The sequence below is a fragment of the Vitis riparia genome, chromosome 6 (genome assembly GCF_004353265.1).
Source record: "Vitis riparia cultivar Riparia Gloire de Montpellier isolate 1030 chromosome 6, EGFV_Vit.rip_1.0, whole genome shotgun sequence".
Taxonomy (NCBI): Eukaryota; Viridiplantae; Streptophyta; class Magnoliopsida; order Vitales; family Vitaceae; genus Vitis; species Vitis riparia.
This window is the reverse complement of record NC_048436.1, coordinates 8,993,523-9,137,701: the sequence shown is the minus strand read 5'-3', so window position 1 is coordinate 9,137,701 and position 144,179 is coordinate 8,993,523. Positions and strand designations below refer to the sequence as shown.

Sequence of the window (144,179 nt, the reverse complement as noted above, 5' to 3'; positions counted from 1 at the left end):
AACTCTTGAAACATTGCCAAGAAGCCATAACCATTCCGGGAAACTTCATATTTTCTTTTTCTTTTCTTTTTTTTTTTCATTTTTTTTATACTTAATTTCAAAGAGAGGGTAAACAATCAAGCAACGATCATCTCAACAACTCAAGGAATTTTCGAGTGACTTTACTCACTCTTTAATGCTCATTAAAGAGGTATAAGTTTACATTTAGACTTTAAAAAGAATTATTCACCATTTATGCAGTCACAAGGTTTGACCATGAGCTTTTACTCACTTAAAAGAAATGATGCTAACCTTTTGTAGTTTATCTAACCAAATTAAAATAGCAAGTACTCAATATCATGCTTATCAATCAAGCCATGGAGATAAAACCATCTTGAAGCTTTTAAGATCATTATGAGTCAATTTACATTTTAAACAAAAGTATAAGCATGTCACTCTCATGAACTCAGCAAATGTTGAAAATTTATGAAAAATGAAGAAAACATTAAACCAAAACAAAAAGAACACCACCACAAGGACACTTCAGAACTTGAGAAGACACCTAGGACTCAAAGATATGCAGGAAGAAAGTCCTATACAAGTTCTAGGGGCAGTTAACAAAGAGTATATAAACCTATGAGGCTCCTAAGTGATTCAAACCTAGAAACATCTAAAGGTTTAGTAACATTGTTAGCAATTTGACCCTCTATAGGGAAAAACTCTAGTGAAACAACCTTGTGTTCTACCAAGTCTTGAATGAAGTGATGCTTAATGTCCACATGTTATGATCTAGAATGAAGAACATAGTTCTTTAACCTATCAATAACATTGGCATCATCAAATTTTTTCCCCCTATCAATCCTAACTTTTACAATGGGATGTTCTGTTTCATTTTGCAACAATCTATGTTGCAACAAGTGATTAACACATGCAATTTTAGAACTTCCACACACAAGAGAAGATGATGAAGGAGATTTTTGACTAACAACATAACAATTATCACAAGTTCTCAAACTAATCATCACACAAGCATCATTCAGGTTAAACACCTTGCAAAGATTTTGTGAAAATTAGACATTGAACTCATTGTCACACATTTGGTTTATGCTAATTAAGTTAGCCTTTAAACCTTCAACATATAAGATCTCTTCAAGATTAGGAATGTTGGGGGCACAAATGGTACCTTTGTTTTTCACTCTAGCCACATTATCATCTCCAAATGTCACATTTCCTCCATCAAATTCAGTGAATGAAGTGAACAAATATTTATTTCCAATATATGATGTGAACATCCACTATCAAGATATCATGAGTGTGACTCACTAGCTCTAAGTGCGGTATGAGCAACAAAACACTTTAACTCATTCTTTTTCACCCAAATTTGTTTAACATTTGAGATTTTTGTCTTTTCATTCAAAGTGCTTCCTTTCAACTAACCATTATGAGAGATCTTTGAGATCTTCTTGGACACTCTCTTATTCTTATTCAATAACTTATTCTTCAAAGTATGACATTCATTCATTAGGTTGGTCAATTTCCTTTAAATATTATCAAACAATCTTGCATAACATCTATCAAAAGTGTGTCCCATTTTTCCACAATGATTGCAATGAAACTTGATTTGAGACTGAGTTTGCTTAGGAAATTTTTTTTCACAAGGCTTAACAAAAACTGTTTTACTACTACTTGGAGTAGTATTTCCACCAAGAAATCCTAAGCCTCTTTTATCAAAATATTTATGCCCTGAATTAATCAACTCATTAAGTCTTTTAGAGTTAGGATGTAACTCTTCCTTCCTAAGACTTAACTCATCCTTGAACATTTGATTTTCACTTTTCAACACATCACATTTTTCCTTCACTTCCAAATGTTCATTTTCAAGAAATGCAATTTTATAAAGCAAGGTTTTCTTTTCTCCCTTTAAAACATCAACCTCATTGGTTAAAATCTTCTTAGAAGCCTTCCACTTGATTTGTTCTTGTTTAAGGCTCAAACACTCCTTATACAAAGTCTCATATGCTGTGTCCTAACTCAGGCCATCATCATTGGAGTCACTTGACTCACTTAACTCACTTGAAGCTTCTTTTAAAAGAGGTTTCTCACTGACACTTGCAGCAAAGGCTATGAAGTTAGTGCATTTCTCACTTCCATTGGATTCTTTTTCACTTGATTGATTAGACTCGGAGTCACTCCAAGTAACTTGCATGGCCTTCTTATCTTTTTTCTTTGAGGAACATTCAAATGCATAGTGACCCTTTCCCCCACATTTAAAGAACTCAATTTTCAACTCATTTTTCACACTTTTCTCCATTTTTTTCTCTTTTCCAATTGAGTTCCTCCATTTTTTTTTTTACCATCATTTGATTCTTTCTTGGCTTTTCTGAATTTCGTGTACTTCTTGAATTTTTTAGCAAACTTAGTAAGCTCACTCTCTGATATTTTCTCATCATTCTCACTTTCGGAACTTAAGGATTCTTCTTTAATAGCTTTTAAAGCAATTCCCTTAGCTTTCCTAGGTGATACAAGAGTCATCTCAAAGGTTTGGAGGGAACCTACAAGTTCATCTATTTTCAAGGAATCCACATCCTTAGACTCTTCAATGGCGGTGACCTTAGCTATAAATCTCTCCGGAAGAAATCTTAAAATTTTTCTAACCACCTTAGAGTTAGAGATGGGTTCACCTAGATTGAAGCTAGAATTCACAATGTCAATCAGTTTTGCATGGAATTCTCCAAAAGTTTCATGATCATCCATCCTAATGGTCTCAAACACAGAAGTCAACATTTGAAGCTTGGACACTTTCACGACATTAGTTCCTTCATGAGTCACTTGGAGGATATCCCAAGCCTCCTTAGCCGAAGTACATGTAGCAATCCTACGAAATTCATCCGTACTAATGACATTGAAGATGGAGTACATGGCTCTAGCATTATTCTTACTTGCTTCATTTTCACTTCTATCCCATTCCAATTTAGGCTTGATAACATTAGTTGGTTTACCTTCTCTATTCAACACCTTATGTGGAGACCAACCAAATTCAACGGTGTTCCAAACTTTTTTACTTTGCATTTTGAAAAAATATTGCATTCTCACTTTCCAATGAGAATAATTTTCACCGGTTAAAAAATGGTGGTCTCCCAATGGAAGCTCCCTCTTGATGAGGTTCCATGATTGAGATTCAAGGACAGAAAATGATTTTTTCTATTAAAACCTACTATGATACCAATTGAAAAGGTGAATCTCAATAATGGACTACACCTAGAGAGGGAGGGGGCTAGAACAATTTAAAAATTCTCCCTACAAAGATTACCTAACCTTAGACTTTTTCAATGTCAAGAAACTTCTCTTCCAACAACTATTCAACAAAGCATAACATCCACAAGCAAGAATGTATGCACCAGCACTCTCCCAACAATTTATAAATGCAATACACATGTAAATGCTTCAACAATCCTAAAAAATAAATCAAAAGAACAAATATCTCCTCAACTCATATCAATTTACTTCATGATCTCATTAACCAAAATGAGCAGAAAAATTATTAAGGATATTCCATGGATTATCACACTTATATCACCTCATATTTCTTCCATTCAACATGTTTGCCCAAGTAATCAATGATATAAAAAATAGAAATTAAATCAAAGTGTAAAGTGAGAGAAAAAGACAATTAACACCAGATTTTAACGTGGAAAACCTCCGAAAAGATCAAAAACCACGGGCCTACCACCAATTGAAAAACTCCACTATGAAGAATCAAAACTAAGTACAAGATTTTACTTAGCTCAAGTCAACCAATCCTTCCCGAACCACTTGAATAGTACTTTCACTTTCAGCTTCTCACCTTCATATTTCGGAGCACACTTGGAGTCTGCACCAAGCTCAATCTCGGCCTCTTCTTGAATCCACACAAAAAGAAAATGGGTTTTTGCACAAACCCAAATAGAATGAGAGATTGAGATATGAATGAAGGAATGAATCAACCCATTTATTACTCAAGAAAATCCATTAAAAAACTAGTTTGGAATACATTAAGAGAAATGGATTTTCTTTGCAATAAAAAACCCCCAAATTAGGAAAAAAGATGAGAAAATGAAGAACACATGGAGTGGCTGCAACTCTCTCCACGTTTTCTATAGTCTCTACCTAGAAAATAAGAGAAGATTACTTTTTAAAGTGTAAAAAGAAGCCTTTAATCTAATAATTGAGATTTGATCTAAAAAATAAGTTAGTTGGATCGATCTGCCTCTACACCTGAATCGATCTAGAAACAAGGGAATAAAAGTCTTGCACCGAAAAACCATTTCTCTCAACTTTCTAATATATTTAAAGATTAAAAATAGGGTTGATTCACATTCAATCACCACACACTCGGCTACATACCTTGGCCTTTTAGCAAAGTCTGAGTCTTCAAAGTCAAGTAGTCCGAAGAGGAATTGGAAAATCAAGTTAGGGGACACTTAGGAATTTTTTCCGGAATTGCCAACCTAGCTAAACACTCACATCTTCCTCACTTTAAGAAGTACACACCTATTTTCCTAAATTAAATCATAAGTTTTAAGTAAGATCTTAGCATTTTTACTCGAAGAAATTCCATTTGGTCAATAAAATCAACCTCCATTCATTGAAATTGACAAACACATCATAAAACAAAATACTGGTCTTGCATCCCACTTCTCAAACTATATTTACAGTATTCTTTTAATAGAATAACCTTTCCTTCAAAGGTTACAAGGAATGCTACCTACTTATATCATCTTTGTATATCAAAACATCAAAGCAAGTATTCCAACAAAATCTTCATGCTTCAATCTTAAATCCATGTTATCAGCTCTTGGTTTTTGTTTCTCTAAATCTGAAAAATAATTTAAAGAAATGAGCTACACATCTTAGTAGAGAAGAATTTTACTATAAAATTTAAACCAATGAGACATTCAACTAGAAGGTACATATGATTATCAAGCAAACAATTCATTAAAATGTCAATATCAACATGATCATCTTGAGTTACACCACTAATAATTATCAGCTTACCATATACCTTATCATTTGCCTGAGTCATTGTTCAACCATGCTTCATTAACCAATTATACCTCTGTTTTAGGGACTCTCACTCAAGAGCATATGTTTCTGGCCTATATCACATCCAAGTAAGGATTTTTTTAGAGTAGTTTTGAGTCTTCAATTATAGGGTGTTTTTTTCTTCTTCCTTTTAGGGCTCTTGCCCATGGACTGTTATTACCATTAAATCACAAGGACACTTTTATGGTGCTTTTTTTTTTTTTAAATATCTAGTGCCTTAAGCACCATTTAGCGATTCAAGATTAGTCACCAGCATCATCTCTTATGCCTCAAAGGACTTCTCAATGCTTTGAGGGGATATGGATCTCTCTCACAAACCTAAAAATAAGAATCATGAACTTTTTAAGAGTTTTTGGGTTAAGTGTAATGAAAAATGATTCAAAAGTTTAGGCGCATTCAATTCTTTAAGAACGCTTTCAATAAATATATATAAGAGACAATCTAGTGGATTTGGAATCAATTTAGAAATCATATTTTACCAAAACAATAATTTAGACACTTGAAAATTTTAAGAAGATATGAAAAAATTTATATTTAAATTAAAAAATATTTGGAAAGATTTTCCTTTTAAAATTTAATTTTTTTTCAAATTCCTTAAAAGATTTGGAAAGATTCTCTTTTCTAAATTCTCAAGTGATTAAGCAATTATCTAGCACTAAACACATATGATACCTTGATTGTTTGAGCTTCAAATATTAAGGTTTGATTTTGATGGAAATTGGAACATTTTACACAAGAATTCTTATGCTTAACATTAGCATTGTTGTAGGATACTTGTGTTGAAGATAATTGCAAAACTAGTTGTTAGTGCACTAGGCTAGTTAGACTAAGTTGACAATTTTGTTCCATCCCTCATGGTTTAGTATTCTGCCTACTTTCTTGTAATTTATACTCCTTTGAAGAATCAAAGTTGGTACAAAATCAAGTCCAGATTAAACAAGTAAATATGGTTAAGTTATTTGAGAATAATAACATAAAAGGCATAAAATGGACTTATAAAATTAGAACTAAATTTAATTTTGACTAGCACTCATAATCTTATATACTTGATTAACAATTATCACCAAAGTTTCATAGGTTCAACAATACTTCAAATCATGAGGATTTTCACAAAAGATATCTCATATTTCAGCACATCCCAAAAAAATCAGCTTGCTTCATGTCTACATATTCAATAAGTTCCTAATTAGTCATCTATTTTGATTTAGGTTGTTCCATCAATACATGCTCCAAAACATTTCCACTACTTAAACATATAAAACTATTGGATTCTTGGAAAAATCCATTCAAGCCCTAGATTTCTCTAAATGGTCTATGCGTCTATAGATCCTAGACCTAGTAAAAACTAATATGTCCTTTAAAAACGTATTCTAGGGTGAAGAAAATAAGTAGAGATCATATCTCAAGTGTTCCTAAATATTTTTTCCAATCAAGATAAACAATCTAAAAAACTTAGAGATCTTCCGTTTGGTAGCTCTTTCTTGAATCTTGGCAATGGAGAAAAGATGACCTTCTTTTTCAAAGAATAGAGGCTAGGGTTGTCTATCTCTCTTTGGAAGACAATAGTGAATTAGAGTCTCAAGAGTGTCTAATCTTAAGAGGTAAGAGGATTTATAAACCTCCTATTGGGTCATAATTAATTAATTAGCTTTATTAGATTTAATTAATTACTTAGCCTAATCTTGAAAGACTACATATAAGCTCTTATGCAATATATTTTTACTAAAATACCCTTGTGCACATATATGAATTAAAACCCAAATATCCCTCAAAATAATATGCCATCCTACTATACTTGAGAAAGAACCATCATGACTCATAGGAAAATATTAGCTCTGTCAGAATCAAAATTTGAAGTTAATTCAACATCTCATTATAAAGAATCCACTATACTCTAGCGTCCTATGAAATAAAACTAAAATAAATAAATTGATTAAATTAGATTTAATCAATTTCCCAAGCCCATAAACTACAAATTGTTGGATCTAAATAATCCCTGGGTCTAAATTAAAGGGTGCATTCAACTAAGATCCTATAAATAGTGGAAGGTGCCTAAGTTTCAAAATATTACTCTAGAGTGTTCTTAGAAAAAATAAATTTGAATTTGAATGTTCCCAAATCCTTTTTCTAATATGTAAAACTCTCGAATGTGAAAGACATTGTTGAAAACCTTGCAATTTCTACCCAATGATTCTCTCCTAAATCTTAGTAATGAACAAGTGTGGATTGCTCTCTAAAAGGAGTGGTGGCTAGGGTTTCTCTAAAAAACTAAGTGGAAGACAATGGTATATCTAACCCTAAACCCTAAGAGGGTTCATATAAACTCACAATTAATTAAGCCTAAGTGACTATGGATCATCTCATTGGCTCACACCACTTAATCCAAACCCAATGGGTCTTATTTAATTAATTAACCCAAGAGACTTAAATTAATTAAATGGTTAAATGGGTCTTATTCAATAATTTCCCAATGAGTCCTATTTAATTAATTAGCCCATAGGGCTCCAATTAGTTAAATAACTCAAATTGAGAATCCATAAGTCCTTTAATTATAAGTTCTTATGTAACCTTATGCTTATGCACACTTATAATCAAATATTAAAAACTCCTAAAAAATTATCACCAAAGAGTTTGAACTCAAGAGAGGACCATTAGGACTTATAGGAAAATATTGACTCTTTTGAAATCTAATTATAAAGTTGACTCTATTCATAATTTCTATCACTACCTACCTAAACCATCAATTACCTAATTCATAGGAAATATATTATTATTTTAGGATATCACCCTTAGGTCAAAGTAACTTGTGACCTCAATATTAGTATAATATTCTCTCAAAGTTGAAAACCTATGCAACATAGTAACTTAGAGAAGTCATGACAACCCAAAATCCATTAGTCATGATTCTCTGTAGGTCTTATTTAATATATGACTATACATGACTATACATACTAATGCATTCACCATGGGAAACCCGACTCAATGGCCAAGATAAATCATCTCATCAATTATGAGATAGTGTGCACTATGACCTTAGATGAACTACCTAAGTCCATGAACTAGTTGTCAACTAACTTATCAACTTCTAAGAAACCCGTGACTTGAATATTTCATGCAATTTCTAATGCACTCAAGTAATAAACAATACAAGTGATTAGGCCAAAATGCTCAAATATATCATAATGCAAGAAAAGAATAGTAAAGTAAAATTAATTGTTAAGATAGATTCCTTAAAAACATAACATGATGTAACAATAAGTGGATTTTATTAATATTAATATTATGATTTTGATCCTCCTTTCACCATCCTATTTATGTTTTATCTATTTGGACATTCAAGTCTTGCTTCACTTATATTGTACATGATTTGAATGTATTAAAAGTTGCATAGAAGATCCAAGTCATGGGTTCTTTGCAAGTTGATGATTTGTTCACAATTGGTTCATGTGCTTAAGCAATCCATTTGAGGCTATAATGAACTAGCTCCTAAGTTGAGAGATCACTTGTTTTGATAATTGGAATGAGGTTCCCATAGTGAGTGCACTAGTCAATATAGTTACGTATTGACATGACCTATGGTGAGTTATCACATTGGCTATTAGGTAATTATGACTTGACGTAGTTACAATGTTGCATGAACTTTCAACGTTGAGAAAATATTAAGCTAGTGCTAAGATCTTCATTGGCTTTGGCATATAGGTGAAACCCTAAGGTAGTCATATATTCTCAATGGATTGAGTCACTATTGATTAAGACAAGTGTCAATTGCTAGGATAGAGCACTTGAAAGCATGACATGATGGAATAAATTTGGAATTCATTATTTATTTAATGATGTTCACATTTCACTTTTATCTATCCTTATTCCATCTATTATACTTTATGAGCACTCTTGTCTGCATCTTTTACATTGTACGTGACTTAAGTGCTTTAGAAGTTGCATAAAAATATAAGTCATGGGTTCCTTGCAAATAGATGACTTGTTCACAACCGGTTCATGGGTCTAGGTAACCCTTGAAAAGTTATAGTGCACCACCTCCTAATTGGAGGGATGACTGGTCTTGGCTATTGGGATGAGTTTCCCATGGTGAGTGCACTAGTGTGTATGGTGTTAGGATAGAACCTTTAAAAACATGACATGATTTAATAAATTTGGAATTTATTATTTATTTAATGATGTTCCAATTTCACTTTTATTTATCCTTATTCCATGTATGATGCTTTATGAGCATTCTTGTCTATATTTTTCCACTGTACATGACTTAGGTGCATTAGGAGTTGTACAAAAAATCTAAGTCATGAGTTCCTTGCAAATAGATGACTTGTTTACAATTAGTTCATGGGTATAGGCAACCTATTAAAGGTTGTAGTGTACCATCTCCTAATTGGAGGGATGACTGGCCTTGACTATCGGGATGAGTTTTCCATGGTGAATGCACTAATTTGTATGGTTATGCATTGAACAAGACCTATGGTGAGTCATGACTTAAGGCTATCAAGTAGTCATGACCTCTCCAAGTTTTTTTATTATGTTGTCTCTCAACCTTGAGAGAATATTGAGCTTGTGCTAAAGTTAGCAACAACTTTGACCTATAAGTGAGATCATAAGCTGATCATATATTCCCTATGGATTGGGTCATTGTTGATGGAAGCCGATAACAATAGCTATTCTCAATAGAGACACCATGATATCTCTTGGGATTGAGATAGTGTGTTCCCTTGGATGATCTTAAGGAGGTGTGTTCATAGAAACTATAACCATATTAATTCCTTAAGTGGAACTTGACATAGGCTCTTTGAGAGCTAAGATATGTTAATTGGGCATACAATAGGAGGATCTGTAACCCAATGAAGGTAGAGGTAGTCTTGAAAAGTTGATAACTTTCACCTTGTTAAACTACGAACTCCAATTCATGGGGAGATTGAACACAATGGATAGCAGGTCGCGGACCTGAGCACTTGGTGTCTCACTGTTATTTACATAGGATATTGGAGTTTAGTTTATTATCTGTAGTGGGATGTTGAATCAAATTTAGAATTGGATTCTAAGGGAGCCAGTATTTCTATTGGTCTCAATGGTCCCTTCTCTGAGGTCATATACCTTTTTTGGCATTAATTATGAGGGTTTTTGGCTTTAGGTTCACTTTTGTACATAAGAGCATTTTGGTAATTACACAAGGTTGCATAAGGGTAAGTGAACAAGGTCTCTAGATTGGGCTAATTGATTAATTAGTAAACCCTATTAGGTTGATTAATCAATTAGAACCCATTTTGGGTTAAATTAAGTGACCCAAGACTATGTGGGCTCAAGTCACCTAAGCCCACTTAGGAACCCTATAAATACCCCATAGGGGTTAAGGTTTTCATAACTTTTGTTTTCCACCATCCAGAGATATTGAGAGCCATAACCTCCATTTTTTTTTCTTCCCCATTGGAAGTGTGCCAAGATCAAAGTTCGAGTCATCAGACGGAAGATTTCAAGTTTACGAGACTTCTACGATTTCGATTTTCATCTTCACCATGTGGATTTGATTCAAGAACATACAAATTTGAGGTTTGGTTTTTGTTAGCACTTTTTAAATCCTTTTAAAGTATAAAAATGTTATTTTTTTGTTATGCATAGGATTTAGAAAAGGCCTAGGATAGTTATGCATGCTCCTAACCTAATCTGGGCTTGGAAAACAGAGAGATCCGAGTTTTCCCTACCAATTGGTATTAGAGCCATAGGTTAGTAATCGTGTTAGAACCATTCTAAGGTGTGCTAACTTGTTTTTGTAGGGTTTTTGTTTATCCCATGACCCCAAGGATAATTAGTGTGCGTTCTTTCTTATGATCTTGTTTTAATATGATGGTTATAATTGTAATTGCTTTTTATTGAGGATGTAATAATTACTTAGATTGGTTTTTACTTTTCCTAGATGGGTTATAAGCCTCATAAGAGGCATAGGAATTTTTTTTTTTTGTAAAAATATCTCTTTGTTATCTTAGAATGATATGTAAACTTCAAATCTTTAGAGTTAGGATTTTGTTGTAAAAATCTTTTTTTTTTTTTTTTTTTACCATTCTTTGTAACCTATGGGGAGTATGGAAGCAATATGAAGCATCATAAAGTGTTCACACACATTCTCTTGCTGGAAAAGAGAAAATAAGGCTTCTTGAAGTTTCTTTCATGAGTTCCTATGGTGATTTAAGGGAAAATAAAAAATCTTGGAAGTTCTTGATTTAAGATCCTTGGCAGCATAGTTTTATCATTTTTAACTTAAAATCGTAATAACTTTCTGCGAGTTTCTTGGAGCATACCACCTATGGTTTTGAAGCTTAGGAAGTCATGAATCCAAGGCTTTAAACGGATCGCAATTCGGAGTTGAAACGAGAGAGTTATAACATATTGAATTAAGGTTGTGTAGAGAGTATGACAACACAATGACTCTAACTTCAACTAAAATCGGGGTTCCCTCCTAAGAGATTTTTGGGGAAAACCACATGATTTTGAAGCTCAGGAAGTAAAAAATCCAAGGCTTCAAACGGATTGCAATTCAGAGTTGAAATAAGGGAGATATGATTGATAAAAGCAAGGCTACGCAAAAGGCATGCAATTCCATTGAGTTTTTTTTTTTTTTTTTTCACTAATCGTATCTTTGGATGCAAGGTTTTTTTTGGTAAATTGGATTTTATCCAAATTTTAATTACCAAATTTGCAACAGGATCCCTAAGGCCATGGAAATTATTTATTTAATTTCCTTTATGTCTTTTATGATTGTTTATTTTTTTGGCATAGAATATATTTTGGTATTCTTAAGTTAATGAAATTTCATATTTTTCGCATATTTTAGATAATTTATTAAATTAGAATGTGATAGGAATTAGGAAATTTTTATTTTAGGTAAAGACAAGTTGGAAAGAAATAAGGAACTTACTTCATTTTCAACATTAAGCTCTTTTTAAAAAAAATAAAATAAAAATAAATCTTCTTAGATTCTAAATCTCTAAGATTTTTTTTTTTTTTTTTTTAAGGAAGAAGTTTTATTTTTCCAAGTATTTATGAAATAAAATCTTTCCTATTTAGCACAAAATTCTAATTTGAAGAAATAAATTATTTTTGGAAAAGTATATGATAGATAATTTATAATTGAGATAGCTTACCAAGGTATTGTTTCAAATAAAATAAATTAAAATGTTAATTTTGGATTTTCTTAAAAGAATAAATTTTAATGAGTTTTATTTCCATTATTATTTATTTAAGAACTTGGTTTTTGTCATTTGGAATTTCAAATTCCTTTAGGGACTTTCCTTTATTTGGGTTAGGTGGTTCTCTAGGCTCCCATCTCCTTAAGAGAATGAGGAAACTGTTTAGTTTGGAAAAAAAAAGTTCAAGGATAAAGAAAATGAAAGATATCCCTATTTGGCACAGTGATTACTACTCAAAAAGTGCTATTTGATAGCTTGTAATTAATCCTTTTAAATACTTTTGAGTAGTAGTTAGTGTCTTTTAATCCAATTAGCATGTTAAGGCCCCTTGCAATTGATTCTAATCAAATTGTGTAAGTTTTGGTGTTTTTGTTAGTATTTTGATCACCAAAGCATTAGGAGATTGAGGAGAGTTATATGGAATCCTTGGCAAGCAATGGGAAGCTTAGAGGAATGAAGAATTAAAGCTTAGGAGCACTTTTGCCATAAGCAAAGTGGAAATGCAAAGGGGAAGCAAAGAGAAGCCAGCCATGAAGCATTCTTGATGACAGTCACTGCAGCCACTTTTGGAGCACTTCCTGATGTCCAATTTATGCATACAATATGTCATTTCAAAGCTCAGGAAGTCAAGAATCCAATGCTTCAAACGGTGCACGATTTGGAGCTGAAATGAGGAAGTTACAGCCATTGGAAGCCAATCACTCCAAGCTGAAGGAAGGCTTCAGGAAAAGTGCTGCGGAATCAGCACTTTTGTTGCGGAATGGTTTCGCAGCCTTTTTGTACAGTGCTATGGAGTTCCCCTGAAGCTTCACGCCGCGATGGAAGCCAAACACCACATGATGGAAGTCCACTTTGCTAAGGTGTTGAAGCAGCTGCCTGCTATGAAGAAATTTCGCAGCTCCTCTTGTGCACCTGCGAAATTTCGCAGACCTCACCTTTCACCTGCGAAGTGGTCCTGAGTGCTTCCCGATATTTGTAACCGACACTTGGAGATATTTTTTATTAGATTTTTGTTGTCTAAATGCCCAAATTCTCCTTGTAAACCACCAGTGATAGAATTCCTTAGTTTTTAAGTTAGGAATTTGGCAAAAATATCTATGTAATAGCTGTAAGTGTAATTGTGGTATTAAGGGAGCCCGAGAAGCCTGTTCTGGGGGGTGTTAGAGTTTTGGGTTCCAGGAGATCCTTTGTACAGTTTTGGGAAGGAAGTAAAATATAGAGCACTTGCTCTATTTTTCCTATATATTCTTGTCTTCTCTTTCATTTTCATTTTCTTGCTAGCCAAATATTCTCTGAGATGTTTTCTCAGAGGATGAGAGGCTAGGCTCTTTGTCTCTTGGAGTGAAGGTAACCGGGTAAGTTTCCACATGCATGAATTGGAAGTTTTGTTGTTTTAGTTGTTAATGAAGAGAAAGTGTGACCCGTTAATGGTTTTTATCTTTTTAGTTAACTTAAAATGCTTTTAAATCACCTGGGCCAACACTTGGTAAGGCAAGTGATCTCCATCCATGGAGATTCACTAGTTTACCCCTTGCGAGCCTTTGGGAGGTGACTTGAAAGTAGGATTTTCTAGAATTGCCAACACTTGGTAAGCTTTTGGACTCCAAGGAGACATTCATTAGTTATCTCTTGCGAGCTTGTGAAGGGAAATCCAAGGTTAAAGATCACCTTGAATGGCAAGTGCTAGGTGAGAGGCACGAGCCATTGCAAGTTGCATCAGTGAGAGGGATTTAGTGTTTGAACCCATTAATGGGAAGCATTTGTGCAGCACCTGTTAGAGAATTGACTTTATGTTAATTCTCTAATATGAGGAAAAGAAACAAGTGACCGGAACTCTCCTTTTTGTATGATGAATCTGAGCCTAGTGATCTGAAACTCCAAGAAACACTTTTCTTTGTAAGTAAAATCAGTTACTATTTTTGGTTAGCTTAAAATCGATCTTTGTTCAAACATCTTTATGTTTTCTTTTAAAGCTAACCTTGAAATGAAAAGGCACCAATTCAGATTTGAATTAATATCATTTGTGAAGTGAAAACCCATCCCAGTGAACGATCCTAGAGCCACTATGCTATAGTAGCTTTGTCTTTGCTACCCTAGTATATGGTGTAATAGGTTATAAATTTTGTTGATTAAATCCTCAATCAAGGAGCACCAGCTGGACACGAATCAGCTGAGACACCAATTAGGCACGAATCACACAGGAGTCCCAATTCAAGTAATAAATAAAAGTTTTATAAATTCTCATAATAGATAATTTATTTTAAGATAGTTACCAAAATTATCTTAAAGTCTCTTTTCCAAAATATTAAGTGGGAACAGGCCATAGACAAGCCCATAGCCTCCAAGATCAAGCCCATCTTGATTTTGGGCCTATTACCATCCTAAAGATGGGGTGGCCTAAGAAATAAAGGGATATGGACTATCCTTTATGAACAAGACTATATATGTTTGTAGTGGGAGTGGTCAATCCTAAAGATGGAACTCTTCACTTGGTAACATTGATGTCAAGGATCTTGGTTACACACTTAACTTAGACATGAAGTGGTAGAATCACCTAAAGTGGTCCCACTTTCATGGGCTAAGGGCTAAACATAAAGGTATGTTGATCAATACCTTAGGATAACCTTAGGAGGTTTTAAGACAGGTTGATTAATTAGAGAGGGTCTCTACCTAGTAATAAGAGTCATGACCTGCCTAAAGTAGGCTTGATTCTTATGATACTAGGATACCTTGCATGAATATATGTAGTTTGAGAGCACTATATTTTTGCTAAATTAATTACCAACTTGCCTTGAATGCTTAGTTTTTTTTATTAATGCATAGAATTATTATATTTGTTACATATATCATGTCTTTAACCTATCACCTATTATTTTTTTTTTTTTTGTTTAAATTAGACTTAATTATATTCTGAAAACAATCTAGATATAGTATTAATTGCATAGAAGCTGATTTTGGTAGAGTTTGATATTTCCTTTGAACAATCTTATCATAAAGTAAGAGAAACATATAAAAGGTGGTATAAGATGGATCAAAAGACTAAGTTTCTCATACTTGGATCTTTAGATAATATGTTGCAAAAACGACATATGTTTATTGTCATAGTCTATGATATTCCCTTTAAAGTTGCAAGGGTTATTTGATGATGGCAAGTCAACTAGACAAGTTGCCTTTAAGACTACTATGAATAGTAGGATTCAAGTTATCTTAGAGATCTTACCAAATTCCTTTGGGATGGGTAAGAAGATTCTCAAAGAGTAAAATGGTGTATATATGGAAGTCAAGGTTCTTTAGGCTTTTTTGCCAAGAAGAAGAACAACAACACCAAATAAGGAAAGTTTAAGAAAATGAATTAAAGAACAAACTCAAGGGTAATGATTCCTTTGTGACCTTTTAGGACACTTGAAAAAGGAATGCGTGGAGTGCCTAAGGATAGGCAAGTACACATCGTGTTTTTGTTGTTGAATACATAGTGGTGGATTTTACCAATTGTGGTGGATAGATTCTAGGCCCACTATTTGTAGTTCTTTACAGGATTTTCAACAAGTGAGGTCACATGATGGGATTATACTTACCTTAGCTTCAGTTGCATGGCTAGTTGTGCAAGCTAGTAGGAGGTATTATCTTTTTTTATGAGACTCCATTATCATTTTGCCAAATAATGAGAATAGTTAGATCTCACTAAAAGAAAGAACCTAATACTAATCAAACATATGGCTTCTAATTCCTAGGTCATATTAATCTATATAGGATCCAAAGACTAATTAAGTCTAGACCTTCTTATTCTAGAAGATAGTCCCACTATACACAAGATACTATGCATCTAGTACCAACCATTCCCATTTCTAGTACAATGATGCCTTGTCGTAGTGGGAGGGTTGTTAAACAACCAGACCAATTCATGTAATTGGGAAAGTTTTTCAAGGCCATTCTAAAGGAACATGAGATCGATCTCATAGATTATGATAAAGTAATAAGCGATGTGGAGGCACATCTTTGGCAAAAAGCTATAGAGGCAAAGTTAGAATTCTTGAGATTCTAAGTAGTCTGGGTTCCTATAGAAGCACCTGAATGGATAAAACCCATAAGTGTAAGTTCGTTTACAAGAGGTATAAAGGAATAGATGGAAAAAAATTGAGATTTATGTGGCTAGGTTGTAGCTAAAGGTTATAGTTTGGAGCACTGTTTCGAATATAAGGAACCTTTTCACCAATAGCCATATTCATATCCATCAAAGTACTCCAACCTATTGTGGTGTATCTTATTTATGAGATATTGCAATAGGGTGTCAAGAAGAGTTCTTAAACGATTATCTTGATATTAACATCTATATGATGTAACCAGATATTTTCATAGCAAAGGGCCTTGTGTGTACAAGAAGGTGTAGGGAAGCATGTTAGTGTTTATGATCTTGTATGTTAATGACATTTTGCTCATTGATAATGATGTAGGGCTATTGTCATCAGTCAAGATTGGGTTGTTTACTCAGTTCCAAATGAAGGATCTAGGAGAAGCATAGTATATTATTTGGATTAAGGTCTTAAGGACCGAAAGAATAAAAAACTAGCGTTATCTCAAGCTACCTACATAGATAAGCTTTTGGTCAAGTATGTGATGAAGGATTCCAAGAAAGGTTTATTACCTTTTAGGCATGGAATTACTTTTCTTTAGGACCAGTGTCCTAAAACACCTGAGGAGAAAGAGCGTATGCAATCAGTACCCTATGCCTCTACAGTGGGTAGTCTTATGTATGTGATGTTGTGTACTAGGCCAGATATTTGCTTTGAAGTGGGTATGGTGAGTAGATATCAGTCTAGTCCTGGTCCAGAACATTGGACAATTGTCAAGCATATACTTAAGTATCTTAGGAGAATGAAGGATTATGTGCTTATTGTCACAAGATGCTTCAAATGACCCTCCCCATGGGCTTATATAGGAAGAGGGAAGCTTCTGGAGACTCCTGGAGCCATCTACACTAAGACATTGGTGGGAAGAGTGTGGAAGGTTCTAGAGATGCCTAGAGATGTCCACACATCTCTACACTATGGTGGAAGGCATGAGAGGAGTACAAGGCTTTCTAGAGAATTCTAGAGATTTCTTGTATATTCTTGTACATAGATTAGATTAGTGTAGGAAGTTCTAGAATATTCTTGATTTGTAAGGAACCCTCCTAAGTTCCAGAGAGTTCCATTGGTGCCTATAAATAGGTGAGGCCCTCATTTGGCCAAGACACCACCCAAATCACTTCCTAACCAAGCAAGTGAGCTTCCAAGCACTTGTAAAGGCTTCCTTGAGTTAATAAGAGCTTCCATTCTTTAAAGAGTTGCCTACTAAGCTTCTTAAGCTTTCAAGTCGTGATCGTCTTAGCTTAGCAAGCTAAGCATTTGGAGCAAGGCTGACTTAGCAAGATCAAGCGTCTTGACTTGCCTAAGTGCCGCACGAGCTTAGTGAGCGACTAAGTCCGTGACATTATGCTCCAAAGTGTTGAGATAATTTAGAGGGTGACATGATGATTGACAAGATACCTTCTGTGGAGAACCTAGTAGATCATTTCACCAAGATATTGACAGGGAAAGTCTTTGTTGGTCATAGGGATAACATATGTTTCATATGAGTATCTGACATGCTTTATAAGTATGATGCTTTGAGGGCTAGTAGGAGAATGTTATGATAGAGCCCTTAAAAGCATGACATGATATAATAAATTTGGAATTCATTATTTATTTAATGATGTTTTAGTTTTACTTTTATCTATCCTTATTCCATATAAGATACTTTATGAGCATTCTTGCTTGCATCTTTTGCATTGTATGAAACTTAGGTGCATTAGAAGTTGTATAGAAAATCTAAGTCATGAGTTCCTCACAAATAGATGACTTATTCACAACCGGTTCATGGGTCTAGGCAACCCATTAGAGGTTGTAGTGCACCACCTCCTAATTGGAGGAATGGTTAGTCTTGGCTATCGGGATGGGTTTCCCATGGTTAGTAATGACTTTGACCTATGAGTGAGATCGTAAGCTGATCATATATTCCCTATGGATTGGGTCATTGTTGGTGGAAGCTAGTAGTAATAGGTATTCTCAATAGAGGCACCATGATATATCTTAGGATTGAGACAGTGTGTCCCTTTGGGTGATCTTAAGGAGGTGTGTTCATGTAAACTATGGGCATAGTAGTTCCTTAAGTGGAACTTGACATAAGCTCTTTGAGAGCTAAGATATATCAATTGAACACACAATAGAAGGATCTATAACTCAAGGAAGGTAGAGGCAGTCTTGAAAAAGTTGATAGCTTTCACATTGTTAGACTATAGACACCAGTTCATGAGGAGACTAAATACAATGGATAGTAGGTCACGGACCTAAGCACTTAGTGTCTCGTTGTTATTTACATATGATATTGGAGTTTAGTTGATTCTCTATAATGGGATGTTGAATCAACTTTAGAATTAGATTCTAAGAATGCTAGTATTTTCATTGGTCCTAGTGGTCCCCACTCTAAGCTCATATATCTTGTTGGCATGAATTATGAGAGTCTGATTGGCTTTAGGTTCACTTTTGTGCATAAGAGTGTTTTGATAATCATGTAAGGTTGCATAGAGGTACGTGAACAAGGTCTTTGGATTGGGTTAATTGATTAATTAGTAAACCCTATTGGGTTAATTAATCAATTAGAACCCATTTTGGGCTAGATTAAGTGACCCAAGCACATGTAGGCTCAAGTCACTTAAGTCCACTTAGGAACCTTATAAATACCCTTTAGGGGTTAGCGTTTCCATAACTTTTGTTTTCCACTATCTAGAGAGATTGAGAGCCATAGTCTCCACTTTTTTTTTCTTCCCAACGGAAGTGTGCCAATCTCAAGGTTCGAGTCATCAAAGACTTCGGGTTTATGAGACTTCTACAATTTTGATATTCATATTCATCATGTGGATTTGATTCAGGAACATCCAAATCTAAGGTATGGTTTTTGTTAACACTTTTTGAATCCTTTTAAAATATAAAAATGTTATTTTTTCGTTGTGCGTTGAATTTAAAAAAAGGCTTTACAATGGTTATAAGTTTTACTGTGTCTGGGAACAAGGGTTCTTAATATGATAATATCTGACTAGCAACAACCACATGTAAGAGTTAGGTTGGGGAAAATTCATGACTCTCTCTCTCTTATTTAGTTGACTTCAGCAGTTTGCAAATAAGTTTTCCAAAATTCCTTTTTGATAGGAAACAAACACTTCATTAATGTAGAAGAAAGATACAAGGATGACCTATTATTCGAGCCAAAAGTAAAAAGATCACTAGCAAGAGGGAAAGGACATGCAGAGAACCCAACAAAGGAATCTGAGAGTATCTAAGTCCAAAACCAATTCAGCAGACATGAATACCCCACAAAAGACTATCCATGAAACTGTAAGCATTGCCAATTGATCCCTTACCTAGCAAGGTGCCCCACAAATCCAAAAGAAAGTGAGAACTTGATCTGGGCTTGGGAAACGGAGCGATTCGGGTTTTCCCCTTCATCAATAGATATTCTCAAGATAGGCATCATGATATCTCATAAATTTGAGATAATATATCCATTTGGGTGATTTTATGGACATGAGATCATGAAAACTATGGTTGCAATAATTCCTTAAGTGGAAAGTATGCTCTTAGAGAAATAGAGTATGTTAACTAATCACATAGTGGAAGATCTAAGACTTAAGGATTATAAGGGTACTCTTGAGAAGTTAATAACATTCACTTTATTAGATTATTGACACCATTTTAGGGGGTGCCTCTAACGAAACTAAGCTTCATATCTCGATTTAATATCATAGAATATTGGAGTATAGTTGAATTGGATTATAAGGGAGCTAATATTTTGTTGGGATTGAACCTTTGAAAGCATGACATGATGTAACAAATTGAGATATATTTATTTATTGATGTTTCTTGGTTTTCTTTTATTATCCCATTTGCCTTCATTTGTTATTTGAGCATACACACCCATATGATCACTTGCATTGTCCATGACTTTAGATGCATTGGAAGTTGCATAGAGGATACAAGTTATGGGTTCCTTACAAGAGGATAGGTTGTTCATAATTGGTTCATAGATTTGGACAATCTAATAGATATCATAGTGCACTACCTCCTAATTAGAGAGATGACTTATTTTGATCGTCGAGATGAGGTTTCCTATGGTTAGTGCACTAGTGTGTATCATGACACAAGGCTATCAATTGTCATGATTCACCAAGTTATTATATTGCTTGAACTATCAACCTTGAGAGGATATCAAACATGTGCCAAAGTCAACGGGAGACTTTAACCTATGGGTGAAACCCTTAAGGTGGTCAAACAGTCCTATGGATTGAGTCACTGTTGATGGAGGTTGGTGACAATATGTATTTTCAATAGAAACACCATGATATCTCATTAGATTGATACAACATGTCCTCTTAGGTGATCGAGAGGACATGTGATCTAAAATACTATGGCCATAGCATTTCCTTTTTGGAATTTGACATATGCTCCTTAGAGCTAGAGTATGTCAATTGATCACATAATAAAGAAGATCTATAACTAAATTAACTAGAGAGGTAATTTTGATAGGTGATAGAACTACCTTGTTAGATTATGAACATTAGTTCATGGGGTGTCTACACGTAGTGAATAAGTCATGAACCTGAGCTTTGTCTTGCTATTATTTACATAGGGTACTAGAGTGCGATTGATTTTGAATCAATTTCTGAGTTGGATTATGAGGGAGTTAGTACTGTCCTATGGATCTCAAAGGTCCCCGATTAAGGTCATTTACCTCATGAATGACACAATATATGAGGCTTGGATTGACTCTAAGTTCACTTTTGTGCATAAGGATGTTTTGGTAATTACGCAAGATTACATAGGGATTAGTGAACAAAGTTTTTGGATTAGGTTAATTGATTAATTAGATGATCCTGTTGAGTTAATTAATTAATTAAGACCCATTTTAGGCTAGATTAAGTGACCTAAGCCTTTGGCGGGGTTCCAGTCACTTAAGCCTAGTTAAGGAACCCTATAAATACCCTCTGAAGGGTTAAGTTTTCTAGTTAGTCATTTTCTACCATCAAGAGATAATAGAGTCACAATGTCCATCCTCTCACACCTCCCCACTAGTTGTGTGCCAAGAACAAGTTAGAACCATTAGGTGAAAAATCTTGAGTATACAAGACCTTTGGAGACTTCAAGCCTCATCTTCATTGCACAGATTTGATTTAAGAAGATCTAAATCAAGGTAACATTTTCTATTTCACTTTAATCTAGATCTATAAATGTTTTGCTTCATTTTCTTAAGATCTAAAGGCTTAGAAATTTTTGCATGTAGATAATCTGATTCTAGGATAGGAAACGGAAATATCTAAGTTTCCTTACATATTTTCCTATGAATTTTAGTGGTCCTTACTTGAGCTCATATTCCTAGGTAGCACATTATGTGTATAAGGGCTTTTTGATAAATATACAATTTTGCATAAGAGTTTATATATAATTTTTCTAGATTAGGCTAATTAATTAATTTGATCCTAAATAGGACTAATTAATAATTAGGATTGGAGCCCAAATAAGGTTGATTAATAATTAAAATCCAATGGGTTAGATTAAGTGACCCAAGCTTAAGATGGCCTCAAGTCACTTAAACATACGAATGAGTTTATATAAACCCTCTTAAGTGTTTATGGTTAGACACTTGATTCAATTTATCTTCCAAAAAGAGAGAACCCTAGCCATTAGAACAAAACCCTTAAAAAAAAAAACATAATGTAATATGATTCCATTATTACTTATAATATGATTCCAATTTTCCCTTTATTATCATTTTCATGAATTATCCATGTTGAGTATTTAAGCCTTGCATAACTTGTATTATACATAACTTATATGTGTTAGGAGTTGCACGAAATATCCAATTCATGGATTTCTTACAAGTAGATGAGTTGTTCACAATTGGTTTGTGGAGTTAGGCAATCTATTTGAGGTTTTAATGCATTACTTCCTAATTGGAGGGATGATTTATCTTGGTCATCGAAATGGGTTTTTATGGTGAATGTATTAGTGTATATGATTACACATGTTAAGATAAAGCCCCTTAAAAGCATGACATGATGTAATAATAATTAGATTTATTATTTATAATATAATTCTAATTTCCTAATTTATTTATCCTATTCATGCCACTATACTTTTTTTATCATTCAAACCTAACATCTCTTGCATTGTACATGACTTGGGTGTGTTAGGAGTTGCATAAAGGATCTAAGTTATGGATTCCTTACAAGTAGATGAGTTATTCACAATTGGTTCATAGATTTAGGCAATCCATTTGAAAATATAACACACTACCTCTTAATTTGAGGAATGACTTGTCTCGATTATCATGATGGTTTTCTTATGGTGAATGCACTAGTGTGTATGGTTACACGTTGGAAAAAACTTGTGGTGAGTCATGATATTGACTATTGGGTAGTCATGATTTTACTAAGCTACCATACTGTATGAGCTCTTAATCTATGGGTGAGCTCATGCTAAAGTCACCAATGACTTTAACCTATAGGTGAGACCTTAAGTTGGGAATATGTTCCATATGGATTTGGTCACTATTAATAGAGGTTGGTGACAATAAGTATACCCAAGATAGACATCATGATAACCATGGGTTTGAGATAATATGTTCCCTTAAGTGATTTTAAGGACATGTGATTAGGAAATCTATGGTCATAGTAATTCCTTAATTAGAATTTGACATATATTGTTAGAGAGATAGAGTATGTTGATTGATCACATAATATGGGGATTAGAAACTCAATTATTATAGATGTAATCTTTAGAGGTTGATGACATTTACCTCATTACATTATGGACACCAATTCATGGGGAGCTTTTATACAGTGGATAGTAGGTCATAAACCCAAGTTCTTATATTTCTTTCTAATATCATAGGATATTAGAGTGCAATTGTCTCTCTATAATGGTATGTTGAGTTAACCTCAAAATAGCTAGTGTTTTCCTATGAGTCCTAATGGTCATCGCTCAAACTCATATTCCATGATGACATAATTTTTTTAAAAGGATTTTTGGGTTTTATATTCATGTATGTGCATAAGGTCATTTTGGTAAATGCGCAGGATTGCACAAGAGCTTATGAATAGTCTTTTTAGACTAGAAAATTAATTAATTGGTGTCTAATGAGATTAATTAATGAATTAGGAGCTAAGTGGGCTGGATTAAGTGACTTAAGTCCAAGATGGGCTTAAGTGACTTAAGCCTATAGGAAAGCCTATGTAAGCCCCCTTAAAGGTTAGAGTTTTAACACTCTTGCCATTCACTTTTCCATAGAGAAGAGCCCTTACCACCAACCCTCCAAGAGAATTCCATCTTTTCAAGTGCCCATATCTAGAAAAGAGAGCAATTGAGCAAAAGACTCTTGGTTTTCAAGATCTGTAATGCCTACAACGCTTCTTATACAAATTTGATTTTATCTAGGAACATCCAAATCATAGGTAAAAAACTCATTCTCTTGATCTAAAATTTTTAAACACCTATTTACTTTTGTTGTTTAGATCTAGAATAACTTAGGATAGATTTTTGCATGCACCTTATTGGTTCAAGGTTGGGAATAGAGATATTCAAGTATTCCTCACAATTGGTATAGATGCGATTATTTAATTTTTTAAGTTCTTTTAGATGGGTTGTGCACTCTAGATGGAGCATAGGAGTTTTTAAGTTGTAGAAATCCATTTTTTTTAGTGGGCTTAAGTCACTTAAGCCTAATAGGAATCCCATAAATACCAAAGATGAAAATATCAGTTTTGACGAATATATTGGTAACTTTATTTTAAGATATATCGAGAAATATCAATGAATATTTTGACACAAAATATCGACGGGACAAATATTGATCAAAATTGATGAAAATGTTGGGAAAAACTCTAAAAAATGGTATAAGAAGCAATAATAAATATTTTGAAGTTGTTTTGTTGAAGAAATTAATACATGTATGATATAGTTTGTCATATTCGATAATAATATCATGTTCTTCAATAAAAAAATATAAATTTTGAAGTATACATTCATTATTAAGTTAAATTAAATATTATCAAACAATAATATTGTAACATTTTATCATTTTATGTCTAATTTTAAAATGTAATTAATATTAAAACTATGATCCATTTAATTCAATTGCATTCAATGATATTGAATAAATGAATGTATATATATATTTTTTATATTTATGTTTTATATTTAATTAATATATAAATTATAAAAAAAAAATAGTTAAGAAAATTATCATGATAATTTTAATATTTTTGGTGATCAATTAAATGAAATTTAAAAATAAAATAATTAGAATTAATTTGTTTATTAAAATATTCTTTTAATATTTTGTTTTTATGATGATTTTTAGTATATATTTGTTCTAGTGCACTTAATGTAATTAAAGGGCAAACTAGCCTTGTGGTCACCTAAGGTTCTGTTTAAACCTTTTATCTTTGGTTTGAGTCCCAACATTGTAACAAGGGAAGGCAAACTAGCCTAGTGGTCACCTAAGGTTCTATTTAAACCTTTTATCTTGGGTTTGAGTCCCAACATTGTAACAAGAGAAGGCAAACTAGCCTAGTGGTCACCTAAGGTTCTGTTTAAACCTTTTATCTTGGGTTTGAGTCCCAACATTGTAACAAGGGAGTTTTTTAGATTTTTGAGGGTTTAATCGCACTTTAATTGAGCCAGCCTGCATTGATCAGATCAAAAACTTGAGAAAATCATCGAAAAACCAATAAATTATAAAAAAATTGTCGAATTTTTTTTATAAGTAATAAAAAAATATATGTGCTTAGATATTTTTGTGCCATGTGTTACTTCGAAGATGACTAACACTTGAAATTTTACCAAAATATCAATAATTTTTCACTATTTTTTGTCCTTTATAAACTCCCCTCTTAGGGGGTTAGGGCTTAAGTCTTATCGCTCCCTTACTTTAGTCTTAAGAGAGAACCCTAGCCTCCAACTTGAGATCTCCACTATCTTAGTGTCTAGACTCAAAAAGGGGTCATTAGGTGGAAGATGATTGAGTTTATGAGATCTTGTACACCTATAAAGCTTTCTACACCCACAAGAATCAATTAAGGAATATCCGGATCATAGGTATGACACTTTTATTTGGATTTATGGAATTTTTTGGTTTTTAAATACCAAGTTTTCCTCTATGCTTAGACCTAGAGAATCTAGGACATGATTACATGCACCCTAATGATCTAAAGCTTGGGAATGGAGTAATTTGAGGTTTCCCAATAGTTTTCACATTAGGTCTCCATAGATGAACTATTAATTAAGATTTTTACATCCATTAAAAAACGTATGTTCCTTAGGGTAACTTACAACCTATTTATGAAATAACGAAAAGGTTTTTACATATGAATAGAATTTTTATGCTCCTTTATAGGTGCTTAAACCTAATCTAAGATAAAAACATTGAGAAAAAAAAGGTTATACTTAGTTAATAAAAACACCCAAAAGGGGGGTGAATTGGGTGTTTAAAATCTTTCCAATCACAACAAATTCAAACACAATATAAGCAAAGTAAAGAGATAGAGTTTAGAGAATTCAAACTCGGGTTTATAGTGGTTCGACACTTTCTTGCCTACGTTCACTCTCCTCAACCTCCTAACAGAGTGAGGGTTCCACTAACTTGAAGATTCAACCAAGCTTCCAATCTTCTTACACTTGGATTCTGGCTCCAATGGGCTCTTACACAACCTCTTCAAGATTCAAACCTCTTGAAGGCTTTAACACTCAGATTTTTACAAGATATAATCCCTCAACCTAGCTTAACGATAGCTCAAATACAAGACAAAGCTAGGATGACACACAAAAGTGCACTAAAGGATATGCAAGTGGTGATTTAATGCACTATGAAAGAAATGAGAGCTTTTTGATCAAGAACAAGTAGGTAGGCTATTGAATGCAATTGTTCTCTTATCAATAAATGAAGTGGAGCTCTCAATTTATAGGTTTCTAAGCTCGGGAGTCAAAAACAGCAAAAGGTAACCTCATCCGGTCGAGTTAGAGGTTGACCGGTTCACTAGCCGTTGGAGCATTTAATGCATGACAGGTTACCGTTGCCTCAATCGGACCTCGACTGGTCCTCGACCGGACCCCGACCGGGAAAAGAATCACCTCGACCGGGAAGAGAAGGCTATTAGGAGAGAGATAAAGTTTTTGTGCATCCTTGACCGGTCCTCAACCGGACGAGCACAACCAGTTGACCGGTTCCTCAACCGATTGAGTTGGTTGGCCATAGCCTCGACCGGTTGAGCCTTTTTGGCCCTGAAAACCTATTTTTTTTATTCCTTTCTTTTCTAACACTTAGGCAAGGTCTTTAGGAAAATTATTAAGCCAATTATAAAACATTTTGCCTAAGGTACATTAGTTAAAAACTCGGGTTTTAAATGAAATCGAAGTTTTGAATAATAAACCAAGTTTTCTAAGATGCATGAAACGTGTGAAAATCCTAAGTGCACTCATGCATTCATCATACATTAATTTCATATGATCACAAGTCTTCCAAGCGTCTCGATCTTGTATCCATTTGGTCCTTTGATGAATTTTCGAGTTTATACCTGAGATTCTTAATCATTAAACCAATTAGTCACTTAACCATGATTTGTTATCATCAAAACCCAATTAGGAGAACCCTTGGGCTAACAATCTCCCCCTTTTTTATAATGACAAACCTTGGTTATCTAGGAGAGAAAAAAATCTCCCCATCAAACCAATCATGGATCAATCAAACGATTTTTAATAGGAAGCAATGTAAAACACGAAAATTTGAATAGGAAACAATGGATCATAAAAATATCGTATCATATATATATGGAAACCTCACATGTACAAAAAAGATAGATATGACAATGATGACAATGACATGCATGAGAGTCTCCTAGATCCTATATATTTCTCCCCCTTTGGCAACATAAAAAAGAAACGGAGGGGGAACTCAAGACAATCTCAAGGCTGAGAGGGTGGAGAAGGAAACACAAAGTGGAGGTAAGCCATCATCTCCTCATGCAGACTCGCCTGATGACTCTCAATGCGATCAATGTTTTGCTGGAGATGCTCGAATGTAACCTATTGCTGATCCATACGCTCCTCTATGCGCTCAAATCTCTGCTAGAAGTGATCAAAGTGAGAAGTGACTCTAGTCTGATACTGATCCATGTGCTCCTCCATAGAGTAGAAACAAGAGTCATGGACTAAAGCAAGCTCCTCCATACGAATCCCAAGGGAGCTAATCTGAGCTGAGACATCCATCCAAGGCGCATGATCAGGAGCATGAGGTGCCTGAGATGGTAGCTCGGTAAATGATGGTTGAGATGATGGTCCTGCTGTGTAAGATGACTCAGTCATCGTAGGCTCTAAGAAAGTGGCCTCAACATGAATGCCCTCTGATTGAGGTGGAGGCGGAATGTCAAACTCGGGCCTTCTCTGCTCAAAGTCCCTCTGAGGATCTAACCCATCCTCCATCTCTCTGATCTTGGCCTCCTCTTCTACCTTGGGATGCATCTGTCCCTGTCCCCGGGCCTGTCGCTCAGCTCTCCTAACCCAGGAGCCATCGAGTGTCTTCTCGAACTTCATGCGCCCCAAGGACTGCTCATCATACGTGTCATAGCTAGTGGGGGCCTCAAAGTCCGTCTCTCTACTCAAGTCGACCTCGGCATCCTTGAATACTCGGGGAAGAAAGCGACCGTAGGGGAGTACTCGTGTCGTGCTCCCAACGCAGGAGATCATATGCATCATCATCAGATATCCCACGTGAATCCGTCTCCTGGTGAGGATCGAGTCCACAATAAATGCCTCAAGATAGGAGACCTTGTCTCAATGTCCTTCTCGTGGCAATAAAATGGAGCATATCATGTGGTGAAGGACTCGGTTGGGCACGGTCAGGCTATGTGCCAATGGTTTGCCCATCCCCTAGGCATCTACGAGTCCGCACAATCTCTAAACAACCTCTCTAGGCTCGAATCCCGGCACAGTGGGTCACGCCTTGGCCTCATACACTCGGAGTCGACCTGAAGGGATGTCGAGAATGCGGTAGATACTCTCGGGACTCAATCTGATCTCAACTCCCCTCACAGTGGACAATACCGGTCCTCCAAGATTATAGGTTGCCCGTGAATAAAAAGCCCGCACCAGAGTTGAGAAGATCGGCTCAAAAATCGTCACAACTAGCAGCCATCCCATCTGACCGAAGAGTCTCTCAAACCCGAAGTGCTGAAATTGGGAGAAATTGACACTTATCCCTAGGACTACTTTCCTCTGGGCGAACTTTTGCTTGTAGCGCTGATAGTCTTCAACCGAACTGAAGAGGGTCGTTTCATACCTCGCCTTTCGATGAGCCTCTGTCTGCTCAAGCTGAGATGGCTCAGCAGGGCGCTTGCCCTGAGCCCTGGAGGTGTCCGTCTCTCGCCTTGGAGCCATCCAATGAACGGAAATGAGAAGGAGGAGTCCAATAGGAGAATGAAATCAAACAAGAAGGAGCAACCACCAACCCGAAGCCCTAGGCGCACGAAGATGAAGCTGAACCAACCCTAAAACTGATTTGCCAAAATCCACTTTTATAGTCTAACTGAGAAAAATATTTACATCCTTGAATAGAATTAATTAAAGAATCTTTGCTTGGAATTTTATAGGCATCATCATATGTATTATCATTCAATCTTTTATAATTAATAACCATCCTAGCTTTTCCTCGTTTTTCTTCATTATGGTTTCTAACTAAAAAAGTTGAGGATCTATGGGGATTGAAACTTGGTTTTATGAGGTTATTCTGTAACAGTTCTTCTATTTGAATTTTGAATTCCTTTGTATCTATAAGATTGCATGCTATATCTGCCGTTTTTATTGTTAAATCTGGGTTTTTAATTGGTATTTTACAGGTTGTCTTATTTTTATTCCAATGTTTTTGTGGGTCTTCTCCTATAATTCCTATTTTTTCTGCTTCTAATATAAGGTTTTTTAATTTATTTGCATTTCTTAATTGTTGTGAGTAGTCATTAACTATGCTATCCTTTTGTGCCTCCACTTTGCTAATTTGATGAGATGTTACATTATGATTTTTACTTAATACATTTTCCATGTTTGTATAAAAATTGTTGTGGTTTTAGGATGAAAACTAACTTGGTTATTTTGTATTATTATCCCTCCTTGTAAAGAATGTATAATTTAAACCTAAAATAAAAGGATATAAACTTATAGTAGGTACAAGATAAGTTTGGGGTAATACTAAGGTTATGTTATTAATTATGATTGGTACGTTTGAAATATACTTGGTTAGTATTAGTTTTTGTTGATTGTATTGGATTAACTCTACTGGTTGAACTAATGTTTGCTGATCTTCTTGAGGTACTAAGGTTTCAAATAAAAGGTTTTTACTGGTTCCAGTATCTAACATTGCGTCTACCTTTAATTCTATGGTTTTTAATTTAATTGTTGTTGGAAAAATAATAGATTTAACTTTATTTGCCATATTTACTTGTTCGATTGTTTGTATGGTTATTTTTTCAGGATTCATTGGTTCTTTTACAGGACTTTTTGGTTCTTCTGTGTCCTTAGGTTTTGAACAACTATCTTCTTCTTCTTTTGAAATTTTTCCTTTGATTATTATTTGTAAATCTTTCCATATATTATAAGGTTTTATTTTTCTTTCTAAAGGTTGTACAAGGTTTTCTAAATTTAAAGGGGTTTTCTTAGCTTAATTTTCCTCTTTTTCAATAATCATACAAATTTCTTCTTTTTCATTTTCACTATCTTCTATACTATATACACTTGAATTTTCACTTTCAAAGTCTAATTCACTAATAAGTTCTTCTTCTTCACTATCTAGCTGATACTCATTTATTAGGTTTATTTTTACTTGGGTTTTTCTATTTCGTTCATTTAATGGTTTTTTAAGTTCAGGACATTCAGGTCTTATATGGCCTTTCTGACCACACAAATAACATTTACACTGTCTTTTTCTCTCTGAGGTTCTTTTTCTTTTTATCCAAAACTTTCCAGGTTTTTTATACCTTGTCTGATATGGTCGTTTTTTATAAAAGGTTTTTGACTTTCTTCTTAAAAATTTATTATATCTTTTAGGTTTTCTAAACTTATATTCTCTGCATCCTATATCTAAATTTTCTCCTATATGTAATTTTCTACAAAGTTGTTGATTTATGTCTTGTTTCTTTATTAGACTTCTTTCTCCTATGCTTACACATTCTCTTTCTAACCAATTTTTTACAAATTCTATTCTAGCACCTATATAAGGAGAGTTTTTATACTCGGAGGTTGTAAATTCATTCCATAGTCTAAGTCCTACGGGTCGTTGTATTTTTAATAAATATTTATTTAAATATTCAGGGTTTTGTCTACTTTAGCAAGGATTGCATATTTCCTAAATTTTTGTTCATATTCCCTTATATATAAAAGGTTACATAATTTCAATTGTTCTAATTTGTGAAGGTATATTGCAGGTTCCTTTACATCTTCTTGTGTTGTTCCTAAAAAATAGAGTTTTATTAGATTTATAAATACAAATATGCTAAAATTATTTCTAACTTCTTGAAAATAACTGTTGTTTTCTTGTTCCATGTTTCTAAAAAATTGTAGTACAGTTCCTCTAAGGGTGCTTTTACAAAATTCATAAATTTCTTGTTAGTTTTCAAATGATACTACCACACCTGCTGAATTTAAAGATTGCTCCCAATTTTCTATGGTTTTTCTAAGATCTTGCGCACTATCTATATCTAATATTGTTCCATATTCGTATACTGGTTGCAAAGAATTATATATTGGTTGCAAAGAACTAGAAGGTTCTGTTTTAGTTTTCCATTGGGGTCCTTTTGGCTTGCTATACGGCTTATTATATTTTACTATTTCACTTTTTACATTTACAGATTCTTTTTCTTCATTTATTGTATTTATTGATTCGTTTGAGATTATTTCTATGTTTTCGTTAACTTTTGGTTGAATAGTAAATTGATTTATCATTTCTATATCTATAAGTTTTTTTATTAAATTGGTTTTATAGAGTTGTTCTATTATTTGGTCATCTGTATAGTTTTTACACATTATATTGACAAAGTTTTCTTGATCCACTTGTTCGTCTAGTAATGTTGGATTACTAAATTCCTCTAACATTATATTTACTAACTCTGAGTTTTTGTATAGGTTTTCCACTGTCTCAATGTTTAGTAAAATATCTTCTTGTATAACATTTACAGTTTCTATCTCACTATCTGACTCTACCTCTACATTTACAGTTTTATAATTTCCAAAGGTTATGCTTGCACTTCCATTTTGTTTTTCATATAAGCTACTGGATGTTGGATATTTTATTATTGGTTTATTTATTTGAGGTAATTCCCACTCTCGTCCTAGTAAATAGTCTATATTTACAGGTTTTGCTTCTATCATATTTACTGTCTTACTTCCAAAGGTTTTTACTATATCATCGAATTCCATCATACATTTTAAACTTAAAGCGTTAGTAGTTTTTCTTATAAATCCTATAGCTATGCTAAGGTTTTTACTTCCTAATTCCATATCATAACCTTTAGTATTTACAGTTATTTTTATTTTTTCTGTGAATTCCTTAAGATCTATACAAAATTGAGGTATACAGCCAATAACTGCGTAATTTTGGTTTATATTAACTTCTACACTAGCTAAAAGAGCTCGTCCTACTGTATTGTTTCTAGTATCTAAAAGGTTAATATTTATAAGTGCTCCAATTTCTTTATGATGAAGTCCTATTATTCCTATCAAAATTATTCCTAAGTGCATATATTTATCGATTTTATTTTTTAATAATTTGTGTTGTGTTTCTGGAGATACTAAATCTAAATATACAATATTTCCTATTGAACTTATAGTATGTTGAAATATACGTTTGAAATATCTTTTAACACTAGCCTAATATTCTCTCAAGATTGAAAACCCATGCAACATAATAACTTAAAGAAGTCATGATATCATGATAACCAAGTCATGACTCTCCATAGGTCCTGTTCAATGTGTAATCATATACACTAGTATACTCACCATGGAAAATATATCCTAATAACCAAGATAAGTCATCCCACCAATTAGGAGGTAATGCACTTGGTTCCAAATGGATTGCTTAAATTCATGAATTAGTCTTGAACTAACTCATTAACTTGTAAGGAACCTATGACTTGAATCTTCCATGTAATTCGTAATGCATTCAAGTGATGTATAATTCAAGTGATTAAACTATGATGCTCAAATATGTCATAATGTCAGAGTATGACAGTAAAGTGAAATTGATATTATGGGTAATGAAATCAAAATGTCACATCATGTCACTACTATTAATGACTTTATCTTAGCAATTGAAAGGTGGGTTGGGCAAGATAAGGGTCATTAAAGGCAAGGTGATCCTTTTATTACCTTTAGATCTATATAAAACACTTTTATGCTTTAGTGAAAGAGACACATCCTATTAAACTCTAAGGAGCTACCAACCTCTTGTTAGTTTGTTCAAGGTTAGGTTGCCTACACGACCTAATGCACTACTCCGGTACCATCGAGGCAGCAGGCAACAAGGTTTTGAAGCAATCTTCATCAATCTTAAAGTACAAAGGTACACATCTTTTATCCTTAATTGATAGGGGCTACCTATGTGTATGTTTTTGTTACTTTAATGCCCCTTAGTTATCATTCTAATATCCATACTTATAATAATTCATGATGAAATTGCAAACCAACACTACTTTATTTTGTACAAACATAGTTATTAATTGATTAATTTGAATGTCCTAAATGGTTAAGGGAAACACAATACCTAAATTTAAGGAATTATTATTTTTTAATATAGGTTGGATAAACAAAAGTAATGCATGTAGATGAAGCCATTTAAAATAGTGAAAACATGTGGAGAATGTGGATGTATAACACTATAATTCAACATATTTCACATAATCCATTTTCATTCTAAATTGTTAACACATTTTCCATGCCATCAACATTTTCCAACCAATTAGCTCAAATGAAGGGTTTAAGTAGTACATTAGCTGGATAATGACAATTATCTATGGATTCAAATACCTAGCATTAAACATCCGCAAAATAGAGATCACCCTAGTTATAGGTTAATCAAAGTAACAAGAAACCTTAACTTAGGAAACATAGCAATACTATTTCCCCATCCAACTTAGCATTCCTTATGATGATACTTCATTTTGCATAAATTAGGTCAACATTACATACAATATTTTGGATAATGGAAACCCACTCCTCTTCACACAACAACATCATTTCCACAAATTTTAAACCTAATCAAACCATTATTGCTACCAAATGTGGAGAGAAGGAGAATGAGTATTATTTGAACGTGTTTCAAACCCAAAACTTTCCTAGTGGTTTGTGAAGCAGTTGGTTCCCAATTGAAACTATTGTTGTCGTTCATGATGTCCTCTCTAGTTAGATCATAACTGAGATATTTAGTCTTTTAATTTTGAACATCTCAACTATGTTTGGTTCTTGAGTGTTGGACATCCAAGCTATATCCGGTCTTTTACGATCAAACACTACAAATTCCAATATATATATTTTTTTGCATTGAAGTGTACTTTGGGGATTTTATCAAAGGGCATTTATGTCTTAAAAAAATTCATTAAAAGGGTGAATACAAAGGGAATTTAAGTGGATGCATTTATAAAATCCCTTAAGGGTTCCAAAGGAGTATTTTTCATTTTGGGCCTTTGGCACATATTCATTACAAAGCCCATAATTATCCCTATATCAAAGCACATTCACCCCACTTCGAGTCCATGGCATCGTTGGCTCCAAATCCCTTCACCCCTCGCGTTTTATAATCCGTCCCCAGTCGTATGTTCCACCCATTCCAAAATTGACCAAATGGAACAACACAGAAATAAACTCCCCTGTGTTGCCAAAAAGCACAGGATACAAAACATACAAAACAAAAACGCTCAATTTCCCTAAACCAAAACAAAACCCTAATTTTGTTACTAATAATTCACATCAGCTCATCTCCCAATGCTGAAACCTCTGATGCTGGCTTTGCAAACTTCACTACTCAACTTGACTTGCTGATCACGTCTTTGCTTTTTTTTTTTTTTTTTTGATCCATTTTCTAGGGTTTATAGATATGAGGTTGTGAAGTGTGAAGTTGTGTACCTTTCGAATTTCTCAATGTCGGACGATATGATCATCCATTTCTCCTCCAACTCTTCAAACCACTCCGATCAGTCTCTGCCCACCAAGATTGCAAAGCTCGAAGCTCGCATGGTCGGCAGAGACCCCTCGGCCGTGCCGGCCACTTCCACGGCGCCGGCAACCTGGTCGTCTGCCTCTGTCTCCTCCAAGTTCGTGCCTGCCGAAAATTTGGCCGAATTGGGGACTTCGAGCGATTCGGATGATGATGTAAGCCAATTTTTTTTTTTTTTCATTTCTTGCTCTATGCAAGCTGCGTTTCTTGGCTTTGCTATTGTTTTGTGGTTCATTGAAATGTCTGGTATTTTTTTTTTTTTTGTGATGTTATAGTTTCACTAAGTAGATCAAATGACGGAAATTAGTTGACTATGGAATTGAGACGACCCTAAGTTATTTGACCTAGTGGCTATGCCAAATATTCACAAGGGTCAGGGTGTGTATTCTACTAGGGTTTAGTTTGTATATTTCGGTAAGAACATTAAAAAGGAGCAACCCCTAACCGTGAATGACATGGAATATGAAAATTGGTTGTATGATGTTTATCGTAGTGACAGCTCCAACATTCTCAAACATTCCAGTTCTACACATTTGTTTTGTTCTTTGAATGGTGTAGCATACATTAGGGCGATTCAATTTTTGTGAGAACCTTAAGCCTCAATAAATTTCGATGGGTCACTTGTGTTGAAGTCTGTAACATTTTGTGCTACAGACATGATTTAATTCTTTTTTCTTTTCCTCCAGCCATTGTGTTTACTGAAATTTTAGTTAACACATTTTATTGATTTGCCCTTTTTTTTTTTTTTTTCAATTTTCTATTTTTATAAAACCACATAAAAATGAATTGATGGAAGGTTTTCCTCCAGAAATTGCTTTTACTAAAATCTTACTTCATGAATATTTTATGGATTTGCCTTCAATTTTAAATTTTTCTATAAATGGATGTTAAAATGAACCAATGCAAAGTTTCTCTCTCTCTTGGGGCCATTTTATGGTTTTAGTTCAGGATTTGCAATTCAAATATTAATCCAATAATGCCCTACCATGATTTGAGTTGGATAAATGTCTTTATCTTAAAGGTAATACATGCTCATTAATCTTCTTTTATTTTTTACTTTTTGGTTGTTCTCTTATCAAAAGATGGGGATAAAGTGGATATTTTATTGAAAATTGTTATTTTCTGGATCTATTATATGTCTGTTGCTTATTGCTTGAAAACATATTGCAATTTCAATATTATTCTTTAAACAAATGATTTGATGCAAACAACCCCACAAAAAGATGTTTGGAAAAAGAATGAATGTTTACTCAATGAGGCTAAACAGTTAAAGATGCCTTCATTCATGAGGAGCACATAGGAAATCCAAAACAATATGAGGATTAATAAATGGCAATATGAATGGCATTGATTATGGGAATGTTTTATTTTAATTTTAGAGTTGTCTGTGAGTTCACACATTTTTAAGAAGGTGGCACTTTCTTTTGGATGAGATGATTTTGTGCTTGTCTGCAAATGTTGATAAAAGTAACATGTTTATGCATTTAGAAGTTTGTGTGCATTATCCTTTTTAGGAAGCTATGTTATTTAGATTTTTTAATTAATTTTGAAATGCTTTTATTTTGCTATTAGATTCTTACATTCTTTCTCCTTGAAAGATTTTTTTTTTTCCTTTTGTTTTGTTTTGTTTTCCAAATTCTACAATTTTTAATCTAGTTCATGTCATTTAACAAAAATGGCTCGTTATTTAACTTCCCTGACTTTGTGAAAATTGTTTGAATTCTATTATGCTAGAATGGAGGGGATTTTCTTATTCAAGCCAACACTCAGAAGCGCCAGAAACTTCAAGAAGATGACTCAACTGTTTTTGAACATGTTGAGGTAGATTTTTCATTCTGTGATTTCATTTGGTTGGAAATTCGAAGCAAATGGTCTCAATCATTGAGTGTCATGTCCAATGCATTTAGTTTCTTTACTTTCATGTTCTTTTCTTTTTTCCCTCTTTTTATTTTTTGGGTATCAGTTCGGATACATCAAATGGATTATTTTTTTTTTTTTGATAGGAAACAACAAAGAAATATATTGATAGAATTAAGAAGTGCAAAAGAAGGATGAAGAAGCCTCCCACAAAAGAAAACTAAACAACAAGAATACAAAAACAATAAGCTAAATGGTAATAACAAAAAACAAACTCTCTTTGCTAGACCACCCCATTGGAGCTACACATTGCTAGCCAATCTAGTTGCTACATATTAAGGGGAATGCCCTTAAAAACCATGGAGTAAGAAGCCCAAAAAGAAGCAAAGAAGTGAATGGTATCCCAAAGATTCTTTGAATTCCTAGCTTTATCCTAAAAAATTCTAGCATTTCTTTCCCGCCACACAACCCAAATTAAAGCAATACACGCAGTTTGCCACAAAACTATGCCTCTCTTGGATTTTCCAAAACCCTTATAATTGATGGTTATCATGTTAGAAATGCTCCTCGGGAGGACCCAAACCATCTTAGCTATTTGAAATAATCTATGCCACAACCCCATTGTCAAAGAATAGTATAAGAAAAGATGATTTGCTGATTCTTCATGCTTCATATACAACTTACAAATGTCAGGACTAAGAGCTTTGTAGGGTCTTCTCACTTGTAGCAAGTCATTAGTATTTACCTTCTTGTGTGCCACCAACCAGACAAAGAACTTGACTTTAAAAAAGACTTGAGAATTCCAAACAAAATTAGTAGGGAAAACTGGAGATAAATCAGAAAGGTTGGACAAGGCTAGAAAAAAAGACTTGACTGTAAATAACCCTGAAGAAGATAAAGACCAGGATCTTGCATCTGAAACCGATGGGGATAAGTGCAAACAATCAAATGAACGCATGAGACTTTCTAATTCTTCTATCTCAGAATCAGAAAGGTTATGACGGAAATTAAAGTTCTAAGAGAAGGGACGAGCAGAACTGAGAATTGAAGATATGAGAATATTTTGAGCTATGACTACTTTAAATAGTCTTGGATATTGGAATCCCAAAGGCTGGTTCCCCCACCACAAGTCTTCCCAAAAGCGAATTCTTTCCTCATCTCCTACCACAAACTGAGTATACTTGGAAAAATCTTGAAAGACTTGTGTTATAGCCTTCTAAGGGCAATGATGTGACCATCTGACTATAGTGTTGGCATCGCAACCATTAGAATGTGTCTCATAAATGCTTAGAATGATCTGATGCCACAGAATTGAACTCTCCTTAGGATACCTCCACAACTATTTCCCTAAAAGATTTTTTTATTGCATATCCTTACTTACCAAAAAAAAAACTATTTCCCTAAAAGAGTGAAATTTCTTAGAGAAATCTTCCCTAACCCCAATCCCCCTTTTGCCTTCGGTTTACACACTATATCCCAACTAATAAGATGATCTCTTTTACATTCCTTAGCCCCTGATCAAAGGAAATCCCTTTGCAATCTCTCAATTTTTGCAGCCATTGAAGCGAGAATCTTGAACAAGGATAGAAAGTAGCTAGGAATGTGGGATAGACATGAGTGGATAAGAGTTATCTTACCTCCAAAAGATAAATAAGCCTTTTTCCACTCGTTTAATCTCTGCAAGATTCTCTCAATCACTGGATCCCAAAAGCCACAAGCCTTTGGATTCCTTCCCAAAGGAAGACCTAAGTAGAGTATAGGCCAATCAGAAACCTTGCAATCAAGCATCAAAGCCAACCTAGAGAGATGATCTTGATCAAGGTTGATGCCATAAAGGTTACTCTTGTCAAGATTGACCTTAAACCCAGAAATTTGCCTAAACACTAACAAAATAAACTTAAGAGTTTGCAGTTCTTCCACACATGTGCTAGAAAAGAAGATGGTGTCATCTGCGAATTGCAGATGGGACACCCTTGTTCTATTCCTACCTACACTGAAGCCCTCCAACATACTTCTCTCCTTAGCTCTCAACAACATCCTATTCAACACATCAACGACGATAGTAAACAGAAAAAGGGATAGAGGATCACCTTGTCTTAATCCTCTAGATGCCTTGACTCACCCTTTAGCATTTCCATTCACTAAAATTGCATAAGAGACCGATGACAAACAACCTCTCATCCAGGTCCTCCATCTAGGACTAAATCCCTTACTATCCAACATATGATCCAAAAAATCCCAACCCACATAGTCATAAGCCTTTTTAAAGTCAATTTTGAAGACAACTCCTTCCTCCCCTGATTGTCTTTTCTCATCCACTATCTCATTGGCTATTAGATCTACATCCAAAAGTTGTCTCCCTAGAACAAAAGCACCTTGAGTAGAATGGATAGTTTCATATAGTACACCTCTTAATCGCCCTGATAAGACTTTAACTATTATCTTGTAGAGACAAGTGATCAAGCTAATAGGTCTAAAGTCTGAAATTTTTTTTGTCTGGCTTTTTTTGGGCATAAGAACTAAGAAGGTAGCATTGGTGCTTTGATTAATTATCCTGCTTCTATGAAACTTTGCGAACACCCTCACTAAGTCCTCCTTGATCACATCCCAACAATATTAAAACACTGCAATGGTAAATCCATCAGGCTCCAACGCCTTATCCCTATCTAATTGAAAAATGATTTTAGAAATCTCTTCTTCAGTAAAAGAGGAATCCAACCTAGAAGCACTCTCTGCTGAGATAGGGGACCGATCTAAGCCTTCTACTCTCCAAGACTCTACAGGAGGACTTGAGTAGAGCTTTTCATAAAATAGTAAGATCTCCTCTGTGATGCTATCAATATTATTCAACACTAAACCTTTTTCATTCTCCAAAAACTTGATGAATTTCCTATTTCGCCTGCCATTAGCCACTTTGTGAAAAAACTTTGAATTGCAATCCCCTTCTTTTACCCATTTCACCTTAGCTTTTTGTCTCCAATGAACCTTCTTTTGCCCATTTGAGAAAAGGGGAACATCAAATGGATTATTTTACTTGTACTTTTTCTTAAGCCTGGTTTAGTTTAGGTAAATAGTGTTTTTTATGTAGACTGTAGTCTTCAAGTAAAAAATAATCGCATAGTAATGCTTTAGGAATATTGAATCAGGCAGTTGCTGATGGAAGGCAGAAGATTGTGGAGACCATGGAAACCAAGGCTGGCTTTGATGTAAATAGGAAAAAACAGGGCCGTGGTAGGGGGCATGCTAGTTCGGGCAGAGGGCGTGGTTCCAGAGCTAGTGATCAGACAAGGGCTCATATTTCTCCTTCAACCATTTCGCCTTCAAATGGTCAGCTTGAGATCTCATGTCATAAGGTATCCTCTAATGAACTGCCTTGATTAATGTTGTTGTTGTTGTTGATGATGAAATTATTTAGTTTAGTATGCAGACTATTGTTTTACTAGATATTGTATATTGGATGAAACCAAGAAGGGCATCACTCTCATATTGTAATTGGGGTAAGTTTGACTGCCATATGGTCCTACCACTTAAGCTGTGGCTCTTGTGTGTGCTGCCAAACCCCCCTCCACACACACACACCACAATTGAAAATGAAAAAAGGAAGTTGCTCAACTGGTCAATTAATTTTTTTATTTTCTATTTTTATTTATTTATTTTTATTTTTATGTTTTTCATAAAAAAATGTTTTTATTTTATTTTATTTAGTTATTTATTTATTTAGTTATTTATTTATTATTATTATTATTATTTTTTATGTTTTTGTAACAAATATGATAAAGTAAAGCTATTGTATATAGAAGAAGAATGGAAAAGGGAGCTGTTGGTTGTGATTAATATGTCATATCACACACTCCACATACCATCTTTGATTGGCAAATAACATACTTACATCTCATATAGTTATGGTATGTTCAAGTACAAACACTTGTCCTTTGTAATTATCTTTTCTAATACTCTATCATCATGGTCATTGTGTGCCTTGGTTGCAAAATATTAAGATGAATCTAATTTGGTGAGGCCACTTCTTTGGGTTTTGTTAAGGCGTGTTTCACCTATTTGGCATTGGACTGTATTACCTATAGAATAACTTGGAGGTAATATTATCCATTTGCTCTAGATGGGAGAGTCTTCTAAAGCTTAGTTTCTTGCCCATTTACTTCTTAGAATGCAGACTTTGAAGTTTTTCTGTGGTTTTTGTTGAGGATGATTGTACCGAAGGAATAAAATATCAATAATGATAATAGCATTGAGTTTTCAACATATGGATATGTCGGTGGAGATATTGATTCAAAAATGAATCTAAAATGACATTCCAATATGTTTTATACATTTCATTGATATTTTCAATTTTGAATTATATATCGCTAACCCAAGATATTTGAGATATGAATATTAAATACTATGATTTTGTCAATGCTAGGTCCTGGATATTGAATTATTATTGGGTCTATGGCATTATTGAAACATTGGCCATCAAGCTATTGATTTATTTCATAAGAGTTGCTTTTCTGTAATTGATTTATAACCTGCCATTGCCTGATGATTTCTTTGCTAAAATAGGGGCTACAACTCTAGAATTTTATGTCATGCATTCCACTCCCTATAAACTACAAAATGTTTTATGCGATATTCTCTCTCTCTATATCTATATATATAGATTTATTTGATAGACTTGTCTTGGTTTTATATTGCTTTATTTACTTCTCTCTTGAGTATATTCTTCTCTTACATGCTTTTGTTTGTCGTGGAAAATTTATTTTTCTTTTAAAATTGTACATCATTTATACTTTGAGTTAATTAATGATTAATAAAATGGCATTGTTCTTTCTTATGTTTTATGTCATCTATGGTTAGTGCACTGAATGCAATTAAGGACGTCCTCTATATACTAATTGATATATAGTGTGATGGAATGATACAATGATAGCACTAACAATAGAACTCTATAACAAAACAGAAAATTACTATTTATTTATTTTTTTGATAGGTAAATAAGAATAGTATTAAAAGAAAGAAAGCATATATGTCGTATACGAAGAAAAAAGGACAAAAAGGCGTGAAGACACAAAAACCCGCTATCGCACCCTATCGTGAGCTTACCCAATCCACAAAGTCTAATAATGGTAAAGATCTACCCTCAATGTACAATCTAACCCAATCCCAAAATAGATACAAAAAAGAATTTTTAATTGTTTGATCCGTGCTTTCAAAGTTGTCAAAAGCCCTCTTATTTCTCTCCTGCCATAAAGCCTAAAACATACACAACGGATCAACTTTCCAAGCCTTCTTCCTCATTTTACCCACAAAGGACTTGTGCCAACTCAGAAGGACTTCTCTAATTGAACAATTCAACACCCACTAAATGCCAAAAGGTGCAAAGATCAACTACCACAACAAACGAGTTTTTGAACAATGGATGAGAATATGGTCTCTAGTTTCTTTTTTTTTCCTTACACCAGTAACATCTATTAGGAATCCTCCAACCTCTCTTTTTGAGTTGATCTAAAGTCAAAATCTTGGCCTAAGTTGCTTCCCAAGCAAAGAAGCTAATTCTTGGGGGCATCCAAGAATTCCAAACAATTCCAAACAATACCATGGGGTTCCACTCTCTTATCGGCCAAGGAGGAGTAGGACTTAACAGAGAAAGCACCATCCTTCGTAGGCAACCATACCATGACATCATCGCATAAAATTACTATTTATATCCAAATGTTCTGCAACAATGTCATACAACCAAGGATGAAAATATTGGTAATCACGGATATATCGGTACTTTGATTTTACAGATATATCAGAAATATCAGAGAAATATCAATGGATATTTTTTCACAAATATTGGTGGAGCAAAAATGATTCAAAATTCATAAGAATGCTTGGAAAACTCTAAAAAAAATGATAAAATAAGCAAAAATACACATTTTAAAGTTATTTTGTAGGTGTAATTGACATAGATATGATCAAGAAGAAAAACATCGATAGGCAGAGATATATCGATAGATTCGATACTTGGATTTTAAAAATAATAAATATGAATTTTGGAAGTGTATAAAGTTGGAAGATCGATGTGGTACCATCATATTATTGGATGAAGGGAGCCCATCTTGTTGAAGACAATATTTATTTAGAAATTTTTAAAATACTTTTATTAAAACATGTTTAGTTACATTTTAAATGAAAAATTAAATTAATTTATATAAAATATTTTATTTGAGATTTAATTTCTAAAATTTTATTAAAAATATGTGGTAGCAACTTTTTCTATTAACATTAATTCATTTAAATAATTAAAATTATTAATAATTTATCTTATCAAATTAATTTTAATTTATAAAATATTAGAGCTTTCTTAATTTTTTATATTATAGCAATTTTTTTGGGTAAAATTATATTTTTAATATTTTAAAATAAAAACATTTAAAATTTAAATAAAATTGAAAGGAAAAATATAAAAAAAATTTAAGAGTGAAGTGATAATAATTTTTAAAAATAGGATTAATGGGATAAATATGAAAAGTGTTAAAAATAAAAGGATAATATAAAAACATGGGTGAAATTTTGGCCATTGGATTGTCAAAAATTCAAATTTGGAAAATTTCAATTTTTTCAAAAAAACCCCCAAAAAATCGCCTATTTTTCGGGGATTTTTTTCCGTTCTCTCCAGTTGCTCCGCGCGTCGCTCCACTTGCGATTTTATCGCCAATTTATCGATTCCAGACTGATATATTGCTGATATTTTGGCGATTTTCCCGATATTCCTCCCGTTTGATAATTGGTGCTCAAAATTGTTTCGTGGTTGTCCGATATCCGATATATCGGCAAAATATCGCTGATAAAAACCGAAATTTCAATCCATGCATACAACAGTGTGGGACAACTCACTTGCAGCTGAGTTTTTACCTACTTCGTGTTTCTCAATTACAAATGTGGATGGATACCATTGTTAGTTAGCTATCAATACATATCAAGCAATAAATTTGGCATAGTAATGTGCCCATCTAAGAATGAAAATGGAGGCATCTTTTCTGCCCTCTTGCCACATTGCAGAAGAAGTTTCATCCAAACAGGATTGCAAAGAATCCTATGAATGACATTTCCTGATTGTACAGGAAAGGTAATTGAATGAAATTTATAATGTATCATTTTTTAGATTGCATAAGGGAAGGTAGTAGTTTATTAACTGTAACTGTATAGCCTGCCTAATATGAATTCTGAACAATTTTTAGTGGTTCCTTAAATTTTTTAATGACTAGTTCCTAACACTTTATTTTTTCTTTCTTCTTTTTTAAGAAAAATGTTAGCAATTGCTCTTATGAAAAACACCATTATCAGCCATTGTGGTCATAAAAGATTTACTAATTAGTTTTGTGTATGTTGTTTGTGATTGAGTCATAAAATCTTCTTGTGATACTATTTCATCATTTCTTCTCGGAAATTCTTCCTATCACCTAGTGTTGCTTATGAAAAAAGTTTTCTCCTACATATCCTCTGAATCACCCTAATCTTGACTCTATGTGTGTGTGTGTATTTCTATCTGTCCATTCTTCTTCTTTTCCTTTCTTGCCCTTTGGCCTAATCTGTATGCTCCGTGTGTACTTTTATGCACCTTTTTGCAAGCGTCTTTAATATACTTTCTATTTACCTATCAAAAAAAAAAATTTCATAGTATTGTTCCTGTGTTTCAGATTTAACCAGTTGGTACATTAAGAATCTGTTAGTTGCTGCTAGATTGCCAAATTTGCTAACAGGTTGCAGAAGGGTTGTTTACCTTAGAAACTCTGACAAAAGCTTAGAGTTATGGCACACCATTTTTCACTTCTGAGCTTTGGGGGACAAAAATTGATGTCAGAGGTTTTTTGTTTTGGATTTCCTGTGTTTCTTTTAACTGGTATATATATTTAGGAAAAAGAACAGAATGAATTGATTGGTTTGCCCCATTTTTCTGTTCCCATCTTTGTTTCTTCTTTTTTCTTTTGGCCTTTTCTATTTATTTGTATGTTTTAGTGTTTTCTTTTACACATCTGAGAACATGGGAATTGATTTGGAACTTTATATTGTTTTACCTTCTTGCCACATTGTTTCTTTAATTTTTATTTTCTTCTCATTTTATATTTCAAGGGTATTTAATTTAATTTCTTGCCCTGGTAAATATAATGATTTGTAGATTATGGATATGGATGTTTTTTTAGTTATTTATTTATTGGATAAAGGATTCATCTCATCATGAAGAGAATAGGGAAGTAACATATGTCTCTCAAGATATTGTCTCATCTAATGAGAATTAAGCAATGTGTAATCAATTCAATGACCATACATTGAAAAATGAGGGGGAAAAAAATGCTCGATGCAGCTGTCTTTATGAAGGAGATAGTAGCCATTCTCAAGTTTTGGCGGTGAAGCTAAGTGGATTAGAAGTACTGCTATCCAAGTAGTTGGCTTTCTACAGAAGAGGGAGCTGCGGGGGCTGCTGCTCCACCACCACCCCCACCCCCCATAGAATTTATTTTCCTTCCTTTTTCTGTTCTTTTTGTTAAGGAATAAAACTATTTTCCTTTTTTAAATAAAAATTATAAAAGGGTTTTAGAATAAAAAGTTGGCTAGAATGGGTTTCATTAAGCTACGTGCAGATTATTTGCTATTTTTATTCAGAAGTGGAACTTATAATTATGCAGATGCCAAGCATCATGGCAACTGGCTAGTTTGTGGGCTTCATCTTCTTCTTCCTCTTATTTATATATTTATTTTTTGTTTGGCATCATGGCCTGATGGAGCTTTGGTATCAGGTGTCATACTAGGAAAAATTCTTCCTTGGACCTTATTTAGGGTATTTGGAAACAAAATGAAATTAGACAATTACCGAATGCATGCTCGACTACTGTATTTGTGATTGTATTGCATTTTGATAAAATCATTATCCGTCTTGGAAACTTCAAGGACTTGTAAAGGGTTGCACATTTATGTTTTTTTAAATTTGTATAATAATATTAATATCAATCCATTTGGTAAAAAAGTTATATCTGTTGTTATATCTGCTGTGCTTCCTTTAATGGCTGGCTGCTTTGATGTACTTATTGTGTAGGACAATAGGTCCAAAGAGCAGTTTGGGAATGACGATCGCTCTTCATTAGAGGTATGGTTTATGATAAATTTTTAGTTTTGGATTTTAAGGGAAATCTACCTTGTTAGACCATAAAGGATAGGGAACTTCTTCTTCTTCTTCTTCTTCTTCTTCGTGTGAATTTTCACTTGTTTTTGACGCACATGCACACACACTCGTGTGACTTTTCATTTTTTGTGACACACCCACAGATCTTTATACTGCATCAGATACTTTTGCTTAGAGGTACAGATAGCTTTTGATGTTTCATAATTCCATTTCTTCTTTGTCAACTAAAATTAGGATGTTGCATCTTTACGTGCAAAGATTACAGCATTGGAGGAGGACCTGCAGAAATCACGTCAAGAGTCCTCTCATTATCAACAACTTTGCCACCAGCTTGAAAAGGTAATTACATTTGAGTTTCAGGTAGAGTCACTTCTGTTCATTTGTAATGTCTGATCCTTCTTGTTATTGTGATTTGTGCAGGAATTGAAGGACCTAAAAGATCATGAACAGCAGATGAAGCCAAAGGTATTGTTTCTGATGCTTTGTTTTTGTTCTTAATAATAAGATGAAGGGATGTTATTTTACATGGTCTATAAATTGGTCTTCACTTCAAGAGCATATTCAGGGTACATATTTGAGTATTGGTTGATTTATTGAACTATATTTTTAATTGCTCTTAAGCTTTGTCAAACTAGCTGAAGCAATCCTCAAGCCTGTAGATTCTTTTGTGGTTAAGTGCTGGACAAATCATTTGTAGTAGTGCCTTTTCCATAAAATGTAGCATGCATGTGTGAGTAAGAGAGAAAAACACACCCATACCATTCCCCATTCCTTGGAAAAGTACTGTTTGCACTTGTAAACAGTATGGATTTTGTGGGGGAAGTGGAGCAAGTAGAATCATTTGGTTCAGAGTTTCGTATTGAATGGGTCAACCTCTGTTAATTCATTGAGGGATTCCGTTGTTGCTGTTATTGTTGTGTTGTGTCTTTATTTTTATTTATTTATTTATTTTATTATTATCAATTTTTTTTTTGAAAAAGGATCCTTTTAGAGACATTTAAAGGTTTGCATGTGTACTTTTTGTCCTCTTTAGGGTGATGATGGGGAGGGGGAGTAAGAGGAGGTGATAAGGAAGTTTGGAGAAGAAATTTTCCTGTTAACTTGAGTGATTGTGTGCTTGGCTTAGGAAAAGGAGCTTTAAGGATTTAGAATCGATTGAATCTCAACAAGGCTATCATTGTGGGGAAATTATATGAGGAAGAGGGTCACAGGTGTTTAGAGAAGAGAGGCAATAGCTGCTATCATGCAAAGCCATTTGAAACAAGGAGGATGAATTTATTGTTTGATCTATCTGTAATTCTAGGGGTGATGGGCTTAGAAGTAAATTTGGTTTAGTTATTTAGTGTTGTAAAGTCCTCTCAAGGGTCAACTTCTATATCTCTTGGTGATTGCTGCTAATTGAGAAGCCAAAGTGGCAGATATTGAATTGTGGAAGGTGGTCAAGGTCACTGGAATCCAAGGTCTATTAGAAGGTTCTATAATTGGATTTTGGACTTTGCATTATTGTTGTGATCTTGTATTCTAGATGTTGTTCTTCTTGTATTCTAGAAGTTATGAATAGGTGGATGTTCTTTAGTAAAATCCTACTGTAAGGATTTGGGTTCAGATCATTGTTTGACTTTCCCGCATAGAAGGTTTGGAAGGCACCCCACCAAAATTTGGTTTCTTTGTTTGGGAGGGAATTCTCAATTTGAAAATGAGACAAAGCCTACTGGGTCAAATTCCTCCTCCCCCACATGCCTCTGACAATGCTCCAGTGATCCCTATCATCTGGGAAGATGAAGCCTTTTTCAGAGTACTCACTTCCTTGGTGACAGTAGCAGGTGGATAGTACTCCCAAACTTCAATTTTTCTTGTTTGTAGAACCTCTGGACTGCCCCTTTTTCTGAGGCCTTCATTAGCTCTATTAGGTTTTGAGACAATGTTCGTGTCAAAATAATATAATTGTGGCTCTTCAAACTTATAATATTTTAGCAGTTTTCAAAATATGAACTATGACTAATATTAAATAATGTGTTGCAAAAAATTATTAGGACAGTGATAGAATGGCAGAAATTACTATTACTTCAGGAGAAATAGTAAAAAACCTACAAAACCTGTAAAGTTCCCTTGTTGAACTCAAAATAAACTGCTTTTTCTCTCCTTTTTTTTTTCATCCTTAATTTATGGTATAATTTTCTCAATAATTACCATTCCTTTCCCCCCTATATATCTACTTCCATTACATTTCCTTTTTCAAAAAAGAAAACATCCAGTTCTTTCTCTTGTGGGTCATGGAGGAGGATATTCATTAGACAATCGTGACTTTAACTTGAGTTTAATATATTTATGCTTGTTATCAATACATGCAAGTCTTGGTGGATGTGCAGACTGGTTTTGAGAAACTTCTGTCACTTTTATGTCCCAAGTTGGTAAATGGGTAGTTTTCAATGATTTTACATGTGCTGAGTTCTTTTTTACTACTATTTCTGTTTTCAATAAAGGGGAAAACCCAGAAAAATAAAACTGAAAAGCATTAGGGTGTCGTGGGGTGAAACTTGGAAACAAGTCCGCAACTGTAGTTATTATGGTAGAGATGAAAAAAAATCAGCGCTGCTACTCAAACAATTGAATTTTATTATTTCTGTGATTTTTTGTCAGACACCAGCAAGATTCAATTCTTTTTAGATGAAATGACTGAAAAATCATCAAATAGGAATGTTTCTTTATTATCACTACCTCCATACAGACTGAAGAACACTCAATGAGTGGCTCCATTAACTGGGAGGCTTGGTTAGTCGCTCATTTGTTGCTGGTTGAGATTCTTTAAATCTGTTCTAGTCTGAGGCAATAACTTCTCTTCTATTCCACCATGATCTGGTCAGTTTCCACAAATATAGATGAATTCTAGAAGAGTATTTGGGAGTGCAATCTAGGCACTCTCACCCCATTACTTAATTAGCAATAAATGAGGCATGTCTGTTAGCTTTTTAAAACAAAGAATTTCAACTAACACTTCATTTTCATATGGTATTAACCATGCTGCTATAATTATTGTCTTCATGGTTCTGAATATTTTTATGAGCTGTTGAACATTCTTGTGCATGTCAAGTCTACTAATTGTGGGTTGTGCCATTGTCCTCATAATTCCAATTTTGGTTTTCTACCCTGATGCAGAGAATGAAAATAATGTCTGATTTGCTGATATCGGTTTCAAAAGCTGAGAGACAAGAAGCAAGGATGAAAGTACGGCAGGATTCTTTGAGACTTGGCAATGTGGGCGTAATCAGGTGCCATATTCATTTGGTTCACTTTTTGGTGTAGATGCTTAGCATGAATCTTTTATGCCCAAGAATTGTGAGAGGAAAGGAAAGAGCAAAAAGGAACTGAAAAAGAAAGAGTGAAAGTGAGTACTCAATGGTGTTAGGTTATAGAAACAAAATTAGGACGATATTGACCTATTGAAACTTTAATTATTTTTTGATAATAATTTATATTGCATATTATAGACAAATATGAACCAATTATACAGACAAATATGAACTTATAAAAATGCTCGACTGTATTAGGAGCTATTTTCAAGGAGAATTTGTTATGATAAGTTTGGTTGGTGGGCCTAAAAATAAGGGATAGTTATCTCTTATTTTTAAATTAGTTTTCTATTCAAGTTAGGGTAACTAGTGTAACAAATCCTAGTCCTAGACGTCTGTAAAGTCTATGCTGTAGCAGTTGTATTTATTTATTCATATCCATAAAAATTTAAGTTTTTTCCATAGTTTTCATGTTACTGGAGCCACCTCTAATCCTAGGCATCTATTATTTGTTATTTGTTTTTTTGTTTTCCCTTTTTTGTGTCTTTTCTCTTTTAAAGTTTTCTATGTAATCATATTTGGAGTGACTGAAGAAGAGATGTTCAAAAGCAATTCTAACAGTTGATTCAACAATCTGTTCATGAAACCCCGGCACTTTAGATCACAACACAAACTGAATGGGCAGAATTATTTACAGTAGTCCCAATCTGTGAAGATATTTGTTTGTGGGAAGGAGATGTTTGGATATCTCACTGGTTCCACAAAGCCACCCAAACAGGAGAATGCGATGGTCTTTCATACATGGAATGCAGAGAATTCCATGGTTATGGCATGACTGGTTTATACTCAATGGAACCTGATATTGGTCAAATGTACCTTATCAACAACGAAAGGGGTGTGGGATGCTGTTGCTGAGACCTATTCTGGTGTGGGAAACTCGGCTCAATTATTTGAGATTAGAACTTGAATTCGTAGATGAAATAGGGGATCCAAAGCATGACCAAGAACTAGACCAGCACTGTGATGCTGAATGGGAGTGCACTATGATAGTGCTTGAGACAACAGGATGCATGGAAAAGAGAGGGTTTTTGAGTTCCATGTAGGCCTTAACTATAAATTAGATGAAGCTAGGGTGAGAGTTATTGACAAGAAACCTTTTCCTTTCTATTTGTGAAGTATTTGCCTATATTAGGAGCAAAGAGAGGAGGAATGTGATGATGGATGGTGAACAAGTCTATCAATCAATGGAGAGCTCTACTTTGATTTCTGCAGTGCCTGAGAATGCCTTGACAAGTGGACAGAAGGCTCTCAAGAAGGCTAAAGAAAGGAGAAACAGTTTGGTGCAACTATTGCAACAAGCCAAGGTTTGCCAAAGAGAATGCTGGAAGCTTCATGGCAAGCCTGCAAATCTGAAGAACATGATGTTTTCTGATAAGAATAATTGTACTTTCTTGGCAGCAGGTGGTGGACATTAACTGACGAACTTTGGAGGACCAGATTTTTAGCTTTTCATGATAGAACAATTAAAGCTACAGCACAGGTTTTTGAACCAGTCCAAAAATGACTCAAATCCAACACCCTCTTATTCTCTAGCCTAGCAAGGTAATTTCTTGATACCTTAAGTGTTCATTCTGGAACTAAAACTCCCTACATCATTGATTTAGGCAGAGTTTTTATACGTGAAAGTGTAAGGCATAGCGTTTTTGTTCTTGTGAGGCAAGGTGTAAGCCTCAAAGTATTAAGGTGTAAGCCTTTTGAGACCCTAATTTTTGTCAAGGATGTACACCTTTCTAGAGTTCAATTTTTTCCACAATGCCTCAAGCGATTTTGCCACACCTTGCCCTGAGATGTGCTTCATGGCACACCTAAAAAATGCCGTTGAAATCCTTGGATTAAGGAGCAGCAGATAATATGCCAAGTCTTTCAAATTTATTCTCTCAATATATTCCATGTTTTGGTTGTCAAAAAGTAAGATTTGCCGATGATCTTTTTCCTTAATTGTAGGAAAGGGTTCTATCCTTATTTCAAAAAATCTAATGCTTTATTTGGTTCTTCATGTCCCTAATCTCTCTTGCAATCTTTTTTCTATTAGCAAGTTTTCCAAAGATTATCATTGTGTTATTAAATTTTTCCTACTAGCTGTGAATTCCCAGACTTGAATTTGGGGAAGAGGATTAACAGTGCTGGGGAGGTGAATGGGTTCTGCCTCTTTGATGATAATGCTACTCTAGAAGGACAAGCTCAAGTAGTGAATAACTCTTCTTCTCAATCTAGTGAGGGTGTAATCATGTTATGGCATTGTGCGGGGGATCAACCTAAAGTTTTTGCACACTTCTTGGGAGAAACCTTATGACTTGTAGCAAGTAGTTGTTATTAAGAGTAGTGTAGAAGTTGAGTTTCGAGTTGTGGCACATGAGATGTGTAAACATCTTAGGCTGAAAAAACTCTTGGAAGAGTTAAAGATATGGGTGGAGGCTCCTATGAGAATGTACTATTGGAACAAGGCAACCATAACATCGCTTATACTCTAGGACAACACACAAGACAAAACATGTGGAGATTGATCTACCATTCATAAAGGAAATGATGGAAAATGGACTTATTTGCATGCCTTTCATTCCAACAAAGGAACAAGCGGATGTATTCACCAAAGGACTACCTAAACCAACATTTAAGTCTTTAACTAACAAACTGGTTTGATTGATATCTTCTAGTTTGAGGGGGGATGTTAAGATGTTTGACTGTTTTCAGAGCTATTTTCTAGGCGAATTTGTTGTGATAAGTCTAGTTGGTACACCTACAAATCAAGGATAGTTATCTCCTATTTTAAATTACTTTCCTATTCAAATTGGATAACTGATAACCATTTTCTATATGTTTGTAATATATATATTTTGCATCAACTGTATTCATTTATTCATATCAATAAAACTAAGTTTTTCCCCAATCTGTTTTCAAAACTGTAATCATAGAGTTCTGTGACCTGTATTTTAAAATTGCCAATGACATGTGAACTAGCATAGCGAATGTATGATTTTTCATGTGAATAAAGAATCACAACTTTATATTTGGAAATGGGAGAGAGAGAGAGAGCGAGAGAGGGCGAGAGAGAATGCGACGGTGAGTGCGATGGTGAGGAGGGGGAAAATAGCTCGGCGCTGCGTAGCAGAAGGAAGGAGTGCAGCTTCGCAGTGGAGTCCAAGGCGTTCGAGATTGTTGTGGATGATAGAAAAGGAAAACCCCAAGTCCTCATCGTGGAGAAGAAGGGAGGGGTTTCGTCATGGGTCCGCTGGGGACCGGAAAGCCTAGGGTTTTTCTTAGAAGGGCTAAATCTCTGTATCAAGGATGAGAAAGAAGCAAGATGGGGAAGGGAATGGAAGGAGCAGGGGAGAATGTACTCTATGACGCGAGGGATAAACAGAGCGGGAGGGTTTATCCGGTTAGGGGTCTTCGATCTAGAGAGGAAGAGGTTCTGCATTTTCATCTCGAGAGGCAGAAGGGATAAAAGGGGGTGGATGATCATGGCGGAGAAGCTTCACCAGCTGGTAGGAGTTCTTGGTGGAAAACCAGAAAACCAGGAAGTAAAGGCTGTGGGGAAGGCTGTTGTGGGAAGATTGTATGCAACAGTAGCGAAACGGCCACTGTCGGGCAACCCAAATGTAATCATAGTGAAGGCTAAAAGGAAGGAAACAATAGGATTATTACAGAAATTGGAATATTGTGTTGTGGCGAGCTGGAAAGACAGCTCAGGGGGAGAAGAAGATCTTGAGAAGTTGGGGCAATTTTGGGCAAAATCTTGGGGTCTAAGAGGAAATTTAGGGTTGGCTAAGCTGGAAAAGGAAAGAGTTCTGCTGGAATTTGAAGATTTGGAAGAGGCAAGACGTGTTGTCTCCTCTGGAAATCGCTCGATGGGTGGAATCCAGGTAGGGTTGGAGCACTGGAACCCTAGGAGTGGATGCTGGACAGAGGAGGAAGAAAGAAAGGAAATTTGGGTGAGAATAGTTGGGCTCCCAATCTCGTTATGGAGTCCGATGATCTTGAAGAGAGTGGGGGACGAATGCGGTGGTTTTATTACAGCTGATGAACAGACGAAGACGATGGGCGAGCTTCAGTGGGCCAGAATCTTGGTGAAATCGAGAGGAGAGTTTAGACCGAGCATCCTAGAATTCGAAGTGGAGGAGGAGGTCTACGTTGTATCCTTATGGTGGGAATGTCGACCGGTGCTGAGGAGAAATCGCAGAGAAGAAGCTGGCCGACAAAGCAGCGAGGTTAGGGGTGAGGGTGCCTCACGCACGGAGCAGCGAGTGGCGGAGGAGCGGGTGAGCGTGAGGCTTGAGACACTGAACTCGTCAGATAAAGGGACGGGTGAGCAAGGGGTCGGGTCAGGTCGAGCGAAGGCAAACCAAGATCTAAGCCCGACAACCCGGATTTGGGCCTCAACTGGTAAATCATTACATGGGTCGCATACCTTAAGTCCAATCGCGGGCCCAAAGGAGACAAGGAGGGTTGGTGGGCTTGGCCTGGCCAGCGGGTCTATGGGCCTTAAGATGAAAGAAGTGGTAGTCAGTGAGGTTGGCTTAGAAGCAGACCCTTCGTATAGGGTTGAAGATGTGGGCTGCCTTGCCAAAGGCCCAGTTTCGCCAAAAGACCAATCTTCAAGCAAAGGCCCAACTTATTCAAAGGGCTGCCTCAAACAACCTGATCTAGATGGAAAGCCAAGGGAGGGCCCAATCTCGCCAGCAGCCCAAGCTCCAAATAATGACCTTCAGGAGAAGGGCTCCCTGTTGAAGTGCTTCATCTCAAGTAACGGGAATCCTCCTGAGACAGAGCCCTTTGTTGTGCGGGAGACTGAGGATATGAGGAAGCAACAAGGTGTGGCTAGGTTTTCAGAGACAGATAGGGCGCTGGAAGAGGAATCACTGAGGTATGGAACGGGGTCTTATTCTTAGGGGAAAAGGGCTTTGGGGGCTCCTCATCTCAATTCTCTTCTTTTTGATCAGACTCTGGGGGGGGGAGGGGGGGGGGGGGGGGGGGGGGGGGAGTCTTACGATCGTTCTGGGGAATTAGACGAGGAAGTATGGGTTGATAAGACAATGTGGTTAACAGTGTATGAGGGTTGTAATGAAAAGATCAATGGCTATAGGGAATTGAGAGTAATCAAAAGCAGTAGTGACAAAATCAGGGGGATGGATGGGGTCTGTGACATATATGATGTTCAAGCCGAGAGAAGTGAGCCTGAGGAAAAATGGGAAGAGAGTAGCTTGGCAAAGTTCAGCCAGTTCTTGGGATTCCCGACGAAGGGGTTGGAGAAGGAAATATTGAATTTTTTGATTAAAATCAGAAAAAGATGGGAGAAAATACATAGTAAAGAGTTACTGGAAAAGTCTAAGTTTGAAAGGGAGTTAAAAAGACTGGAATGTTTCGTAAACTACGAAGGGGGGAATAAGCAGAAAGGCTCGGCATAGGGTAAAGGGCGCCAAATTGTGATTGTCTAATGAAGTTGAAAATCCTAAGCTGGAACGTGAGGGGAGCAAATGATAACTCCAAAAGAAAAATTATTAAGACTTTCATAAGGAACCAGAGGGTGGATTTAATCTATATTCAGGAGACAAAGATACAATCTATGTCGGAAGGCATTGTGAGAAGTTTAGGCTCCGGGAGATTCCTAGATTGGAAAGCTGTGAACGTGGAGGGAGCTTCGGGAGGAATTCTTATTTGCTGGGATAGAAGGTCTCTGGACATTCTAGATTGGGAGAAGGGACATTTTACGTTATCTTGTAGATTCCGGAATGTAGAAAATGGAGCTGTTTGGGTTTTTACGGGAGTGTATGGCCATTTCTCCAAAGTGGAAAGGGATGAATTATGGGAAGAGTTTGGGGCGATTAGAGGGCTATGGGAAGACCCTTGGTGCTTAGGGGGGGATTTTAATATCACTTTGTTTCAGAGGGAAAGGAGTAGTCAGAGGAGAATAAGCTCAACAATGAGGAATTTTGCTGAGATTGTGGATGATCTTAGGCTGGTGGATCTTCCCCTACAGGGGGGAGAATTCACTTGGAATGGGGGCCATAATAATTAGGCTTGGGCAAGATTGGACAGGTTCCTTGTGTCCCCTAGCTGGGTAGACCAATTCAGTGGGATTACCTAAAGCAGGCTGCCTCGGCCGATTTCCGATCATTTCCCAATCACGTTAGTGGGGGGTGGGATAAGACGAGGCCCGACTCCATTTAGATTTGAAAATATGTGGCTTAAGGTTGAGGGATTCAAAGATCTTGTGCATAGCTGGTGGCAGGGAATTGATGTTAGGGGCAGTGCTAGTTATAAATTGGCTGCTAAGATGAAGGAAATCAAACAGAAGTTGAAAGTTTGGAATAGAGAAGTCTTTGGAAGGTTGGACTGTAACAAATCCTCAGCCTTGCAGCAGGTGGAATTCTGGGATAGGAAGGAAAGTGAGAGAATTCTGACTATGGAAGAAATAGAGCTTAAAAAAGAGGCAAAAGAAAATTATAAAAAATGGGTGCTTATGGAGGAAACTCATTGGAGACAACTCTCAAGGGAAATATGGTTGAAGGAGGGGGATAGAAACACGGGTTTTTTCCATCGCATGGCAAGCGCCCACCGTAGAAATAACTCATTGGAGAGAATTAAGATCAATGGGGAATGGTTGTTAGAGGAGTAGGAAATTACGGAAGGAATTGCTAATGCGTTTCATAATCTGCTATCAGAAGATATGGGGTGGAAGGTGGACATTGGGAGACTTCAGTTTGATCAGATCAGCCAGCAAGAAGCTGAGAACCTGGAGAGGTTCTTTACAGAGGATGAAATCCATGCAGCTTTGATGGAGATGAATGGGGATAAAGCCCCTGGTCCGGATGGCTTTACTATGGCCTTTTGGCAAAGCTGTTGGGATTTTGTTAAAGAGGAGATTCTAGAAATGTTCAAGGACTTCTACTAGCATAGCTCTTTCCTCAAGAGCCTTAACAATACTTTCTTGGTTTTGATTCCCAAGAAAAGCGGGGCTGAGGACCTTGGAGATTTTAGACCTATTAGTCTCTTGGGGGGGCTCTACAAGTTATTGGCTAAAGTGCTAGCTAACAGACTGAAGAAAGTAGTTGGAAAGGTGGTTTCTACTTCTTAGAATGCCTTTGTGAGGGGAAGACAAATTCTTGACACTTCCTTAATTGCAAATGAAGTGATAGACTCGTGGCAGAAACGAAAAGAAAAGGGCCTTATTTGCAAATTGGATATAGCAAAAGCTTATGACAGCATCAATTGGAAGTTTTTGCTGAAGGTTTTGCAAAAGATGGGTTTTGGGTCTAAGTGGGTGGGGTGGATGTGGAGCTGCCTATCCTCAGCTAAATTTTCAATGTTGGTTAATGGGGTGCCTGCAGGTTTCTTCCCTAGCATTAAAGGCCTTAGACAAGGAGATCCCCTGTCTCCTTACCTCTTTGTTATGGGAATGGAAGTGCTAGATGTTCTTATTAGGAGAGCTGTGGAGGGGGGTTTTTTATCAGGGTGTAACATAAGGGGTGGTAGTAGACCCCCTTTGAATATCTCTCATTTGTTTTTTGCTGACGACACAATTATATTCTATGAGGCTAGTAAGGATCATCTAACTCACTTAAGTTGGATATTACTCTGGTTTGAAGCGGCTTCGGGCCTAAGGATTAACTTAGCCAAGAGTGAAATCATTCCAGTTGGAGAGGTGGTGGAGATGGAGGAGTTGGCTGTTGAGCTAGGCTGCAGGGTGGGGTCCTTAACATCTTAGTACTTGGGTCTTCCTTTAGGGGCTCCTAATAGAGCGCCTTATATGTGGGATGGGGTGGAAGAGAGAGTAAGGAGGAGACTAGCGCTTTGGAAACGACAATATATCTCTAAAGGGGGAAGAGTCACTTTAATAAAAAGTACTTTGGCTAGTATGCCAATTTATCAAATGTCTATCTTCAGAATGCCCAAGGTTGTTGCTAAAAGGCTTGAGAAAGTGCAAAGGGAGTTTCTCTGGGGAGGGGGAAATATGGAGGGAAAAATTCATCTTGTTAAATGGGAGGTGGTGTGTATAGACAAGGACAAAGGTGGGTTAGGCCTTAGGAAGCTAGCCATGTTGAACAAAGCTTTACTTGGCAAGTGGATATGGAGGTATGCTTGTGACAAAGATAACCTTTGGAAACAAGTGATCAAGGTGAAGTATGGGCAGGAGGGTCTTGGTTGGAGGCCAAAGAAGGCTAATGGGCCGGTTGGAGTAGGGGTTTGGAAGGAGATTTGGAAAGAATCAGAGTGGTGTTGGGATAACATGATGTTCCGAGTAGGGAAGGGCAACACGATCAGATTTTGGACAGATGTGTGGTGTTCTGATTCAGCGTTGTCCCACTGTTTTCCTCATTTCTTTGGCATGGTTGTCCAAAGGAACTCAACGGTTGAGGAAATGTGGGATCAAAGTTTGGGTCAAGGAAATTGGAACCTAAACTTTTTGAGGGATTTCAATGATTGGGAGTTGGATACGGTTGGGGATTTTCTCCATATGCTAAGGGGTCATAAGCCCTCTTTGGAGGAAGACTCAGTCCTGTGGAGGCAAGGAAGAAGTGGTCAGTTCAGGGTCAAGGAAGCCTATAGTTTGTTGACTAAGTCTAACGACACAGGTTTTCCTTCAAGAAGCATTTGGGTGGCAAGGGTGCCAACTAAAGTTGCATTCTTCGCGTGGGAGGCGATGTGGGGGAAGGTGCTTACTTTGGATAGACTTCAAAGAAGAGGGGTGCAACTTCCAAATTGTTGTTTCCTGTGTGGATGTGAAGAAGAAAATGTAAATCACGTCCTTATACATTGTACAGTGGTTAGAGCTTTGTGGGATATTGTTTTTGGTTTAGTTGATGTGAAATGGGTTTTTCCAAAAACTGTAAAAGAGGTCTTAGCTAGCTGGAGGGGCTCGTTTGTGGGGAAGAAAAGGAAAAAGATTTGGGACGCCATTCCGTTATGTATTTTTTGGACGGTGTGGAAGGAGAGGAATAGATTAGCATTTAGGGGGGGAGTGTTGAATATTTAGAAGTTAAAGAATTTTTTCGTCTGTAATTTGTGGAGTTGGGCCAAATTGTATGTAGGTGAGGAGGCGTTCTCCCTTATAGGCTTCCTGGAGTGGATAACATCCACCTAAAGGGAGGTGATTCTTTTTGTCTTTGTTTTTTGAGGCCTTAGCTGCCTTGTATATACTCCCTGTATACTTTGTGGCGTTCTGCCTTTTTAATGCATATCCTTTACTTATCAAAAAAAATCTAAACAATGCATGCCATTCACTCTGCAAACTACACATTGTATTCATAACTAAATTAGTTCTTATCATAACTTACCCTGAATGTTGGAGGTAAGAGTCATGAGAGGGGAAGGTTTGAAGGTTGGAGGTAGAGTTGGTTTGGGGTTGACTCTAAATCTTTTGAGATTTCGATGGAGCTGCTCACAAGGAAGCTTATTGGGGTCATCGCTTAGAGGGGAAGAGGTTTCTCTTCTTGGATTAGATTTGGAGAGAGGGCTTTGTCCTTGCTTCTGGAAGGGGTGGAGGCTTGTTGCCAAAAGGAGGGTTTGAAGGTTTTCAACAACTCTTGGCTGGAGGGGGGGAGAAGCTATAAGCTTCAGTTACGTAGCAATGAGGCCAGTAGGTAACTTTGTTGTTCTGTTTTTTCTGCAGAAGCTTATCGTTTCGTTATAATCTTTCCCGAAGGGAAGGGACTGTTAAGGGGATGGACTATTTTGGCTCAAAAGTTGAGAGTCTGTGGAGTAGAGCTTCCGTTCAAGGCTGTTGTTTCTAGGTTTGGTCCTGTTCAGAGAAGAGAGCCTTTGAGAGATGTTATTGTTGTTGTTGACTGGGGAATGGAGTGCAAGTTGGTGTGGTTGCAGTTTGGAGGTGTTAATGCATTCAACAAGATGCATTCTCTTAACTGGTGCTTGGTGGGACGGTGGGGAGACTTCACGGATGATGCCCCATTGTTATTGCCCTTGAAGGAGTAGGCTGGGTACCATTGGAGGCTAAAGGGGAACCTCACATTGTACTTGTTGGGAGGTGCTTTGATTTTGTTTGAATTTGAGAATCCTAGGGAGGCGGAAAGGGTGTTGCAAGAAGGAAAGTGAGTTTTCAAATAGAAGACTTTGGTGCTGGAGAGATGGGTTTTGGCAAATGGTTGTTACAGAGAAGGTGTTCTTGCTAAGGTTGCTTGGGTGAGGATAGTGGGCCTCCCGCTTTGTCTTTGGCATAGAGACTTCTTCAAGCAAGTGGGAGATGCTTGCGAGGGTTTTTTGGGGGTGGATGAGCAGTTGGTGGGTGGAAAGAATTTGCAATGGGCTAGAGTTTTAATCAAAACAAATGGGAGAATGGTGTCGAGGAAGGTTCAGGTGGTGGTAGGGCATCTCTATTTCACAGTTTACCTATGGTGGGAGCTTCCTCGGGTTGCTTCGATTACATCCGACAAGGAGTGGTTGGAAGTAGAGAAGAAGAGGCAAGGGATTACATGCATGCCTTGTCGAGTGGGGAAAGCGGGGCAACAACCAGCAGGTGAGGTGTTGACTTCTGGTAGGCCAAGAGTTACAGGAGATGCGACTTCTTCAAGCTTTTTAGAGGAGGGTTGCTTATGGAGAAGATGGACACTATTGGGGTTGCATGCGAAGAGGGTAAATAGTTAATTGCTGCAGAGGAACTTAAAGTGGGATTAGGCTACTCTGTTAATTATGTGGGCTGTGGCAGAGGGGTGGCCTGGCCCTTAGAGGGGGCCCTAAGCCCTTTAAAAGCGGTGTGGGCTAGAGATGGTAGTTTGGCTCAATCCCCTTCTATTTTATATTTGGCCTAGAATTGCTTTTTAAGCCTTGATCCTTTGCAGGAGAGGGAAGGTCTTAAGGCTTAGGTGAGCTTGGTTCCTTCTTGCGAGGCTGATCTTTGCCCTAAAGTTGTCAAAGAGCGAGGCGGTAACTTGTTATCCCCAATGGAGGGCAATCTCTCTCCTGTTGATGAAGCTTTGGTGGCGGAAGCAACTTTTTTCAAGGAACGATGAACCACTTGTCTTCTTCTTCAAGGTGGGCGTCTCATTCTTCTACTTCGTCATCATCCTCTCCTATGGGTAAGGTTGGTGAAGGCCGATGAGACTTGGGGATGATCTGTTGGGGGGAAATGGCGTCAAAGGACAAAGGGATGGCGATTGTAGAAGAGGAAGCTAGTGATGTTCCCCTTGCTATGGTTCTGAAGGATGGGTCGTTGTTGAACCTTAAGTTAAACTATGATGTCGTGGAACTAGATAACTTGGGTGGGGAGGAAGAGTCACAATTAGCTCTCGACAAGGGTTGTGTCCTAGTGGAGGTGAGGAGGAACCCCTGCCTTTTCTCAAGGTAGCTTCAACAAGTTAGTGTCTTTTAGCAATTTTTTAGGCCTTTTGATGAATGGATTTAAGGAAGAAATTCTGGCCTTTTGAGATAACTAGAGTTCCGTACTAATAGGAAGACTGCGAGGCAAGTGTTAAAAAAATCTAGTTGGGGAGGGTTTAAATCTGAGAGGGAGCTACGTAAATTGGAATGCTCTATTTCTTATAAGACTAACTCCTTGGTGGGAGAAGAGGAAGAAAGTCTTTTGGGGAATTAGCCGAAGTGTGTCAATGAAGCTCAAAATCTTTTCTTGGAATGCAAGAAGGATAAACAAGGGGGATAAGCAGAATCATTAAATCAATGATTTGGTCTTACTCGGCCGACCTTGTCTACCTTCAAGAAACGAAGGTGTAGCTCATGAATGATAGCCTGGTGAAGAGTCTGGGTGTGGTGAGGTGTCTAAACTGGGGGCTAGTGGAGGCTAGGGGTTAAGCATGGGGTATCTTGGTTTTTTGGGACAATCGGGTTTTGGAGCTTATTGAGATGGAGTTAGGTGCCTTTTCAGTTCCTTGTTGCTTTAGAAATTGTGAGGATAATTTTGTTTAGATGTTCACTAAGGTGTATGGCCCTGTTTTGGCAAAGGGGAGGGAAGACTTTTGGGATGACTTGAGTGCCATTAGGGGTCTCTAGAATGATCCTTGGTGTGTGGGAGGGGACTTCAATATAGTAAGATTCCTAGAGGAAACGAGGAGTTGTCAAAGGTTATCAACTTCTATGAGGCGCTTTTCATAGTTCATTGAGGAGAGATGTGTCTTAAAATCTCCCTTTATCTAGTGGGCTGTTCACCTGGTGTGGTGGGTTAAATAATAGGTCAGCCTCATGGATGGATCGTTTTCTTGTCTCTGATGATTGGGAGAATCATTTGAGCAGGTTGTATCAAAGCTCCCTTCCTAATCTATTCTCAGATCATGCACCAATCTAGTTTGATAGTGGAGGGATAATTTTGTTTAGTTCCTCAAATCCAATCTTGTTCTTTTCGGCCAATTTTGTTTGGAAATCAAAAGCCTCTTTAAAGGTCAAGGCCTTTGCTTGGTTAGTGGTGTATAAGAAGGTGAATACCAATGACTTGAGAAGACTCTACAAATCCCTTAGGAGAATTGATTGACCATATTTTTATACATTGTCCATTAACTTTGGGGCTTTGGCATAAGCTCTTCAACTTAGTCAATTTGGTTTGGGTGCAACCTAGGTGTATTGGAGATATGATGATTATCTCTTTTTAAGGGTTTGGGAATTCAATCAATGGCAAGACTTTTTTGCAAATTGCTTGCCTCATTATTCTTTGAATTGTGTGGTAAGAGAGAAATGTTAGGATTTTTGAGGAAAAGTGGAGAACACAAGGGACGTGGGATCTACTTCATTTTTACTATTCTTGTTAGGCCTCTTGTACCATCTCTTTTAGAGGAGTTCCACTGAATGTTATTCAACTAAGCTGGCTTTCGGTTTGTAATTCCAAAGTGGTGGATAACATTGAGAGGAGTTGATTTCAATTTATGAGCTATTTTGTGTATGCCTATGGTATAGTTCTCCTTGTATGGTGGAGTCTACTCTTACTTTGATTGGGTTTTGTATTATATGAGAAGGATCTCTCATCCTTCTCTACAACTTTTATCAATATGAATTTATCTTTGTTTTTGATTAAAAAAAAGTTTTAGGGAGGGGGGAAAGCAAATTTTAGGTAAGGGGAGTGGTTTTTTTGGGAGTAGATGCTTGAGGTGGAGGTAGGAGAATTCTTATTTTCCTACCGTTTTAGTAGTATTGAAGAAAAATTTTGTAGTTGTTTTTTGGGGTTTTTGGCCTTGTCTCAAGGGTTGGAGAGGGAAACTTTTTTGGAAAGAGGTAGAGGATATTAGGAGCTTGTGGGAAGATCTTTAATGTATACTTTACTGTGGTGAAATTTCCTTTTGAAAGAAATATAATGACTTGTATTTTAGCGGCAATGAGACACTTATTGGAGTTTGTTAAGAAATTTAATCTTATGGATATGCCTTTTTCAAGAGGAGAGTTTATATGGAGTGGAGGGACAAGAAGGGATTCCCATTCCAGACTTGATCACTTTCTTGTGGCTAGTGATTGGGAGCATTACTACTCCAATTTAGTCTAGAGTGTGCTGCCGAGGTTAGTCTTTGATTATTCCTTGATCTTACTAGATGGCGGTGGTTTGGAAGTGTTAGAACCTTGTTTAGGTTTGAAAATATGTGGCTAAAGGTGGATGACTTTAAGGACTTGGTGAAGAATGAGTGGGAAAGCTATGATGTGATTGGATCTTTGAGTTTTATTCTTGCTGCCAACTTGGAAGCTCTAAAAGAAGAACAGGTATTGTGGTAGATTATTGTTATTGAATAAGACTTAGAGAAAACCTCTTGGAGAGTGAAGTCTAGGGACTTATGGCTGAAGGAAATTGGAATAATTTTATGGTAGATTTTGGGGATTAAAGGTCAAAACATTTTGAGAAGTAATAAGGCCCTTGAGCTTGATGGCATCAAGTTATTCTTGCAATGATGTTGGGATACAGTCAAGTATGAGATAATGGGCCTCATCAAGGAGTTGCATGAGTTGGGCTCCTTTTAAAGAAGCCTTATGCCACTTTTCAGGTATTGATCTCTCAAAAAGGGGGTGTGGAGGATCTTAAGAACCCATTAGTCTAGTTAGAGGCTTATACAAGCTGCTAGCTAAAGTGTTGGACAACAAACTAAAGAAATTAATTGGGGAAGTGGTCTATGATTCAGCTTGCCTTCTTGGGAAGTAGGCAAATTTTAGAGTAGTTCTCATAGTAAATGAAGCCATTGGCTCAAGGTTGAATAACTCATATGAGAATTCTTACAACCATATGAACCAGAACTTTTTTATTTTAGTGATAGGATGGAGTTTTGCCAAGGTGGATTGATTGGATTAAGTTTTGCATTTCATTGTTGAGGCTTTCAATACTTGTAAATGGAGCCTAACAATTGTTTTCCATGATATGAGGGGATTGAGCTAAGGAGACCCCATGTCTCTGTTTTCATTTGTGTTTGTCGTGGAAGTTTTCTGTTGGTTATTTGCTAGAGTAAAGGAAGGAGGCTTATTTAGTGGTTTCAAGTGGAAGGTTGTGGTGGTGTGGGAATTGAGATTTCCTATCCTTTGTGTGCAAATAATATTCTTCTTTTCTGTGAAGTTAAGGAGCAAATATTGTGTTAGAGATGGATTCTTCTTTGATATGAGGCCATTTTGGGCTTGAATTTTAACTTGGAGAAAAGTCCGTTAATCTCTATTGAGGGGGTTCCCAACAGAGAAATTTATGCATCAATATTGGGTTGTGGAGTGGGTGATTTACCCTCCACTTATCAATTAATCGTGTTGCTCCTTATGAGTTAACAATAGTTTGGAATGCAATGGAAGAGAAGTTCCCTAAAAGATTTACCTCATGGAAGGGTTATTTATCCATAAGGGTGAGTGGTTAACAATTGTTAAGAGCATGCTTTCCAGGTTGTCAATTTATTATATTTCTATTTATGTTATTCTTTGAGTAGTAAAGTAGAGGAATCAATTCAAAGGGGCTCTCTTAGGAGGAAGTGGGGGTTGACTTAGACAAAAAGGCTCATATATTGAGTTGGCTACTGTCTGTATAGATAAACACATTGGAGTTTTGGGAATTGCAAAGCTTTTGCTTTTTGTCAAGGCTTTTCTTAGGAAGTGTTATTGGAGGCTTGCTAAGAGGGTGAACAACTTGTGGAGGGAAGTCATCTTAGGGAAGTTTGTTGAGAAGGTGGGTGGACGGTGCTCCAAAGTTGGAAGGGAGATGGGTGATTTTATGGAAAGCTATTAGGAGTGGTTGGTAGGTTTTCCAAGCTATTACTTACTCGGAGATGGGAAATAGAGGGATTGTTTGTGTGAGAGTGAGGAAAAGTCAGCCAACCACATATTGATCTATTATGGTCTAGTTAGTGCTTTGTGCTACTTTTTTAGTTTCAGCTTTCTTTGGTTCTTGCTTAATCGGGAAAAAGAGGTTTATCAGGGTGGCACGACAGCTCTTATAAAAAAAAAAATTGTAGTGAGTTTGGAGAATGACCCCCTTTTGCTTATTTTCGACTATAAATGAAGGGAACAAAATTGGAGGACTCTCAAAGATTTGGAGCAGTGGTTCAAGCTTTAACTAAGTCATTTCTATGTTCTCTTTTCTTGTGGTCCAAGAAATCTTTGGATGTGGTCCTACGTCTTTGTTGGGTTTCATTGATTGTTTGAGTTCTCACTAAGATTTTGTTGTTCTCTTTTCTTGTGCACTGCTTTTTGTTAGGGGTTTCTTCTGATAAATTCTTTCTTACCTATAAAAAAAATGAAAATAAAAGAACCTATTTTTTGAAGTTTATGCATGTGTGCAGCTTCCGTCTCATTTTTAATGACTGTAGTTTTGTTTTGAGAAAGAAAAAAGGTTCCAATTTTTATGATACTGAATCTGGTTATTTTATTATAGTTCTGGTGGCATAAATCATTTAGCAATTATTTATTAGAACACCAACAATGTTTATTGGTTTGCCATTGTTTGCTGTGTTTTTAGCTTCACATAATAGTTATCATGAAGTGAAAGGATAGCTCTTATTGCACTCAGAAACATTGCACAAGTTATATATCACCTTCCCTTAAACTGATAGTACTATTCCATTATGCACTTTTTACTGGACTTGTGTTTTAGCACATGCTAATGACATTATATTGACATCAAATCCACTGCCTTTACTGAATTGGTTTAGTGACAACTTGGTGAGGATAAAAATATTTATTCACATGGTAAATGATTCATGTTGGTGTGCTATGCAAAAAATTTGGCACATTCATTTGGTGAATGCTCTAGATATGTATGTGAGTATGCATGTGATTTTGTGCCTACAGGGAGGCTTTCCATTCATATTGATGACTGTGGCATAGGAAAATGCTATAGTTCTTAGCTATCTATTCAACATGATTATTTTAAACAAGTATTTAGGACCACTGTATGAAAAGATGTTTCTTCAATTCTGTTTCTGGACTTGTTACTATTAGTTTTAAAATAAGAAAATGCCAACTGAACTGACCTTTTTAGTCTTTGAGGATTAAAATTCTCATGTAATTCTTTTGTGCTACTCATTGTATTTAAAGTTTGTTTGAATGATCTTCTTTTTATTGCAGAGCTGGAACTGTCATATCTGAGACATGGGAGGATGGGCAAACATTGAAAGATCTCAATGCTCATCTTGTATGTTCTTGTCTGATTTGTTATAACCAGTGAATTTCTCTTCATATGCTTGCTTTATATCTTTATCTGTGGCAAATTACTTCTTGATCTATTCCTTCATAAAATTTGTACTTACTAACTTATTACTTAATGTGAACATTAATTTACAATGGTGGATCCTACTGTATGATGCTTAATAATTTAACACAATAGAACTAGAAATTAAGCTACGTAGTAAGTACAGTCTTCGGGTCTTACGCTACTTTTTTTTTTTCATGTTACTAAGGTTCCTAACATGCTCTTGGATATCCTCCATGATATTCTCTTATCCTTGTTCTATGGTACTTTTGATCCTTGTAAATTATACTTGTGTTTGTAATTTGTATCTTGTCATTTGTAAGTTGTTAAATCTGTTTCATCTCTAACTTAATTATAAGCAGCATAGTTGCAATTTTCTATCTCAAGCAAACTTTTTGTTACTTAGTTTAACTTGTGAAAATTGGTCAGCATTCTAAAACTGCTTCTATCTTGAGTAAAAGTTTGTGAATCGCTGCTGTTTATACTCTTTGAACTGGGATATCTAAATGAAGTTGCTGGCTCTTATTTATTACTTTGCAGACTACCAAATCATGTATTTTAAATTCCACCCTTTTTCCTATTTCCAGTGAGATGTTACTCAAGGTTTTCGTTTATGATTAAGAAACCATAATTAGTTGCATAAGTATCACTAACACATTCTATCATAATTTATCTTAATCCTTTTGCTAGTGCCTTTTTGTTATGGTTAGGGCGAGATGTTAGGGATGAAGAAGAGTTAAGTTCATGCGCTGGAGTAAGCGTGAGGGAGAGGCAGCTCCTGGGATTGATGTGCTGTTTGAGTGTGGAGGAAGTAAAAGTGGTGCAGAAGGTGAAGGTGGTAGACCTGCAGAGAGTACTGTACTGTAGAGGAGTCAGAATTAGGTGGCAAAGGTGGTGGGCCAGCGGGCAGTGTGGAGGAGTGGAAGGGAGATGAGTTGGGCCCAGGTGGGAGTCTGCCTGTGAAGCCCTTGGACCGTGTGTTTTGGGCTGAGGGGTCCAAAGCCCAGGAGAGTGGTAATGGGCCAGGCAAAGGCTTTTAAAGAGAAGTGTGGGCTTGAGGTTGCATCGGCCCATTCCCTTAATGCTGTTAGTGGGCTGCCCCTTCTCTCTAAAGAGGCTAGGGCTCTTGCAAAGCCTTTCATTGATGGAGATTAGAGGGCGAAGGAGGTGCTGGCCATTGGAACCAAGTGCTTCGAAGGGATGTAAGCAAGCCAATTGGAGTTCGCCATTGAAGCATTGCTGGTGGAGGCATCCAAGTACCCTACTTCTCTCTCCCAACCTCTTTTCTTTGGGATTACAGGGCCTCTTTTCTTCTACTCCTTTCTTGCTAACCGATGAGACTTTGGGGGGGGGGGCATTGGTTAAAGTGTTGTGCATTAGAGAGAACTGATTGTGATCCTCTGCAGGTAATCTTGGCTGAAGAGAGTGCCTCGTGTAGTGAATGCCTAGAGGAGCAAACCCGTGGTCTGGTGGATTGCGGGTTTTCGATGGAGCTCATGCTTGTCTCGATTGGGGTGGATTCCCTGAAGGTTTTGGAGGTGATTGTTGGTTCTCAAGTGGAAGAGGGGGAACGACCAGAAGGGTGGGTACTCCAGTTGCCTGATAAGTTTAGCTGGTGCTTAGGCATGCTAACAGAAGGTTTTAAAGAGGAGAGTCCGTACCTTCTCAAGAGGATGAAGGAGAGAATTGACCAAAAGGGTCATGAAGGGACTAATAGAAGGGTGAAGTCCTTATCTTCTAGATTCGAAAGGGAACTCAAGAAGCTTGAATGGATAGTGAAGATTAGAATCCTATCCTGGAATATGAGAGGGGCCAATGACTGACAAAAGGGAGATAATTAAATTGTTGGTTAAGTCACAAAGGGTGGATTTGGTTTGTTTGTAGGAAACCAAAATTCAAGAGATGTTTGGTGGGCTTGTGCGTAGCCTTGGGGTAGGCAGATGTTTAGAATGGATTGCCCTCAATTTGAGGGATGTAGCAAGAGGTATTTTGGTGTACTGGGATAATAGGGTGATGGAGTTTGTTGGTTTAGAAGTGGGGGTTTACTCAATCTCAATCTCGTACCTCTTTAAGAATTGAGAGGATGGTGGGTTGTGGGTGTTCATTGGGGTGTATGGCCTGGTGTGCAGAAGGAACAAGGAGTGCTTTTGGGACAAGCTTGGGGAATTAGGGGATTATGGAGTGACCCCTAGTGTATCGGAGGGGACTTCAACATGATAAGGTTCCCCGAGGAGCGTAGTAGGGGAGGAGGCCTCACCCCAGCCATGAAGAGATTTTTAGAGGTTATGGAGGAGTTGGAGTTGAGAGACATCCCTCTATAGGGGGGCCCTTTCACTTGGAGTGGCGGGCTGAATAACCAATCCCAATCTAGACTTGATCGGTTCTTGGTGACAAAAGATTAGGATAACCTTTTCAATGGGGCCTTGTAGTGTGTTCTACTAGACCAGTTTTTGACACTTTTCCATTTTGCTAGATGGGGGAGGCCTAAGAAGGGGATCCTCTCCATTCAGATATGAGAATATGTGGTTGGTTGGAGGAGGGGTTCAAAGATTTGCTAAAGAATTGGTGAGTGCGCCTGAATTTTAATGGATCCCATAGTTTTGTTTTGGCTACCAAACTGAGAGCTTTAAAAGCTGTCTTGAAGTCCTGGAATATAGAAGTATTCAACTTTATTGAGGCTAGAAAGGGAGCAACTCTTAGTCAAGTGGTGTTTTGTAGGTTACAACCTTGTCTTTAGAAGAGATTGAAGCCAAAAAGGAGGCAAGGGAGGAGTATACGGGTACTCAAGGAGGAAATTTCTTGGAGGTAGAGAAATCAAGGGAAGTGTGGTTGAAGGAGGGTGATTGTAACACCAGATTTTTCCATAAGACAGCAAAAGCCCACAAAAGAAGAAACTGGTTGGCCAAGGTGAAAGTGAATAGCAGATGGTGTACTAAGGAGAATGAGATAAAAGTTAGTGTGGTTGGGTATTTCAGAACCTCTTAATGGAGGAGGGGGAGTGGAGACCCACTATAGGTGGTTTGACCTTTAAGTGTTTAGATAGTTGTGAGGCTACAAGGCTAGAGCTTCCTTTCTTGAAAGAAAAGGTGTTCATTGTTCTCTTTGATCTAGGCAAGGACAAAGCACCAGACCCGGATGGGTACACTAAGGCGCTTTGGCTTTTTGGCTTTTTAGCTTTTTAGCTTGGAGTTTGTGAAGGAAGAGGTGATGAGGTTTTTTAGAGTGTTCCATGAGGGGAGTAGATTTGTTAAGTCTTTGAATGCTACTTTTCTGGTTCTTGTTCCAAAGAAAGGTGATGCTGAAGACTAGAGAAATTTTGGGCAAATTAGCCTAATGGGCAACCTCTACAAGTTGTTAGCAAATAGACTTAAGAAGGTTGTGGGCAAAGTGATCGCTGAGTCCCAAAATGGTTCTGTAGTGGGTAGACAGATTTTAGATGCAATTTTGGTTGCTAATGAGGTCGTAGACTCAAGGTTGAAAAACAATTAATGCAGAGTTCTTAGGGCGGAGAGTGGCGGCTATCTTTCTAGGTGATGGGTGAGGGGTAAGGGCGGTGTTGGGATTTAGATCTCTCATTTATTATTTGCTGATGATACTCTAGTGTTTTGTAAGGTGTTGTAGGATTAGATGACTTTTCTAAGGTTGCTACTTATGTGGTTCGAGGGTTGTTCTGGATTGAGAATCAACTTTGAAAAAAGTGAGCTAATTCTTGTGGGAAGGGTGGACAATATAGATGACTTGGCTTTGGAGTTGGGGTGTAAGGTGGGCAGTCTCCCTTCTTGTTACTTGGGTCTTCCTTTAGGGGCTCCTTTCAAATCTGTGGCAGTTTAGGATGGGATTGAAGAGAGGTTTTGCCAAAGGTTAGCCATGTGGAAAAGATAGTAGATCTCGAAAGGAAGGAGACTCACTTTAATTTGAAGTACTCTATCGAACATGCCCATCTATTTCATGTGTCTCTTTTGCATGCCAAGGTAGGATAGGTTGAGGTTGGAGAAGGTTTAGAGGGATTTTCTTTGGGGTGGTGGGGCTCTTATGTAGAAACCCCGCCTAGTAAGGTGGAAGATGGTCTGTTCGAAGAGAAAGAAGGGGGGTTTGGGTGTGAGGTGTCTCTCTGCGATGAACAAAGCCCTCTTGTGCAAGTGGAGTTAGCGTTTTGCCAATGAAAGAGAGGCTTTATAAAAGCAAGTCATTAGTCAGAAACACGAAGAAGATGAATGGGGGTGGAGATCCCGTGAGGCTAGAGATAGGCATGGTATTGGTCTGTGGAAATCCATAAGAAAGGAGTGGGATCTTTTGAGCAATAGATTGTCTTTCTCAGTGGAAAATGGTCAGAGAGAGAGATTCTAGAGGGACAAGTGGTATGGTGATGAGTCACTATGTGTTTCCTTCCCTTCCTTATTTGCCTTATCTTTTCTTAAGGAAGCTTAGGCAGCGGATGTTTAGAACCCTGAAGGTGAAGAGGGTGGATGGACTCCTCGATTCTCTAGGCCCTTTAATGATTGAGAAATTGAAAGTGTAGAGCGCTTTTTGACGAAGCTCCAAGCAAAAAGGGTGCATGGGGATGTGGAAGATAGGGTGATATGGATAGTCTTAAGGAGTGGGAACCTTTCGATTAAATCTCTTTATTCGGTTTTGGTGCCCGACAACCCTTTTTTGTTCCCAAGTAGCATCATTTGGAGATCTTGTGTGCCACCTATGGTGGCTTCTTCGTATGGGAGGCGACTTGGGGGAAAGCCTTAACTTTGGATTAAGTCCAAAGGAAGGGGATTTCTTTGGCAAATAGATATTTTCTTTGCCACTTTGAAGAAGAAACTATCGATCATATTCTTCTTCACTATGCAAAGACGTGGATTCTTTGGCAATTGCTTTTTTCTCTCTTTGAGGTGACTTGGGTTCTCTCCTACTCGGTTAGAGAGACTCTCATTGGGTGGCATGGATTCTTTGTGGGTGAAGCCCTTAAAAAGTCTTGGAAGGTGGCCCCTTTATGTATTTTTTGGACAGTGTGGAAGGGTGTTAGTGTTTGATAATACGGAGTTATCAATTTAAAGGATGAAAAATACTTTGTATGTAATTTGTGGTCTTGGTCTAGGGTGTCTGTAGATATGAGTCTTTGTTAGCTTTATTGATTGATTAGGCTTTAAGTGAGTGCATGTGATATTTTTTGTTTTTCTCCCTTTCCTACCTGGGTGAGCTTTTAAGCCTTCGTTCTATACTTCCTATATACTTTGGGACATTGTTTTGGTGTCTCCTCTTTATATATGTACTTTTTGATCTTACCTATAAAACAAAAGTATCATTATCATTATCATATTATTATTATTGTTATTATTATTATTATTATTATTATTTTAGTGTTATTTATTTATCTAGTTGTTGGATTTTTTGTTTATTATTATTGCTATTACCTCTTTATGCTTTTATTATTTTATTTATTTATTTATTTTAACAAGTCCAAGTTAGCTCAAAAAAGGACATTTAGTTTCTCCCCTAGATTTGATATGTATTGTCTGGCATCATCTAATATGTGATTTGAAACTAGTTCCTAAGAGGAATTAGTGATTTGGGGCAGAACTAGGAAACTCTAGATATTGCTTCTTTCCATCACTCTTTTGGTGACTGAGTTTCAGCGCAGTTTATAGTTTTAGGATTTGTGATATAATTATTTATTTTATTTTATTTACAAGTCCAAGTTGGCTCAAAAAATGACTTTCAGTTGCTCCCCTAGAGTTGATATGTTTCATCTGGCATCATCTAATATATGGTTTTAAACTAGTCTCTACAAGGAGTTTGTGATTCAGGACAGTACTAGGAAACTATAGATGTTGCATCTTACAATGAGACTATTGGTGACTGAAGTTCAGCAAAAATATGATTTAGGATTCTTAAAGATGGAAGCCAATTATTAGGGGTCATGGTAAGGTCTCAAATTACTGGAGTGCTAGAAAACTGGTTGCTGGAATTTCTGGAAACTAGCTAAACTAGTGTTTCCTGGTGTTTGGATGATAGCCTAAAAGCAGAATGCCATTTGGGGCCTTAAAAAGCTGGGTTTCATGTTTGTGAACAGAAAGGATGGCAATTTTTAGAAGGTTGAAAAAAGAACACATTGGTAAAGAGAAATACACATTTCATGGCTTCTTTGTCCTGCATTTGTTAGTTGCAATTCATTACACACACAGACACAGACACGCTTTTTGTGGTGTCTGAACTATTTTCAGTTAATTGTTTTTCACTTGAAGCTATTATGTATGATAAATATTAATTTATAAAATTGAGAAGCCTGATTCTGAACTTTAATTATACCTGGTATCATATCATAGAAAATATTGTTTTTAAAATTTTGATGAATTCACTTCTTTTTGTTTAAAATATGAATCCAAGCTGAACAATTTCTAGATGATATTTGACATGGATATATATATATGTATATTTTTTCTAGAGGCATTTATTAGAAATGAAGGAGGCTGTTGAGCGCCAGAGGAAGTCATTGAAAAAACGACAATCTGGTAAGCTGTTATTTTTACAAATGTTCAATTTGGAATTTATATATTGGTTATTTGGTTTATATGATTGTTTGAGACAAGTTGGTTTCTCAATTATATTATGACCACTGTCTTCCTGATCTGTTTCTGACTCAAGAATTCAGCGACGGTGAATTCTATCCTTAGATTTGTGATGTGGGACTGTGTGTGTGTGTGTGTGTGGGTGTTGGGGAGAGGTTGGACATGCCTGCATGTGTGCCCTTACTTGAATAGACATTTCAGGACAATTATATCCATATTTCATGTAATGTTGTTTGAATGTTCATTTCAGGTGTTGAGACTTTGAAGTTCAAATTCTTAGTTCTATTGTATTTTCCAGGGAAATTATTTCCATGTTTGTTGCTGCACAAATCCAGCCTGTATACCTTTCCTTCCTTTCATTTGTCAGATTTTTTATACAACATTTGTTGGATGTTCATTTAATGTGTTGATTGATATCATCTTCATTTCAAGTGATTTAGTTTTCTGTCATGCGGGCACTAACAGGATCTCACCAGTTTTGAATGTCTTTGAAAGTTTGATATATGAATTTATGGCTCATATCTGAGGCAGAAATATATATTAGTATTTTTTTTTGTTCTCATATAGTCCACATCTACCAGTTAATTATTCTAGTTCTCTTAGAAAGAGCATGAGAGCTGATTAAACTTTTGTGGCTTAAGATAAGGGTGATGGAATTGATGGGGAAACTGGAGTGCAAGAAGAAGATTTTCTCATTCATGATGAGATCTATAAATCCCGTCTTGCAAGTATCAAACGTGTAAGTTTGCTTTCTTTCTTTGATTGCTGTTTTAGTCTTCAACATATTACAATATGCGATACAAAAATGAAAGTTGATTGAATATTTGTTCATGCTTTGTCATTGGGTTTTGGATATCTTCAGGAAGAAGAAACTTTTCTGCGTGAGAGGGATCGCTATGAACTGGACAAGGGAAGGCTTATACGTGAAATGAAACGTATAAGGGATGAGGATGGTTCTCGCTTTAACAACTTTCAGATTCTGAACCACCGATACGCCCTTCTGAACCTTCTTGGGAAAGGAGGATTCAGTGAAGTTTACAAGGTCAAATTTTATTTTTTTTCAAGTCTTGTATATTTTGATTATTAAAATGTTTTCAACAAATATGTACTTTGTCAATCAGCTCTTTTTGTTGAAATACTTTGTAGATTTGCCTGTATTGGCAATTGTGAGACTACATCTTTTTGCAGTGATTTGAAGTAAGAAATTTCCAGCAGGCTTATGACTTGGTAGAGCATAGATACGTTGCATGTAAGCTCCATGGTTTGAATGCCCAGTGGAGTGAAGAGAAGAAGCAAAGTTACATACGGCATGCGATTCGAGAGTATAACATTCACAAAACCTTGGTGCACCATCACATTGTTCGGCTTTGGGACATTTTTGAGATTGACCATAATGCGTTCTGCACTGTCCTAGAGTACTGTAGTGGTATATGTTACTCATAACTTTTATTCTCTATATGAGGTCTTATTCATTTGACATACGTAGTGAATAGAAAGTGTACTGCACCAACATTCTGATCTGAGCTATAAGGAATGATTTTATAGAATCTGCTTCTCATTCTCTACATTTATACTTTGATGTCAGGTAAAGATCTTGATGCAGTTCTAAAAGCAACACCTATATTACCTGAGAGGGAAGCTAGGATTATTATTGTCCAGATATTTCAAGGCCTGGTATACTTGAACAAAAGAACGCAAAAGATTATTCATTATGATTTGAAACCAGGGAATGTTCTATTTGATGACCTTGGTGTAGCAAAAGTGACTGACTTTGGTCTTAGCAAGATAGTGGAGGATGATGTTGGATCCCAGGGAATGGAACTTACATCCCAGGGAGCTGGAACATACTGGTGAGTGGTGTATCAATTCTGCATCTATGCTCTCTCCTTGGAAGTTTGTAAGACACTACTGTTTCTGTTTGAAATTAGTAGAATGCTAACTGATTAGCCCCTCTGGTGGTTACAGGAGCCATTTTTTTTGATGTTATGTCTTCATAAAGTGGTTGGTTTGCTAGTTCAGGAAACATGCTGTATTCATTGTCTGATTCACTTGCTAATTCCAACTTTAGCTTTCATTTGAGTCATTTACTTTTCAATTGTTGGAAAACCGAAACTGATATGGAAAGAAATAAATTTGTAAAGCTGTAAATTATTTATTAGTTGTCAATCTTTGTATTTTTAGGAAAATAATTGTTAGGAGTTATTCTTTTCTTTTAATCAGTGATTTAGTTTTCTAATTTGAAGGATTTGTATATGCTGTAAACTTTATAAAAGAATAATCTTAATGAAAGAAAATTATTCCCGTGAAACCCTATTCTTCAACTTGGTATCAGAGCTAGCAATTTGCTTGTCGAAATCCTCCTTCTTCCTCTTTTTCAATCCCTGTTCTCTGAAACCATGTTGGATATTTCAAATGAGTCCACTACTGTTCCTCAACCTTCTTTGAACAATCCCATTATCACTAATTCTTCAAAAATCAGTCCTACCACCTCGAAATCTCACTCTGTCCAAATCACCACGATTCGCTTGAATGGTGACAACTTTCTGAGATGGTCTCAATCAGTTCGGATGTACATCAAAGGACGTGGAAAGATGGGCTACCTGACGGGTGAAAAGAAGGCTCCTGCAGTGGATGATCCGAACTATGCTATATGGGATGCTGAGAATTCCATGGTGATGACATGGCTTGTGAATTCTATGGAAGAAGACATTAGCTCTAATTACATATGCTATCTAACAGCACAAGAGCTTTGGGAGAATGTAAATCAGATGTATTCTGATTTAGGGAATCAATCACAGATCTTTGAATTAACCCTCAAACTTGGTGAGATACGACAAGGGGAGGACAACGTCACAAAGTACTTCAACTCCATGAAGCAGATCTGGCAAGACCTTGACCTCTTCAACACCTATGAGTAGAAATCTGTCGAGGATGGACTTCATCATAAGAAGACCATGGAAGACAATCAGATCTTCAAGTTCTTGGTTGGCCTTAATGTCGAGTTTGATGAGGTAAGGGGGAGAATCATTGGAAGACAACCCTTGCTTTCAATTGGTGAAGTTTTTTCAGAAGTTAGAAGAGAAGAGAGTTGGAGGAATGTGATGCTGGGCCAGAAGGGACTTGGAGTTGCTATTGAAGGTTCAGCCTTGGTTACCACGGGTGGAGGCTATAATAAAGCTGCTGCGTTTCAACGCAAATCAGATGAAAGACCACGGGTTTGGTGTGATTTTTGCAACAAACCTCGCCATACTCGTGAGAATTGTTGGAAAATCCATGGGAAACCTGCAAATTGGAAAGGAAAAACAGGTGACAAACTAGGCGGCTGAGCCATTATTCCTACTGCTAATGAGGCTGAGACCAGCCCCTTCACCACTGAGCAAATGGAGCATCTTCTTGCACTGCTGAAATCTAACTTGACATCCGGTATTTCTAGTGTTTCTTTGGCACACACAGGTAAAGAATTATATGCTCTATCTTGTCGTTTTAAATCTACTCCATGGATAATCGATTCTGGAGCATCCGACCACATGATCAATTCCTCAAACATGTTTGAATCCTATTCACCGTGTCCTAGAAATAAAAAGGTTCGGATAGTTGATGGTAATTTCTCACCTATTGCAGGAAAAGGTCTAATAAAAATCCCTGAGGGAATAGATCTTAAATCTGTTCTCCATGTTCCTAAACTTACTTGTAATCTCTTGTCTGTTAGCAAATTATCTAGAGATTCTAATTGTTGTGTTATCTTCTATGAATCCCATTGTATTTTTCAGGACCAAAGCTCGGGGAAGACGATTGGCAATGCTAGGATGATCAATGGTCTCTATTATTTCGAGGATAATTTACCTAGTAATAAAATTGCTCAAGGACTAAGTAGTATTAGTTCTCTTTCTGTTCGTGATCAAATAATGGTTTGGCATTGCAGATTAGGCCATCTTAGTTTCTCTTATTTAAAACATTTATTTCCAGTGTTATTTCAAAAGGTTGATCCTTTATCATTTCAATGTGAAAGTTGTTTATTGGCAAAGAGCCAATGAAAAACTTACATTCCAAAACCCTACTATGCATCAAAACCATTTTATCTTTTTCACAGTGATGTTTGGGGACCTTCAAAAGTAACCACAATTTCAGGAAAAAAATTGTGACCTTTATAGACGACCATACACGTCTTTGTTGGGTATATTTAATGAGGGAAAAATCTGAAGTCGAAAGGATTTTTAAAGAATTTTACAGAATGATTGAAAACCAATTTCAAACAAAAATCAGTATTTTGAGATCTGATAATGGGATTGAGTACTTTAATAAAGTTTTGGAAACCTTTTCAAACGAGAAAGGAATTTTACATCAATCCTCGTGTTCTGATACCCCTGAACAGAATGGAATAGCTGAACGTAAAAATAAACACTTGTTAGAAGTAGCACGAGCTATGATGTTTTACATGAATATTCCAAAATACTTATGAGGGGATGTCATACTAACTGCTTCACATCTAATCAACAGGATGCCTACAAGAATTTTGCAGTATACCACTCCTTTGGAGTGCTTGAAAAAGGTATTTCCAGAATCTCGAATTAATTCTGAATTACCCTTGAAAATATTTGGTTGCACTACATATGTACACATTCCAAAAAGGTCAAGATCTAAGTTAGACCCAAGAGCAGAAAAATGTGTTTTGTAGGATATACTCCTAATAAAAAGGGTTACAAATGTTTTAATCCCCTTACAAAACGTTTTTACACAACTATGGATGTTTCCTTTATGGAAAATATCCCATATTTTACCAAAAATTTACTTCAGGGGGAGAAATTAGTGGAACCAAATTTTTGGGAAATTGTTGAACCTTTGCCTAGTGTAATTCTTGATATCTCTCTTGAAAAAGAAAATAAGGAAACTAAGCCTACTGAATCCGAATAAGAAATTGGTTTGTTAGAAGAAGAAATACTACGAATGAAAAAAAATAGAAACAATCTTGAGCCTGCGGTTTATTCAAGGAAAAAAGTCCCTAGAAGAAGTAAAGACCAGCCGATCATCCCAACACATGGTCAACCGAAAGCCCTTGGCAATGGCTCTCTAAATGTCTCAGGTAACCCTCCTTCTATTCCTACTCATATACATGCTTCTTCTTCTTCTGTTACTGATCTAAGTTTACCATCACACTTTGGTCCAAGTCCAAAAATATCTGCACCTGAACCCGGTTTAGGATTAACCCCAATTGTTCTTGCACAGGACCTTGACCTTGATCTCCCTATTGCTCTTAGAAAGGGAACCCGAGCCTGCACTAAACATCCCATTGCCAAATATATCTCCTATAGTAACCTTTCTGACAACTATAGAGCATTCACTACAAATATTTCAAAACTTGTGGTACCTAGAAATATTCAAGAAGCACTAGATGAACCGAGTTGGAAATTGGCAGTGTTTGAGGAAATGAATGCCTTAAAAAACAATGGCACTTGGGAGGTTGTAGATTTACCAAGGGAAAAAAAAGTTGTGGGGTGCAAATGGGTGTTTACAATAAAGAGTAAAATAGATGGAAGTGTTGAGAGATACAAAGCCAGACTTGTGGCAAAGGGTTTTACTCAAACCTATGGGATAGACTATTAAGAGACTTTCGCCCCCTAAGCTAAAATAAACTCAATTAGAGTTTTGTTGTCCCTTGCAGTAAATTCCAATTGGCCCTTACACCAATTGGATGTTAAAAATGCCTTTCTTAATGGAGACCTAGAGGAGGAAGTGTTCATGAGTCTTCCACCAGGTTTTGAAAAAAGTTTTGGAGTTGGGAAAGTGTGCAAATTGAAGAAGTCCTTACACGGACTTAAGCAGTTGCCTAGAGCTTGGTTTGAGCGCTTTGGCAAAGTAATAAAGCATTATGGATATACTCAAAGTCAAGCTGATCACACGATATTCTACAAACATTCAAATGAAGGTAAAGTAGCCATCTTAATTGTGTATGTTGACGATATTGTGTTAACTGGGGATTATTGCAATGAACTAGAGAAGCTGAAGGGGAAACTTGCTGAGGAATTTGAGATTAAGGACCTGGGGGCATTAAAATACTTTCTTGGGATGGAGTTTGCTAGGTCCAAAGAAGGTATCTTTGTAAATCAATGGAAGTATGTTCTTGATCTTCTTGATGAGACAGGTATGTTAGGATGTAAGCTTGTTGAAACACCTATAGAGCCGAATGTAAAACTGCAGCCTACAAAAGCCAAGAATGTGAAGGACCGGGATCTTTATCAGAGACTTGTTGGGAGATTGATTTACCTATCCCATACACGCCCTGACATAGCATTCTCAGTGAGTATGGTTAGTCAGTTTATGCATGCGCCTGGACTAGAGCATTTTGAAGTTGTTTACAGGATTCTAAGGTATCTAAAGTGGACACTGGGTAGAGGTCTTCTGTTCAAGTCACAAGGACACCTACAAATTGAAACCTACACCGATGCAGACTGGGTTGGAAGCATAGTGGATCGAAGGTCCACCTTTGGGTACTGTTCATTTGTAGATGGCAACTTGGTTACGTGGCGAAGTAAAAAACAGAACGTGGTTGCTAGAAATAGTGCTGAGGCTGAGTTTAGAGCTTTAGCTCATGGTATTTGTGAGATTATGTGGATAAGAAGATTACTGGAAGAGTTAAAGATGACAGGTTCATCTCCTATGAAGTTGTATTGTGACAACAAGGCAGCAATTTTAGTAGCTCACAATTCGGTTCTCCATGACTGCACCAAACATGTGGAAATGGACAAGCATTTCATTAAAGAGAAGATAGACAACAGATTGGTTTGTATGACCTATATCCCTACTGAGGAACAAGTGGCTGATGTCTTCACCAAAGGACTACACAAGAGGCAATTCGATTTTTTAGTTGGCAACCTGGCTATGGAAGATATCTTTAAGCCAACTTGAGGGGGAGTGTTGGAAAACCGAAACTGATATGGAAAGAAATAAATTTATAAAGCTGTAAATTATTTATTAGTTGTCAATCTTTGTATTTTTAGGAAAGTAATTGTTAGGAGTTATTCTTTCCTTTTAATCAGTGATTTAGTTTCCTAATTTGAAGGATTTGTATATGCTGTAAACTCTATAAAAGAATAATCTCAATGAAAGAAAATTATTCCCGTGAAACCCTATTCTTCAACTGCAATATTTGTTAAATATTGCATTTTTTTTAATTAACCAAATGTCCTTAAGAAATATGGAGAATAAATGAGTGCTGTTATTTATTTATTGCTAATTTAGTTTGTGGAAGTTTGAGCAAATGGACTGTAAATAATTTCTTTCTGTTATCTATTGCATTGAGAATGATCCATGAGAACCAGATCATAAAAAATAGAAAGAAATTGTGATCTCAGAAAATGGGACTAAAATAGAAAGTACACCATCCTGATAAATTCGGATGAGTGGAATTTTAATGGTTTGTTCCATTCAAATTATCCCCAATTTACAACCCTTGATTTCAATTTTTTTTTTCCTTAAATCCTTCCCTCCTTCCACTTAGTTGCACTATTCTTTGCCTTTTCCCTTCTCATTAGTCCTTTTTATAGAACAATCATTCCTTGTGTCTGTACCCTTTCTGTAACAGGAACAAATTTATTTGCTTCTGTACATAAGCTCAGAGTTTCTTGCTTTTGAGATTTGTTCTATATGTTTCAGTGGATTTCCTTGCCTCTCTGCTCCATTATGTATCTTCCCTATTTGTTCATTTCAGGTATTTGCCCCCGGAGTGCTTTGAGCTCAGCAAGACACCTCTCATATCATCAAAGGTTAGCGACTTTGTGCATTCCCATGTGAAGTTTTTGAGATGGAAAGAGGAGGAAATGCCTTCCCAATTTTCCTGTGAGCATGTAGTTCAACTGTTCAACAGATAGCCTCTTTACTTGAATACCTGAACTCTCTGTTTTTGAGTGTCATGACTTCAAAAGAAGCTTTATTAGTGGCAATAATTCAGTCCTCCCAGCTGTTTCTGTCAATCAGATTTCAGCCTCTCTTGACATGCTATCTCTTTGGAACAGGTAGATGTTTGGTCAGCTGGTGTTCTATTTTACCAAATGCTTTTTGGCAGGCGCCCTTTTGGGCATGACCAGACCCAAGAGCGGATACTGCGAGAGGACACCATTATCAATGCTCGCAAGGTGGAATTCCCATCAAGACCAGCTGTATCTAATGAGGCAAAGGTGAGTCCTCCAGTGTTTCTGTAAGTGCTTGAATATTGATGTTTTTTGTTCAGTACAGTAGGAATTTGCTTTCAGTTTTTTTCTGTGCAATTTTCTAACTTGAAAACCAAGATATAGAAGAAACTATGTCTATGCTCAACAATCCAACAAGATTACTGTTTGATTGTTAAAAGTTAAAACATTTTCAGTTTAAGCTCATTTTCTAAATGCAAGATGATGCATAATGAATGCTATTTAGTATCATTTTTCCGGAAAACACTTCTTCTCTGAGGGGTGATTAAGAAACTATGAATATTCCTCCCCCTTTCTGTCTTTCTGTCTTTCTCAACCTAGCTTGAGTTCGGAAAAAAAAAACATTTTATGTAGTAATGCACGATGAGACTTAATTTATTTTGATAGGTACCATGAGACTTAAATTTGAATAGAGCTGAATGTAATTAAGTGTTTAGACTGTTTTTTTATTAGTGTCTGAATGTTATTAAGTGTTAAGTTGTTTGTTTTTATTAATGTTTGAATACTGTTAAGAAATCTATTTATTTTTACATGAAAACTTCTACAAAGTTAATTATTATATTTCTTTTTCTTTTAATTTGAAAACTAGTATTTTGAAAAAGAAAAAAGAAAAAAAAAGATAATTTAATATATTTTTAAACATTTCAAATGCCAAAATTTATTATCATAATAAAAGTTTTATAATGATCAATCATGAGATAAGTGGAAAATTGGTAATTGGATAATAATTAGGATTTCTAATTATACTTGGTTGCTAAGAAAATGTTAGAACATTTCTAAGTTAATACGTGTTTTTATGTTATGTGTTTTTAATTGTAATTCATTGAAATTGATGATAGTTCATTTTGGTTTTGTTATACAATAAGATGTCAAATTTTGAAAATTTGTATTAAATTCATTTTTAATCCAAATTTTATGATTTTTAATGTTGGTTATTTTCATTTTTGAATGAGGTTGAGAATGAGATAAATTATGAGGCAAAAATAATAGCCCCATGTGGTAGAATTTTGGCCTTGGTGTTGAAATTTTGTGAATTCATTGTATATTAATTTCTTATCCAAATTAAGTGATTTTTATGTTGTTGGCTTTATTTTTGAGTAACTATTTTTTAGAAAATTTTCTCAAGTAACAAGAGAAAAATTGTGCAAAAAATATTGTTTTTTTTTTTTTTTTGTAATTATGAAAACTGTGCTAATTTATAGTAAATTTATTCCTCATTCAAATTGCACAAAATTTAGTTTAATTTGTTTTAAAACAAGACTTATTTAAAATTTTCAAAAATGAATTTTGTTTATTATAACAAAGTTAAAGGTTAAGAAGAGAAGAAAAATGATTTTTCAAAATTCATCTTCTCCCATTAAGACAAAATTGGTTTAAAAAAAATGTAACAAATTAAAAAACAAATGATTTTAAAAATGTCTTATTGGTTTAAGACTTGAGTCAAAATGAGTACCTTCTTCAACAACCCCATGCTTTTTCAATTTTCTTTCAGCCTGTAAAAGGGGTTCAACCAAATACCTTCTTCAACAACAGGTTAATATTGTTTTGCTTCCCATATACATTGTTCTGATTTCAAGACATGCTACTTAAGTTTTTTGTTTGGTACTATGTCTCTCTGGCAATGCTGACATGGAAAGAATTTATGATAGCTCGAAAAATAAGATTGCATTTTCTTATTATTGTGCAGGACCTGATTCGGCGATGTCTAACATATAATCAAGCAGAGAGACCAGATGTTTTAACCATTGCTCAAGATCCATATCTCACATACTCAAAGAAATGATAGTGAACACAAACAAACAAAGGTAAAAGAAGAGCAACAATGAGCACAATGGTAGACAATCTTCCCTAGATCATTTGAGTTGAAGATCCACTCAAATGTCCATTTGAAATTTTGTATAGGTTATCAAGTGTCTGTAAATTTTTTCACTCCTGCTCTTGTTTACCCAACAATCTGTGTGTCACCCTCTTTAATTCTGCTGTTTTTACTCTGTATTCATTTTGTAAGGTGCTTCAAAAGAATATTCCTTTTTCCTCCAAGAAAAAGAAAAAAGCAAAAAAAAAAAAAAAAAAAAAAAAAAAGGAGGAGAAAGTGGATTTAATTTGATAGAAAGAACATGTCAGAGATGGTTATTTTCTATGCTTGTTCAAGTAGATTTTTGGATGATGAATTGCTACCTAAATATTATGGTATCGCACCAAATTGGGCTTGCTCCATGTAAACTCATTCTCTGGTGCGTGCTTACCTCGAGACGTTTGGGCTCTTTGGGATTATGGTCTTACACCTATGGATTACTAGGGTCCTCTATCTAGCATACCAGTGTGGGAAGTTTGGACCATAAACCATTTATATAATTTTGTTTTTGTATTAAGTTCCTTTCACCTAGTGAGTTTTGGATGTCTATTTTATGCCCTAGTTCTCTTTAAAGATAAAAAATGGAAATAAAATTGAAGTGGCCACCATAATTTTTTTTTTGAAGTTCTTTTTTTCCCATATTACAGGGATTTTGTGTTAAGGAATGGCAATAATTTCTTAAAATATACAGTAATTTTAATATAAAGTTGTAAATTTATGTTATGTTTTTAAAATTTGAGATAGAATTTTTTTTTTTTTTAATGTCTTTTAAGTTTTTAAAAGTTAATATTATTTTAAGTTAGATTTCAAACAGGAGGTGGTATATACGACTAGAACTAAAAAGATAAACAAAGTTTGAGGAGCAGCATATTAGTGAATGGCCCCGGAGAGAAGGGTTGGGGCCCAGCAGAGCAAAGATTGCAATATATGTAAAGGGCTCAGAAAACAGTGGCAGTAGTCGCAGTATTATTGTAAAAGCGTCATCATCATCATCATCGCCATGGCCTTATCTCTATCCTCCATATTCGGTGTAGCAGGGTCAAAGCCTCTTAACAAGTCAATCTTAGAGCGGCAGACGAGAGTTAAGTGCGAATTTGGGGAGAAATCCTCACCAAAAACTTCAGAATTGGAGATAGGGTCACCCATTATCGTGATCGAGGCCCCCAAAGTGTTGAAGACTGCGGCTTCGGTCCCTTGCCTCAGGGCTAATGCCGGTCTGGTCAAGCCCGGAGACGTCGGGAGGTAGGACTCAGACATCTATGTGTTTATTTATTTATAAATTTTGTAAGGCTCATGAATTTTGCATAGTAGATGGATAGATCATAAGTGGGTGTTGGTGTGATTTTTTATTTTTTTTTATTTTTGGTGTGCAGAGTCGTGTCCAGAAAGCCTAAGGATGTATGGGCGGTTAGGCTGAGCATTGGCACCTATCTCATCGATGCTAAATATTTCAAGCCCTTGAAGCTTGATTAATGATTTCACTACCAAGCTTCTACCATAAGCATATGATGATGTTCCAATATGTAGGTTGTGAGATTTTACCTTGAAAACCTCCCTCTCGTTTGTCCTCTAAAAAAAGGCCTAGAAAATAAATTCTATTTGATAATCAAGTACTATTTCGTACTCAAGCATTGCTTATTCAATAATAGCTTGACAACAATAATCCAATGTTTATTATTGAAACATCTGTTCTTCTTATTTCGTGGCATTATAATTGAATAAAATTTTCATTACTTAATTGTAAATTATTTAATAAAAACTAAGAAAAATCTAAAAAAAATATCATTAAATTTAAAAATAAAAAATTTAGAAAATACTTGTTCACTTAAAAACCTATGGTTGTCCATACTTCTTTCCCTTCTTATGTAGTGCCTTTTTTTAAAAAAAAAAAATTTATGGAATTGTTTTCTTAATCTTATATCTATAAATCATTTTTCAAAGAAAAGGAAAAAAGACAGGCACAAAGGTTTTAGAGAATGAGAGCTTGGAGAGAAGCTGGTGGCCCTAGGGGAGGAAGAAACTCTTTTGTGGTGGAGTCCAAATCTTTCGAGATTCTGGTTGAGTTGGGAGGAAAGTTGAAAGGGTGCATATGGGAGAGATGCAAAGGTATCTCCTCTTGGATTAGATTTGGGGAGGCGAGCTTACGGTGCTTACTGGATGGAGTAGAAACTTGCTGCAGAGAGTCTAATAACCGAGGATGGGCCATTGGCTGGGAGGAGGGGAACAAGAAGTATAAGTTGGAGCGACGGTTGAATGAGGCAGGGAGATTCATCCTCTGCTCAGTGCGCGACTCTAAATAAAAAAAGTTCAGTTTAATCTTTCTAGAGGGGAAGGGACAGTCTCTTGGTTGGAATTTATTGGCCGTGAGGTTAAGAGATCTTGGCGTGGCCCCATCAGGTGTCTTTCTGGCTCCTAAAGGACTAGAGGACTTGATGAGGGAGAAAGGAGAATCGAAGGTTCAGTGGCGGGAGAAAGGGGTGGAGCTGAAATCCTATGCAGATGCTGTTAAGATAAGTCCGAGAAGGGTAGGACAGTCTGTCTGGTTAGAGGTGGGGGAAAGAGAGGTGCGAGAAAGGATTGATCAGTTGAGACAGTGTTTGGTAGGTTGGTGGGGTCTCAACTCAGCTCCCGTTCCTGAGTTGGAGTATGTTAGGAGATGGGCGTCGCAACATTGGGCTCTGAAGGGGAATCTAAGGGTTGCTATGTTAGGCAGAGGCTTCTTGTTGTTTGAGTTCGAATCTTCAAGGGAGGCTAAACGTGTTTTAGCTAAAGGTGTAAGAAACATTAAGGAGAATGTTATTGTTTTGAATAGATGGAACCCTGAGGTGGGGTGTCTCTGCAAGGATTCAAGTGCTAAAGAAGTCTGGGTAAGGGTGGTTGGGCTCCCCTTCATTTGTGGAGCACAGAGATTTTTAAAAGAATAGGGGATGGGTGTGGAGGATTTGTAGCTATAGATGATAACTCGTTGTCTTCGTCTGAGATGCAGTGGGCTTGGATCCTTGTGAAGTGCGTGGAAAGGGAGTTTCCCAGCTCTGTCCAAATCGTTGTGGGGTCGGGATGTTATTCCCTGCAACTTTGGTGGGAGGTTCCTCCTTGGTTCACGCAGGTGGTGTCGGCGGGAAGTCTCAGTGGGGAGGGTGGCTCAAGGGGTGGAGAAGAAGATGGTGGAAGTCAAAGGGAGAAGGTGGAGCAGTGGAGAGTGCAGCAGGGTAGGCTTGACGTGTCGTCCACTGGAGGAGTTCCTCCTTCCCTCCTGTTGTGATCTCTGATGCAGGTACTGCAGTGGAGGGTAGGGTAGGTTCGGCTAATGGACGTGTGAAAGGGGACAAGCAGTCTGCTTGTAATTCGTTGGATGGCTCTGTTTTTGGGCCAAATTCTGGGCCCAACGGATCTGTCATTGGGGTGTTTCAGGGCCCTTCTTTTGAAAGAGGGGAGAGCCAGGGCCCTCTTAATGTTTCTCTAAAGAGTGTGGGCCACAAATCCAAGCCCATTAACTCTCTTGATGAGCTGGGCTGCAAAGAAGGGAAGAAGGGCGCGGGCTTTGGGCTCGAAGGCCTCGTAGCAGTGGTTGGAGAGGCTTTAATTGGGGAAGGACCTTTGGCTTCTCGTCCTAGGGCAATTTCGACAATCTTGGAGGTAGAAGCGATTGGAGTCACCGACCCCCTTGACCCTGGGGAAGTTCCTTTAGCCTCTCGTCCTAGGGCTCAAGCGATAAGTTTGGCGAGAGGCACTTCTGGTGACGCTGACCCTTTTGTCGGCATGTCAAGAGCTCCGAAGCCGCTAGAAGTCTCTGAGGTGGTAAGAGGAGATGATCGACGAAGCGTTGCGTGTCGAAGCCTCCAGGTATGTCGACATTTCTTCACTTTTCTGTGGGGAGTTGGGAGCTCTCTTCTTCTTCTCTTTCTTCTGGGTTTGCCCGGGCTGGAGCGAAGGAGGCAGCCTTGTCTGGTTTGATCTCGGTGACTGAGGGAGAGGAGCAGCTTCCTTTGAGCATTATTCTGGCAGATGGCAGCACTGGGGAAATGGATACTGAGGGGGAGAAATCCTCGGGTGGTGATGGGAGGGGGGGTGAGGGTGAGGTTGAGGTTTTGTTACAAGATTTTGAAGAAAAAGGAGGTCGGTGGGACGATAGTTGTTTGGCGAGATTCAGTAAGTTCCTAGGTTTTTCGACGGATGGTATTGAAGGTGAAATATTGAATCTGCTCCTAAGGACTAAGAGAAGAAGAGAGCAGAACATCAAGAAAGAGATTTCAGGATCCACTAAGTTTGATCGTGAGTTGAAAAAATTGGAGTGGTCCGTTAAATAAAATGGTGCGAAGAAGAAGAAATCTTTGGTCAGAGTTGGCGGGGTTAGAACTTCGATCCTTAGATGAAGATAAAGATACTATCATGGAATGTTAGAGGGGCCAATGATAGGGCCAAAAGGAAGGTTATTAAGGCTTTGATCAGATCGCAAATAGCGGATTTGGTGTGTCTGTAGGAGACCAAAATTCAAGATATGTCCAGGGAGATTGTCCACAGTCTTGGAGTGGGAAGATTTTTAGGTTGGGGTGCTATGAGTGTTAGGGGGGCTGCTGGTGGGGTCGTAGTGATTTGGGACAAGAGAGTCTTGGAGTTAGTAGGCATGGAGGCGGGACTCTTCTCAATTTCGTGCCGTTTCAAAAATTGCGAGGATGGCTTCTTGTGGACCTTTACGGGAGTGTATGGACCCACCTTGAAACGTAATAGGGAGCTGTTTTGGGAAGAATTAGGTGCCATTCGAGGGTTATGGTCGGACCCTTGGTGTATTGGTGGGGATTTTAATGTGGTCAGATTTCCCAGTGAGCGTCGTAGAGAAGGCAGAATCACTGGATCCATGAGAAGATTTTCGGAGGTGATTGAGGAGTTGACCTTGAGAGATTTGCCTCTCCATGGGGGGCCGTTCACGTGGACTGGAGGGCTGAATGGTCTTTCCAGGTCTAGGTTGGATCGTTTTCTAATTTCGGAGGAGTGAGAGAATCACTTCAGTGGGGTAATCCAGTGTTCTCTTCCAAGACCGGTGTCTGATCACTTTCCCATTCTGTTAGATGGGGGAGGAGTGAGGAAAGGTCCAACTCCGTTTCGATTTGAGAATATGTGGTTAAAGGAAGACGGGTTTAAGGATCTGTTAAAAGGCTGGTGGCAAGGTTTCAATTATAGTGGGTCTTATAGTTTTATCCTGACAGAAAAATTAAAGGCTTTAAAAATTAAGTTGAAGGAGTGGAATTCGGAAGTTTTCGGTAAAGTTGGAGTGAACAAGAGGCTGGCTTTGGACAAGGTGTCTTATTGGGATAATCAGGAGCGGCTAAGAGTTTTAAATGACTGGGAGTTAGAAGCAAGAAAGGAGGCTAAGGAGAATTTCAAGAAATGGGTGCTTATGGAGGAGATTTCGTGGAGACAAAAGTCAAGACAGATTTAGCTGAAGAAAGGTGACAAGAACACGAGATTTTTTCACAAGATGGCAAATTCCAACAGAAGGAAGAATTGCCTGAAAAAAATTAAAGTCAATGGCACCTGGCTGTCAGAAGAGCAGGATATTCAAAAGGGAGTGGTGAGGGCCTTTCAGTCTCTTTTATCGGATCCAGGTGGTTGGCGCCCTAGTGTGAACAATCTTGAGTTTGATAGCATTGGGGCAGAGGAGGCAGCTAGGCTGGAGCTAATGTTCACTGTGGAGGAGGTTTTCCTGGCTCTTTCAGAGTTGAATGGGGACAAAGCCCCTGGCCCGGATGGGTTTACCCTAGCTTTCTGGCACTTTTGCTGGGACTTCGTCAAAGACGAGATTATGGGATTTTTCAAAGATTTCTTTGAGAGGGGAAAGTTTGTCCGAAGTCTGAACACCACCTTCCTTGTCTTAATCCCAAAAAAGGACGGGGCTGAAGACTTGACCGATTTTAGACCCATCAGCTTGGTGAGAAGCCTCTACAAGCTGCTTGCAAATGTCTTAGCCAATAGATTGAAAAAGGTTGTGGGAAAAGTGGTGTCTACTACCCAAAATGCATTTGTTGAAGGTAGGCAGATTCTTGATGCAGCGTTAATAGCCAATGAGTTCATAGACTCCTTGCTGAAAAGGAAGGAAAGTGGGGTTCTATGTAAATTGGATTTAGAGAAGGCCTACGATCGTATCAATTGGGATTTTTTGCTGTCAGTGATGCAAAAAATGGGCTTTGGGGAGAAATGGGCTGGGTGGATCAAATGGTGTTTATCCACTGCGTCGTTTTCTGTTCTGATCAACGGCTCTCCAACCGGTTTTTTTCGAAGCACTAGGGAGTTAAGGCAAGGGGACCCCCTATCCCCTTACCTTTTTGTTTTAGGAATGGAGGCTTTGACTAGCCTCGTTAATAGGGCAGTGAGAGGGGATTATCTTTCAGGCTGCAGGATAAGGGGAAGGGAAGGAGCAGGAATTCAAGTTTCACACCTGCTGTTCGTTGATGATACGCTGGTCTTCTGCGAGGATTCCCAAGAGCAATTGGCTTTTTTAAGTTGGTTACTTTTGTGGTTTGAAGCCACTTCTGGATTGCGCATTAATCTGAACAAAAGTGAAAATTTGCCTGTGGGTAGAGTGGAGAACGTTGAATTACTAGCTGCTGAACTGGGCTGCAAAGTGGGATCTCTCCCTTCTACCTATTTGGGGCTCCCTTTGGGTGCTTCGCATAAGTCGGTGATGGTTTGGGACAGAATGGAAGAGAGGATGCGCAAGAGACTTGCCTTATGGAAGAGGCAATTCATTTCCAAGGGTGGAAGAATCACTCTCATTCGAAACACTTTGGCGAGTATGCCAACCTACCTCATGTCCTTAATGCGTATGCCAAGAGTGGTTAAATTAAGACTTGAAAAAATTCAAAGGGATTTCCTTTGGGGAGGGGGAGCGTTGGAGAAGAAGCCCCACCTAATAAAATGGGGTATTGTTTGTTCTCATAAAAAGAATGGTGGGTTGGGGATTAGAGACCTCACTACTCTCAATAGGGCCCTTCTATGCAAATGGAGTTGGCGGTTTGCGGTTGAAAGGGATTCCTATTGGAAGCTTATAATTGGCACGAAGTTTGGGGCTGTTAGAGGAGGTTGGAGCACTTGCGGGGGTAGGAAGGGCTTTAGGGCGGGGCTCTGGAAAGAAATCAGCAAGGAAGGGTTGTTGTTGCTCAACAATGTTTCTTTTTCGGTGGGGGATGGTAAAAGGGTGAGGTTTTGGAAAGATACTTGGTGCGGGAACACTCCTCTTTGTGAGGCCTATCCCTCATTGTTTGATTTAGTGGTTTCTAAAGACGCGAGGGTTGCGGACTGTTGGGATTCAATGGGGGAAGTGGGTGGGTGGAATCCCCGCTTCCTTAGACCTTTCAATGATTGGGAGGTGGAGGAGGTGGAGAGACTCCTTTTGATCATTCAAGGAAAGAGGCTGAATGCTGATTTAGAGGATAGGATGGTGTAGAATGAGACGAAAGATGGGATTTTCTCTATAAAATCCTGTTTCAATTCTCTTGACCACAGCAGTGCAGTCCCGTTTCGATGGAGAATTATTTGGAGTACGTTTGTTCCTACCAAGGTGGGTTTTTTTGCTTGGGAAGCTTCTTGGGGGAAGGTGCTCACTCAAGACCAACTAAAGAGGAGGGGTTGGAATTTAGCTAACAGGTGCTCCTTGTGTTGTGATGAAGAAGAGACGATAAATCACATCCTTATTCACTGTTCTAAGGCGAAGGTTTTGTGGGATCTCTTGTTCTCCTTATTTGGTGTTAATTGGGTCCTCCCATTTTCGGTTAGAGACACTCTTTTAGGTTGGCATGCTCCCTTAAAGGATAAGAAGCATAGTAAGGTTTGGCGGGCAGCTCCTCTTTGCTTATTTTGGATGGTATGGAAGGAAAGAAATAGGATAGTTTTTGAAAATGAGGTCCTATCACTTCAAAGATTGAAAAATTCCTTCATTTGTAATCTCTTATCTTGGGCTAATTCTTCCATAGTTGAAGGACCCCTTTCTTTGTTTAATTTTGTGGACTGGTTGGGTTCTTGTTGAGGACTGGTAAGGGTTTGTCTTTTTTGTTTCCGGTTTTTGTAGGTGATGCTTGTATACTCCCTGTATACTCTAGGTCGCCTTTCTTGCCCCATTTTTAATATATTTTTGTGCATTTATCTATATAAAAAAAAACTTAGTTCATTCCTAAGTCAACACTTCGTTAATTTTTCTTTAACTCTTCTTAATTGTTATATATTACGAACTCAACTTGCTTAAAGGTTTGGGTACTCAAATCCAAGCAAACTTTTGGAGTTGTTGACATCATTTTGCTATTTTTCATTTATAGCCATTTTTAACACGCCTTTCCCTGTATTAAATATTTAAAATATTTTTTTAGACATCTATGGAATAATTTGAACTATTGAGAGGTCTTTTATGTGCATAAAAGAGTTTTGGTAAATATGTAAGGTTGCACAAAGGGTTTGTGAACGATATTTCTAAATTGGACTAATTAATTAATTGAAGTCATGTTGGGCTAATTAATCAATTAAAACCTTTTTTGGGATAAATTAAGTGACTTAAGCCTAAAATGGGTTCAAGGTATTTAAGTTCAATGAGAAGCCTATAAATACCCTCTTTAGGAGTTAGGGTTTCAAACTGTTGTCATTCTCCCTTATATTCTAGAGAAAGAACTTTAGCCTCCACCTTTTAGATCTCCATTATGAGTGTCTAACTTCAAGGAAGAGTGATCGAGCAAAAGATTAATGGTTTGTGAGATCTCCAATGATTACTATAACATTTGACAACATTTTTCATTGCAATGTAATGAAATGAAAAAATGCAAATATTCCTTATGAATTGAGTCACTATTGATGGAAGATGATAACAATAGATATTCTCAATAAGGGCGCCATGATATTTCATGAGATTGAGATAAAGTGAGGTAATCCTAAGCGGGTATGTTCATGAAAACTATGGTCATAGCAGTTTACTAAGTGAAACTTGACATTATGCTCTTGGAGAGCTAAGATATGTCAATTGAACACATAATATGAGGATTTTTTATTTAAGGATAGTAGAGATAGTCTTGAAACATTGATAACTTTTACCTTATTAGATTATGAACACCAGTTCATGGGAAAACTAAACGCAATGGATAACAGGTCACAAACCTATGATCATTGTGTCTCATTATCATTTACATAGAATATTGGAATTCGATTGAATCTCTATAGTAGGATGTTGAATCAACTTCAGAATTAGATTTTGAGGGAGCTAGTACTACTATAGGTTTTAGTGGTCCCCACTCTCAACTTATATACATTGTTGGCAAGAGTTATGAAGGTCAGATTGACTCTAGGTTCACTTTTCTACATAAAAGCATTTTAGTAATTACATAATTAAGGTTGCACAATGGTAAGTGAACAAGATCTTTGATTTGAGCTAATTGATTAATTAGAAGACCCTATTGGATTAATTAATCAATTAGGACTTGTTTTAGGTTAAATTAAAGTAACCCAAACCTTAGTGGGCTCAAGTCACTTAAGCCTAATAGGGAACCCTAATACCCTTTTAAGGGTTAGGGTTTCATAGTTTTTTTTCTAAAGAATCTCATCTTCCATCTCCAGAGAGAGAGAGAGAGTCATAACTTCTACCATTTCTTCCATCCCCACCGAAAGTGTGTCTAGATCAAGGTTTGAGTTATCAAGGGAAGCACTTTGGGTTTACATGACTTCCTGCAACTTCATTCTTCATCTTCATTGTGTAGAATTGATTCGAGAACATCTTAATCTAAGGTATGCCTTTTGTTAACACTTTATGAATCCTTATTAAGTTTTAAAATACAAAATTTTCTATTATGCATAGGATTTAGAAAAAACTTAGAATAGTCAAGTATGTTCCTAACTTGATTCGGGGCTTGGAAAATTGAAAGATTTGGGTTTTTCCCATTATAAGGGTGTTTTGGTAATTACATAAGGTTGCATAAGGGGTAAGTGAATAAAGTCTCTAGATTGACTAATTGATTAATTAGTAGGCCATGTTAGGATAATTAATCAATTAGGACTCAATGTATGCTAGATTAAGTGAACCAAGTCTTTCTTGGGCTCAAGTCACTTAAGCCCAATGAGGAACCCTATAAATATTTTCTTAAGGGTTAGGGTTTCCATAGTTTTTTCATAGAGTTGTATTCCATCTTCAAAGGGAAAGAGAGTCATAGCATCCACCCTCTCGTCCCCCTCCTGTCAAAGTCAGGGTTCGAGTCATCATGTGGAAGACTTTGGGTCTAAAAGACTTCCTACGACATCAATCTTCATTTTCACCCCCAGGGAACAGATTTAGGAACATTCGAATCTTAGGTATTTTTTACGTTAGCATTTTATGAATCATTTTTACGTTTAAAAATGCAATTTTCAATTATGTGTATGATTTAAAAAGTCCTAGGAAGTTTAATTTGCATATTCCTAACCTGATTTGGACATGGGAAATGGAGTGATATGGGTTTTTCTCAACGATAATAGCTTCTATGTTTAGCTTCACATAAATGGTGCCAATATGTTGCATCTGCTTCAAGTTGAGTTGGAAACTTTGTCTTACGAATCAAAGAGATAAGAAGTTGAAAGATGATGAGCCAATTAGGTTTACCCATTTCCAATAGTCAAATTAGCTATGGAGTGAAGTAAAAGGACAATGGAATTGTGTTTTTAAACATTGTTTTATGATTGGAGCTTCTTTTATAGTTGCCTTTTCTTAGATTAATTATAGGAGAGTAATGAAAGATGGCATCAATTAAGCATTATCTAAAATGATTTTGGTTCTGCCTATCTTAAAGGCTCTGGTTATTATGTAATGATTATAGAATGAATTTTAAGGTTTCATTCATTATGTGTTTAATATGGGGGTTGTGGCCATTATGTAGTTTAATGTGTAAGTCATCCACTTATGTGTCATTTATTATGAGGTGGTCATCCCCAAACATGGTCGACTCTTTCTACGATGTCATGATGGTAGTAGTCTAGTAATGTTTATTGTGATATAGGAAGGTGGATCTCATAGAGACTTCATAGCAAGCGGCATATGGAAGTAGAGCCCCGCTCTTTAGACTTTGCCACGTGACTAAGGACTTCCATGCCTATACAAAGACTATGTAAGGGAAAATGACCATAAAGGAGAGGGCAAAGATTGATAAAGAGTTCCCTCCTCACATTTGAAACAAATTTTTCTATAGAATAAGAAACATTCATAGTATAATTGCATTCAATGGTGGATTTGAGCAAGCCATTTTGACTTTTACCCATACAATAATTTTGAAAAAAAGTTAATTTTTTTAATATGCCTCCTTAATAAAGGAAAAAATAAAATAAAAATGAGTATGTTCGATGGATAAGAATAGAAACGAAAATAAAGATAAATCACAATATAAAATATATATGTAAAAAAAAAGAGTCAAATTCTTGACAATAACGATTTTAATTTTCATAAAATAAATTTTTTTATTCCTATTTTCATTTTTAGTTATATATATTAAGTAACGTAGAAGTAATAATAAATGAAAAATAAAATATTTTTTTATTTTCATGCTTTGAAAGATGAATCATATCCTTCTTAAAGTGAATTTTAGTTTTGATGAGAATAAATTTTATTATTATTATTATTTTGGTTCTAATCCAAACCCAATAACGCAGAGGTATATATTGAGTATTTTGATTTGGCTTGGGCTTCAAGACGAGAGTAAATAAAAAGCATTTAGATGACACATTCCACGACAAGTGTCTCTCCCCATGCAAACATCAATCAAGTTTTGCTGCTTTTCCCTGACTAAGTTGCTTTTTCTTTTTGTGATCATCCAACAGAGAGGGGCTTCAACATGACATCTGGTAAACCATTTGCCACAGCCCACCTACCCACCCAACCACAAATATGGAATACCATAATGCTATGCTCCATCAAATGATTACTTTATTTTGAATGAAGTTCAAATTCACATGGTAGCCAAGTGAGTGACCTACCAGGCCACTTGTCCACCAACCTCATTGACATTAACCATTTCATTTTCTAATCTTCCCTACAGAAAATAAAAGGAAGATTTTTCCATCTTCTTTGATTTAAAAGATAGCTTAGTTTGTAACCTAGATGGCTTCCTAGCACTCTATCTCAGCTTATTTTCAAGTCAAATTTTTGTTAATTGGATCAAGTGTTTGGTGGGAGTATCTTCTTGGTCACACATGTTTAGGTGTTGAACAACCTGACTTAAAAGGATATAAATTTAACTGTTTTTTGGAGGTCAATTTTATTTTATTTTTTATACCCATCTTCAAAATTTTCAGTCATCTAAACTTTTATCTAATCATTATTTTAATCAAATTTTTAAATTGAAATATATTTTGGTAGCTCTAGATGCCAAATTATTTAATATTTAAAAATTATTTTTATGTATTAGTTTTTAATAATATTTTTTGAATTATGTCATTCCGAATATTAAGTTGATATGTAATATGAATGGGATGGACGAAAAGAAATAACATTTTAAGAGGTAATTAATAACTATGAAAATTTGATTTTATTTTTAATGCATAAAAATTTTGTGAAACATTTACTTTGAGGTACAAGCATATCATCATTCCTAACTTTAGGAGGCATGACTACTTCACTCTTTTTATTTCTAGATCTAGTGTGAGACCCCTTACCTTTTTTAGTATTTAAGACTTGGTTTCTAAGAAAGCTCGACCCATTCGTTAGTCTATTTATAAGAGATTGAAACCTATTAAAAGGTTTGTTATAACACTTCCTTCGTATATAAATTTATTGCTAATAGTTAGTGAAAAAAGGGGTGGAGGTAAGGGATGCATTGATGGAAAGAATGCTTCATTTAACCTTTATAGAGTTTCTTTCCCCACAAGTCTCAATCTTGCTGATGCATCTTATGTTACTCGTCATTTGTAAATTTCCCTTTATTAATTATTCCATTAAGGATTTTGACATCAGGTCAAATATTTCATTAGTATAAATCATGTCCTTTCTCGTGTTTTCAATTATAAGTGTTAAGGCTTTATTTTTATCAATTGCATAGTTATATTTAGAGTTAAGGAACTTCACCTTATTAAATAAATAAATAATTCTTTATCAAGCTTTAAGGTGGCAAGTTCATTAAGTAGATCGATAGTTTTAACCTTTAAAGCATCATAGATTTCTTTAATTTTTAATGCCTTTCTACTCATTTTAACACTTACAACTTTTATTTTTAAGCTTTCCTTACACAATTGATCATAGGCAACATGTATCTCACCAAAATCAAATTCACTTTCCTCATTTTGATTTAATTCAGTAAGAGGACCATAGTCAGAGTGAGCCACAAATACAATAAAAGTAATAAGATTATTATCATCTTTCTCTCATTGGAGTCCATATAGACTCTCAACCATCAAACTCAAGATCACCCCGAGTCGCTTATTTAACTTTTTTAATATGTTTGGGACTAAGACAATCAGCAACATGTATTCTACTTCCCTACAAATAAAGCATTCTATTTTCTTGTTCTTAAATGAACCCTTTTGTAAGTGATCTTTTACGAGGGTGCATTGTTTTCTTAAACCTTTTAGTAAATAAAAAAATCTTAGCAAAAATTAAATATTGTTCAATATATTCATCAAACTCATTACTCGAAGCTTTTAGGATTACAGCCTTAAGCTTCTTAAAACTATGAAGGGACATTTCATCGGTTTGAAGAGATCCCACTAATTCATCAACTCTTAATGTCATTAATTTTCTCTTTGATAATTATTTTAGATCTGAATCTTTGAGGAAGAAATTTAAGGATTTTCCTAACTACCCTAAACTCAATAATCTTCTGTATCAAGTCTTCAAGACAAGTGTAACTCCTAGGAGGTACATGTAAAGTTGAATCTAGTAATATTTGGAACAAATTTATCAACATAAACTAGCTAATTTAAGTTGCTAACATTAAGAAACTAAATCATTCAAGTAATTGCAAGAACTCTTACTCTTCTATATTCCATATTTATGTTGATCATAATTGTAGAGCCAAGTTAAAGATATGATAATTTGTAACACCAACTTCATCATCTTTGACCATATCCTCTAAACAATTAATCTAATACAAAGAAATGTATTGATGAACATTATTCTTAAAGATTACAACAACAAATGAGTAGAGCAATCACATTCAAAAACATGACCTAAATGAGATTTGAGAAAAACATAAAATAAAATAAAATAAAAATAATCAAAAAACAATTAAAAATAGAAAATAGAATATAAAATTAAATTTTAATTTTTCCATGTGTGTAAAAAATACCTAGTTATTTTTTAAAAAAATTTTAAAAGTATTAAAATAGGAAAGATAATTAATCTCTTTATATAGAATAAAACATTTTTAAATGTTTTTGAATTGAAAAATAAAAATTAGTGACATTTTTTGAAACATATTCCTTATATTTTTTCTATATTTGGTCGTTAATAAGCTTACCTACCATATAAGATGATGAAATATGATGATAACTTCACTTAATAAAACATATGATGTGGTGGATGAAAAGGTTGTGAATAGAGAAAGGGAGAGACCTACTACAATCGACCTTGGGAGTAAATTCAAAGAAAAAAAGAAAGAGAAGTCCGAGGAAAGAGAGAGAAAGGGCAGGAGTAAAGCCAAAGGGAAGGGGGTGGAGTTGGTGAAGGAACTAGTATAAATGGGCCAAGCCTCTATTTCTTCTGTCGTGCCGTTGTCTTCTCTCATCTTATCTCGCACACTCTCTTCCTCCAAAAACCGTCTCTCTTTTCTCCGCTTCAATCTCCGGTTCAGGTATTCTTCCTCTTTTTTCTCATCTATTCCTTCTTCACACATCGTACAATTCTCTTATGTCATTTTCTCGCTTTCTTCAATATCTTTCCCTCTATAGTTGCTACTACATTCCCAAAGGTGGTAAGCTTTTTGGGTTTCTGCTTTTTTTTCCTTCAATCTTTCTTTTGAAGATTAAAAAACTGTTTTTCTGAATGGGTTTCTGTTGTTATTTTCTGAAATCGTTGCATTTCACCTTTTGCCCATTTTGTTTCCTATTACTTGGATTCCTTCTAAGTTGAATTCGTTCTGTTCAGGCCCTTTTTTTCTATATCAATTTGCATGGTTATATTCGTACTTTTCAATTGCCATTTGTTTTTGAGAAATTGCTCATATTAATATTCGTTTGTGTTGTTTTTTCCATGATTTCCGAAATTGGTTTTCAGATCATATGATTGGGATGGGATAGGTAGTGTTTTACTTATATATCTGGTGGGTTTTGGTGGAAGAGTTGGTTTTTGTTTTTGTTTACATTGTTCTTTTATGATGATTTGCGGAATTGGTTGTTGAAATGGTGTATTGGAAGGGGATGGATGGAGTTTTACTGATATATTTGTTGGGTTTCTGGTAAAGAAATTGTGGGTATATATATAATGATTTGTGGAATTGCTTGTCCAAATAATATGATTGAAATGCAATGGATGGTGTACGTTTTATTGATATATTTGGTGGGTTATGGTGAGGCAGAGCAATGGCATCTCACATTGTGGGTTATCCTCGTATGGGACCCAAGAGAGAGCTCAAGTTTGCCCTGGAATCTTTCTGGGATGGGAAAAGTAGTGCCGAGGATTTGCAGAAGGTGGCAGCTGAGCTCAGGGCATCCATCTGGAAGCAAATGGCTGATGCTGGAATTAAGTACATTCCTAGCAACACTTTCTCATACTATGATCAGGTGTTGGACACCACGGCAATGCTTGGTGCTGTTCCTGAAAGATATGGTTGGAATGGTGGGGAAATTGGGTTTGATGCCTACTTTTCCATGGCTAGGGGCAATGCCTCTGTACCAGCCATGGAAATGACCAAGTGGTTTGACACCAACTAGTGAGTGATGACCTCTCTCTCTTCTCATGTCCCGAGTGATTTAGATGATTTAGTAATCCTTTTTACTGGTGTAGTTAAGCCATGACTTATGAATGTGATTTTTGATACAGTCATTTCATTGTCCCTGAATTGGGACCCAATGTTAAGTTCTCTTATGCATCTCACAAGGCTGTAAATGAATTCAAGGAGGCCAAAACTGTAAGTTCTCTAGTCTGGTCTTGCTGTTTTTTGTTGGCATATTGGTAGATCTATGTTTGAATTATAATTGGGGCAATTTTTAGATGTTTCTAGAAATTGGTCGCCCTTTTCCCCTCTAGCATTTTGAGGCTCAGATCTCTCATGATGGATCCATTTAGAAAGTGGAGGCATCACTGCAAATTATAGTAAAAGTTGAAAAAGCTTTCACACAAATCTTAAAACTCGATAAACACATTTCAAATTCTATGCCAGATTCCTTGTTGTAAGACAGTTCAATGGTCAATTACTAATGGAACTCTTTAACATCCCCTCATGAAATTTAAGCTGTGTCTTATCATATGGGGATTTTGTAGAAATCTTATACATGGACGTGAATGAAGGTTGTAGAGGTGGCATACCTTTTTAAGTTGTTCAAATCCACAATTTTGTGGTTCTATCTCATGATAAGATCTACCACAATTTTATCTTAATTTGATGATGTCAGTATTATGACATCACCTATGTCAACTAATATAATATTGTGTAAGGAGATCATGTTTCAGATCCCTTGACACATATTAGAGGAGTTTGATTTTCGGTTTTAAATCAGAGCAGGCTAGATGATCTAAATATATGTTTAATCCAAACTTTCCTATGGATCTGTTTTGGCACTGTTCTGTAAATGCGTTGCCCTATTTTTGTTATAGGTATCTTAGCAAGAATACAATGAAAAACAATTCCTTATTTATGCATGTTACTGGTCTCATTTATGCTGTTTCTAGTTTAATTCTTCATTTAATGAATTTTTCTACATTGCAGCTTGGAATTGAAACTGTCCCAGTCATAGTTGGCCCTGTGTCCTACTTGTTGTTGTCAAAACCAGCTAAGGGTGTGGAGAAATCCTTTTCTCTTCTCTCGTTGATTGACAAGATTCTTCCAATCTACAAGTGAGGAGTTAGGCCTTTTCTATGATAAAGATAGTTATTTTTATGCATTTCTGGTGGGTTTCTTGATAAACTATACTAATAATGAATACCATGCAGGGAAGTTGTGACTGAGTTAAAGGAAGCTGGTGCTACCTGGATACAGTTTGATGAGCCTACCCTTGTGTTGGATCTTGATTCCCACCACTTGCAAGCATTCACTCATGCATACTCAGAACTAGAGTCTACTGTATCTGGTTTGAACGTTCTTATTGAGACATACTTTGCTGATGTTCCTGCTGAGGCATACAAAACCCTAACTTCTTTGAAGGGTGTTACTGGATTTGGGTTTGACCTGGTTCGTGGAACAAAGACCCTTGATTTAATCCACAGTGGATTTCCTTCTGGAAAACAACTTTTTGCTGGAGTGGTAGATGGAAGGAACATTTGGGCTAATGATCTTGCTGCTTCCCTTAATACTTTGAAGTCTCTTGAGGACAAAGTGGGAAAAGGTGTTCACTGTTGAGTGCATTTTTGTGATTGCTTTTGAAGTTATTTGCAAGCAGTTAAACAATGCTGTATATTATGTTCTTCTACAGGCAATCTCATTGTGTCTACATCCTGCTCTCTTCTCCACACTGCTGTTGATCTTGCAAATGAGACTAAGCTGGACAAAGAGATCAAATCATGGCTTGCATTTGCAGCACAGAAAGTGCATGAAGTGAATGCCTTGGCTAAGGCATTGTCTGGTCAGAGAGATGAGGTACTTATTTCCCTCATGCTGTGTTAATAATTGAAACTGAAAATAAGGAAAACTGATGATGCAGCTTCCGGATATTTTTAGTTTCTCACTGTTAAGTTTTTCATCTTCAGGCCTTCTTTTTTAGTAATGCTGCGGCTCATTCTTCAAGAAAATTCTCCCCAAGGGTGACAAATGAGAATGTCCAAAAGGCTGTAAGTCATTTTTTAATGAAATCAATTTTTCTCCTATATGGTTTGGAATGGACTGCAATGATCCTCTTGTATTTACCTTAGACTGATGTCCTTTTTTGTATAGGCTGCTTCTTTGAAGGGTTCTGATCACCGCCGAGCCACAGATGTCAGTGCCAGGTTAGATGCTCAGCAGAAGAAGCTGGCCCTTCCAGTCCTTCCCACTACAACTATTGGATCTTTCCCTCAGACCATGGATCTTAGAAGAGTTCGCCGTGAGTTCAAGGCTAAGAAGTGAGCATTCTACTTCTATAGATAGTATTTCCCCCAAATCACTGCTTCTGTCTGACCTTTTATCACATCTATGATATTTATGCTCTTTTACAGGATATCTGAAGATGACTATGTCAAGGCCATCAAGGAGGAAATCAACAAAGTTGTCGTTCTCCAGGAAGAGCTTGATATTGATGTTTTGGTACATGGGGAGCCAGAGGTGATTTCTCTTCCTAATTATCTAAAATTAATTCAATGCTTCATGGCTATATTTTGTTATGGGAAAGAAGGTTTAAATAATTTCATTGTAATTTGTCAATGTCTTGATGATGCAGAGAAATGACATGGTTGAGTACTTTGGGGAGCAATTATCAGGTTTTGCCTTCACTGTCAATGGGTGGGTCCAATCTTATGGGTCCCGTTGTGTCAAGCCACCTATCATCTATGGTGATGTGAGTCGACCCAAGGCCATGACTGTTTTCTGGTCCTCAATGGCTCAGAGCATGACTAAGCACCCAATGAAGGGAATGCTAACTGGACCTGTTACCATTCTGAACTGGTCTTTTGTTAGAAATGACCAGCCCAGGTAAGAAAATCAAGCCAACCAAATCTATCTCAGTCGATTTCTACGATTTTGTTATAATGATTGAATCTAATGCTTTTACCTGATCTTAGATTCGAGACTTGCTATCAGATTGCTTTGGCCATCAAAGACGAGGTCGAGGATCTTGAAAGAGCAGGTATTACTGTCATCCAGATTGATGAGGCTGCTCTAAGGGAGGGTTTGCCGCTTAGAAAGTCTGAGCAGGCTTTCTATTTGGAATGGGCTGTTCACTCCTTCAGGATCACTAACTGCAGTGTTCAAGACACTACTCAGGTTCTCCATCTTTTCTGTTTTGGGAAATTAGTGGTCACTTGTATTTGTTTTGGAAATATTCAAACTTTTAAATAGTTCATAATTTGAGTATTAATTAAATAGGTAATCAAAACTCAAGTTGTGTGGCTGTGTCAGAATATAAAGGAAAATTTGGCTTCTCTATGAAACTACCTCAAAAAGGAAAAACGTCGTCCTTTTTTTTTCTTTCCATTCACAAATGTTAGGAGTATGTGATCGTATCATATAAGGAAATGTATGCAAAAGGAAATGAAACAGTGACTAGAATTCTGAACGTCTTGTTGTTATTGTTTCTAACAGATCCATACTCACATGTGCTACTCCAACTTCAATGACATCATTCACTCAATCATAGACATGGATGCTGACGTGATCACCATTGAGAACTCCAGATCAGATGAGAAGCTCCTCTCGGTCTTCCGCGAGGGAGTGAAGTATGGAGCTGGTATTGGTCCTGGCGTCTATGACATCCACTCCCCCAGGATTCCATCCACAGAAGAAATTGCAGACCGAATCAACAAGATGCTTGCAGTCCTTGAGACCAACATCCTATGGGTGAACCCTGATTGTGGCCTCAAGACGCGCAAGTACACAGAGGTGAAGCCTGCTCTCAGCAACATGGTTGCTGCTGCCAAGCTCCTCCGCACCCAGCTGGCCCATGCCAAGTGAGTTGTTTAAGCTGCCATCAAGTGATCAAGTGATTTTCCTTGGAAGCTCAAATAATCCGTTGGCTTTTCAGCTAAAGGAGCATATAAATACTAGTAGATAGAAATTATATATGTTTATTTTAACAAGCTGTTCTATTTGTTTGTTTGTGTTATCCTCCCTTTGTTATTGTAAAGGGGCATGGGAATTGAAGAATGAGTCATTGTTACCATCTTAACTAATCACCTTTGTGGTTTCTTTTTGATGAGTTGAACCTTGAGATGATCATTACCTTCTTCATTTTCTACACAGAAGATGTTAATGTTGGTCATCTGTCTAAACATTACTTATAATAAATATAACATATACATGTTATAGTTTGTCTTCATATATATATGAATTATAGCATAAAAATCTTCCACAAGGGATGAAATTTTCATTTATTACTCGATTACTAGGATAAATTTTGCATGTACATACTATACTTTGATTAAAAATTTGAAAACTATCTTCAAACTTATGTTTGTTACAATAGTTTTGATATTATATTTCAATTGAAAATTTCAAAACTATGTTTGGTACAATATTTTTACTTTCTAATATTTAATAACAAAAGTTTTAAAAATAAAAGTATCAAATATATTTTTTATTCCAAAATTCTTTAAAATAAATTTTAAAATGAAAGCAGTCACATTCATCACTGGTTCTTTTTTATGAAATAAAAAATATGATTATTTGATTAAAAGGATCAATGAAAACCTAATTTTTGAAATTTAGCACTTTTTTTTTTCTTATAAAATAACCCTTTGTTTGAAAACATATATGAAAATGTTTGAAATGGTAAAAGGTATTTACGTAAAAGATGAGTTACTTCTTTAAAAAAAACCAAGAAAAAAGTTAGATTCATAATTTAGGGATTATTTTGTCCCTTTTAACCAAATATTTTTTAAAAATATTGGTGTCTCACTTATAAATATTAAAAAATTGGGACTCATCAAAAAAATAATTGACAACCCATCAAAAATAGTTTTTGCCACTTCTTGTAATATAAGAATGAAATTATGTTTTTATTTTTATTTTTAATGTCAAAATAAAATATAAAAATAGAATTTAAATAGCTATAAAAAAATATTAAACACAAGTGTATGATAAGCATTAGAAACTAACAATGAATTGAAATAAGTTTCTCTCTCAGAGAGAGAAGAGAGAGAGTTCTTTATATATATATATATATATATATATATATATATATATATATATATATATATATATATATATATATATATATATAAATACACAACTTCATCTTTTATTCAAATCTTATTGTACTATTAAGTCAACCGTGATCACATTAAGATTATTATACATTTAATAAATCTAAATTTTACAACCCTTTATAAATCTTCACAATTGTAAAATTAAGAAAAGTTAAAAAAAAAAAAAAAAAAACTCTACTTAATAACATTTTTAATTATTATTCTTAAATTGACCCACTAGAATATATCAAATCTTTAATAAAAATAATTAAGTTTATTCAAATATGTTGAAATTTGTAATGCAATTAAGATCATTACAAAATATATGCAAAATACAAGCACACTAAACATATCATACAAATGCACTAAAACTATGATATCATATGATAAGACCTAATTTTTTTTTTTTTTAACACAAGCTAACATTTGTGCATGCTTTTGTAGAGCTTTTGCAAGCTAAAAGTTACCTCCCATGACCAACCTCAGAATATATTTTAGCATTCCCATGACATTTAGGTTTTTGTTAATGTAAGCTAATACTTATTTGTGTTTTTGCATAGCATGCAAAACCTCTTAGCATTGTCAAGGTATTTGGGTTTCTTGTAAAAGTAATGTACAATAGGATGCACTAAATGCATGACACAAATGTACCAAAACTACAACATGAGCCAACATGGTGATAAGATACCTCTATGTCATAGGATGCTTCAAATGAGTCTCCTCATGGGTTTATATAAAGCCTAAGAAGCTTCTGGAGACTCCTACACTTAGCAATTGGATAGAAGAGTGTGGAAGGTTTTAAAGATGCTTAGAGAAACCCACACATCTCTACACTATGGTGGAAGGCATGAGAGGAGTCCAAGGCTTTCTAAAGAATTCTATAGATCTCTTGTATATTCTTGTACATAGGCTTGTACATAGAATTGTGTAGGAAGTTCTAGATTATTCTTGAGTTGTAAGGAACCCTCCAAGGTTCCAGAGAGTTCCATTGGTGCTTATAAATAGGTGAGGGCCTCATTTGGCCAAGGCACCAAGCAAGTGAGTTCCAAAGCACTTGTAAAGCTTCCTTTGAGTAATAAACCTTCCATTCTTTAAGTGTTGCCTGCTATGCCCTCTAAAGCTTCTAAGTCGGGTGCATCTTGCCCTATCAAGCTAAACATTAAGAGTAAGGATGACTTAGCAAGATCAAGTGTCTTGACTTGTCTGAGTGCCACATGAGATTAGGAAAAGACTAAGTCCATGACAATTGGTATTATAAAGCGGCTACGAAGCAAGCATAGTAAAGGAAGCATGTCGGGCTCCAACTTGTAGGGGACTAGTGAACAAACCCGTAGAAGGGAGACCAAGCCTACTACACGGGGAAGGGACAAGAAGGATAAATCTTGTGATGCCATAGCTAACATGGAGGCAAGGCTAGCCAAGGTGGAGCTAGCCATGGCAGACACCCGAAAAGTGGTGGACTTGATTGAGCAAGGCATGGAGAAGGGCTTAGAGGATCTAAAGGGGCATATCCAAGACCTTCGTGAGGGGGTGCTAGGCTCACAAGTTTAGCTGGTGTCACACGAGGAGTTCATGTCCTTCCAAGACAAGGTCATGAGCATGTTCGCTAGCATTGAGTCAAGGGTGGAGGCCTTGGTTGCATTCATGGAGGCCCAAGACTAGGAGGTTTGACAAGAGTTGACCATCTACAAGACTACTGTATCAACACGAGTCATGGCCACTCATGAGGCACCAAGGGTAGAGGTGCCCAAGCCACACACATTTAGTGGCAAGAGGGATGCCAAGGAGCTAGACAACTTCTTGTGGCGCATGGAGCACTAAGGCTATCGCATTAACGGATGAAGCCACTAAGGTATGCACCATAACCCTTTACCTCACCGATAATGCTACTCTATGGTGGTGTTGGAGGTTTGCCGATATAGAAAAAGGGACGTGCACCATAGACACATGGGATGACTTTTGATTCATGCCTAATTGGTGTCTCAGCTGATTCGTGTCCAGCTAGTGCTCCTTGATTGAGGGAGTAATCAACAAAATTTATAACCTATTACACCATAAACTAGGGTAGCAAAGACAAAGCTACTATAGTATAGTGGCTCTAGGATCGTTCACTGGAATGGGTTTTCACTTCACAAATGATATTAATTCAAAGCTGAATTGGTGCCTTTTCATTTCAAGGTTAGCTTTAAAAGAAAACATAAAGATGTTTGAGTAAAAAAGGTTTGGTTTTAAACTAACCAAAAATAGTAACTGATTTTACTTATAAAGAAAAGTGTTTCTTGGAGTTTTAGATCACTAGGCTCAGATTCCTCATACAAAAAGGAAGTTCCGGTCACTTGTTTCTTTTCCTCGCATTTGAGAATTAACATATAGTTCCTTCTCCAACCGGTGTTGTACAAATGCTTCCCATTAATGGGTTCAAACACTAAATCCCTCTCACTGATGCAACTTGCAATGGCTCATACCTCTCACCTAGCACTTGCCATTCAAGGTGATCTTTAACCTTGGATTACCCGTTAAAAGCTCGCAAGAGATAACTAATGGATGTCTCCTTGGAGTCCAAAAGCTTACCAAGTGTTGGCTATTCTAGAAAATCCTACCTTCAAGTCACCTCCCAGAGGCTCGCAAGGGGTAAACTAGTGAATCTCCATGGACGGAGATCACTTGCCTTACCAAGTGTTGGCCCAGGTGATTTAAAGGCATTTTAAGTTAACTAAAAAGATAAAAACCATTAATGGGTCACACTTTCTCTTCATTAAAAACTAAAACAACAAAACTTCCAATTTATGCATGAGGGAACTTACCCGGTTACCTTAGCTCCAAGAGACGAAGAGCCTAGCCTCTCATCATCTGAGGAAAAATCCTCAAAGTTTGATTGGCTAGAAAGAAAACTAACAAGAAAACAAGAATATAAAGAAGAAACATAGCAAGTGCTCTGTTCGTCGATTTCACATATATTATATCTATATGATGGATCTCCTGGAACAAGCTCCTTCGAGAGTCATATATAGGAAGGTAATTTACCCTTCCTTGGATACTTCCTAGCTAAGGAATTACATGAGTGGCTGAATACAAGGAGAAAATGGAAATTTATACAAAAATATCTGAAGAAAATATCTAAAAGTGTCGGTTACAAATATCGGGAAGTACTAAGGACCATTTCGCAGGTGAAAACGAGGTCTGCGAGATTTCGCAGATGTATAAAAAGGGCTGCGAAATTACTTCGCAGCAAACGGCTGATTTCGCACCGCTGCGAAGTGGTCTTTCAGCTTGCGGTGGTCGCCTTCCAACTTGCCGTGAAACTTCAGGAGGAATTCCATAGCACTGTGCAAAATGGCTGCGAAATCATTTTGCAACAAAAGGGTGATTTCGCAACGCTGTGCAAAATTCTTCCTTCAGCTTGGAGTGATCGGCTTCCAATGGCTGTAACTCCTTCATTTCAACTCTGAATTGTGCACCGTTTGAAGCATTGGATTGTTGACTTCCTAATATTTAAAATGACATATAGCATGCATAAATTGGACTTCAGGAAGTGCTCCAAAAGTGGCTGACATGACTGTCATCAAGAATGCTTCATGGCAGATTTCTCTTTGCTTCCCCTCCTTGCATTCCGGATTTGCTTATGGAAAAGAACTTCAAAGCTTTGGTTCTTCATGCTTCTACTCTTTCCATTGCTTTGCCAAGGATTCCAAATAACCCTCCTCAATCTCATATTGCTTTGGTGATAAAAAAGCTATCAAAACACCAAAACTTAACACAATTTGATTAGAATTGATTGAAAGGGGCCTTAACATGTTAATTGGGTTAAAAGGCAATAACTACTACTCAAAAGTGTTTAAAAGAGTTAATTACAAGCTATCAAATAGCACTTTTTGAGTAGTAATCACTCCCCCCCAACCGACATATTGCTAGTCCCTTAGCAATGAAGGAGAGAAAAATAAAAATAAACAATACTATAATTTACAACATCATGCTGATCAAAAAACAATTTTTAAGTGGCATGATGATCTAACTCTGACATGGAACATTAAAGAAATAAAACTCAAACTTCAATAGGAGCTATCAAATAATTTGTCTAATCACAATTCTTAAAGAGAAGACATTATGCAAATTTAAGCTTTAAAATCATTTCCACTTCCAAAGGACCAAACCTTACTCTTCCACAAAAATCTAAGTGTTACTTATTAGTTTCCGGATATAGTATGTCAAACTAATCTCTCCCCTTAACCTAGTTATTTTCAAAGCTTAACAAACTAATCAACCTCCAATAGGCTAAGAACGCACCTCTTTTCTTTCACAATTTTTTTCATTGTAGGAGTACAAGGCTTAAAGGCATTCTTTTCTAAATTGTCCATGTAACGGGGGTCCATCGATGACTCCCAACCAATTAAGGTTTAGGGCATCAAGCTTTAAGGATTTTTCAACCGCTAACTCCTCGGATTTCACCCCGGACTTTTGAGAATGAATTTTTAATACCCAAGCACCTACCATATGTTAAACTCCACCTATTCACCCATGTAACGAGCATTGAGGTCGGTGACTCCCAACCAATTAAGGCTTAGGGCACCAGGTTTTAAAGATTTTCACCATATACCCCTCAGACCTTGCTCGGGTTTCAAGGCAAGCAAACATTTTGCTTTCTTTTTTTTTTTTTTTTTTTTCCAAAGACTCATTGGCCTTTTACAAGGTGTCCCAACACTATTAAATGAGGTCAAAGGTACCAAGTCTAAAATTTTCCTAAGTCAAGAGGGAAATAGTTTTTCATCTTATACTCAGAACCTAGTGTGCACAGTGTGTGAATAGCTTAAAGTGGAAGAACTGAGGTTGAATTCAATAGATGTTTCAACAATTCATCAACTTTAGTAAGCATAATACAAACTCTAAGTCAAGTAAAAAGACAAAAATTCAATTTCTCCCTTTTCATTTTGAAAATTTTTCCTTAATAGCCATGGAGAGTATAATAAAAACTTAAATTTTTTTAAAAAATTAAACAAAAAGCAACTAAATTACCAAAATAACTTAACATTAATAGCAATACTTACTTTCTCAACTCTCCCCCCAACCAAACTGAACATTGTCCTCAATGTGACAAAAGCGATTAAAAAATAGGGAGGAAGTGGTACCTCCTTAGTGACATGGAGTCTGAGTTGTAGAGGAGAAACCACATGTTTCAAAAAAACAAAGAGTTGGTGAGCAGAGAAAATAGAAAGGGGCCTTAACATGTTAATTGGGTTAAAAGGCAATAACTACTACTCAAAAGTGTTTAAAAGAGTTAATTACAAGCTATCAAATAGCACTTTTTGAGTAGTAATCAACTTTAAGCAAGAGATCAAAAGGCAATTCTACCCTGAGGATGTGGCTTATCTAGCAAGGAAAAATATGAAGCGTTTCCAGCACATGGGCTCGATCCGTGAGTATGTCAAAGAGTTCTCTACACTTATGCTTGAGATACCCAACATGTCTGAGAAGGGGTTACTATTCAACTTCATGGACAACTTGCAAAGCTGGGTTAAACAAGAGTTAAGGAGACGTGGTATCCAAGACCTAGCCATAGTCATGGCAGTAGCGGAGTCATTGGTGGAATCAAGGATGAAAATATCGGTAATCACGGATATATCGGTACTTCGATTTTACGGATATATCGGATATATCGAAGATATATCGGCGGATATTTTGGAAAAAAATATTGATAAGCTTAAAATTGTTAAAAACTCATAAAAATGTAAGGAAAACCTCATAATAATATAATTAGAAGTATAATAGACATTCTAAAGTTATTTTATTGAAAATTTTTATATATGTATATCATGATTTATTATATTTGATAATAATATCGTATGTATCGATAAAAATATGAATTTTATAAGTGTATATTTATTATTAAATTACACCTAATATTATGATATTTGATTATAATATGTCTAATTTTAAAATATATATTAATATTAAAATATGATCCATTTAATTCAATTGTATTAAACAATATAAAATAAATTATGATATATATATATAATTTTTTTAATATTTAATTAATTATTAATGATATTAAAAACATTATGAAAAAAATTATATAATTTTTCTATTTTTGGTAATTAATTAAAAGATTTTGTATTTAATTATAATTAATTTGCTTTTTAAAATATTCTTTTAATATTTTCATACTAAGTTTAAGTATATATATATGTTTTGCATAATATATAACAAGGGGCTAGTTAGCCCAAATGGTAAGTGGTTGAACCCCAAACCTTTTGGTTTGGGGTTCAAATCCCCTCGGCAGCAAATGGGAGCGTACTGTAGCGGGGGCACTGTAGCAAGAGTACTGTAGCGGGCACTGTAGCGCGTTGACTGCACTGTAGCGGGTTTGACTTCGTTTGACCCGCGTTGACCAGGCGATATATCGAGGAAAATCGCCGATTTATCGCCAAAATCGCCGATATATCGCGAGAAATCGGCGATTTTTCACGATTTATTCCGAAATATCGTCCAACGATATTTCTCCATGAAATATCGTGTCGCTGTCCTTCGATACACGATATTTCGGCGATATATCGCCGAAATATCGCGATATTTTCTTCCATGGGTGGAATACAAAAGGTGAGACTCCTCCAAGCCCAAACCATAGTCCAAGAGTACACTCCTAAGGAAGGATCAAGCAAGACCTTTGATGGCAAGGATGGTAAGGGAAAGGACAAACGAAAGGAAGTTCACACCCAGGACCAATTGCTTCCTATGTGATGGTCCACATTGGGCGCGAGACTACCCCAAAAGGAAAGCCCTAAATGCCATGATTGAGGAAAATGAGAAGGAAGGTGATGCTCATGTGAGATTATTTCAACTCCTAAACGCCCTCAAGGCCAAGCCAGTTCCTAAGATGCCTTAAAACAAATGGTTAATGTATGTAGAGGCCCTTGTAAATGAGAAGGCCACCAAGGCCCTGTTGGACATTGGTACCACTCATAACTTTGTCTCGGAGGATGAGGCAAAGAGGCTAGAGCTCCAAGCATCCAAGGAAGGAGGTTGGCTCAAGACAGTTAATTCAGCTACCAAGCCATCACATGGAGTAGCTCGCGGGGTGGCTATGCACATTGGCTCATGGGAAGGAAGGGTTGACTTCACAATGGTACCCATGGACGACTTCAAGATGGTATTGGGGATGGACTTCCTATAGAAGGTCAAGGCCATGCCACTACCCTTCCTACACTCAATGGCTATCCTAGAGGAAGAGAAACCATGCATGGTCCCTACGGTCACCAAAGGTTTTCCCAAGACCCCTATGTTATCGACTATGCAAGTAAATAAGGGGTTAAAGAGGAAAGAGGTGATCTACCTTGCCACCCTTAAGGAAGAAAAGGACGATGGGTCGGGGGAGCCCATGCCTACGGAAATTAAGGGAGTCCTTGATGAGTTCAAGGACATGATGCCTCCCGAGTTGCCTAAGAGACTTCCTCCTAGGGGGGAGGAAGATCATAAGATTGAGTTGGAGTAGGGAGCTAAGCCCTCTGCTATGGGGCCATATAGGATGGCACCTCCCAAGCTGGAAGAGCTAAGGAGACAACTTAAAGAGTTGCTAGACACAGGGTTCATCCAACCATCCAAGGCTCCCTATGGTGCACTGGTCTTATTTCAAAATAAGTATGATGGGTTCCTATGGATGTGCATTGACTATTGGGCACTGAACAAGGTGACAGTAAAAAACAAATACCTTATTCTGCTCATCATCGACTTATTCGATCAACTTGGTAAGGTGGGATACATCACGAAGATAGACTTGAGATCGACCTACTACCAAGTAAGGATTGTTGAGGGGGACGAGCCGAAGACTACATGTGTGACCAGGTATGGCTCATACGAGTTCTTAGTGATTCACTTTGGCCTCATCAATGCCCTAACGACGTTTTACACACTCATGAATAAGATCTTCCACCTATATTTAAACAAGTTCGCGGTGGTGTACTTAGATGTCATAGTCATCTATAGTAACACCCTGAAAAAGCATGTAGAGAATCTAAGGAAGGTCTTCAAGATCCTAAGGCAGAAGAAGTTATATGTAAAGAAGAAGAAGTGCTCATTTGCTAAGGAAGAAGTGAGCTTCCTAGGGCATCGAATCAAAGATGGTAAGCTAATAATGTATGACAGCAAAGTGAAGTCTATCCAAGAATGGGATCCACCTACTAAGGTACCTCAGCTAAGGTATTTCTTTGGCTTAGTTAACTATTACCGACGGTTCATCAAGGGTTACTTTTCAAAGGCAACACCACTCATCGATCTTCTCAAGAAGAACAAGGCATGAGAGTGGGACGAAAGGTGCTAACAAGCCTTTGAAGATCTAAAGAATGTTATGACTGAGGAGCCGGTGTTGGCACTACTCAACCACACTAAGGTTTTTAAGGTACACACAGATGCCTCGGACTTCACTTTTGAGGGAGTCCTTATGCAAGATAGGCATCCGATTGCCTTCGAGAGTTGTAAGGTAAATGACACAGAGAGACGCTACACAATGCAAGAAAAGGAAATGACCACTATCGTACATTGCTTGCACACTTGGAGGCACTATCTTTTAGGATCTCACTTTGTAGTGAAGACCGACAATGTTGCCACTAGCTACTTCCTAACACAAAAAAATCTAAGTCCTAAGCAAGCTAGGTGGCAAGACTTCCTGGACGAATTCGATTATACGTTGGAGTATAAGCCAGGAAGCGCTAATCATGTGGTCGACGCCCTAAGCTATAAGACAAAACTAGCAACCATGACAAGCCAACCCCAATGAGACATAATGGATCTTCTAAGGGAGAGGTTGCAACATAATCTAGTGGCTAAGAGCCTCATCACCCTGGCTCATGAAGGGAAAACTAAGTGGTTTTGGGTAGAGGCGACCTACTCTACACTAAGGGGAAACGACTCTACATGCCTTAGTGGGAGAACATAAGGCGAAATCTGATTAAGGAGTGCCATGACACCAAGTGGGTTGGGCACCTTGGGCAATGGCGCACAAGGGTACTACTCGAGTTAGCTTACTACTGGCCTCAAATATGGGATGAAGTTGAGGCCTATGTGAGGACTTGTCTTATATGCCAACAAGATAAGGTAGAACAACAACAACTTAGAGGCTTGTTGGAGCCACTACCTATAACGGAGCGTCCATGGGAGAGCGTCACTATGGACTTCATCATCGGGCTACCCAAGTCAAAGAACAACGACTCTATCATAGTAGTAGTGGATAGGTTCTCTAAGTATGCGACCTTCATAGCAACCCCTATCAACTACACTGCGGAGAAGATGACAAGGTTATTCTTAAAGCACGTGATCAAATATTGGGGGTTGCTTAAGTATATCATTAGTGATCGTGAGCCATGGTTCACTAGGAAGTTTAGGACGGAGCTCTTTAAGTTTATGGGTTCAGAGCTTCACTTCTCTACAAGTTTTCACCCGCAGACAGATGGGTAGGCTGAGAGAGTGAACGCCTTACTGGAGCTATACTTGAGGCACTTCGTGAGTGCCAACCAGAAGGATTGGGCTAAGTTACTAGATATAGCCTAGTAATTACTATATTATTGTAACATTAGATTTCCTTATAGAATAAGGGAAATTATTACAAATATCTCTATAAATATTATAGGTCATAAGGGGAAAAAGTTATGAGATGGAGATGGGATTATAGAGACTATACAAGGTGGATAGAGATGTGAGGGAGAACGGGAGATACCTAATGGAACGAGAGAGCTCGTGGTAGGGTATGGATACAAGGAGTGGAAAAACATGGGATGTTTAGATAACCCAATAGTTATATCTAGTTATGTTGTCTATAATATTCTCTGTTGTATAGTGGAATGATTCTCTTTCATTTGTGGACATAGGCATTGTTGGTTGAACCAAGTTAAAACCTCATGTATCATGTGTGTAATTGTTTTATCTTTTTGTTCTTGAATAAACATTGTTTGCATTAAAGCTTCCACTAGCACAACACTTTTATACATTTTTTTTCTCTCTTTTTCTCTTCACTCTGTCTCCACTATCACTCTTTTGCCACCTTTCATCCATGCTTTCTTTAACAAATTGGTAAGATTTTTATTTATTTATTTTAATTTCTACAATAATTTTTTATTGACTATTGAGCTTATTTGTTTGAGCTAATTTTTATTATTTTTTGGTTTGCATTCACTTGATTTGGATATTTTTTGTAAACTTTAGGTTGAGCTTGAGTGATTTGGGTATCATTTTGGACCTTGTTTATTGGTTCATATTCATGATTTGAGTTTAATGTTTGGTTGGGTTTTATTTGGATTAATTGATTATTGGTTTTGGGTTTGCATTTTGACATGAGATATTGAATTTAGACCTAATTATTGAATTTATTTTGATTTGTTACATTTGGGCTTGGTTGATTGCACTTACATATTGGTTACTAAGTTGGAATTGTGGACTTGACATATTGCACATTGGATATTTTTATTAGGTTTTATTTATTAATTCAAGCCCATTTTTGTTTGTGGGTTTGATATTTTGGGTTAGTTATTATTATTTTGGGTTTTGCATATTTTTGAAAATTTATTTTGTGTTTAGTTCATATTTTCTATTTATATTAGACTTGCTTCTTTCTTTGGGCTTTATTTTCTATGCATGGATCCATTTCTAAACACTTCTGCTTGGAACTTAAATGTCGAGCATAAAAGGGCCAAATTTTGCCAAGGAAAAATGATGCTCGGGAGGTTTATAAAAAGATCACAATACTTAGGGTTTAGCAATGGCAGATGATCTATATTTTTATTTGGAGTTGTCTATAATGGTGGAGGGTATTCATGGATGATTTATTGTAGAATCGTATTTAGGTACATTTTCTCCTATTTCTCTGTTTATTTTTTTCTAATTTTTTTTCTAGTGATATAAATTTTCTCCTTTTTTTATGCATTTTTGTTTGTTTTTTTTTATTTATTGGGTATTAGTTTGTTTTACATTTTTTTTTGTAAATATTATTTTTTCATATATTGGCTTGTTACATATATGGTTCAAAAATTTCAATTTTGATTATGCTTTGTTAAACTATTTTAGATTAGTAGTTTTGTCCTTGTTTTCTTCTTATTATTTCAACTAGTTTGTTCATTTTCTATTATATGTTTTATGTATGTTGCTTCATTCCATGTCACTTTTTCGGTTTTCAAAGTTGTAAATCTAAAGTTTTTTTTTTTTTTTAAATAAAATTTTTAGATTTTTTTTAATAAAATTGCAAAACTATTTTTCAATAGAAAACAGTGTAATCGTTTTTCAAATAAACATTGTAAAAATAATTTTAAAAAAAATAAAATTGTGAAATCTTTTTAAATAAAATGCTAGAATCATTTTATTTTATTTTTTTAAATAAAACTAAGAAGTCCTCTTTAAAAAAATAAAATTGAAAAACTCTTTTTAATAAAATAAGGATAATATCTTCTCTAATATTTTCTTTAAATTAATTTGAAATTTCTTTTTTCTTAAATAATAAATTCATAGTTTTTTTTTTAAATGAAATAACTTTTAGGGAATGAATTATAGAGCTATTCTAATAAAATTGATGATTTTTTTTTAAATAAAATAAAATAAAATGCATGTTGTAAAATACCTTTTTAATAGAGTTAAATAAAAATTGGATTGAAAATATTTTTGTAAATAAAATTTATATAAAAAAAAATCAATTCCTTTGTAAATAAAGTCAAATTGAAATATTCTTTTGTAAATAAATTTATAATTTTTTTTAATAATTTGTAAAAATCTTCTTCCTGGATGAGATCCAAAACCTTATTAAACCTTTTTTTTAGATGAAATACATTTTTTTTCCTTAAAAAGATTGGAATCCTTGGCAACAAATTTGTGAAATTCTTTCTCCAAATAAATTGGTTATAAAAAATCTTTTTCTAGGCAAAGTCTAAAAAATATTTTTAACAGAATTAAGTTCAAATTCCTTTTTAGAAACTTGTAAGTATCTTTCTTTTAAGTTCATAGATTTTTTTTAAATAAATAAAAAATTGAATTAAAACACTTTTGAAAATAAATTTGTAAAATCCATGCCTCTTCTTAATAAGGTAAATAAAAATCATTTCTTGTAAATAAAATCAAATATTTTGTGAACAAATTGAAGTCTTGTGAATAAATAAATTCAAATCACTAATTTGAAATTATTGTTAATGTAAATAAAATCTTTGAAAATTTCTTGAAATTGTATTATGAAATAATAAATTTTTTCTAATAAATCATTTTTTACTTTCCTCATGCATCATTTCTACATATTATTGTAATGTGCTTTTACATTATTTAATATACTTGAATTATTCTTTTTCTCGGTATCCATGATTAATTAATTAATTGTCATAATTCTCTCTATTTGCTCAATAGAGATCGTTAATATATGGGCTTATAAGGATGCTATGGCTCATCACTATACCTTCCGATAGGTAATGTGATTCTCAGATTTGAACTCAATTTTTCTAGACAAGTCTATTTCTAATAATAAGAAGTCACATTAGAGTTTTATTTTTTTATTTTGTTTTCCTTTTTAAAAATAAACAAAAATAAGTGGTGATTCAAACTTTTTAAAAAATCAATTTTTCAAAAATAAAAAATGGCTCTCACCTCCATAAAAAAAAAGGAAAACATGTTTGAAAAATCAAAAAATAGAAAATGGTTTTATAATCTTAAAAAAAAAAACTAACTTATCTTTAGAAAACACTTTTTAGTTGTTTTTTAATACTATTTTAAAAAATAATTATATAAATATAGAGTGATTAAAAATAAGTACTACAAATAATAATTATTTTTAAAATATATTTAAAAATATAGAAAATAGATTAAAAAGATTTCAAGTTTCTAAACAAACTTTTGTTTTAGAAAACATCAGATAACAGTTTTCAAAAAATGTTTTTTAAAACTATTTTTGAGAACAATCCTCAAACACAAGTGCGGTGATAAGGTGTACCCCTCTAAGCCCATATACCGATAGTTTCTACTAAATGAATAGAAGAAATTATGACAATTGATCAGTAAATTATGAATATTAGAAAAGAAAAATACAAGTGTACATGAAAGAAATCATAAAAACGAATTAGACAAATATGCGGAATTGATATATGAGAGATACAAAAAATAATTTATTAGAAAGATTTTATTATTTTAAATATTATAATACTGAGAAAATAAAGGTTATGCTTAAATGAAAAAAGCACCTAAGAGGAGGGTGAATTGGGTTTTTCAAAAAACTTTTTCAACACAACAAATTCAAGCACAATATAATAAAAAAAATAAAGAGATAGAGTTAGAGAACTCAAACTCGGATTTTAGAATGGTTCGGCACTTCCTTGCTTACATCCACTCTCCTCAATTTCCTAAACAAGTGAGGGTTCCACTAGCTTGAAGCTTCAACCAAGCTTCTAATCCTTTACACTTGGATTCTGGCTCCAATGGGCTTTTACACAATCTTTTCAAGATTCAAACCTCTTGAAGGCTTTAACACACAAGTTTTACTAGATAGATCCTCAACCTAGCTCAAAGATAGCTCAAATACAAAACAAAGCTAGGATGACTCACAAGGGTGTACTAAAAGATATGCAAGTGATGATTTAATGCACTAAGAAAGAAATGAGAGCTTTTAAGCCAAGAACAGGTAGGTAGACAATTGATTGAAAGTGTTTTGTATGTCATAAATGAATAGGAGTTCTCAATTTATAGGTTTCTAAGCTCGGGAGCCAAGAAAAACAAAAGGTAGCCTCGACTGGTCGAGCTGAGGGCCGACTGGTTCACTAGCTGTTGGAGCATTTAATGCTTTGGTAGGTTACCATTGCCTTGACCAGTTCAACCTTTTGGCCCCAAAAACCTATCTTTTTCAATTCCTTTATTTTCTAACACTTAGGTAAGGTCTTTAGGTAAATTAATATACCAATTTTGAAACGTTTTGCCTAAGGTACATTTGATAAAACTTGGGTTTTAATGAAATCAAAATTTTAAAGAATAAACTGAGTTTTCAAAGATGCATGAAAATGTGTGAAAAACCTAAGTGCACCCATGCATTCATCTTACATTCGTTTCCTATGATCAAAAGTCTTCCAAAAGTCTCGATCTTGTATCTATTTGGTCCTTTGATGAATTTTCGAATTTATACCTGAGATTCTTTACCATTCAAACCAATTAATCACTTAACCATGGTTTGTTATCATCAAAACCTGATTAGGAGAACCCTTGGGCTAACAATCTCTTCATTTTTTATGATGAAAAACCTTGGTTATCTAAGAGAGAAAGAAATTTCCCCCTCAAACCAATCATGGATCAATCAACTTAAAAGTTACCAAGATAATCAGGACATGCGAATTTTCAATAGGAAACAATGCAAATCATGAAAATAGCACATCATATATATATATATATATATATATATATAGTAAAGTCAAATGTACACGAAACATAAACATATGAAACAGATATGACAATGATATGCATGTAGGTCTCCTAAATCCTAGATATCTCCCCCCTTTGGCAACATAAAAAAGAAATGAAAGGGGTCTCGATGAAATCAAGGCTGAGGAGGTGGAGGTGGAAACACGGAGTGGAGGTAAGCCATCATCTCCTCATGCTGACTCTCCTGACGACTCTTAATGTGCTCAATCTTATGTTGGAGATGATCAAATGCACCCTGATGCTGATCCATGCGATCCTTCATATGCTCAAATCTCTACTGCAGACACTCAAATTGAGAAATAAAGTTAGTCTGATACTGATCCATGCGATCCTCCATATAGTAGAATTGAGTATCGCTGACTATTGCTAGCTCCTCCATGCGAGTGCCAAGTGAGTTGATCTGAGCAGATAAATCCATCCAAGGTGCATGATCAGGAGTGTGAGGTGCTTGATGAGGTGATGTCTCGGTGTGAGGAGACTCAATGAATGATGGCTAAGAAGATAGTCCCGCTGAGTATGTTGGCTCAGACATCATCGACTCTGAAAATGTGGCCTCAAACTGAACACCCTTGGACTAGAGTTGAGGGATGTCAAACTCAGGCTCTCTTTGCTCAAAATCTCTCTGAGGGTCTAACTTACCCTCCATCTTGTGAATCTCGACCTCCTCCTCTACTCTGAGATGCACTTGTCCCTATCTCTGGGCCTATGCTGGTGGTCGCTCAGCTCTCCTAATCCAGCAGCCATCGGGGGCTTTCTTAAACTTCATCCGCCCCAAGGACTATTCATCATAAGTATCATAAATACTAGGGGGCCTCAAAGTCTATCTCTCCACTTAAATCAACCCTAACATCCTTGAATATTTTGGAGAGGAAGTGGCCATAGAGAAGTATGCGGGTTGTGCTCTCGCAGCATGATATCATGTACATCATCATTAGATACCCCACGTGAATCCGTCTCCTTGTAGGAATGGAGTCCACAAGGAATGCCTCAAGGTAGGAGACCTCATCTCGATGCCCGCCTCGTGATAGTAGGATGGAGCAGATCATGTGGTGAAGGACTTGGCTACTCATAGTTAGGCTATGTTCCGATGGTTTGCCCATCCCCTAGGCATCTACAAGGCCACACATTCTCTTAATAGCCTCTCTAGGCTCGAAACCTGACACAGTAGGCCAAGCCTTGGACTTATATACCCTGAGTCCAACTGCAGCAATGCTGCGACAAATGCTCTTTGGGTCTAGCTGGATCTCAACACCTCTAACGGCGAAAATAATCGGTCCACCAAGTCCATATGTCACTCACGAATAGAATGCCTTCACTAATGTCGGAAAAATCGGCTCTGAAATAGTCACTATGGGCAGCCACCCCATCCGTCCGAAAAGTCCCTCAAACCCGAAATGTTGTAGTTGGGAGTGTTAGACCAAGGGTTCTCCTAATCGGGTTTTGATGATAACAAACCATGGTTAAGTGATTAATTGGTTTAAATGTTTAAGAATCTCAGGTATAAACTCGAAAATTCATCAATGACCAAATGGATAAAAGATCGAGATGTTTGGAAGATTTGTGATCATAGGAAACTAATGTAAGATGAATGCATGAGTGCACTTAGGATTTTCACACATTTTATGCATTTTTGAAAACTCGGTTTATTATTTAAAATGTCGATTTCATTAAAACCCAAGTTTTAAACTAATGTACCTTATGCAAAATGTTTCAAAATTGGCTTAATAATTTACCTAAAGACCTTGCTTAAGTGTTAGAAAAGAAAGGAATAAACAAATAGGCTTTCGGGGCCAAAAAGGCTCAACCGGTTGAGGAATCGGTCGAGAAAGGTCAAAAACCTTCTCTCTCTCCCAATAGCCTTCTCTTCCTGGTCGAGGTGTTTCTCTTACCGGTCGAGGTCCGATTGAGGCAACGGTAACTTGTCATGCATTAAATGCTCCAATGGCTAGTGAACCGGTCAACCCCTAGCTCAATCAGACGAGGTTATCTTTTGCTATTTTTGACTCCCGAGCTTAGAAACCTATAAATTGAGAGCACCACTTCATTTATTAACAAGAGAACACTTGCATTCAAAGCCTACCTACCTGTTCTTGATCAAAAAGCTCTCATTTCTTTCATAGTGCATTAAAATCACCACTTGCATATCCTTTAGTGCACTCTTGTGTGTCATCCTAGCTTTGTCTTGTATTTGAGTCATCCTTAAGCTAGGTTGAGTGATTATATCTTGTAACAATCTAAGTGTTAAAGCCTTCAAGAGGGTTGAATCTTGAAGAGGTTGTGTAAGAGCCTATTGGAGCCGGAATCCAAGTGTAAGAAGATTGGAAGCTTGGTTGAAGCTTCAAGTTAGTGGAACCCTCATTCGGTTAAGAGATTGAGGAGAGTGGACGTAGGCAAGAAAGTGTCGAACCACTATAAAACCGAGTTTGAATTCTCTAAATTCTATCTCTTTACTTTGCTTATATTTTGTTTAAATTTGTTGTGATTGAAAAGATTTTAAAAACCCAATTCACCCCCTCCCATTTCCCTTTTGGGTGTTTTTTTTTTTAACTAAGCATAGCCTTTGTTTTCTTAGGGAGAAATTAGTATTTCTCCCTAGAACCACCTTCCTCTGAGCGAACTTCTACTTGTACCTTTGATAATCCTCCACGGTGTTGAAGAGGGTCGTGTCAAACCTTCCATTTCGGCGAGCCTCTATTTGAGCAGACTGAGACGGCTCAATAGAGCGTTTGCCTTGTACCCTAGAAGAACCCGTTTCTCTCCTATGAGCCATCAGAAAAGAAAACAATGAAGGAGACGAGGCTAATGGAGATAGAAGCACACACCCGAAACCTTAGGTGTGCGGGAAAAGAGCTGAAACCGGCTGTGATGTGCGTTGAATGAAGGAAAACCGTCCCAAAATCGAAGCCCTAGGTCCCAAATCCGAAGCTCGAAGTCCCAAAAATCAATCTGAACCCTTCAAATTGCTATTAAGGCGTCAAAAATCTTTTCTGGGTAGCTAAATTGGCAGAACACTTGAAGAACCAGAGGAAATGAGAGAGAAAATGAGGTGCGGGAGGGGTATTTAAAACGACAGCCCGACGAACCGGTCGATCGGTCTTGATTTGGTCGACCGCCTAGTCAATAGTCAATGCGGTTTGACTTTTCTCCTTTTGTGCGTTCTCTCTTCTTGTGATCTTCTCCCTACCATTTTCAGTTGAAATCCCCAATTTTTTATGCCCAATGCCAAGGAAATTTTGATTTTTGGTCAAAAATTTACCATTTAACTAAGTGTATGTCTATATGATGCATATGACATGAAATTCTTGCAATCAGAGGGTATATTCATCAAGAATTCATTAAGCAATCATTAGATCATAAAGAAATCACCCCTAGTTGTCTTCTAATATCAACAAATTGTTCTTCACTTAGAGGTTTTGTAAATGTATCGGCAAGTTGATCTTTTGTGCTTACAAAATCAAGTGTAATGTCACATTTTTGTGCATGGTCTCTAAGAAAATGATGTTTAATCTCTATATGCTTAGTCCTAGAGTGTTGCACGAGATTTTTTGAAATATTTATGGCACTAGTGTTATCACATTTAATAGGAACATGTTCAAAAGACAAATTAAAATCACCAAGTGTTTGTTTCATCTAAAGAATTTGTGCACAACATAAACCAGCTGCTATGTATTTGGCTTCTGTCATTGACAAAGCTACCTAATTTTGCTTCTTACTATGCCATGAAACAAGTGAGTGTCCTAGGAAATGACAAGTGCCACTAGTGCTTTTTCTTTTAACCTTACAACCAGCAAAATCGGCATCCGAGAATCTAATTAATTCAAAGTTATCACTCTTAGGATACCATAAGCCTATGTCCATTGTCCTTTTCAAATATCTAAGAATTCGTTTTACGGCACTTAAGTGAGATTCTTTAGGACAAGATTGAAATCTAGCACACAAGCATACACTATACATGATATCGGGTCTACTAGCAGTCAAATATAGCAAAGAACCTATCATGCCTCTATACATAGTTGAGTCAATGGATTTACTTTTCTCATCTTTATCAAGCTTGATGGATGAGCTCATTGGAGTCTTCATTGTTTTGGCTTCTTTCATGTTGAACCTTTTGAGAAGATCTCTTATATATTTTGCTTGATTGATGAAGGTCCTTCCTTTAGTTGTTTGATTTGAAGTCCAAGGAAGAAGTTGAGTTCTCCCATCATGCTCATTTCAAACTCACTATGCATGCACTCAGAAAATTCTTCACAAAGAGAGACATTAGTAGCTCCAAAAATAATATCATCAACATATATTTGAACTAAGAGCATGTCATTTTCTTTGGTCTTTATGAAAAGAATTGTGTCAAAATTTCCCATTTTAAAACCCTTTTTCAAAAGAAATTTACTCAATCTTTCATACCATGCTCTAGGTGCTTGTTTCAAACCATAAAGTGTTTTTTTAAGTTTAAAAACATGGTTAGGAAAGTTAAAGCTTTGAAAACTGGGTGGTTGTTCAACATATACTTCTTTATTTATAAATCCATTTAAGAAAGCACTTTTCACATCCATTTGATATAAAATAAAGTCTTTAAAACATGCAAAGGCAAGTAGCATCCTATTGGCTTCCAATCTAGCTACGGAAGCAAAGGTTTCTTCATAATCTATCCATTTTTCTTGATTATAACCTTGGGCTACCAATCTTGCTTTATTTCTAACAATTATGCTATTTTCATCCATTTTATTTCTAAAGACCCATCTAATTCCAATGACACTTTGATTTGAAGGTTTTGGCACTAATTCTCATACTTCACTTCTTTCAAATTGATTTAACTCTTCGTGCATAGCAATCATCCAATTTTCATCAACTATAGCATCATTTATATTTTTAGGCTCAATTTGAGAGATAAAAACAAGATTATTGTAGATATTTCTAAGAGATGATCTAGTTCTTACCCCACTAGATGGATTACCTATAATTTGATCTTGTAGGTGGTTGATGACAAACTTTCAATCTTTAGGAAGGTCTTGGCTTGATTCACCTTGCACTTGTTGAGGAGGGGGTAGTGCCAAAGGTGATTCTTCTTTCTTAGGATCCTCTCCAATTTCTTTTTGTTGTCTTCTATCTTCAATTTGCAATTTTCCCATGAAGAGGTCTCCAAGCCTAAATCATCATCAAAGCTCTCTCTTTCTTGGAGGGAATTGTTAGATTCATAAAAAATAACATGGATGGACTCCTCTACAACCATGGTTCTTTTGTTGAAAACTCTAAAGGCTTTACTTGAAGTTGAGTAACCAAGGAAAATTCCAACATCTGATTTTGCATCAAATTTTCCAAGATTGTCTTTGGTCTTTAATATAAAACATTTGCACCTAAAGACTTTGAAATAGCTAATGTTGGGTTTCTTGTTTTTCCAAAGCTCATAGGGAGTTTTCTTAAGAACGGGCCTCAATAATATTCTATTTATAACATAACAAGAAGTGCTAACCACTTTGGCCCAAAAATATTTTGGTAAATTGTTTTCATTTAGCATGGTTCTAGCCATTTCTTGAAGAGTTCTATTTTTCCTTTCAACTACCCCATTTTGTTGAGGAGTTCTAGGAGCCGAAAAATTGTGGTTAATACCATGCTCATTGCAATATTCTTCAAAATTAATATTTTCAAATTCTCTTCCATGATCACTTCTTATACAAGTAATTGTAAAACCTTTTTCATTTTAAATCTTATTGCAAAACTTTGAAAACTCATAAAAGGCTTTATTCTTTTGACTTAAAAACAAGACCCATGTGTATCTAAGGAAGTCATCCACAATAACATATGCATAAGATTTTCCTCCAAGACTTGGTGTCCTAGAGGGACCAAATAAATCCATATGCAATAATTCAAAAGGCCTAGATGTTGAAATGAAATTTTTGTTTTTAAAGGAGTTTTTTATTTGCTTTCCCATTTGACAAGCTTCACAAACTTTGTCTTTTTGAAAATTTATTTTGGGAAGGCCTCTAACAAGTTCATCTTTGTTGAGTTGGGAAACGAGGTCCATGTTAGCATGTCCCAACCTCCTATGCCACAACCAACTTTGATCATGCATGCTTGAAAAGCATCTATCATGGCCATCATATTTCGAAATATTTATAGCGTACACATTATCACATCTATGGCCCATGAAGATGATTTTATCATTTTGAATATCCTTGATGAGGCAATGAAATGATTCAAAAATTACTTTAAAACCTTTGTCACAAAGTTGACTAATGCTCAAAAAATTATGTTTTAAACCATCCACTAATAAAACACTTTCAATAAGAGAAGATGTGTCATTACCAATGTTACCTTGACTAATGATTCTTCATTTTGCATTGTCTCCAAAGGTAACATATCCTCCATTTCTCTTTGTAAGGAAAGCAAACTTGGATTCATCTTTGATCATGTGTCTTGAGTATCCATTATCCAAGAACCACTTATCCTTCTTTGAACCCTAAAAAATAAAATTCAAGTTGATTTAGGTACCCATATCTTTTTGGGTCCTTAAGGGTCAGTGACCTTGGATTTCTCAATTTAAACCTTTTTAGTTTTAGCATTTGAATTCTTTTGAGAACCATTTCTTAAGGGACATCTGCTACTAATGTGCCTTCATCTTCCACAAAAGTTGCAAGTAGTAGAAGGACTTGCACTTGAGGATTCTTTTACAAAATAGTTTTAAAATACTTTTGATTTTTTGAAGATTTGAATCCTAGCCCTTGTTTTTCAAAAACACATTTTTCGCTAGCTAAGATCATTTTAAAAGATTTTTGTCCACAAGAAAAAATTGAAAAGAGGAGGTCAACCATTCATTTTTCTTTTTCAAAATCTCATTTTCTTTTTCAAGATGAGTTTTAGAAATTTCAACAATTGAAAAATTTTCTTTCACTTCTTCAAGTTCTTGAATTTTATTTTTAAGAGAATTATTTTTCAAACTAAGCTTTTCAAAATCCTCATATAATTCTTCAAAAACATCATGCATATCTTCATCACTAAAATTTGAGTTTACCTCATCAAGTTCATCTCTTTCCATGAAGCACATGTTTGCCACTTCTTTTTCCTTTTCTTCTTCGAAGGATTCTTCACTTTCACTCCAAGTGGCCATCATTGCCTTCTTCATTCTTCTCTTGGCTTCACTTTTGTAAAGAGGACAATCATATTTAATGTGTCCCAGTTTTTTGCATTTGAAACACACCAAATCTCTTTTCTCTTCCCATTTGTCCTTATCATCATGAGATGAAGATTCCTTTTTAGAAAGGTCTCTTTTAGAGGAGAACTTTCTTTCTCTAAACCTTTCACCCCTCATGTATTTGTTGAGCTTTCTTGTGATGAGGGCTAAACCATCATCTTCTTCACTTGGTTTTTCTTCTTCAACATCTTCTTCTTCCTTAGTTGTAACTTTGAGAGCTATGCTTTTCTTCTTTTTTGTCTTCACTCTCTTATAGTTTCTTTGCCAAATTGATCTCATATGTCATTAATGACCCTATGAGCTCCTCCATAGGTAACTTGGTTAAGTCTTTTGCTTCTTGAATTGTAGTGACCTTTGTATGCCACTTTGATGGAAGTGACCTCAATATCTTCATCACCTTTTCGGATTTCTTGTAGGTCTTTCCCAATACTTTAAGATCATTGACAATGTTAGTGAACCCAATAATCATCTCAACAATAGTCTCATTTTCTTTCATCACAAACAATTCATAGTTATGAACAAGTATATTTATTTTTTACTCTTTCACTTGATTTGTTCCTTCATAAGGTATTTCAAGCAATCTCCAAATTTCTTTAGCCGGTTTACATTGACATATTCTATTATATTCATTTCTACCCATAACACATTGCAAAGTAAAAACGGCCTGAGCATTTAATTGAAAATTTCTTTTATCAAGCTCATTCCATTCTTGCTTGGGTTTTGGAACCAAGACTCCATCAACTAGTTTTGTAGGAAAAGTTGGGTCATCTTCAATGACATCCCACACGTCTAAATCGGTTAATTGTAAATACCAACTCATTCTAGTTTTCCAATAGGGATAGTCGGTTCTCGTAAAAAATGGAGCTATATGTTTTGTAAAATTTTCAGTTTGAGATGAGCTTGATGGAATAGCCATTTCCACTTAGACAATTAAGTCTTAAACAATAGGCCTAGTTTTGATACCAATTGAGAAAATAAAGACTATGCTTAAATGAGAAAAACACCCAAGAGGGGGGGGGGGGGGTGAATTAAGTTTTTCAAAAAACTTTTTCAACACAACAAATTCAAGCACAATATAATAAAAAATAAATAAAGAGATAGAGCTAGAGAATTCAAACTCGGATTTTATAGTGGTTCGACATTTCCTTACCTACGTTCACTCTCCTTAATCTCCTAACCAAGTGAGGGTTTCACTAGCTTGAAGCTTCAACCAAGCTTCCAATCCTTTACACTTGGATTCTGACTCCAATGGGCTATTACACAATCTCTTCAAGATTCAAACCTCTTGAAGGCTTTAACACTCAAGTTTTACAAGAAAAAATCCCTTAACCTAGCTCAAAGATATCTCGAATACAAAACAAAGCTAGGATGACTCACAAGGGTGCACTAAAAGATATGTAAGTGATGATTTAATTCACTAAGAAAGAAATGAGAGCTTTTAAGCCAAGAACATGTAGGTAGACAATTGATTGAAAGTGTTCTCTATGTCATAAATGAAGTGAAGTTCTCAATTTATAGGTTTCTAAGCTCGGGATCTAAGAAAAGCAAAAGGCAGCCTCGACCAATTGAGCTGGGGATCGACCAGTTCATTAGCCATTGGAGCATTTAATGCTTTGGCAGGTTACCGTTGCCTCGATTGGAGGTCGACCAGGAAGGAGGAAACCTCAACCGGGAAGAGGAAGCTACTGGAAGAGAGAGAGTGTTTTTGGCACTCCTCGATCGGACCTCAACCGGTTCCCTAACCAATTGAGCCCATTGGCCAGAGCCTCGACCAATTTAGCCTTTTGACCCTGAAAACCTATATTTTTCAATTCCTTTCTTTTCTAACACTTAGGCAAGGTCTTTAGGTAAATTAATATGCCAATTTTGAAACGTTTTTCCTAAGGTACTGATTGCTACTCAAAAAGTGCTATTTGATAGCTTGTAATTAACTCTTTTGAACACTTTTGAGTAGTAGTTATTACTTTTTAACTCAATTAGCATATTAAGTACCTTTGCAATCATTTCTAATCAAATTGTGTAAGTTTTGGTGCTTTTGATAGTAATTTGATCACCAAAGCAATCCAAGATTGAGGAGAGTTCTATGGAATCCATGGCAAAGCAATTGGAAGCTCGTTAACATGAAGAACCAAAGCTTTGAAGCTTTATAGTCCTTTGCCATAAGCAATTCATGAATGCAAGGAGGGAAAGCAAAGAGAGAAATCTAACATGAAGCATTCAAGAGGATAGCAACTGTCAACAACTTTTGGAGCATTTCTTGGAGCCCATTTAATGCATACTATATTTCGTTTCAAAGATCAGGAAGTCAGCAATCCAATGCTTCAAACGGTGCACAATTCGGAGTTGAAATGAAGAAGTTAGAGTCATTGGAAGCCGATCACACCAAGCTGAATCGCAGGCTGCGAAATCACAAGAGGATGGCTGCGAAATGGTGTCCTTTAGGTTGCGAAATTTCGCAGCCATCTTGCACGCCTGCGAAATCATCCTGAGTGCTTCCAGATATTTGCGACCGACATTTTTAGATTTTTTTGCTTCAGATATTTGATGTCTAAATCCCCATTCTCTCCTTGTAATCCACTAATTATAGGATTCCTTAGTTATTAAGTAAGAACAAAGGGTGAAGAACCTCACATATATTGTTTTGTAATTTCCATTACAGATATATCTCGGGAGCTTGTTTTTAGAGACAACTTTTTGTATAGTTTTGAAAAGGAAGTAAAATATAGAGCTTTTGCTCTACCTTACCTACTCAATTTGATTGTATTTTTCTTACTAGCCAAACAAGCTCTGAGGATGTTTCCTCAGAGAATGAGTGGCTAGACTTTTAGTTCCTTGGAGCTAAGGTAGCCGAGTAAGGCACCGAATGCAAGAATTGGTAGTTTTGTTGTTTTATCTGTTAATGAAGAGAAAGTGTGACCCGTTAATGATTTCTATGTTTTTGGTTAACTTAAAACGCCTTCAATTCACCTGGGCTAACACTTGGTAAGGCAAGTGATCTCCGTCCATTGAGATGCACTAGTTTACTTCTTGCGAGCCTTTGAGAGGTGACTTGAAGGTAGGATTTTCTAGAATTGCCAACACTTGGTAAGCTTTTGGACCCTAAGGAGACATCCATTAGTTATCTCTTGCGAACTCGAGAAGGGAAGTCCAAGGTTAATGATCACCTTGAATGGCGAATGCTAGGTGAGAGGCACGAGCCATTGCAAGTTGCATCAGTGAGAGGAAATTAGTGCTGAAATCCATTAAAGGGAAACATTTGTACAACACCGGTTAGAAAATTAACTAAAAGTTAATTCTCTAATGCGAGGAAAAGATTCAAGTGATCAGAGCTCTATTTTTGCATAAGGAGCCTGACCCCAGTGAACCTAAAACTCCAAGGAACACTTTTCTTCATAAGTAATTCCCATTACTTTCTTTTTAGTTAGTTTAAAACAAATCATTTTTCAACCAAAGTTTATGTTTTCTTCTTAAGCTAACCTTGAAATGAAAAAGCACCAATTCAGCTTTGAATTGGTATCAGTTGTAAGTTGAAAACCCTTCCCAGTGAACAATCCTAGAGCCACTATGCTATATTAGCTAAGACTATCCTAGTGCATGGTGATATAGGTTATAAATTTTGTTGATTACTCCTGTCTGAGAACCAAACTCAAGGTACACCAGCTAGGCGCACGAATCAGGTACATTTGATAAAACTCGGGTTTTAATGAAATCAAAATTTTAAAGAATAAACTGAGTTTTCAAATATGTATGAAAAGGTATGAAAAAATAAGTGCACGCATGCATTCATCTTACATTCATTTTCTATGATCAAAAGTCTTCCAAAAGTCTTGATCTTGTATCCATTTGGTCATTTGATGAATTTCCGAATTTATACCTGAAATTCTTTACCATTCAAACCAATTAGTCACTTAACCATGGTTTGTTATCATCAAAACCTGATTAAGAGAACCCTTGAGCTAACAAATACAATTTTAAGAAATCTTGAACAAATTTATTTACATTAAAAACCAATTTGATTATGCACAAAACTTTTATTTATGGCTTAGGAATCTTTTCAGATAGTGACTTACTCTTTATTGAAGATTTAAGGTTATTGTTCAATCAATAAAAAAGTCACAGGTAAATCTTAAAAGGTTTGGTTTGCAACATTTTTTAATATAATACATTTCGATGTTATTTGTTTAAAATTATGTCACTTTAAGTAGTTCCTAGACAAATCTATAATATAAAGAGAAACCATGTTGTAAAAGTGTTTTTAAGAGAATTACCTATCAAATATTTCTCCAAAAAATGCTATAAATGATTTTTCAATTTTTAAAAGTATTTTCTAAATTTTGACAAACACCTAATCTTTCTTCAAAAATGTTTGTTTTATTCAAAAAGTGTTTTTTTTTTATGTATTGTCAAACGAAGTCTTAATCAGCATATGGGATAACATTCAAGTGGAAAAAATAGCAAAGAGTAAAATAAAATAGTTTTTCTGATGAAATTCCTTCAATTAATAGATGGTTTGTTATTTGCTAACATAAATATATTATTTTTTAAAATTATTTCAAATGAAAGACTTGCAATACCATAGTGCAACCGAGATATAATTTCTAGGATTGATGTGGATGAGCCGAATTAATGGCCTCTTATTGTTGATGGCTTAATCTTGAGCAGCAAGAGATATAATTCGTCTTGAGGTCTACACTTCTGCAGTTGCAATAAAATTCATGTCTAAGCTTCCAGTGTTACAATAGTAAAGTCATATGGATCAAATACTCTAAGATCACTTTTGGCAGTCATGTTCTTACTTCAACAAACACTTATAGAAGTACTTGAAGTATATTTCGCAGAATTACTCTTTGAAGTTTTCTTTACACTTACATGTAGATCTCTTCTGTACTTTCTTTCTCAATTCTCTTTGCTGTCTTCCAAAAGTCTTCACCAACCATTTATGGTTCCTCATGGTCAAGCAGTACCTGGTAGAAACTCCAATTACTAGCCTGCTTCCATATCCCCTCAATACAATTTTCCAATCAAAATCACTTGGGGAAGCATTTCCAAAGGTTGAAGGGGGTGGTGTTACTGACCATCCCTTAGAACTTTCACATACCCTTGGCAAAGGATTTCCACACAATCTTGGGTTTCCATCAAATGAACAATTTGGAAATGTATCAAATTGTTTTCTCTATGGTGTAGGCCTTGTTAAATGGTTATGAGACATACTGAAGAATGCCAGGAAGGTGAAAGACCCCAGGTGGCTTATTGTACTGCTAGTAGTTGCATATAAAAGATCTTAACTCTAAGCCAGGTAGTGTCCATTTTCACCTCTTTATGAGAAAATAAATGAAACAATATAAAAAATACATGGTAGTCATATTACTTCTGGTATATAAATTTCCAGACTTCTAGTTGTTGCATCCCACTGGACAAGAGAGAAAAGGTAAATGAAGCCATAAAACTAGCATTTGCAGTTTATCACAGACCACAGGTCTCTTGCATTGTTAGTAACATCTCATTACTCAACAAAACAGGAAGTTTCAAGAAGGAAAAGAGAGAGAAATCAAACAACAATAGAATAAAAGGGAAAAAAATGGAGAAAAGAAATAGAGCAATGCAAGAAACACATGGATTTAAATCTCTCAAGAAAACTATGGTTGGATGATTTAGGGCATGTTTGACAATTATCTTTTTTAAACATTTTTTTGTTCTTCAGAACAAAAAAAAAAAACATGTTTGAAAAATAAAAAAATAGAAAACAATTTTATAATCTTAAAAACAAAAACTAACTTATATTCAAAAAACACTTTTTAGTTGTTTTTTTAATACTATTTTAAAAAATAATTATATAAATATAAAGTGATTAAAAATAAAGTACTACGAATAAAAGTTATTTTTAAAATATATTTAAAAATATAGAAAATAAATTAAAAAGATTTCGGGTTTCTAAACAAACTTTTGTTTTAGAAAACATCAAATAACGGTTTTCAAAAACTATTTTTTAAAACTATTTTTGAGAACAATCCTCAAACAAAGTCTTAGTATCTATATCTCTATTTTTCCTTCATTTTCCATTCAGGTTGTCACGGCCTAAAAGTTTTCATATCCCATCAATATGATTTACACACAAAAAGGAAAAAAAAATGCTTTTCGTATGGAATTTCATGTACAAATAGAAGGCTCCTAATTTGATTTACCTAAAAATATTCCATCTCCTCTGAATTTTCTATTTTATGGTTAGGTGCTCAAAGATTGAAGTTTTTGCCTTTATTTCAAATGAAAGTCTTGCAAAACATACAAGTTCTAAGGTTGATGTAGATGAGCCCAAAGCATAGTTTCACTCAGCCAACTTCAAGAATGTTTGCAAGTAAAATAGCCTAAGGGGACTTGTACTGCTCCTTAACTTCCCATTAAATAGCTTAACACCAATGCAAGACAACTTTTATTTTTCATTTTTCATTTTTTTGATACAAAATAAGTAAAAGAATCTAATACATGCAAACGAGTGATAGCACTTCTAATATGTAAGTGCCCAGCTTAATAAAAGGAAGAAAGAATAATAAAAGAAGTGATGAGACTAACACTTTTAGTTTGCAATTTAATACAAGTCATAATCAAGTTGCATTGCTACACTACATATTTTAAGAAACCCAAGAAGTTTTTACATCTATTCGCTAACGAAAACACAAGTTGAAGTAACACCATGACTAAAATAGAAAAAGAAATGAAGAAAGAAGTCCAATAATGCAAGCAGTGTACATTGATTAAGAAATTTGTCAAGGAAATTGTGGTTAGATGAATTCAGCCTTTGTGTCGCCTTCTTTATTTCCTTATGCATTTTCTTTGCCGTTTTCCAAAGGTTTTCATGAACCACTCATGTTTCCATGAGGTCAAGTAGTACCCAATTGAAACTTTGATTACTAGCCCACTTCTATATCCCATTAATAAAAATTTGCAATAAATTTAGAAGAACTATCATTAGACCTATGAGATCTAGAAGAAATATACAACTTAATCTCCTTATAAAATTACTCATTGTCACAAAAAATAATTACAATCTTATTATTGATTAATTCAAATAATTTTCTAAACAAAGACCACCACAAGTGAATCAACATGGGACTTACGCTCCTTCGCCCCTTAAACACCATTATCCAAGCTGACCAAGCCATTCACAAAAAATTTAATATTTTGAACTAACTAAGGAGTAAATCAATGATTACAGATTATTCCAAATTGTAATATCACTCAATTCTTAAAAAAAGAAAAAGAAAAAGAAAAAGTAGAACTAGACTTTGATACCATTTCAAATCAGAACATAAAACAACTCATAAATCAAAAGATAAATTCTGCAATAATTTAAAACATGGAATCAAATATAATTTAAAGCATGAAATACAACACAATAATTGAATCTTAAATAAATTTTGTATTGAAAATAATACCTTGATACAAAAAGTTTGAATCTTGATACAAGTTTGATGACAAAGAAAGGTTTTGATTACAAAGGAAAGATTTTTGAAAGGAGAGGGATTACAAAAATGCTAAGAAGATTTTTTGGAACATTCTTCTAGTTCTTGGTTGCAACTATTTTACACTTTTCCACTCTAATCCACTCTGCCTTGTGATAAACTTGATGACTCTATTTATAAAGAATTTTGACGAACTTGAAACTTGTTCAAATTCTTGGGCTTGAAACTTGTTGAAATCCACAAACTTGAATCTTGATAAAATCCACTAACAACTTAAAGCTTATCAGTAATCTTGATTAGTTCTTGAATAGATTAATATTTTGTCTTTCAGTATTCACATCACATATTTTACTATTCACAACTTTACTTGTTTTTTTTTTAAAAAAAAAAAATTAGATTGGATATATACAAAGGTTACACTTGTCATAAAAGAAAATTATCTAGACTAGCTCATAGGTCCACTATGTAAGATGAATTATGGGTCTACATATGAATCATCTAAAAGGGCCACATCTTCATTATTTTCATTTTCTTCATTGTCTTGATTATTATTAAATTGCTTGAGAAATTGAAAAAGTCCTTGTTTGTATTGTTCCACATCTAAAGTAGCTGCTAATGAAGCTTGACATTTACTTTTCAGGGTCAAGAATTCTACTTGAGCTAGTACTTGAATAGATATGCTTGCTAAGTTTTTTGAAGTTGATGAACCTAGTCTTGAAATTATTTGTAAAATCTTTTGTTGACACACAAAATCATGATTAAATTTATCCCACCTCTTGACATTGAATTCTTTTGAGATAGAAAAGGGAAAAAGAGAAGGTTACTCTTATTTCTTGATATAATTCCAATTAAGAATCTAGCGAATTCCTAATTTGGAGTAGAATGTTGGGAGTCTCAATTGAGAAAAAGATTGATGAATTTTTACTCTTGTAGAAGTTGTATCTTTCTTGAATCTCCTAAAGAAATATTGACTCGGTTAAACCAAAGAAGACCCACCATTTTTTAAACGAAGTAGTAAATTCGGCATTGCAGCCTTTTGAAAACTAAATGAACCATGAATGCTGATAGTTTTACAAGTAAAATATATTGTACTAAGCATTCATATAGTTTATGTAGTTGAAACTCATAGGATGGAAAGGTTGACTAAAGACTTTACAGGTGGAGGGTTTTTTATTCCAATCAGTTATGGACATGACTCTTAAAATTTGACATTTAGAGAATGCAATTCTTTGATGATTATTTCTATCAATATTATGAGTAATCTTGACTGAATCAGTATCAACCAAGATAAACTCATAGAATTAACAAGTTTTTAAAGGACCATTTAAATTAAAATTGACTCCTTGAGGAAAAATATAAGGAAGGACTTTTGGAATTTCTTCAAAATTTAACTCAGACTCAATGAAGGAGATTTCTAAGGTTTTGGGTTTTCTAACATATTGACCATATGGAAGAAATGAGGAAGAAGGGAGTGTTGAAACAATACTAGGATTGGATTGACTCTTAACAGGAAAATTTTTTGAATTTGATTTTGAAGCTTGAATAAAAAATTTTGAAGATTGAAGAGGAGGAAAGTCTAGATGTGGAACTTGAAAAGAATTTGATGTTTCTAATGGAAATGAAGGATGAACATTTGAAACATTTGAAGATAGCATATGAAGCTTTGGTTTTTTTAGAGGATGAAAGAAAAGGGGCCTAATGAGGGTATCCATTAGGGTTGAGAATCCTTACCCTGCAAAAACTGACGAGTAAGGAAGTCGGGAAGAGAATTCAACTCTCGTTTGATAAATTCAATTTCAAAATCAAAGTTTGAAAGAAAAGCTCGTCATCTTGCTAAAAAAAAAATTTGAAACCAAATTTTTAATGTCTTTTTATAAAATATCTTTTGAAACTTTGCAATCAATTTTTAAAAGAAATTTTTTATTTATCAAATCACTTTGAAATTTTGAAATATATAAAACTATTAATAAGACTTCTTTTTTAACAGTTGAATAATTTATTTGAGCATCCAACCAAATTCTTGAATGATATTTAATTATATGCACTTGATTGTCATATGCTTGTATCAATATGTCTCCATAACCTATATTAAATGCATCTAATTCTACAATGAGTAATGTATTAGGATGAGGGATGTTTATGCATGATAAATGTTTAACTTTTTGTTTGATTTCTTTGACCAACTTAGTATGAGACTCGGTCCAAGCAGGTGCATTTTTCCTAATTCTTTTGTATAAAGGTTCAAAAATGATTATTAAATCTTTGAAATAATTAGAAACATAATTTAAATAACCTAAAAATCTTTACAATTGCTTCTTGTCTTTTATCTCATTAGAAAACTTGTCAGCAAACTCTATGGATCTTTGAATTGGTTTTGTCACTCCTTGATAAATCTCATGACCTAAAAATTTGATTTTTGTTTGAAACAATTTTATTTTTAGTGCAAAACATACCATTCCATTTGCTCTAATTAATTTGAAAAACATTTTTAGATGCACAAAATGTTTCTCTAATGAATCAAAAAAATACAAAAACATCATTGATATATACAATAATAAAATAAAAATGAGAATTGAAAATATCATTCATAATATTTTGAAATTCAAAAAAGAAATTTTTAAGACTAAGGCATAAAATTTCATTCATAATGACCAAAAGGAACTGCAAAAGTGGTTTTATATATCTCCTACTTTTTAATTTGTACTTGCCAAAGTCTTGATTTCATATCAAATTTTGATTAAATTACTACACTATGGAGTCTTTTAAGTAAATCTTGTTTATTAGGTATAGAGTATTTTATCCATTGTAATACTTTGTTTAAAGATTTATAATTAGTGACTAATCTGGATGCACATCTCTCTAGCTTAGCAGCATTTTGAACATAAAAAGCAGCACAACTCCAAGGAGATTTTGAAGGTCAAATTAATTTCTTTTTCAATAATGAATCAATTTCTTGTTTGAAATATTTTAAAAGTTTTTCATTCATTTGTATAGGTCTAGCCTTAGTGGGTATATTTGACTCATCAAAATTTTGTATGTATGGTAGACCTACCTCATGTTTCTTTCTTGTCTATAATGCATTTGGAATATCAAAAAAAATTTATTTTTGAAAAAGATCTTGAATTTCTTTTATTTTCTTTTGAACTTCTTCTTTTAAAAGTTGTTCTTCTATTTTTTTTATATTAAATTTATTTTAATAAAAAATTATATGAGCTTATTTTTGTTGAATCAAATTTAGTTTTTTATTTATTGAATTGCTTTGAACTTGATGTATTTCTTTTCTAATTAATGGGTATATAAAGGGAAAATTTATTGTACTTCCTAATATTGTAGTTTTGATACCTTCTTTACTTACTTGGAAAGGTTAAAGTAGTGTAATAAACGGAATTCCTGGAATTATTGGTTCAGTCATGTTTTGTACAAGGATAAATTGAGTTCCCAAACAAAATTTATTTTGACATCTATGAATATTTTGAAGTTTGTACTCAATTTCTAATTTACTTTTATTTGCAGAGTAAAGTTCTTGACTTATTTTTTTCATAATATTGAGTAGGCATTATTCATTCTATACAATTCATATTAGATCCTAAATCTACTAGAGCTATCATTTTTATTTCAAAATCTTCTACTATTAATCTTATTTTTGTGTATCATCTTTGAAAATTTACTTTAGATATTGTATTAATGAATTTTTCTATAGGAGTTTGCTTATCTAGGATTATTATTCCTAGATTTTGATTATCAGAAGTTTCAATAAAATTTTCTTGTTTGAATTCTATTAAATTTCTTGTTTGTTCACTTTCTTATTTTATTTGTTCATTTTCTTGTTTTAATTGATCTTTTTTTTTTCTTGTATTTCAATTTTCAAATCTTCAATAGTTATAGGTTTTAAATTTTTTTTTGAATCTATTAAATATTTCATCCATAGTGTATTGAGTCGATTTGATTTCTTGAATTTTACTTGTATTTTCAGTAAGATTTTTTTTTTTTTTTTTAAGTTTTGTAAATATTGTCTTTGTGTGTTTGCATCATCTATTTTATCTATAACATCAAAAAATATTTTCTTATCTACTTTTGAAGAGATTACGTTTATTGCTTTGTTTTTATTTATTGTTTCTATTCATTTGTTGTTTTATGTTTTGTTTATTTCTTCTTTTTCAATTTTTGTTGGTAATAATGTTGATTCAACTTTTTCAACTTTTTGAATTATTTTTTCTAATGATGTTGATGTCTCTCATACCTCATTTATCTCCTTATCTTTATATTTTGTTTGTTTGTGTAGAGTGGAATCTTTAGGTACATACTTCATCATTTATTTCACATATTTCACCTTTACTTGTTTCACTTTTAGTGTTTTGACTTGTTTCTCCTACCTTTCTCGGCACAAAACAAAACAAAATTTGATTCATTTTTGTTAGAATTTGACTCTTTTTGATTAAGAATTGGATTTTCTTGACTAAAATGTTTATTATTTGGATGGTTTAAAGAATTTTGTATTTCTTGTTTTGTAGTTAATGTTACTATTCTTCTAAGGGGTATCCTAAATTTGAAAAACCAATGAAAAAAGGGAATTGTTATCTTAACAGCATATATTTTTTGTATTGTTTTCTTAAGGCATTTCTAACTTGAGGTTTAAGAGTTTTGAAATAGGCTCTTCTGGCATCATTATAAGGGGAAAAATTATCTAATTTAATTCATTCTACATTAGGAACAAAAGGAAGAGTTTTTCTTTTAATATTTCCCTTTCTAATAATATTTATGTATAAAGGAAGATTATTAAAATTAGTAAAAAGTGTTTGACTCAGATTCTTCTTAAAAAATAGGAACTTTTGGAGTAATGTTTGACAAATTTGACAAATTTTTTTAATTGATTTTCAATTTGAATCATCTCTATGTCTGGTTTTGAATTATTAAATTTTATTTGATGAGATAATGATGAATTTAAATTTTGATTAGCAAAATCATGTTAACTATTTGATGCAGTTAATGAATCTATAGCATTTGCATAATTACCTAACGAACATGAGTAACTAGCTAAATTATTTGCAAAATTATATGCTGCAAAACTATCTACTCTAAGATATCTGGATGAACTAGCTCTACTTAATTCCTTCGTAATGCTACTCATTATTACAAAAAAAAAAATCGCAACCTTATCTTGATTAATTCAAATAATTTTTTGTAAGTTTTTTCATCCTAAATTTAAATGGGTTAGACTTATGTAAAGGTTATGACAACCGGATCCTAATTTAATATTTATAATTTATGTTATCCTATATAATAATATTATTTATTTCAATTTTAAGAAAAAATATCAAATTATAATTATATTATATAAAAGATATGTAAATTTATTTTTAATTTTTTTTCATTTTATTTTGAAATATATTATCTCATTTACTATTTAAATTTAGGTATAAATCTATAGACAAAAAATTTTAAAAATGTTGTAACGGATTTTAAATCATACAATTTAATCTACCAAAGTCTAATATGATCAACACAAGCTTGAAAAATGAGGTTGGATTAGGTTTGAATTGAATACATTAGTTAGAGGTTAGGTTGACTTGAACTTGAGTTGATTATTTTTTTAATTTTGGTTGAACTTGGGTTAGTTAGCAACACAACCTTTTGAGTTGCAAGTGTAATTTTACTACACTATTTTAAAAATAAAAATATAATAAATAAAACAAAAAATTAATGAACAAAAGGAATACATAATACTAAATAAATAAATATAATAATATTATATTTATAATATATGTATTATATATAATATCATAATGTATACATTATCAAAAATAGTAGTTTTATTTTTATGATAATAGATATCATAATTACATGTGAATCATATAAAATTTTAATTGTATTTCTTTACTGTATTTTAAATTAAACAAAATTCAAAATCATTTTTTTTATGAATTTCATTTTGTGAAATAGGTTTCTCTTTTTCTTAATCAAACATTTTTTTTAAAGAAAAAAAATAGAAAATAAAAAATTATTTAAAAAAAATGTATAAAAAATTTAAAAATTGAAAATATTTTCGAACCAAACATAACATCAAGCTCTCAAATCCCAACCTTTTTAACTACTTTCCCATTTTTTTTCCTTTCCTTTCCCTCCCCTACCTTTACCCACTTCAATGGTAAACCAAATAAAAAGGTTAGAAATTTGAATGGTCAAAAGTTTGTCACGCCAATGGGTAGGGGAGGCATGTGGAAATGGCCCTCAAAATGTGATTGGTGCCTTCTTATTCTCTCGGCGCTGATTCTTATCTAAAGAATTTTTCAGGCCAGCGAAAAGAGCATTCTGGTAAACATACAGACATAAAGCCGAAAATTAGGAAGCTAATGCTTTGTATAATGTGAGCAAGAGGCACTGTACATGTGGATGCGATGCTTTTGTACAAATGAAGTGAAAAAATGCCTGTGTACCCCTCCGTACGACTAGCAATATTCTTCTATATTCTGTTTGTGTCTCTTCGTTTACATACACGAGAATTATATTAACATACATCTTCGTTTCTCGTTCTCTTTGTAACTTGAAGAGGAAGAGGAAGCGGAAGAGGAAGAGAATGTACAAGGCCAAGTTGCAAGAGCTAAGTCAGCAGAAGAGGTGGGGCTTACCAAGATACACGGCCATGAAAGATGGACCAGACCACCTACCCCACTTCAAAGCTTCTGTTTACGTCAATGGCCTCTCTTTTCATTCACCCACCATCTCCACCTCCTCAAAACAAGCTCACAACCAAGCTGCTAAGCTTGCTTTCCTTCATTTCGCCTCTTCATCAGGTTACCCACCCATCGTTTCCCCCTTCTTTTCTATTGATTACTACCCTCAATTTTTCCCCATGCACTTCACAAAATGGAGTCATGAAAGGCTTATAATGATCTCTGGTTTCAAATCTCTCTCTCTCTCTCTCTCTCTCTCTCTCTCTATATATATATATATATATTAGTACAGTTTGGCATGCACACAATTTAGTTCCATTACTTGTTTTCTGCTATTTTTTGTATCGAAATTTTTATTAGAACAGTATTGAAAAGAATTAATGTTATGTGTGAAGGATGACCATCTAACCTTACTCTTTATACTCTAGAAACTAATTGCTGCTTCCTCATTATTGTCCAGGTTCTTCAACCACAGCAGCTGAAACCATGGCTGAAGGCCAAAATACTGAGGAAGCAATTCAGAGTTTTGAGAGTCACTCAAGTACCTTAGCTGTTACAAATTGTAAGGAATTTTATTATAAATTTCACAGAATTTTGGTGATTGAAAATTCTATTTCAATGTGATTACTATGAAATAACTTACTCTTGGAAATTGGATCTGAGAAATGTTGTGTCCAATTTACAAGACGCTGGACATGTTCAATTTCCAGAGAATGTTCTACATTTTGGGAAATAGTTTTGCAGCAAATAGGAAGGCCATGCCTGTCTCATTGGTAGGATGCTAATATATTTATTTTGGAAATCATGTGGAATGAAGCTACAAAGACTCAAGGAAAAATGTTTAGAACTACTTCCCAGAAAGATGTCACTAGGGGACAGTAGATAATGACATTAACTACGATATATTTGGGAATACTATAGTTTGCTATTGCATGATTTTCTCATTGTTGTGTCCAGGTTCTCTGAAGCCAATGGCTCACCAAGATGCTAGGGATTCAAATATTGGAGAAAACTATCAAAGTACTGAAATTCATTCTCATGCCTTGGCTGTCAAAGATGGTGAGTGCTTATAAGACTCGTGCTTTCTTTAGTATTCTGCTACTTTAAATTCTTTGTAGAAATCTGCCATAATGAAGAATGAATAAAAAATAGCAATAAATCTTAGACATACGGGATCAAATACCAAGTTTACTGGTCATATATTAGAAAAAGCTGCTCTAGTTTTATGTTTGTGTCTCATTTTTGTCCCGGTTGTTCAGCACCAAGAGATGAGAAGCCAAAGACTGGAGAAACAAATCATAGTATTGAGACTCATTCACATGGTTCGAGCGTCAGCAATGGTGAATATTTACAAGGCTAATGATTTCTTTAGTTTCCACTGTTTTAATTTCTTTTTCTAGTATGGTTGTATTTTCTTGTTTTATGATTTTAATCTGGAGTCACAGCATATGTGTTTTTTTCTAAAAGGAAAGAAAAATATCTAGAAAATTTCCTTACACAACCTAGCTTCTGTCTTCTTAATTTAGAGCATATTGATAAAAATGAAGGAAAATTTCTATCACTACTGCAAAAATAACAGCAGACCATAACTACCATCAAAGCATAGCAGGTCTCATCCAATTTGTGATTTTATTTTGAAAAAAGACCAAGCCTATCCATGAATGATCTGACAATTCTTAGTGGAAAATATTGTGTCATTGCTTGATGCCATTTATTAGATTGAGAAAGCGTGAACTTTGAATTGAGTGTAACGGTTTCACAAATATTACAGTTGATCACTGATGAAGTGCAGTTTGTATTCAAACCATTCACCTGCAATTTTCAGACAGAACATTATGTGCCCTTTCATGTTCTGTTCATAAACTCTGATCATAGACCAATAAATGGTCATTAATCCCATGTCAGAAGCCATTTGAAGTTGGTAGTGTGCCATCTTATATAGGGACATTTTTCTTGGAAGATATGTTTTATTCTAGCTCCTCTTTCTGTTCCTTATCCATTTCTACTCTTTGCTCTTTCTCTATATTTCCATGATAATGTTGTTCTTGTGATTGACTGGTGCTAGTAGATTTGCAATACCAATACAAGAGCCAGCTGCAGAATTATGCTAGAAGTAAAAATCTTGATGCTCCTTTGTACTCAAGTAAATGTGATGGTCCACATCATGCTCTTCACTTCAAGGCTACAGTTACTATTGATGGACATACCTTTGGGAGCCCAGAGTTCTTCAACACTTTAAAGAAAGCAGAGCATGCTGCTGCAAAGGTTGCTTTAATGTCATTGTTGCAGGATGATTTTCAAGAGGCAAGTTTTCTAATTATATACCTTCATTTGACAGTTTTTTTTTCTTCTTCTCTAATTTGGAAAACATGTTTAAGACTATATGAAAATGACCCATAGTACATTGAATTATATATTTTGTTCAGGATGACTCTGGCTTTTACAAGAATGTTTTACTCGAGTTAGCCCAGAAAGAACTTTTCTGCATACCAAAGTATGAAACAGTCAAATGTGGTCCATCTCACATGCCCACATTCTTTTCCACAGTGAAAGTGGATGAAGAGATTTTCCATGGGAAAGCAGGGAGATCTAAGAAACAGGCAGAGATGAAAGCTGCAAAGGCTGCATACACTGCTTTTAAGGATCGTAAGTCGTTTGCTCTCTTCCCACTGGTATCCATGACATTTGTTTTGGAAAACTAGTTTTTCTTTTTTTTGGTCTATGAATTACTATAAAACTGCTCAAACCAAGACTAATCTTCCGTCAAAGTTAAAGCACTTTGCTTTTGTATCTTTTAGTTCACCAAAATCTTATTCCAAGTGTTTTTTTCCTGATTTATATACCTGACTTAATGATCTTCATGTTTGCTAAATTATTATTTGAAATTGTCTGACCATGATGATCTTTCAAAGACTTTGAGTTTGAAAGTATAGATCCTGCTGAACTAGATAATTATAAATAAAAAAAAGAGCGATATATCAAATGAAGTTTTTATATTTCTGAACATAGATTTTAAAGTGATACTGCATGTTATACTACTAGTATTCTCATCTACTTGCTGTCAATTCTTTTTCTTGATTACTTAAATGTATAGTAGACATGGTAGAAAGTAGCAATACTAATGACAATCATTCCTGTCCAGGTGCATCAAGACGGAGAGCTGAGTTTGCTTCCCCTGATTCCCCAGCAGACAAGGTTCTCAAATCCTCTGCTGCCTCAGTCCAAGTCACCACTGTTGACTCACAGCAGAACCTCAAGCCCCAACTTCCGTTGCTTTCATCTTCAACCATCGACTACGAGGAACATGCTGAAGAAACGATAGGTATCATCCCTTGTTTATTTCATATGGACAGCTGATTACTTGCTGATCTTTCTCTTTGGAGAGTGGTCCACTGGAATATTAGAATTCTCCAGCATCTTCCTCACAAGAGTTCTTTTTACTTCATTTAATACAAACATGCCATGAGATAGGCTGTCTTTCTTGAATTTAAGTTTGATTTTGATTTTGATCTTAACCCACCTGCCAAAGCCATTTCTATTGGTTATATGTATGTATATGTTCTTGTGTGCATGCCTTTTTATGTTCATGCACATGGTTCTTGGTAGCAAATTCCCCACATAGTATATTTGGCTTTAATGCTTTACCGTTATTTTTCAATTCTTCTTCCTTTTAAAGATGGGTGTGGCCATTTCAATTCATTCACCAAGCCAACCTATTTAGTTAATTCTCATTGTTCATTCCCCTGCCTCAGGGGAAAGCCACCAGACTCTAGAAGATTGATTATCACAAGGAAATTAAAATGTGTACAAGTCTTCTAGCTTCAAACATCCAACATAGCGCTTGATGAAAGGGTTGAGTCAGTAAAGATTTTGGAAGCTAGATTTAATTGTCCATAAGGCATTATATAACCTGCTCAAACCAAGACCAGTCTTTTATCATATTCAAGCACTTCTTGAAAATCTTTGAATCCAACAAAAAAACTCCAATTCCTAGTTGTTTTTGCTATATAATGTGACTGATGAATAACTGATCCTCTATGTTCATTACATTCTTTTTTGAAAATTTTTTACCACGATGACCTTCCAAAGACCTGATTTTGGAGATACAGGTTCTACTGAACTTGGTTCATTTAAAGAAAGATCAAACAATTGGTTTGATGAAACAAAGGTCCTTCTCTACCACTGCATATATACCTCAAAGCTTTTAAAATGATAGCATGTTACAATACTAATATTTATATCAGCTTGCTATCAATTCCTAGGCTTCATTACTTCAATGTATGGTAAAAATGGTAGAAAGTGAGAACAGAATTTACTATGCTTCCTGTTCAGTTGCATTGAGACAAAGTGCTGAGTTTACTTTCCCTGATTCCCCAGCAGGTGAGGCTTTCAACTCCTCTGCTAGCACCAATCAAGTCATCTCTATTGACTCAGAAAAGTATGTTATACCCGGATGCTCATTGCTTTCATCCTTACCTGTTAGCTATGAGGAACATGCTAAAGAAAATAAAGGTATTATCTTTCTCAATTTATTTTGTACTAATGTTGTTTCCAAACATTGCAAATATGTGTATCAGTAAAGAGGAGTGTTTGTGTATGCTTAATATGCATTTGAGTGTTCACTAATGCTTTTATGATAAAAATAAGTTTCCTTGTTCCAATAGAGTTTGGGGTTTTCCAACTCTTAACCAGATTTGAACACTTTTACATGATTGTATTTGTCCTGCTTCTGTTTCTCACAGATGAAGTTCAGGAAGTGGAGTCAGCTGAAATATCATCAGCCACAGCCAATGCCACCGCTCAGGAGACTCATTCATCTCTTCTAGTATTAGATATTGACAAAATGAATACCAAAGGAAACTCAACAGCTTGTTCTGAATCAGTACCTGTGGCACCCAAAGAAGATTCAGTTTCTATGATGGCACCTCTTGACCTTTCAGCTTCCAGCACAGAGATGACTACCAGCAAAATGAGTTACTTGCTCTGTGGCAGGGTCAGAGTGTATCCATGCTTCCCAGATGTTAGCTTCCCCAAGGGGATTACAGTGCTGCCCATTAGCGGGGACAAGTGGGTGGCCATGAGCTTGGAGTTTCCAAATGAGAAAGGTAATTAAATTATTCTAGCTTCTTCCATTATAAGGCAGATGGTTCATCCATGCAGAAAGTTAGTACAACACTTTTGCTATATGTAAAAAGTATATTGGAATGTTTACAAAACAGTTAAATATAAACAACATACAGCTACCATTGAGTGATTTGAAATGAAAAGATGTTATCTTTAGGGGTTCCTCATTGTCATAATTCTCATATGAAGCCTTGAGGTTGTCCCAGGTCTAGGTTCAGTGACTCAATGTAGCACTTCTCTCCTACC

At 35.6% G+C, this 144,179-nt stretch overlaps 5 protein-coding genes across 14 annotated transcripts; all 5 read left to right on the top strand.

Moving 5' to 3' along the window:
• The first annotated feature begins 34,098 nt into the window (after nucleotides 1-34,098).
• On the top strand, nucleotides 34,099-82,654 carry LOC117915672 (serine/threonine-protein kinase TOUSLED). Of its 5 annotated transcripts, none has more exons than XM_034831301.1 (16): nucleotides 34,102-34,720; nucleotides 36,300-36,386; nucleotides 39,569-39,775; nucleotides 45,499-45,549; nucleotides 45,844-45,924; nucleotides 46,006-46,050; nucleotides 48,742-48,854; nucleotides 65,406-65,472; nucleotides 71,966-72,032; nucleotides 72,731-72,828; nucleotides 72,952-73,131; nucleotides 73,305-73,515; nucleotides 73,675-73,939; nucleotides 79,795-79,849; nucleotides 80,099-80,260; nucleotides 81,960-82,654. In XM_034831301.1, the coding sequence occupies exons 1-16, from the start codon at nucleotides 34,490-34,492 to the stop codon at nucleotides 82,053-82,055; spliced, it is 2,016 nt and encodes a 671-aa protein (XP_034687192.1). In that variant the 5' UTR covers nucleotides 34,102-34,489; the 3' UTR covers nucleotides 82,056-82,654. The 5 variants fall into 5 exon arrangements, 4 of the variants coding, with proteins under 4 accessions (XP_034687193.1, XP_034687192.1, XP_034687191.1 ...); XM_034831300.1 differs by having other exon boundaries at nucleotides 34,103-34,720; nucleotides 45,820-45,924; XR_004651432.1 differs by lacking the exons at nucleotides 80,099-80,260; nucleotides 81,960-82,654 and adding an exon at nucleotides 75,860-76,638 and having other exon boundaries at nucleotides 34,099-34,720; nucleotides 45,820-45,924.
• On the top strand, nucleotides 76,645-79,036 carry LOC117915673 (uncharacterized mitochondrial protein AtMg00810-like). The gene has a single exon (XM_034831304.1). The coding sequence runs from the start codon at nucleotides 77,826-77,828 to the stop codon at nucleotides 78,990-78,992; it is 1,167 nt and encodes a 388-aa protein (XP_034687195.1). The 5' UTR covers nucleotides 76,645-77,825; the 3' UTR covers nucleotides 78,993-79,036.
• A 333-nt stretch (nucleotides 82,655-82,987) lies between the features above and the next one.
• LOC117916597 lies at nucleotides 82,988-83,810 on the top strand. The gene is made up of 2 exons (XM_034832711.1): nucleotides 82,988-83,369; nucleotides 83,501-83,810. The coding sequence occupies exons 1-2, from the start codon at nucleotides 83,128-83,130 to the stop codon at nucleotides 83,598-83,600; spliced, it is 342 nt and encodes a 113-aa protein (XP_034688602.1). The 5' UTR covers nucleotides 82,988-83,127; the 3' UTR covers nucleotides 83,601-83,810.
• Nucleotides 83,811-96,752: 12,942 nt separating this feature from the next.
• On the top strand, nucleotides 96,753-102,194 carry LOC117916496 (5-methyltetrahydropteroyltriglutamate--homocysteine methyltransferase 2). The gene is made up of 12 exons (XM_034832563.1): nucleotides 96,753-96,904; nucleotides 97,628-97,981; nucleotides 98,092-98,179; nucleotides 98,978-99,105; nucleotides 99,202-99,593; nucleotides 99,681-99,844; nucleotides 99,955-100,035; nucleotides 100,139-100,305; nucleotides 100,399-100,504; nucleotides 100,620-100,870; nucleotides 100,960-101,161; nucleotides 101,480-102,194. Exons 1-12 carry the CDS (start codon nucleotides 96,792-96,794, stop codon nucleotides 101,846-101,848), a joined length of 2,415 nt encoding a protein of 804 aa, XP_034688454.1. The 5' UTR covers nucleotides 96,753-96,791; the 3' UTR covers nucleotides 101,849-102,194.
• A 36,470-nt stretch (nucleotides 102,195-138,664) lies between these two features.
• Nucleotides 138,665-144,089, top strand: LOC117916755 (double-stranded RNA-binding protein 1-like). 6 transcript variants are annotated; one of them, XM_034832918.1, is made up of 9 exons: nucleotides 138,665-138,929; nucleotides 139,270-139,371; nucleotides 139,767-139,868; nucleotides 140,069-140,149; nucleotides 140,878-141,113; nucleotides 141,236-141,455; nucleotides 141,952-142,131; nucleotides 143,187-143,321; nucleotides 143,552-144,089. In XM_034832918.1, exons 1-9 carry the CDS (start codon nucleotides 138,713-138,715, stop codon nucleotides 143,920-143,922), a joined length of 1,644 nt encoding a protein of 547 aa, XP_034688809.1. In that variant the 5' UTR covers nucleotides 138,665-138,712; the 3' UTR covers nucleotides 143,923-144,089. The 6 variants fall into 6 exon arrangements, with proteins under 6 accessions (XP_034688809.1, XP_034688810.1, XP_034688808.1 ...); XM_034832919.1 differs by having other exon boundaries at nucleotides 140,875-141,113; nucleotides 143,190-143,321; XM_034832917.1 differs by having other exon boundaries at nucleotides 140,875-141,113.
• The last annotated feature ends 90 nt before the right edge of the window (nucleotides 144,090-144,179 follow it).

Bases quoted from the DNA above. Each gene is read 5' to 3' on its own strand.
- LOC117915672 (XM_034831300.1), top strand. From the start codon at position 34,490: ATGTCGGACGATATGATCATCCATTTCTCCTCCAACTCTTCAAACCAC. The intron at 46,051-48,741 runs GTATTGTTTCTG...ACCCTGATGCAG, and splicing joins AACAGCAGATGAAGCCAAAG to AGAATGAAAATAATGTCTGA. The intron at 79,850-80,098 runs GTTAGCGACTTT...TCTTTGGAACAG, and splicing joins CACCTCTCATATCATCAAAG to GTAGATGTTTGGTCAGCTGG.
- LOC117915673 (XM_034831304.1), top strand. From the start codon at position 77,826: ATGAGTCTTCCACCAGGTTTTGAAAAAAGTTTTGGAGTTGGGAAAGTG.
- LOC117916597 (XM_034832711.1), top strand. From the start codon at position 83,128: ATGGCCTTATCTCTATCCTCCATATTCGGTGTAGCAGGGTCAAAGCCT. The intron at 83,370-83,500 runs GTAGGACTCAGA...TTTGGTGTGCAG, and splicing joins AAGCCCGGAGACGTCGGGAG to AGTCGTGTCCAGAAAGCCTA.
- LOC117916496 (XM_034832563.1), top strand. From the start codon at position 96,792: ATGGGCCAAGCCTCTATTTCTTCTGTCGTGCCGTTGTCTTCTCTCATC. The intron at 99,845-99,954 runs GTACTTATTTCC...TTTCATCTTCAG, and splicing joins TGTCTGGTCAGAGAGATGAG to GCCTTCTTTTTTAGTAATGC. The intron at 100,505-100,619 runs GTGATTTCTCTT...TTGATGATGCAG, and splicing joins TGGTACATGGGGAGCCAGAG to AGAAATGACATGGTTGAGTA.
- LOC117916755 (XM_034832917.1), top strand. From the start codon at position 138,713: ATGTACAAGGCCAAGTTGCAAGAGCTAAGTCAGCAGAAGAGGTGGGGC. The intron at 139,869-140,068 runs GTGAGTGCTTAT...CCGGTTGTTCAG, and splicing joins TGCCTTGGCTGTCAAAGATG to CACCAAGAGATGAGAAGCCA. The intron at 140,150-140,874 runs GTGAATATTTAC...GACTGGTGCTAG, and splicing joins TGGTTCGAGCGTCAGCAATG to TAGATTTGCAATACCAATAC.